General features: G+C 41.7%; 2 protein-coding genes and 1 non-coding gene across 3 annotated transcripts; 1 reads left to right on the top strand and 2 right to left on the bottom strand.

Annotated features, from left to right (window-relative positions):
* Window positions 1–46374: 46374 nt before the first annotated feature.
* On the top strand, window positions 46375–86307 carry APCDD1 (APC down-regulated 1). Its single transcript, XM_073331606.2, has 5 exons — window positions 46375–46905; window positions 61197–61380; window positions 64918–65449; window positions 80726–81047; window positions 82732–86307. The coding sequence occupies exons 1-5, from the start codon at window positions 46581–46583 to the stop codon at window positions 83181–83183; spliced, it is 1815 nt and encodes a 604-aa protein (XP_073187707.1). The 5' UTR covers window positions 46375–46580; the 3' UTR covers window positions 83184–86307.
* A 1995-nt stretch (window positions 86308–88302) lies between these two features.
* TRNAK-UUU (transfer RNA lysine (anticodon UUU)) lies at window positions 88303–88375 on the bottom strand. Its single transcript has one exon. It is a non-coding gene; the product is annotated as a tRNA-Lys (tRNA).
* Window positions 88376–101388: 13013 nt separating this feature from the next.
* Window positions 101389–143720, bottom strand: VAPA (VAMP associated protein A). The gene is made up of 6 exons (XM_073331611.2): window positions 143397–143720; window positions 121164–121316; window positions 113201–113304; window positions 109575–109655; window positions 106090–106266; window positions 101389–104729 (listed from the first exon to the last, which is right to left on the bottom strand). Exons 1-6 carry the CDS (start codon window positions 143470–143472, stop codon window positions 104571–104573), a joined length of 750 nt encoding a protein of 249 aa, XP_073187712.1. The 5' UTR covers window positions 143473–143720; the 3' UTR covers window positions 101389–104570.
* Between the last annotated feature and the right edge of the window lie 459 nt (window positions 143721–144179).

Genomic DNA, 144179 nt, shown 5'->3' with positions numbered 1-144179 from the left:
CACAGACTGCTCATTGTTTTTGTGGATACAGACTAACATGGCTACCCTTCTGATACTTCAAACCTCTCAACACACTGTGTTCAGAGCTGTCTAGGACTGAGCCTCAATTTAGCATTTATCCTAGTTAGTCAGCTTGCTAATGGATTATTCTGAGAAGTGTTCAGAGCCCATCCAGAAACTGTTGTGTTTTAATAATGGCTGCTGTATCGACATTAGTGTTTTTCCCCTTTGAAATTCTAGAGAACATGCAAGAGGATTGCATCACAGGGGCATAGTGTTGTGCAGGAAACTGTACCCTCAGGATATGTCTACAATTCGAGCTGGAGTTGTACATTCCAGCTCAAGGAGACATACCCACACTAGCTCTGATTGAGCTAAAGCGCTATGGCCAGGCAAATGGAGGGAGTGGCCAGCTGTCCCACATGCGTGTCTACCATCTCAGACAGGTATGTACAACATCTGGGATATGAGATTTGGGCTCCTGCTTTTGCCTCCTCCCTTGTTTGTCATTCTCCTTCCCCACCTTATTTCTTTCCTGTCCTATCATTCTCTTTTTGCCTCTGTCAAATAAGAGTCTGACTTAGCTTCCAAGACAACTCCACCTTTGCAACAGTGCTGTGAGAGTGTCAACAGAAAGGCAGCAAAGAATAATGCCTTACACAGCTGATCGTGATTAACATTTGCCATATTTTGGAGTGGCTGGTAAAACCACATGTTCGGCTTTTGTGTCTCCAGCAGTGAGCCTGCAAGTGAAAGAACCTGAGACAGAAGCTACGTTTTTGATTTTGCTATTCTTTTCTCACCCTCCTGCATATGTTTGTCTTCTTTGGCTTAAAGAAACTAGGACCAGACTTCAAAAAACAACAGTTTCAGACCAGCTAAACTAATCTTTTTTTCTCCCCAAAGGAATAGTTAATGCCATCAAAAAGACAAACAAACAAGATTTCCCTCTATAAATCTCTGTACAGCTAAAGGGAATGGGAATAAGGTATATTATTAAAATGAAAGCTTTTCTACATACTTTACATTTTAAATGCTTTAACTATTTTTTTCTTTGTCTTAATACATGGTTTAAAAGATTTTTGGTTGCCTTTTATTCAATAGTTAGACAAAGTACATTCACCTATTTAAAGAAAAAAAAAGCCAGCACAAGTGCACAATATTTTCTACTATTGATGTTTCATTGACATGCCTGGGTTCATAAACATGAGTAGTGTCAGAGTCAGTAGTTTCACTCAGGTTACTAAAATCACCCACAATGTGCCCTGGATGGTTTAAAGAGGCTCACTCTATAACAGTGGTTCCCAAACTTTAACAACCTGTGAACCTGTTTCACTAAAATGTCAAGTCTTGTGAACCCCCTCCTAAAAATGAATATTTCCTGGGATTTTCTCCTTTACGTAAGTATAAATTATAAAAGCAGTGGAAATATAAAACTTGTTTTTATGACATGCTTATTACACACTATTGATTATTAATTATCATTACAGTATTTTTATTACATTATGAAAACGGCAACACTCTTCCAAGATCTCAATTTCGTAGCTTGTATCACTTTGAATAAGCCTGTTATAAGACAAGGCTCCTGTGTTTCATCAAGGAGTATCAGATGTGAAACAGCATGAAGGTATTTAAGAAGCCAACTCAAAGAGTTCCTCCTACACAAGCATTCAGGTCTTGAGCAGTCCAGGCAAACAACGCACATTACAACAAAGCATAAACTTGTTCTTCATAATAATTTTAAAAACAATGCTAGCTGCCTATTTAATTTTAAAAACAGCAAAAAATATCCAGCTTCCTTTCCATTTCTTATAAGGAGTCTTGAAGTTTAAATCTCCTCAGTGTAATAGATATGCTTGCTTTGATCTGCTTAGCTCTTGGAAGTCCAAGAGCGCCGCTGGCCCCATGCTGCCTGGAGTGACTAGGGACAGCTCTGTCTGCCATTAGGGAATTTTTTCCCAAGAACCCTCTGTAACATTTTGCGAACCCCAGTTTGGGAACCACTGCTCTGTAATACAGGAGCATGTCTTAAATAGGGAGAGATAATTACTATATTACTGCATAATGTTCCTGTAAACAAAATAAACTTACTGTTTTAATGAATTTCATTTTGTTTCTGATATTTACTTGGCCATGATATGTGAGCCTGTTGACATTTCCTAAACAAATAGCTATTAAAAAAAGATGTTTAATGGTGATTGTTACAAAGAGTTTCCAGTTGACATATAACCCTAAATCACGCTTAACTGTTTAATATTGCAACAGTGAACAAGGGTTCCATTAACATCTTCTCCCTTGCTTGGCCCAACATAACTGTTTTTGTGTTGAAAAGGGATATCTACTAGTTTGAAGTGTCCTTTTGAAAAAGCAGCAGGGTCTATCTAGTATGACAAATACATGGCTAGTGAGAAATCAATAAGGGACTAGAGATGGACAAAAAGGTAGCAGGTTTGGTTTTCCATATATTGTCAATGTATGGTGTAGCTCGAACTCCCATTTTTCTTGAACCACCAAGCTTTGTATAGGTTGTTTTAACTTATTATTCAGAAGAAATGAAAGAGACACTAAGGGGTATAGTCCCATCTTCATGCACAAGGATTCACCAGGACATATGAGAGTCTCAATTCACCAAGACACATCCTTTGTTATTATATCTATTTTGAGAAAACAATTCTCCAGAAGCAGATGGGGTCTGATATCCCGAAACCCTTTGATCTGAACTGTGAAAATAACTTAAATTGTTTATTATATTAGATTATATCTTTAGCAGTCCCAGTGGTATTGTCTGTGAATTTCCTGTAGCTGTGTCTTGTAGATGGGCATAAATATCAGTTTTATTTAGAGAGACTATGCCAGATAGCCAGCATTTTACAATCTTGCCTACAGCAAACATTGCAGAGAGACAAATGGAAGGGGAACAGCCTGTACAATTTTAACATCAAGGCCTTTGCTTGGAAAAAGTCCTGCTGTGAGCTTTATTTTTCTTGTTTTCATTTATTTTATTTTTCTAATTTTTTCAAGGCTTTGGCATTATCAGTTTGGACTCAAATAACCCTTAGATCTATTGTTCTCAACTGGAAACTTTAAATCAAAGTTTAAACATTAAACAAAAAAGGAAATAAAACTAAAATTGCCTGTAAACTCCAGCAAGTCATGTCATGTTCATTTGGTGCCAGCCAACTCCATCCCTTTTGACCCTGCTATCGCTTTTATGAATCTAGCCCACTGTATTGCATGGTATAGCACTGGCTTGCATGAATTGTAACATAAAGTAATATACTGACTGATATATAAATGTAGCCACTACGAAAGCTGCTGGGTGCATGTACAAAATGTAACAGAGTGTTTAAACCAAACAGCTCAATAAAAACAGAAGTATTCCCCATTACAGCTACACAACCAACCCCCCTAGGCTCCTTCATCCTTCAAACAAAAGCCTGGGAAAGAGGGTGAGTCTTGTACCATGTCCTAAAAGTTGTCAGACTCAAATTCTCCTGGACCAATGGAGAAAACAAATTCCAGAGTCAAGAGCTTTCCTTGGCTAGCATCTGAGAACACCCAGTCTGGAGCCCTGTGACACTTAAATATGGGACCTGTTAATATTAAGCACCACCCATTGACCTTGGCTGTCTCACCAGTAGTGCCGCTCACATAATAATGACGCAATCTATGCAGGGGCTAATCCAAAGCCAAATTATGTCAATGTAAGGATTCCCATTGACTACAACGAGCTTTGGATCAGGCCTACAGGTCTATAGAAACCAAAGCTAACCACTTCAGTTGTACCCACAAGTAAACAGCAAGTCAGTGAAGATGATGGAAAAACTGGTGTAATATCTTCTCTGCAACTTCCACTGCCAAAAATAGGCAACTATATATTACACCATCTAAAGTGTCTGAGTGACATCAGACAGAGTGCATTGCAGGAATCCCATATGGAGGCTAAAACAACAAGAGGCAGCATGGTCCAGTGGAGTGGTCTTATTCAGTGGACCTGGATTTCTCTTCCCAGCTCTGCTACTGAGCTGCTTTGTGACCTCGAGCATGTCATTTCACATCTCTGTGCCTGTGTTTTCTCTCCCATCCTTTGTCTATTTGAATTGTAAGCTATTTGAGGCAGCGATAATTTCTTATGTTTGTACCATCCCTAGGCACTCTCATAATATATATAATAACCAAGGCAAGAAAAACTGTGGCAAGAGTCAGATCTAAGAGAAAGTCATAAGTATCATGAGAAAGGGTTCTTTTTGCCACCACCACCACCTGAGCTCCCAGAAACAGCTATTTAATTGTGGAATGAATCAAGAAAATGGAAGAGTTCATCCTTTTCTGGCATATCTGCCTTATTCAGTTTTGTCTATGCAATCAAATGATGGAGGATGGCAGATGTAGCCAAAATGAGTCAAAGTCTACTTGATTTGCAAACCCCCTTTTTCTGGATTCAGCAACAAACCAAACTATGTCTACGCATCAGTGCTGGTGAGCTGACTCGTTCCGAGAAGGAAAATATAAAACCTGCTCTGTGGGGCAACTCCACTACAGTAAATAGAATCATATGCTATCACTTCATAAGCAAAACCTGCTGCTGCAGGGAAAGAAAGATTGTTTGTTTTTTGAGGTTTTCAAATCATTTTTCTTCTTTCTTTTAACCTGAAGGGATGCAAACCAAAATTTCCTTCCTGACTGGAACAGTTAAGCTAGGATATTTCGGGGCACGATTCTCAGTTACTTCAGTTTAAATCAGGTATAACTCCACACAGTTACTCCAGTGTAAAATGAGGACGAGAGAAGATTTTTGCCCCATCGTAACCAACTCATAATGGCAGCAGCCATTCAGAACAGTATCAGCATTTTCTAACCAAAACACTGTTGAACTTTCACTCGGAATGTATGAGAGTTTGAAGCTCATTTACCGGCACTGCACCAAAATGTTAGATTCCTTTCCAGTATTCTTTTACTGCAGTGGGTAGGGTGGGTCTGTATCCTGTTAAGGACAAGGGAAAATGGCCATCAACTCCCTCTAGCCAGCTTCTTTGGGAAACTTTTAAAGCCTTCCTTAGAGATAGATTTATTAGCTTTGCTGTGGATAATAAAAGGGAGTGTAGGGAAAACACTGTGCTCTTTGAAAGGAAAGTCAAGGATATAGACCAGAAATACCTTTAAAATCCTTCCCAGAACTCCTGCGCAAACTGACCAGAAACAGGTACAAGCTCAATAATTAAGTCTGCACTTTTTCAATTAAGGCAAGATTTCTGACAGTTTGGGGGAGAAGGCAGGAAGACTGTGAACATACCTTCTCAAGCAAATAACAGCTGGGGGAACTATTACTGCAATTTGAGATAAGCATAATAAATTATGCACCACACCTAGAGCTATAAACAAACAGTTCTTTAAAAGTCTATACAATTCCAATTCTACCTCTACACATGAGGCCTCTTGAAATGTTCTTTGCTAAAATACAAATGCCTCAACATTCTGTGGCCCAGAAGGAGAGTTTGCTAATGCCCTGAAACCCATGAAATCAGGCAAGGCTCCCATAGTTAGCCTAAGTGTTTGACCAAGGATTCTAAGGTTTCTGGGTGCTTTTGCAATATGCACATTGTGATAAGTATGTAAACTGCAAAAGAACAAAACAGTCTTAAAATAACAGTCTTGGGGGATTTTTGGTACGTGTAACCATGGCATGAAACTGTGCTGACATATCGAAACCAGTGACGTAAATAACAGCCAGAACCCTAATTATGGTCCCCTGAAATAACAAACATGGGCAAAAGGGGCTGAAGCCTAATCGAATAGAGTCCCGGATGTGGGGATCAGGAGTGACCTGACGAGCACATAGTCAAATTCATCAGGATGACAGCCCAGTGGAAACTTGAACGTCATGCTCACTTTTGGTAATCGCCACTTACTGCTCTATCCTTTTTGTCTTTCCCACTGATGGTTTCATGATATTGTGAGTATGCAAAGTATGGTACCGTTCAGCTTTACATGTCTTGCTTTTCTGGAGTGGCAATTATCCTTATGATTTATTTGGTAGCTCAGTGAAATCTTCCTTTCTCTATTTGTGTGATCCGCCAATCTCATTTCATATAAATTGTACATAGCTGCCTGAGTCAAGAACCTGTGTCAGTGACTTGTGTATTTTGCACTCCAAATTGATCAAAGGCTACATAGGCATCCCAGCAAAGGAGAGGTTTGCCTTGTCTGTTGTTCCCCCCTTCCCGAGTTACTTTTAAAGTATACACCAGTGGTTCCCAAACTTGTTCCGTCGCTTGTGCAGGGAAAGCCCCTGGCGGGCTGGGCCGGTTTGTTTACCTGCTGCGTCCTCAGGTTCGGACGATCGCGGCTCCCAGTGGCCACGGTTTGCTGCTCCAGGCCAATGGGAGCTGCTGGAAGTGGTGCGGGCTGAGGGACGTACTGGCCACCGCTTCCAGCAGCTCCCATTGGCCTGGAGCAGCGAACCATGACCCCAGGAGCCGCAATCGGCCGAACCTGCAGACACGGCAGGTAAACAAACCGGCCCGGCCCGCCAAGGGCTTTCCCTGCACAAGCAGCAGAACAAGTTTGGGAACCACTGGTATAGACTCTCAAATCAAATAAATCAAATCTTAAGGTTGTTGAAAATTGGTTTTGTATATGTTAATGCTATGTATGCTACAGATGGTAATTTTGAGTTTATACGTTTCAATTTTTGTTTTCTTTTTGTAGTGTGGTGTTTGTATTCAAAAGTAAAAATTCAGAAAATCTTTACTAAAGCCAGTCTGTACAAAATAATATAATGTTGGTCAACTTCACTTTCCCATAAGCAAAGTCTTTCTGGGGTCTCCTCTTCAGCTTTACACATCCGAGGCTAGTTCCAGCACACCTGCAGCTATGTCTACACTACCACTTATGTTGCTTAGGGGTGTGAATCAGCCACCCCACTGAGCAACATACATTACACCGCCCTAAGCACCACTATGGACAGCACTCTGTTGGCAGGAGAGCTTCTCCCACTGACATAGCTGCCACTGCTTATTGGGAGAGGATTAATTAAGCCGATAGGAGAGCTGTCTCCCACCGGCTTAGATCATCTCCACTAGAGAGGTTACAGCTGCACCACTGTAAGCTCTCTAATGTAGCCATAGCTGTAGTTCTGCCAGTCTGTGGTTTTCCCTTTGAACCAAACTGTTCAAAAAAGTCTCATTTCTCCTCTTCCAAACTCTCTTCCCCCAATAGTCCTCAAAGCAAATAATCAGATAAGCCAAATTATGCATGCATTTGCAGCCACTATGCATGCTGTCAGCCTGTTGGCAGGTGATTTGAATCATACTGGAAGAGCCAGGATTCAAGTGCACGTCTGCAAATTATAAGACATTATTCCTACGTACCTGTAGAAATATTACGTACAGCTAGTTGAGAGGGTGTAAATTAGGGTCAGGGCAACTTCTAGCTAAGCACAGCTCCTGCTGACTTGGCCAGGTTTGGCTGACTTGGTACAACTGTTGCCTTCAAACCACATAAACGCCTTTCTGCCTCCTGCACTTTACTTAGGCCCTGATTCAGCAAAGCCCTTCAGCATGTGCTTAACTAAAAGCACCTAGTTAAGTCTCATTGAAGTCATGGGACAAATCAACACATGTTTAAATGTTTTGCTGAATCAGGGCCTCAGAATGTAATAACTCCCCTGTCTTCAGTTGCAAAGGTGCCTGTCCTTTAATAGCCTGGCACAGCTCTCTTGAAGAATCAGGATTCGTGAAGGACTGACATGCCAGTTCTCCCCTTATTCTCCCTATGCAGTCACTCCCAAGCCACATGTTGTTTCAATCCTGCACTTGTATTTCCTGTGCTGATCTTAGGTTGACCTTTACAGGCTCCACACAGTTAATTAAGTTTAGCAGCAATTTTCTTCAGAGTTCCAATACATCTAATTAGGTTTTTAACTTTTTTACTCCCTTTCCTCAGTACACATTCACCATTCTGAATGAAACTCTTCCAGAATCCTTAGTGTGGGCTGAATTCTGTTCTCATTGACACTGGTGCAAATCCAGAATCACTCACTGCTTCAATTAAAATCCAGATTTGCACAGATATAATTGAGATCAAAATGTGGTCCCATGGCTTTGTGGCCCCGTGCCTTTAAAGTCCTGTCAGATTTACAGAAACGTGTTGCAGCTTGCTTAAAAAGGTCTCTCCACTCATAATAAATACAAAATTAATCATTAAAGTATTTTAAATAAATACTTATATAATATATTTGATATGCTTGCATAGGTTTTAGAGTCAATGCTAATATTTTTATTAAATATACACAATTAAATCAATCATAAAAACAATTTTACATAAATCTGTACTTACACAATAATCCACAACAGTGAACTATGGACACATGGGGTTTTCCTATTACCTGAATTTAAAAAAAAACATAGAAAAGATAATGATATGTTAATGCTACAAAAAAGTCCTTGAATTACAATCTCACAGGTCCCTCAGAAGGGTGCACACAGAATAAAGGGCTATGGAAGGATGATTAATGTGCTCTTACACAAAGAAAGATACTTTTTATATATCTTTGACCTTCTCAGGTCAAAGGGATTATAGGACTGTTTGAAGTGCAGGAGGAATAAAGCAAGGAAACAAGAGGGCTTTTCACTGAGTGATGAGCTGCTGTGGTTGACATTTCAAGAGCAGCTAGCATATTTCCCTTAACTCCTTTCTCAGGTGAAAAATGTCTTTTAAACAAACAAACCAAAAAAAACCGCTTTGTTTTCCCAGCAAACAGGATGTGACTCTTGAAGTTCAGCAGAAGCAGCTGGGCAGTTCAGATAGTGACATAAAAGAAAAGATCCTCAGTAAAGACCTGCTTTGTAGGAAGGTCGTGTGGTAGCAGGATACTGTGCCATGGCTAGTGACTAGCTTTGCCCAGTGGGAAGGCTACAGCTATTTTGAAAACAAAAGAATCACTTGGATTCTTCAAGAATCCATCTTGCTATTATTTTTCTGTATAAAAGGCATAGTTTATGCCTTGCATGTATAGGGTTTGTATGAATTTCAGTGCACTATTATTTGAGCACACAAATGGTAGCATATACACGTGCAAAGAACAGCGTGTGCTACAGCATGGCCTAGAGGAATGAGTACAGCATTAGGCATCTGGAGGGCCCAAGAGCTCATCCTGTCTCAGCCACTGTAGCTAGACCCGGTCAAGTTTTCCAAATTATGATGGAAAAATGGGGGGAAAAGGGGGAAAATCATAAAAAATTATGTCTCTTCTTTGTTTAGTTCTAACTGAACCTTGGGGGAAATCACTTCATCTCTCTCCCTCAATTTCCTCATCTGTAAAACAGGGCTAATACTAACTGTTATTTTCAGACAGATTTGCTCAACCTACACTTTGATTTGCAAGTACAAGTAGGGTTTGCCCATGCAAATGCTATCATCTGCACACACAAGAGCTCATGTGCTAAAATTTGTACGAGTGGTTGCATATAAAGTTGCAAAACAGAAACCACATTTAAAAACTAACCAAGAATTATTCACACTTAAAAATATATATATAAAGAAGTCTAAACAGCCTTAGACTGAGCTCAGATGAGTTCCTAGTGGACAGATGTCCATTGCAAAAAAACCAAGTGGCTCTAATTGGTATCTTTGTTAGCAATTTCTGCAATAGGACTGTATGAACGTAGAAAATGAACCATGCCCTCATCCCTATGTGGGACCCATCCAACTTCAGACACATTAGTGGAGTTATTTTGCCCCGAAAAACGTACAATGTAAAGCTTACCCTCAGAAGGATTGTGCTGCTTGCCTAACTGCTTGCCTGCTGGTTGTGTGGTGAGTTCCCTGATTTCTATGGCTTTGTGCAGAAAATGGTGAATTTCATCTTAAAAACCTCATTTCCTCATTCTTTACTGTGGATGCCCACAGAAGTTCAAGGACATTTTGCACTTTGTGGAATACCTGCCATTTAAAGCTGCAACAGCAGAACTACTACCCTCAGACATAAAAGAAAGCAAGTGGATTTGTAGTTAAAACACAGGACTGGGAGTCTCAAAATCTAGGTTCTTTTCCCAATTCCGCCACTGACTTCCTGAAACCTACCTCACTTTCCCTGTTTGTAAAACTGATTTAATAATTTAGGGGTGGTGTAAGGCTTAATTCACTCACATTTCTTTAACAGCAAAGCCTAATAGCTTTTTTTAAACTTGTGTTCTCCTACTCCCTGTTACAGCTTCAATAACTTCCATTGAAGTTCCATCGATAAACATCCTTAGCAAATAGATTATATTTTATCCAAACCTATACACTTTCCAAGATCAAGTCAGGAGCCAACAGGAGTGAGGTGGGAACTTCCACAGATTGCAATGATGAACTAAAATCTGATTAGCTCTGCTGTAGTGAGAATTCCAGCCTACAAAAATTAAAAGCCACAGCAGGAAAAATTGTACAGAGCAAGTTCAAGTAAAAGACAATATGATTACTGTAAGACAAGTGAAGAAGAAAAGAAAGGAAGAATTGTCTGGTATTGCCTGCAATCAGATTCCATTGGCAGCCCCAGCATATCTAACATAAAGAAAGTTAAAGATTCAAAGTAATAAAAGCAAAAGCCAGCAGGGAGCTGCAAGGGTAGACCTGTCCTTTTTAACACTAATGAAAAGAAATCAAAGAAGTCAGTCCAAAATCCTCCAGTTCAACTCTCCACTGAAATCATGACTGAGTGAGTCTGTGCCAATTTCACCTAGCGTGTGTGTTGAGACTTGGCTAATACTGCATTCCACAAATAATTCCTCTTCTTCATGCCTGTGAGACACTGCAGTGTGAAGGCAGGTTCGCTGAACCTAATGCTCTCAATTAAAAGTAAGTATTCATAACTAGTAGCTTTCTGCCACAATTGTTTCTGAAATTAACTTAAAAGGTGGAATTAAAAACTTTATAAACAAAGTTCCTCTCAATATCCCTTAGATCAAACGCTGCTTTAAGGAAATCCTGTGTCTAACTTGCCTTTCTTAATATGCTAGAACAAACATAAAAGACTAAGAAACCTTTTCTAAAGCCTACATATAGGGGAACATTGTTAATACCTACTAAAAAGAATTTCTGCCGCACTTGCAGGAAAATATTCACAATCCAGTATAAATTGTAGGAATGAAAATACTGCGCAATAAAGTTGATTCTGTTAACTTTTTATATAACTTACTTGGGTACATAACCAATCTCTCCTTCTAATGCCCTAACATTAACCAATTAAAATCCACTCCATCCCTTTGATATGAAATAGGTAAGTATTACTATCGACATAGTGCCCATAGGGAGGTACAGTAGATTATTTGACTATTCATTTATTTAGATCAATAAAATGCAGCTTTCTGCATGGTGCAAGACACACAGGCCCGATAATGATGAACTCATTATAAGTGTGCATGACAATAATCATGTATATAGAGACAATGAGAATTCTGTACTGTTTTGTGTGTGTGTGTGAGATCGTTTTTCTGAGGCAGTTCTATTCTTTGACTTGACTCTGAATATCTCCCCTGTGGCACAACCCTTTCCTGTTTCTTTCATGGAAATGAGAAATAGCTCATGTGCACAAAGTTTCCAGGTTTTCCCTCATGTTCCCTGAGAAGGTTTTTAGCCTGCTAGCAAGTGTTTGGAATTGCAAAAAGAATTAATTAAAAGATTAAAAGAATATTTTACTACGTATCTCTAGAAGCATTCGGACAAATGGACGAGAGGGTGTAAGGTAAGCGGAGGGCAACTATCAGCTAAGCACAGCTCCTACTCACTTGGCCAGAGGGAAACTCCCTTTCCTTTTTTTGTTCCTCTTGGTACAACGGGTTGCCAACAAACCACCGAATCCATAGGCACCAATTCCATGGGTGCTCTGGGGCTCAAGCACCCACCAAAAAAAATAGGGGTGCTCAGCACCAGCAGGGCTGGATTAATGTTTCGTGGGTCCCGGCACCTGGACTGTGGCCCTGCCCCAGCCCGCTCCACCAGCGCTCTGCCCAGAGGCCCCGCCCCGGCTCAGCTTCTTCCCACTGCGTAGAGTGACCAGATATCCTGATTTTTATAAGGACAGTCTCAATATTCAGGGCTTTGTCTTATATAGGCACCTATTACTCCCCACCCCCGTCCCGATTTTTCACACTTGCTATCTGGTCACCCTACCACCAAGGCCCCACCCATGCTGTGCCCTAAGGCCCCGCCCCTGCTTGGCCTCTTCCCCTGAGGCCCCGCCCACCTCTCACACAGGGGGGAGTGGGTGGAGAGGCGCACTGACAAAAACAAAAGTCAGCACCTGTGACAGAGTCTCAGTTTGACTGTCAACTACCATCATTTTCAACGATGACAGGGACTGGGTTAGATTCTGTTTTCATTTACACCAGTTTTGATCCAGAGTAACTTCATTGACTTGGTGGAGTTACTCATGATTTAGGCCTAGTCTACACTAGAAAAGGTTTTCTGTTATAGCTATATGAGTATAGCTATACTGGCCAACCCTCCAAGTATAGATGCATCTTATATTTGCAGAAAGTACTTTTACTGGTATAGCTCATACCAGTTCCATGAATGAAATAAGCTATACTGACAAAAGCACTTTTATGCTGGTATAACTGAGTCTACAGTAAGGCTTTAGCTCATATAAAAATGTCACAAAAAAATCACAGCCCAACCAACATTCCCATACAAACAAAAGTTTTTAGTTCAAATCTGGCATTTCACTGATGTAATTAAGATCAGAATCTGGGAAAGTGATCAACTGTGGGCAACACAGGTGAACAGATAAATTAGCCTTAATCTCTGCCATTAAGATATTAAATGCCATTAATTTAGATTGCTCATGTGTATTTCCTATAAATATAATCGCTAAAACTGAAGAAAATATCAACTAAACCAACAGTGACATCCACCGCAGCCTTCACTCACATGCATTCCCGCTCAGCTATATAATACCCAGACACCCACACAGTCCCACCAGCTTCACAACTCCCTTTCACATTCACCATATAATCAACCACAATGTACATATCCAGTTCCTCAGAACTGCACTCAAATGCACAACCTTAACTCCAACATCAACTATGTAAAGATACATTCCTCACTGAAGTGTATATAGTATGTAATTTGCACGTGAATAAGTATGAGGTCAATGACATATTAGACCTTAAAGTCTAGAGTCTATAACAGATAAAGGGAATATCTCCATTCATTTTTAAATATTAAATATAAAAGTGGCTTGTCCTTGAAATGTTATGGGGATGGACGTTGTGGGAGTGAAATACAGTTTCTCCTCCTTCTGGTTCTTTACTTATAGGGAACCAAAAAAAAAGTGAGACTGTCGGGACTTAAAAAAAAAAGATCACCTGCAAATGTTTAACCCCCCAAAGTATATACAATTCATTTGCCTGCTATAGAGTTATTGTGTTTGAGTTTTCTAAAGTCATTAAAGTATTGTGAGAGAGATTTTAATCCTACTTTACATGCAAATCTCAACACAGCCTTGATTATGGGACACTACTAATGCCTCCATAATAGTTGAAATACTTGGCCCTTCTGTAGCATCATCTATCCAAAGATCTCTGAGTAATTTACTGAGTCCCCCTGCGATTCCAGCTAGCAATCTGCACCATTCACTAATTTATAAATCATGCAAGTACAGCATGCTTATGCCGTATCCTTCCAGCATTAAGTATCCTTGTAATTCTGTTTGCTATAGTTCCAATGTCAGAAGCATTTGCTCCCTGTCACTTGGAGTTGCAAGGGTAGAGTGCTTCATATTTCTTTCTGTGGAAGAAACCAACAAAACGGAAACAAGAAAGCAACCATCATCATCATTCATCAAGCTAAGTAAAAAGTTACAAGTCAGGTTCTCAACTGATGTAAATCAACGTAGTTCCAGTTACTTCAAAGCAATACATGTGATCCTCAAAGCAGATTAAAATCTTTTTCATGCACTCTTTAATGACTAAATTTAGATTCTAAATTGAGTATCCAAAGTCAACTGAGCTACACTGCTTTACACCAGCTGAGGCTATGGTCCTATACAGTCTGTTCATATTCTACAGATTCGTATTCTATAGATTTAATTGCCACCACCAGAAATGATTAAAACATGGAATCATATGAAAAAGATGGAATTAAAGAGTTATTTTTATATTAACAGAATTATAGAACTGTAAACATTAGAGATAGAAAAGATCTGTTAGACCATCCAGTCCATTTCCCTTCCAATGCTGAATTGTTCCTTCATTGTATATTTTCTAGTGTTTTGCCAAGTCCTGCTTTTAAAAGCCCCCTGTGATAGGCCTTCCACAACTTCTATTAGGGGACTATTCCACAGCCTGATTTATCTCGCTGTCAGGAAGTTATTCCTTATCTCCAATCTAAATTTTCCTCTTCTTAATTTCATCCCATCGTCCCTATTTGTATACGTGGGTGCTGCCCTAGGTAATTCCTCTCTACCTTTGGTGTTTACACCTTCAAATGCTTGTAGGTAATTATCACATCCCACTTGGCCAATCTACAACCTTTTGCATTTTTGGGGGACTGGTCCATGTGCATAGAAAATGGTGGAAACCTTCCATTGACTTCAATTGGCATTGGGTCAGGTTTTTAATCTTTCCTCATAAATCAATTCATCCAATCCCCTGTTGTTGTTGTTCTTCTTTAGACTCCCTTCGTTTTGTCATTGCAGTTTGATAGGTTTCAACTATGCAACCTTCAGAACTGTCACTAAAGGAGAATATATAGTCAATGAAAGAAGAGCTGTATGCTTTTCTCCTGATTATCACACTGAAAGCTGTACTCAGTCCACATCTCACATCTGATTCTCTCTCTTTGGCACATCTCTTGGATTGTTTTTTTGTTTGTTTGTTTGGTTTTGTCCCTTTCAGCTCCTAAAATACTAAGTTTTATTTGCCAGACTACAGATGCCATTCCAAGTTGATGACAATACTGGAAAAATCTGCTTTCAGCTAGGCACTGAACACACATGCACATGGTTCTGCTCTCAGGCATATCCATCCAACACCCATGAAGACAAAAAAGATAGAATTTTGCCTAATTCATCAACAAAACTGTTGACATGATATTAAACAGCCTGCTGCCTGAGAGAAATTTTATCCATAGCAGTGATAACAATATAGGGAATCCGAAGCCTAAATTTGAACTTCCAACTTAGCATTTACTCTAATGCCACACGACTCTCTTAATTGTCCTTACAAATAAAAGGAGGATATTGACACACACACAAAGGACTGATAATTTTTTTTTATTTCTTTTTTCCCTAATGAATGTACGTTCAAGAGTGCAGACCAGGAAATACCAACTTTCATAGGCATTGACTATGTGGGTGGTTGGGGGCCAGTGCACCCATGCCTCTGGGGAAACAGATGTTGCCACTGATTCACTTTGCAAGCATGTGAGTCAAAGTCTACATCTGTGACAACTTACAGTAAGAAATTGTGAGCAGCTGTTAAGTGAAAGGCACCAAATGTAAAGTCAATCAAGATGTAAAATAAGATACTGTACAAACCCTGAAAACTGACAGATGGAATCCATTGATTTAGGCTCTAGCTGTGATAAATCTACCTGAATATAAGAAACGATAAGACAGACAACACATACTGATCTTTTCATATATGATCTACTGGGATTATTCCCTTGTGTGTGCACCATGCTTCCCTTGGATCTCATAAACTAAGCAGGGCTGTGTCAGGTCTGTACTTGGATGCAAGACTTTCAGGAACACCCAGGTCCTGCATAATATGGATTTAGGAGATGGCACTCTTCTCTCTGGATGGGTAACGAACCAACCCTCAAGCCTGGTGGGAGCGTTGTTCTTCTGGAGTTGCCAGTCTGGAGATGAGATGTAATACCAAATTCCTAGCAACTTGGGGTCACTAAGGGTTTGTCGACATCGAATTTTGGTACGAGTGGGAGTGAGCATCTCAGCTGGGGTCAACTGACTCAGGCTAACAGGGCTCACACTAGTGCTCTAAAAATAGCTGGAAAGACAGCACTTTGAAGTTACAGCTCAGGCTCTGAAGCCTGGGAAGGGGGAAAAGTTGTCAGTGCCTGAACTCCAGTCCAAGCAGCATCTTCAAAGTACTGTCTATGCAGCTATTTTTAGAGTGCTCGCTGCAAACCCCATTAGCCCAGATCTTTTTGGTCCAGGCTGGGGGGCTCACTACCACTTACTCCAAAATGCTGTGTAGACATACCCTATAGATCCAATGCTGCTCTTCATTAAAGTGGAGTGGTTAATTCAAGTATGCTGACCAGAGTCCACTTCTGGTAGTTTGTTTCTGCCTATCTATGTTAACCCTCCATTTTCAGCCTGATGTGGTATTCATTTGCTGTCAAAACTCTAGGGAAGTGCTGCTCTACATTGTTCCACAGTTGCTATTTCACTCCACATGTGTCTGCATTTCAGTAACCTCTGTGAAAGGTTTGTATATCAGCTTTTTACATCCGTAGAAAGGGCTCTGGAATTTTTGGGGTGAAAATTATAGATAGAGATAGATAGATCTGTCTCTATACCTAAGAGTTGAGTGAGTACTGCAAAAACTGATTTGCAAATATTCATTCACATCTTTAAACAAATGTTCTTCAGCCATGTTTTATATTTGCTTTTTGTTGAATATTTATGCTATAAAGTTTTACTAGCTCAAGTATTTGTAGAAAGTAAATTACAACACAGGTTTATATAAACATGGCAACTGACTTTTAAATTTGTTACTCAGATTTTGCACAAGAAATATGATGAGAACTTCACTCAGACAATCAAGAAACCGAACAAAACCATGTGACTTAACTGAGCAGAGCCAGTGATGTGAGAACTTCTCCATGTAGATGAATTGTGCAAGGAGGACTTCATTTGTAACTTTCATATGATTTTATAAATGATCAATATTTGTGTAAGTACAGCAAAAGATACAACTGCCTTTATGATGTTTGATGTGTAGCTAAAGCTACTCACATTTAACATAATTTAGCAGTTGAGGTTATTGGCCAATCAGAACACTATTCTGTCAGTTGTAAACATACCACATCCTGCAGAATTCACTGCTGATGAGTGTTCTATTTGTAAAATGATGTTGATGGAAGCAGTGATCTGACCTGCTGGAGAAATTTCCACGCCTTGGCTGGATAAACCATAGCCCAGTTCATAAACTACCTGTCGTAGAACTGGATACAGGAATACTGCAGCAAAGTGAAATGAAGAAGTAATTACAACTCACCACCAACCTAGACCTTATCAGATTTCTATGTGTATTACAACAGAGGAGTGTTGTGGACGGATTTACAGAAGGACAAGTTGGAGGTTGGTTGGAAGCTTTGATCCACACTGTACTCATGCAGAAAAACCATATCCCAGGGTTAATGGCATACTTTAGCATCACTGCACCAGTACTGAACACAGTATTACAGATGAGACCATACCATTGATTTATATAATCACATTTAAATTGTTTCCATGTTATTCTTCATCCTGTTCTTTATGCATCCGAACATCTTATTTGCTTTTCTGACCACAGCTGCACATTGAGCAGAGGTTTTCATTGAGCTCTGAGCTGTCCACAATGATACCCCTGGTCCCTTTCCTGAATTGACACAGTTAATTTAGGACTATCTAATATATATGAATAGTATAAACGTTTCCCCTTCAATTTCCATACATTCCACCTGGCAACATTGAACTTCGTTTGCTATCTTGTTGCTCATTGATCTAGTTTGGTTAAGTCCCTCTGAAGTTCCTCACAGTCTTGTCTTATTTAACTAACCTAAATTACTTTGTGTCATCTGCAAATTTGCTACCTCACTGCTCACCCGTTTCCAGACCATTTATATATGTGTGTGCATGTGTGTGTGAGAGAAACAACACTGGACCTAATACGGAACCTAGATAACACACTACTGTTAATCTTTTGCCATAATGAAAATTGACCATTTATTCCTACTCTTTAGGGATGTCTACTCTGCACACTTCTTTTGGTAGCGTGTAGAGTACATACACGGGTAGCTCCCCTAGCATGGGTATAAACTGCAGTTTAGACAGTGAAGCATGGCTTAGGCAAGTAAAGACATGCCTAAAGCCCATGGACCTGTACCCTCCAGGCCTTGCTACTCACCCAAGCAGTGCCCACTCTTTCTACATTGCTATTTTTCACAGAGTAGTAGTATCCCACTGCCTCCCTGCTGCTGGACGCTCCCCACCATCAGGCAAGACTTTGGCGGTGGGGAAAGGCTCTGGCAGAGGAGCTGCTGGAGCCTTTTCCCACTGCATCCCCGCCAGAGACTTTCACTGACACATGTAGCTACGTACTGCAATGTGAACTCAGCTTACTTTTCAATGCGACTTTAGCTGCATACCCAATGCACTGCTGACACTGGTAGACATAGTCTTTGTTTCCTGTCTCTTAGCCAGCTTTTGATCCATGACAAAGCCTCTCACTGAACGATTACTTAGTTTCTTTAATAACCTCTTGTGAAGGACTTTGTCAAAGGTCTATTGAAAGTCTAAATAAATTATGGCAACTGGTTCTCCTTTATCCATTACTTTGACACATTCGAAAGAATCCTAAGAGTTTAGCAAGTCACATTTTTCCTTTGCAAAAACCATGCTGGTTAGACCCTAGCATATCATGATCTTCCAAGTGTTTTATTAATTTTAATTATTGTTTCAGCCAGTTAACGAGGTACAGAAATAAGGCTTATTGGTCCGTAATTCCCTGAATCACCTCTAGAGCATTTTTTAAAAAATAGGTAAAACATTTATTACCATCCAGTCTTCCAATATAGTAGCTATTTTCAGTGAGAGCTTGCTTATTTTGCTAGCATCTCCGCCTCTTTATACTTAACAACCTTCAGAACTCCTGGATGTTTAGCATCTGGGCCTGGAGATTTATTGCTTTTTAAATTATCAGTTAGTTTCAGCACTTCTTCTGACACATGAATTTTTGATAGTACTTTATCATTATTATCAGAAAGGATCATGTCTGAGATCAGGCCCTCTCTGGGGAAGTAGGTAAATAATATTACCTAAATATATTTAAGGTGAATTTCTACCAATTGTTATGGCAGCCAACTCCCACTGAAGCCATTGAGAATTATATGTGCATGTCTACAAGCAGAATTTGGTCCTTATCCTGTAGCTAATAAGAGGTTTATCACAAAACAGATAGATAAAATAATCTACAAATGGTCCAGTTCTCCATTCCTTGCATGCTTGAAATCAGTGGGACTTTTTAGTCCAGACAGAATGCAGGATCCGGACAGGGGAGTGCACAGGAAAAGGCTGGCCTCCAGCTTTAAGTTTAAAGTTAAACTGAAATGCATTTGTTACAAAATTAGCCAGAAAGAAAATCTGTTTTGTTGGCAGTGGTGTTGTGATAAACGAAGGGAGGGGGAGCTCCCCTTTTATGGACACCCAGTTAGCTATAAAATCCCTCTTAGTAGCTGTTCTCTACTTGCCTTTGTCTGTCTGTGGTTGTTCTCTGGGGGAGAGGCGGATAGGGCAGCAGTTATGCTGTAAAAAGCTTGGGCCAGGTATGAAAAATCATCAGATCATACCTAGAAACTATGCATTGGAAACCCCAGATATGTAAGTAGACCAGGAAATGTCTAGGAAGATGCAATTAGGTTTATCTCTTTTATTTCTTTATGGCTTGTGGATTCCTCTGTGCTAACCCCAGGTGCTTTTGTTTTGTTTGTAACCTTTAAGCAAGACTTCAAGAAAACTATTCTTGATGCTTAATCCTTGTATTTGTTCTTTTAAAATCTAGCAGTTGCCTGAGTTTCCAGATGCATTTTCTTTTTTTAAATGAAATTTACCTTTTTAAAAAACAGATTGGAGTGTCTTAAGAGGTTTGTGCACCTGGTTTTTTTATTAGCTGGTAGCAACAGCTGATTTCTTTTCTTTTCTTTCCCTTTCACAGCTCTTCCCCGGTGGGGGGAATAAAAGGGCTTTAGGGTACCCTCCTGGAAGGCATTCCCAAGTGTGCCTTCATAGAATCATAGACTCTATGATTCTATGACCTTCCTGGTCTCTCAAAGGGGTTCTGCACTTGGGTGGTGGTAGCATCTACCCATCCAAGGTCAGAGAAAAGCTCTAACCGTGGGAGTTTAATACAAGCCTGGAGTGGCCAGTATAAATTTTTAGAGTCCTTGTGGGCCCCACCTTCTGCACTTGAAGTGCCAGAGTGAGGAATCAGCCTTGACAAGTGTAGTGGTAATTTTAAGTGCCTATCTACTCTATATTTCAAGAACTGCATTGGAGCCATTCATGTCTACATTAGAGTTTAATCATTCCCAAAAAGAATCATCCTCTATGGGCCAATACATTAGACTTTCTGGGGGAAAGAGGCAAATATATTAGACTGATGTGAACTATATTTTAAAACTCACCTGAATGTACTTCAAACTTCAAAGCCTATGCACTGAACATTTTGTCTGGTTTATTTACATGTAAACATTTTCCCTGCTTGTTAAAAACAGAAGTTGAATTTGAAGTTGTTTAAAAAACAAAAAACAGATCATACCTTGAGAATATAAAATACTAATATGGCAGCAAAATAAAAATCCAACCGTAATCCTGAATTTCTAAAGCTGTGCTACAATCAGATCAAAAAATCCTCTGAAAATTGTTTGATATGTTCTCAGCCTAAAAGAATCATACATGTTCTGCAGTTGTCCCAAAGTCCAAATTTTCAGCTTTAAGGTAGGTTTTGAAATAGGACGTCCTTGCCATGGAGAATTCTGTCACAGAACCAGGTTTCTGGGGAGAGAAGGAAAGAGAAATGTCACCTAGCTGTTAGTACTAAGAAGCAGGACTGCTGGGTTTAATTCCTGGCACTATCACTGTGTAACATAGGCTATAGGGCTGGTTTCAAATTTTTTATTGAAAAATGAAGTTTCATTGTTTTACCCAAAATAAGTATTGAATTAAATGTTTAGATTTTTGAAAAAATTTAAATGAAAGTTTATTTCTTTTTAATTTTTTTTTATTTGAAATGGTACTTTTTATTTTCTCCTCCTTTTTTCCACTGGGAAACATTGGGAAAAAGTTTTTAAAGTGAGCAAATGTGAGGGGGGAAAACATTTTCTCATGTTTTAAACTTTAAAAACTCTTTCCCTACTTTTTCACTGGGACAGTGACAAGTCCATGCCACTTCGTGTGCTGTGGTTGGAGACTGGTGTGGAGTAATTCAGCACTCACAGGGGTAGGCTTCGCCCACTACTCATTAGTGCTGACCAGGCAAGTCATTAAAGCTTGTTTCTACAAATGGGCCTAATACTTTGCTTTTACTGGGTGCTTTTCATTCATAGATCATGAAGCGCTTGACAAAGGTGGACATAAATTAGAAGCTTCCATTTAACAGAAAGCATCGACTGAGCAGAGTCTTGAATGCATTTTTCTGAGAGGCGATGAAGTCTCACGGACATTGACATCAGAAATCTAGGTTCCATTTCCCAGATCTGTCTCCAGCTGATTATGTGACTTTGGACAAGTCATTTATTCTATGGTTTTAAAAAGTGTCCCCTGATTTTGGATGACTGAGTCATCTCTTCCACATGTTCAATATGTGAGTTTTAAAGGTCCATAACTATTAAATCAAACTCATTTCTTCTGGAACTAGGCAAGATGCTGCTCCTCAGTAAGGGCTATTTCCATAACGTTTCAACTTTCAACCCCAAGTTGCTACAGCTGTAGGGCCACATGATGAAAGGGTCACAAGAATTTAATGTCTTAAAAGAAAAGTAAACCTTTTTCTACTCTCCTCGTATTCAAAAATGGCCCAACCATTTTAAATCAAACTTTGCAAAAACAGAATTCACATTCAGGCAGGGACAAAGCCTGAAAACTTTCAGTCCAAAACATTTCAGAAAGTCATAAGCAACTGAAAACAGGGGGTTCTTATGGAAATCATTATGCAGTCTTAACTACAGAAGATCATGACAAACACTCACTAATTCAATATTTCTTTCAGCCTCTGGTTTATGAATGTTTGTGAGGCAATCATGTGAGTTGAAATAATTAAAACACTGGTGCATCTAAAGTTCATTAAATGCAGATACAGTCTAACAATTTCTTACTGTGCATGGTATTTCCAAACAGATGTTTAATTTTACTTTTACAAAACCATGCTGTGTAATCTTGTGACACGATCTACAGTTTGAAATAAAAGAATTTGGCTCTGATACATATATAGATATAGTATATTTAATATTTCTCTTCTTCATGTGCATAGCATGTCAATGTAAAAACACTCACAGGAAAATATAATCTAAACGGCATTATAAATTCAAACAAAACTAGGTATTCTTCAGCTGTAACCATTTACCAAGTGTCCTTCATCAGCAGATAAATATGCCTCTATAAAAATCCTTATCAAACTTTACTTGCCAGCACATCTCTAAAAGTTTTAATTGTTATATCTCTAAGAGCATTACATCATTGTGTCAATTTGATGAAACATTTTTTTACTACTTTTTTAATTAGATGTTTATTTCTTTTTAATTTTCTCTGTTCTGTCCATCTACTTTAGACTAATCCATGGCTTTGGCAAGTTCAGCCGCAAGTCACTGGGCCAAATGTAGGAATTACTGGCGTAAAATTATATGGCTTGGTTATGCAAGAAGTCAGGCTAGATCATGGGTTTTCAATCTGGAATCATGACCACACTCCCTTTCTTTATGAATGAACAGTAGAAGGGGTCTCCCCCTCCAAAAAAAATTTGGTTTTGTAACATGGGATGATGGTATGAAAAAGATTGAGAACCACTAGACTAGATGATCACAATCTATGTATTTTAAAGTGCAGCTTCGAACCCTTGAGTATGATGGAGTTTCTCTGTACTGCTCCAAGGATCTCATCCAAAGCCCACTGAAGTCAGTGGCAAGATGCCTACTGACTTCGATAGGCTTTGGATCAGGCCCCAATGAGCTGTTCCATCCCTGCGGAGGATACGCCACCTGAACGCAGGGAAATGCTCAGATGGAATACATCATCTTCCTTTCCAAATGCAAACAGATGGACATCATACCAAAAGGACTGAAGGTAAAAAATCCATTACAATCTACATACCACACAGACTATGCTGACAGCTTGTGCCACACGCTCTCAAAGAAACTGCAGAACCACCTGATCAACATCCTCTACAGCAAACAGGGAAAGATTAAGAATGAGCTCTCAGAACTGGATACTCTCATAAAAACCAACCTTCCACACAAACTTCCTCGTGGCTGGACTTTACAAAAACTACACAAGCCATTTACAACACACACTTTGCTTCTCTACAAAAGAAAAAGGACACTAAACTATCTAAACTACTACATGCCACAAGGGGCCACAACAGTGGTTCCCTTAGCCCAGCCAGCAATATTGTTAATCTGTCCAACTATACTCTTAACCCAGCAGAAGAATCTGTCCTATCTCGGGGCCTCTCCTTCTGCCCCTCCACCCCATGATACAGTTCTGTGGTGACCTAGAATCCTATTTTCGACGCCTCTGACTCAAGGAATATTTCCAACACACCTCTGAACAACATACTAACCCACAGAGAGCTTCCTACCAAGAGTACAAAAAGAAGGATTCTGGGTGGACTCCTCCTGAAGGTCGAAACAACAGACTGGACTTCTACATAGAGTGCTTCCGCCGACGTGCACGGGCTGAAATTGTGTAAAAGCAGCATCACTTGCCCCATAACCTCAGCCGTGCAGAACACAATGCCATCCACAGCCTCAGAAACAACTCTGACATCATAATCAAAAAGGCTGACAAAGGAGGTGTGTCATCATCATGAATAGGTCGGAATATGAACAAGAGGCTGCTAGACAGCTCTCCAACACCACTTTCTACAAGCCATTACCCTCTGATCCCACTGATGGTTACCAAAAGAAACTACAGCATTTGCTCAAGAAACTCCCTGAAAAGGCACAAGAACAAATCCACACAGACACACGCCTGGAACCCCGACCTCGGATATTCTATCTGCTACCCAAGATCCATAAACCTGGAAATCCTGGACACCCCATCATCTCAGGCATTGGCACCCTGACAGCAGGATTGTCTGGCTATGTAGACTCCCTCCTCAGGCCCTATGCTACCAGCACTCCCAGCTATCTTCGAGACACCACTGACTTCCTGAGGAAACTACAATCCATCAGTGATCTTCCTGATAACACCATCCTGGCCACTATGGATGTAGAAGCCCTCTACACCAACATTCCACACAAAGATGGACTACAAGCCATCAGCAACAGTATCCCCGATAATGTCACGGCAAACCTGGTGGCTGAACTTTGTGACTTTGTCCTCACCCATAACTATTTCACATTTGGGGACAATATATACCTTCAAATCAGCGGCACTGCTATGGGTACCCGCATGGCCCCACAGTATGCCAACATTTTTATGGCTGACTTAGAACAACGCTTCCTCAGCTCTCATCCCCTAATGCCCCTACTCTACTTGCGCTACACTGATGACATCTTCATCATCTGGACCCATGGAAAAGAAGCCCTTGAGGAATTCCACCATGATTTCAACAATTTCCATCCCACCATCAACCTCAGCCTGGACCAGTCCACACAAGAGATCCACTTCCTGGACACTACGGTGCTAATAAGCAATGGTCACATAAATACCACCCTATACCAGAAACCTACTGACCGCTGTTCCTACCTACATGCCTCCAGCTTACATCCAGACCACACAACACGATCCATTGTCTACAGTCAAGCTCTACGATACAACCGCATTTGCTCCAACCCCTCAGACAGAGACAAACACCTACAAGATCTCTATCAAGCATTCTTACAACTACAGTACCCACCTGCTGAAGTGAAGAAACAAATTGACAGAGCCAGAAGAGTACCCAGAAATCACTTACTACAGGACAGGCCCAACAAAGAAAATAACAGAACGCCACTAGCCATCACCTTCAGCCCCCAACTAAAACCTCTCCAACGCATCATCAAGGATCTACAACCTATCCTGAAGGACGACCCATCACTCTCACAGATCTTGGGAGACAGGCCAGTCCTTGCTTACAGACAGCCCCCCAACCTGAAGCAAATACTCACAAGCAACCACACACCACACAACAAAAACACTAACCCAGGAACCTATCCTTGCAACAAAGCCCGTTGCCAACTGTGTCCACATATCTATTCGGGGACACCATCATAGGGCCTAATCACATCAGCCACACTATCAGAGGCTCGTTCACCTGCACATCTACCAATGTGATATGTGCCATCATGTGTCAGCAATGCCCCTCTGCCATGTACATTGGCCAAACTGGACAGTCTCTACGTAAAAGAATAAATGGACACAAATCAGACGTCAAGAATTATAACATTCAAAAACCAGTTGGAGAACACTTCAGTCTCTCTGGTCACTCGATTACAGACCTAAAAGTGGCAATACTTCAACCAAAAAAACTTCAAAAACAGACTCCAACGAGAGACTGCTGAATTGGAATTATTTTGCAAACTGGATACAATTAACTTAGGCTTGAATAAAGACTGGGAGTGGATGGGTCAATACACAAAGTAAAACTATTTCCCCATGTTTATGCCCCCCCTCTCCCCCACTCCACACTGTTCCTCAGACATTCTTGTCAACTGCTGGAAATGGCCCACCTTGATTATCACTACAAAAGGTCCCATCCCCCCTGTTCTCCTGCTGGTAATAGCTCACCTTACCTGATCACTCTCGTTACAGTGTGTATGGTAACACCCATTGTTTCATGTTCTCTGTGTATATAAATCTCCGCACTGTATTTTCCACTGAATGTATCCGATGAAGTGAGCTTTAGCTCATGAAAGCTTATGCTCAAATAAATTTGTTAGTCTCTAAGATGCCACAAGTACTCCTTTTCTTTTAGCTTCCATAGTGGTTCCAACGCTGCCCATCTCATGGCTACCCCGTACAGGGTGCATGAATGGGGGAACGGAGGCATAGCCAAGGTATGCCTGTGCCCTGTAATGCCTGACTTCTGCCAGGGACACCTGAGGGCTGCTCTAACTTTTGCCAGAGGTCCAGCCTAACATAAGATCAGCCCCAGAATCGAGGGAGGTGGGGTACAAAGGTGGGTAAAAACTAGAACTCATCAAAAAATGTCAATCAAAAATATTTTGGACAAAAATTGACCTTTTTTCTAAACTAAACTTTGTGCAGAACATTTTTGTTGCTTTCTACATTTTTCCGGCTTTTAAAAAGCAAAACATTTTGGTTCCCTTTCCTGTTTCTGCCTTTTCCAGGGGCAAAATGAACAAAGGGGGTGAGGGGAAAGGGAAAAGGGAGAGAAATAGGGGGAAAATGAAAAATTTTCGGTTTTCAAAAACCCAAAAATATTTGGTTTTCAAAAAAAAATTGCAGACAATTTTGGGGAAAAAAATTGAAAACTTCTTGTGAAAAAGACTTACTATTTTTTGACCAGGTCTGGCTAAAGCCACCTTTGAAACACTCCCAAATGCTTCTCAACTGAAACCCATGGGTCCGTAGGAACAAATAACCAAATGCAGCCTAGTTCACATCCCAAATGGTTGCTATTTCTCCTCCAACTGAAGTCGGCCCAGAGTACCAAAAAACAAAGAGTAGGTTGATTTTGAAAAAAAAAAACAAAAAAAATAGAGAAAGTTGAACAAAGGAACTTAGAGTCATAAATTTGAAATCCAGAAGGGTTCACCAGATCATCTACTCTGACCTCCTGTATATCACAGGCCACCAACATCACCCAGCACCTGCACACTAAAACCAACAACCAAAATTAGACCCGAGTATTACAGCCCACAGGAGACTCGACTATTGTATGCCACAGGCAGAGAATAGTAGGAATCAAGGAGCACCAGTGCTCAAGACCCCAAAATGGCAGGGAAATGATTAAGTGAGATATACCCAGATAATCCTGGCAAGTGACCCACACCCATATGCTGCAGAGGAAGGTGAAAAATCCCAAGGTCACTGCCAATCTGACATGAGGGAAAACTCTTTCCCAACTCCATATATGACAATCAGTTAGACCCTGAGTATGTGAGCAAGAACCAGCCAGCCAAACACCTGAGAGAGAGAATGCTTGGTGTAGGGTTGCCAACTTTCTAACTGCACAAAACAGAACACCTGAGCACTGCCCCTTCCCCAAGGCCCTGCTCTCTGCTCACTACATTCCCCCTCCCTCGGTGGCTCGCTCTCCCCCACCCTCCCTCACTTTCACTGCGCTGGGGTGCAGGCTCTAACTGGGGCTGCGGGCTCTACGGTGGGGCCAGAAATGAGGGGTTCAGGGTGCGGGAGGGGGCTCCAGCTGGGGTGCAGGGGGAGGGGGAGGGCTCCATCCAGGGGTGCAGGCTCTGGGGTAGGGACAGGGATGAGGGGTTTGGGGTACAGGAGGGGGCTGCAGGCTGGGGGGCAGAGCAGATGGGTTCAGGGTGTGGCAGGCAGCTCTGCACATGTCGCTACTCTTGCCTGCAGGCCCTGCCCCCACAGTTCCCATTGGCCACGGTTCCCGGCCAATGGGAGTGCAGAGCCAGTGCTCGGGGCAGGGGCAGCACGCAGAGCCCCATGGCCCTCCCACGTAGAAGCTGAACCTTCCAGGGTGCAGCGTGGAGCTAGGACAGGTAGGTACTAGCCTGCCTTAGCACTGCAGCGCCGCCAACTGCATTTTTAATGGCACGGTCAGCGATGCTGACCGGAGCTGCCAGGGTCCCTTTTTGACCAGGTGTTCTGGTCAAAAACCAGACACCTGATTACCCTAGCTCGGTGCCACCTCAGAGCACTTACTCACCCCATCCAGTTTCCAGCCATGCTCATCCCTGATGATTCAGAGGAAGAAGATTTAAAAAAAAACAACACAGAATACACTGGAATCCCTTCCATACCTCTGCTGGTGGCTGGCTGAAACCCTGAAGAATGAGCCCATAGGCACACAAGAGGTAAACTGGAAGTGAAACCCAGGTCTACTAAGTCCTAACCTCCACTAACACAAGCAACCCCACCATACAATCACACGCATAAATCAGCTCTCTCATGAAACGAATTAAGTTGTTTTCCCCCACAACTCCTATTGGGAAGTTGTTCAAGAACCTCATCTATCTGATGGTTAGAACCCTTCTTCTAATTTCCAATCTGAATTCGTTCGTGGCCAGATTATATCCATTTTTTCTTGAGCTAACATTGACCTTTAGCTTAAATAGCTCTTCACCCTTCCTGGTGTTTATCCCCTAATGTATTTATAGACAGCAATCATATCATATCCCCTCTCGGCCTTCTTTTTGCTAGCCTAAACAAACCACATTCTAAACAAACCAACAAATAGCCCGACTTGATTATGTAAAGAGTTGTCACTTTGGATGGGCTAGCACCAGCAGGAGAGTGAATTTGTGTGGGGGGGTGGAGGGTGAGAAAACCTGGATTTGTGCTGGAAATGGCCCACCTGTTGATCACTTTAGATAAGCTATTACCAGCAGGACAGTGGGGTGGGAGGAGGTATTGTTTCATGATCTCTGTGTGTATATAAAGTCTGCTGCAGTTTCCACGGTAAACATCTGATGAAGTGAGCTGTAGCTCACGAAAGCTCATGCTCAAATAAATTGGTTAGTCTCTAAGGTGCCACAAGTACTCCTTTTCTTTTTGCGAATACAGACTAACACGGCTGTTCCTCTGAAACCTGTCACATTCTTATAGTCTCCCCTCATAAGATAGACTCTTCATTCCCCTGATCATCCTAGTAGCTCTTCTCTGCAGCTGCTCCAGATTACATTCATCTTTCTGGAACCTCTTCTTGTTGCAGATAAAATCAAGAATATTTCTTTGCTGTTCCAACAAATTATACCAGCTCAAAAGTTTCCACAACAGCTTCAGACAGAAAATAAATCTCCCTTTTTTGTGTTTGTTGTCCCATTATTTTACCTCCAAAATGTTACTTTCATATGGTGTAATTTTAACTCTTACATAAGTAATATCTTTCAGATGAGGTTCTGAAAGCGTTTTATAAAAGTTAAGGCCCCTCTGTGAGGTTTTATGTTTACATTATGTAACCCTTCTGCCAGGCCAAGTTGATAGCAGCAAGGGCCGGGTTCAGTACACAGGGGTTCCCTCTCATTAAAGCAAATGCAAAACTGGCTCGAGCCCCCACCCAGTGACCTGGGAAAATCTTACACACCCCCTGGGCGCCTCAAGGAGGCAATACTTCCCCTCTAGCAAGCACGGCATCTCGGTGTGGTAGAGAATCTTTAATAACATGAGGCAAACAACATCAGCATTAAATTGGGGAAACACCACAACTAGTGTTCATTAACCAAACCATGAACACCGACCCACCCCAGAAAAATTGGGCCACATCCTTTCCCTCAGGCTCTTGAGTCCCAGAACCCAAACGTCTCGAGTCCAGCAATCCACAAATCACCCAAAGTCCAAAAAAAGTCCAGCCCCGGAGTTCAAAAGTTCATCTGCAGAGTGTTACTCCCCAGTCTGGCTAAAATGTGCCTGGGTGTGGGGGAATGAGGTAAGGGGCACCTTACGTGTCCTGAAGCTGACTGCCCCACAGGGCTCGGCTCTGCTCCACCACGACCGGCTCCGCTCTGCACAGCTCGCCGTCTCACGAACACACCGCTGTCTCACGACCGGCTCCGCTCAGCTCGCCGTCTCACGAACACACCGCTGTCTCACAAACAGCTCTGCTCACCCCGCCGTCTCACAAATAGCTCCGCTGCACACTAGATCTTCCGGCTCCCCACTACTTGACACAGTGCTCAGTGATTTCAGCTCATAGTAGTGGGAGCCTTAGTGCTGGTGCACCATAAGGCTGAAGTGAATTCAGCACAGTACCAATAAAAAAACTCTTAATAGACCCAAAATTAGCTCTGACATTCCACAGTGGAGAGAGACAGAGGTGCAACTGGTGCTTCAGGCCCTCACAAAGGGGCCTACACCACCAGGCACTAATACCTGTCTCAAGTCTCTCTCCATTCACAGAGTTTTGGAACCCATGTCCCTTGCCTAGTGAGTGCTACTCAGTTGATGGTGAGTCCTCCATCATAACAAAAAGGCCAAGTACAGTTCCAAGCACAGTTCCCATAATCAGGGTACTAACAATTTATTCTTCCCGCCCCAATAACAGAGACACTGGGGATCCCACAGCAGCCAAAGTGACCATTTGGGCAGTTATGGCCTCATTCTAGGCGGGGTGGGTGTGCCTATGCAAATGAGATCAGCCCCTGAAATTCTTTTCCACAACTTGCCACACCTCACCACCAGATGTCAGGGTGGAGCCCACCCTGTCTCTGCTTACATCTATACTGATTAAACTGAGACCTAGAGGGATTAAGGGACTCACCCAAAGTTATACCAGTTGATGCTTAAGCTGGTAGTGGAAACTAGGAGTCCCGAGTCTCAGCTCTTTGATGTGACCATTAGATTGTATTGATGTGGGAAAGACCGACATCTTGGACTCTCACAAGAAAGTGGTCCAGACCAAAGTAATCACTGGCATAAGGGGGTGTAACTCCACTGAAGTGAAGCTGGGGTGAATTGGGCAACTTATTTTCAAAGAAATAGAGTATAATATATTCTTTGCATTTTGCCTTCACAAATATTACCCATATGTTGGTAAGAATGGGAGTCCAGGTATATTCATGCGATGCGAGTTTCAAAATGCAAATTTACCTATTTTTCGCCATTTAAGTTGTTTGCACTCATATTCATAAAGAGCCATCAGATGGTTTGTTAATAGCTATGGACACAATTCTGATTCTGTTGAAGCCAATGGAATGGTAAAACTCCTATTGACTGCAATAAAACAGGTTTGGGCTATAAACCTGGAAGAAACCTTAATCAATTTAATTAATGAAAGAGATGTCATAGAACCTGAAGAAGTGAATAAAGGAAGTAAGAAGTGAGTTTATCATCAGTACCTGACCTGACATGAGAATTGTGAACATTTGTTTAAGAATTGCGCACCTCTATTCCTGAGACATAAGCTACCATGGATGGCAGACCCTAAATCATATGCAGTACTTACACAGAGTATACTTCATGTAACCCTTCTGCCCGTCAGAGTTGGCAGCAACAAGGGCCGGGTTCAATATCTAGGGGTTCCATTCCAATAACACAATGCAAACCGGCTCGAGCCCCCACCCAGTGACCTGGGACAAATATATACCACCCCCGCTGGGCGCCTCCAAGAGGCAATACTTCCCCTCTCGCAAGCACATAGTCTGAGTGTAGCAAAAGCCTTTTAATAACAGAGAGAAACAATGTGGCATTATGTTGGGGAAACACCACCAACAGGATTCATAACACAACCCATGAGCAAAAAACCCACCCCAGGCAAATTGGGGCATGCCCTTTTCCCTTTGGTTCTTGAGTCCAGCAACCCCAAATCACCCAAAGTCCCAAAAGTCCAATGCCCCAAAAGTCTCTGTCCCTGGTCAGGGCAGCCCCAGAGTTCGAAAGTTTATCGGCGGAGCTTTACCTCCCAACCTGGGTGGAAATAGGACGGGGGTAAGAGGCACCTTACGTGATCTGAAGCTGACCGCCCCATAGCTCCATAGCGGCGCTCCGCTCTGCCAGCCGCCCCACGAACTCCTTCGCTCAGCTGCGCTCCGCTCCGCCAGCCGCCCCACGAACTCCTTCGCTCAGCTGCGCTCCGCTCCGCCAGCCGCCCCACAAGCTCCTTCGCTCAGCTGTGCTCCGCTCCGCCAGCCGCCCCACGAACTCCTTCGCTCAGCTCCACGGCCCACAAGCAGCTCCTGCCATCCACACACTGCTCCGCATCGAACTGCTTCACCAGCCGTCCCGCAAACTGCTCCACAATATATCTTCAGGCTCCCCCACTACTTAACACAACACTCAGTGATTTCAGCTCTTAGGTGAATTCAGCTTGTAGTAGGGGAGCCCCAGTGCTGGTGCACTGTCAGCCCAAAGTGAGCTCAGCAGCCTATAACTAGACTTCTAATGAAATCAAAATTAGCTCTGATATTCCACAGTGGAGAGAGGAGGAAGTGCAATTAGCATGTAAGGCCCTCACCAAGGGGCCCATGCCACCAAGTATTACTACTTGTCCCCAGCCTCTCTCCCTTCACACAGTTTTGGAACCCATGACCCTTGCCTAGCGAGTGCTACTTAGTTGATGGTGAATCCCTCCATCATAACAAAAGGCCACGTACAGTTCCAAGCACAGTTCCCATAATCAGGGTAATAACAATTTATTCTTCCTGCCCCAATAACAGAGACACTGGGGATCCCACAGCAGCCAAAGTGACCATTTGGGCAGCTATGGTCTCATTCTAGGCATGGTGGGTGTGCCTATGCAAATGAGATCGGCCCCTGAAGTTCTTTTCCACAACTTGCCACACCTCACCACCAGATGTCAGGGTGGAGCTCATCCTGACACTGCTTACATTCATAAATGAATAAGAATTGTATGGCTATAAAGAGTCCAATCCTACATTCCTTGGGCACCCAGAACCTGCACTGAAGACAGAACTCAGTTCCTGTAAACAGAAAAAGAATAATGATATATTGGTAATGTGTGACCACAAAAGCATGTAAACTGCTAGAATGCATTTTTTTTAGAGTTTTTGATTTCAAGAGAGAAAGAATAAATTCCATGTTTTGTCAAAATATGTAAGTGTTTTATATCCTCCAGTCATATTGCACAATACTAGGAATACAGCATAGCTAGGTAAGAGGGTCAGTGTTCATGTTACTGCAGAACTACAAAAACAATCTATCACTGTTAACTCTGGCACCACTCCTTCCAAAACTGTAAGAGTAAATAAAACAAATGGCTCATTTCATAATGTGAAAACAATCACCAGTCTCAAATAAATGGGTTAGTCTCTAAGGTGCCACAAGTCCTCCTTTTCTTTTTGCGAATACAGACTAACACGGCTGGTACTCTGAAACCAATCACCAGTCTGAGTCTTCTTTTAGTTGACAATAGTGGAAACCTATATGGAACTCTATTTTGGTAGATAAAAAATATTGCACAAAGTCAGCCACATGTTCTTGTGGTTCTAAGACTTTCTGTGTAGACTTCTTAGTTGAGGCAAATTACTTACAAATGTACTTGTTCTTTATCCAACATATTGAGAAAAGGTTTCCTAACAGCGCAATAGGCTGCAGTGGATATTTTTAGTAACATGCTAGTTTTCAGATCACCCATGTATCTGCCAGTGGTAAGCCACACACAAGAATGGCTATAATTGTAGCTGCTAAGTTTATCCAAACAAATATTTATCTAGGCTCTGTGTGTGTGTTTGATAGAGAAAAGAGGGGTACAAAGATCAATATTCCTTTGAGGTCCCATGTGTGATACATGTCCTTGATCAATTTTTTCCTCTATTTTTTTTTCTAATAGTCTGGCATAAGGAGGTTCAACTTTCTAGAGTTAAGTATCACACACAGGGAATCCACACAATACTATGGCAGTGCTAATAGATCATTTGTGCCTAGATGCTTTGGTAACCATAAAGGGTCATATGTTCCCCACCACTGCAGATCATAAAGGGCACAAAGAGAGGTAGAAATTGAGCTGGGGAGCAGAATGGAGAGGTTAGGCCATTAAAATCCCCCATGGGGCAACAGCATCACCACAGAATCAACGCATGATTCAGAATACACATGTTTTGGCTAGAGGACAGCTAGCCAGAAGAGGGTAAACTGTGGAAAACCCACTCTGCACTGCATGCTCCTATGCAAACTTTCTCTGATCTACACAACAAAATGCCGTGTATATTTTTGCTTCCAGTGGGTGGTTTCCACTCCCACTTCCAGAGGGAAAGGTAATTGCATGGCTTGGGGTCCCAGAACCTGCACTGAAGACGGGAAACCAGTAGCAGTAGAGCCATCCAGCTGTCTATGCTGCTGCGTGTGCGGAGGCCAGGAGGGCACATAGAGGGACTCCCTCTTCATGGTGATGACCCAGAATCTGGGATTCCTCATGGATCCTCAAACTTCATGCAGCTGGCAGGTCACGTCCCTTATACTTTCTACCTCACCATTAATCCTTCCCACAACAGAGGGAAAAGTAGAACAGCTTTCTTGATATATTGTACTCTATGTATTTTAATGTAAGTGTGAATGTAAGAATGTCCCTTCTACCCAAAAATTTGCATTAGGGGAAGATATGGTGCCTAATTCTCCATGCACCTGCCACACAGCATAAAAGGCCATATAGCAGGCAGAACTTGGTCCCAGGAAATATCTGGTGGTCTAGGGGGTTTCCCTGCTTGGCACAGTGGCCATGAAACAACTCTACGCCACCGCTGAGAAGCCCCCATTGTAGGGAAATATTGCAGGCAAAGAGGTGGAGGGAAAGGTCATGGCCCGAGCACGTTGCGATCCAGCTATTCTCAACTGCCAGTGTACATTTTCTGGGGTGTGTGAGTTAAACTGAGCCTGAGGCTTTATGAGAGTCAGGGTGTGTGAGGTAATATCTTTTATTGGACCAACTTCTGTTGGTGAGGAGACAAGGTTTCGAGCTTACCCAGAGTTCTTCCTCAGGTCTGGGAAACGTACTCAGTGTGTCACAGCTAAATATAAGGTGGAACACATTGTTTAGCATAGGTTTCAGAGTAGCAGCTGTGTTAGTCTGGATGCACAAAAAGAAAAGGAGTACTTGTGGCACCTTAGAGACTAACAAATTTATTTGAGCATAAGCTTTCGTAAGCTACAGCTCTGTTAGACTCTTAGGTGCCACAAGTAATCCTTTTCTTTTTATTGTTTAGCATAAGTTGTTAACACATATTTCAAGGGAACATTCAAGGTGAAGTGGCCCATTAACACCTCTCTAGTCATGGGGGGGGAGGAGAAAACAAAAACTGGGGTGGGGGCAGAGTGGGTTATAGATTGTTGCAATAACTCATACACCCAATGTGTCTATTCAGTTCATGATGTTTAGTGTTTAACATAGTTATGATTTTAAGCCCCCAGGCTTGCCTTTTGAAGGTGCTGTGCAGGTTTACTTTGAAGATGTGAACCGACAGGTCAGCTATAAAATGATTGCTTTGTGATAGAAAAATGATAAAAGACAAAAGTACCCTGTGTGAGTTCATTTGAGAGCATAGTGATTTTATCATTTCAGTCAAATGGTTATTGGGGCATTAAGTGCACTGGATGAGGTACACCACATTTTGTGATAGGTATACATAGGACCCAGGAATCTTATAAGGTGTGTTTTGGGGAATGTTGATCATTGTAGCTGTGGAAATATGTCTGCAGGTTTTGCATCTGTTGGGTCTGGTGCAGTTTTGAGATGGTATGTCTTGGTCTGCGGGAGCTTGCTTCTGATGATGAGCTTGGAGAGGTTGGGGGGTTGTTTGATGGCCAGAAGAGGGGGTTTAGGAAAGATTTCTTTCAGGATATAGTCTCTATCAAGTCTTGGTTGTAATTATTTAATGATACCCATTATGAGTTCCAGTATAGGTTGTGACAACTAGGGATGTGCAGTCAGAAAGGGTTTTATTTCCATATTGAAGCAGATTTTCTTGGGGTATTCAGGTGGCCCATTCCATGATGCAATCTACTTCTCTTGTAGAGTGTCCTTGCTTGGTGAAGGCAGTTTTAAGTGTGATAAGGTATGTATCTGGACTTGGTCCTTGGAGCACATTCTATGGTATCTGAGTGTTGGGCTGTAGATAACATTTCTTGGTGCATTTGGGGTGGTTACTGGATCTGTGAAGGTAGGTGTGATGATCCAGGGGTTTCTTGTATATAGTTGTATGTAGAGATTGGCATATTGGGGAGCCATCCTAGTACTCCTGGCTGTTGCCATGGTTTGGACAGAGTGTTGTTGAATGTAAAATTGTTATGGGTGAGAATGAAATGGATGAGTTTGGTTTAGCTCTCTGGGGATTGTCCATTGTCTTGTAGATATCTGAGGCAGGCAGCAATGCCATCATTGTGAGGGATGTTGGGTGTAGGGAAGTAACATTTAGGTGGGGGGGAAGGAGGGTGTTCTGAGGGAGGTTGTTCTGGGACTAACAGTCTGCAGTGTTGTTGTAGCCAATACCTGAAGTTTTATGTCAGGGACCTGACAGTTCCCCAGACCACCCCGAATTCAGGAAGCATAGAAGTATCTTGAAACCATCTTTGCTGCTCCTGCAACCATCTGTTCTTGTACCAAGCACATGAACAGAGAGAGAGAGATAAGCAAGCCCTGGCCCCTAGGATTTAGCTGGCCATTTTTCTTTTCTGTATCTACATTTACGTTCTTGGGGCTGGGCTGGGCAGGGGCAGCACGCAGAGATGCCTGGCCGCACCTCCAGCTAGGAGCAGCAGGGACATGTCGCTGCTTGTGGGGAACTGCCCGAGGTGAGTGCCGCACAGAGCCGGCACCCCAAGCCCCTTCCCATACCCTAACCCCCTTCCCCAAACTCCCTCCCAGACCCTATGCCATGTACCCACTTCTGCACCCCAATCCCCAGCCCTGAGCCCCCTCCCACACCTAAACTCCCTCCCTCTTAGTTAACCGGAATTCTTTTACTTATTGGCAGTCCCCATTCCCACAACATGCCAGATAACAACGCTTTTACTGTAATGCCTTGCTATCTGTTACAGGTCAAGGAATTTGCATCGGTATTTCCCCTCAGAGGTTCAGCAAAGGTACCCACTCCCAGGCTTCCAGCTCCTCAACTGTTGCCTCTCTTGGGTGAAGACCTGCATCTCACTCCCTGAGCAGCATATGTGCAGGCTGCCAAGGGTATTTTATTTTTCTGAAATAGATGATGTGGCGTTTAGCCCTGATTTCCTTATGGAAAAATATTTGAGAAAACTGATTTGTGCATGAACATGCAATGGCAGAAAACACCTACAGCTTCTTGTCTACAAAAGGGGCCCACAGGAGGCCAATACAGCCCTAGAGCTGGGCTGGGATGTGCTGATTCTGCACTTTCTTACTGCGGACTCCACTGCAAGGTCTGCTTCAGAGATCCCCTGATGGAACGTAGCCCTCTTCTGGCTAACCTCTGGGGAGGGTGGAAGTAACGCTGCTTGCATCTCTAAGGAGTCACTCTTTTCTATAGCACAAGCAGTCTTGCTGGCATAAGGAGGTTCAACTTGCCATGTGCTGCAGAATTTGACCAAGCAGAAGAAAGATAATGAGCAGAGCTGCACGGAGGATGGAAATTTGGCTTCGTGAAGTATTTTGACAATTGTTTTCATTCCGTTTCAGCATGACACCCAAAAATTTAAATGTTCTCCACTAAAGAATGTTTGTAAATCATTGAGTCAATTGAAACGTTTTGTTACAACAAAATCAAAATGTTTCATTTCAATTTTGACTTTTTATGTTGCAGTGTAATGTAGAATATATAAGAGAAAATGTACAGATTTTGAAACAGTCATTTCTAAACAAAAAACCTAAATGTTTCATTCCAAAAATGTTATGACATAGTCAGAACTTTTTCACCCTCATTTTTTTCCTAAACATTTTGGTGAAATTTTGACATAACCGCATTTTCTGCTGGAAAATGGTTTCATCAAATTTTTGCAACCAGCTATAAAAATAAGTAATATCAACCACAAACACACTGCTAGGGACAGGTGAACAAGTGTACATCAGCGTTCTTGGCAAGTTTGGTAACTGACAGATGGTAGGAACAATGTTCCAATAGTAAGGGGCACTAGTCTAGGACTTCGGAGACTTCTGTTCAATTCTCTATTGTGCTGAAGACTTCCTTTGTTAATCGCTTGGGGTATGTAAACTCTTGTAGGCATACCCAAGCTAGCTTCACGCTCGCTAGCGGTGAAGTTGCAATAGCATGGGCTGTACAAACCCACCCAGAACCCTGGGTAATTACTCGGTCAGCTTGCCTGCTGCACAGTAACTGAGCTAGATAGATTAAAGCTAGCTTGTGCGTGTCTACATCAACAGCAGTCACACCCTGTGACTACAGTGTAGACGTACACTGTAAGAGTTTATCTTCATATGCAACACTGCAGCGACGCCACTGTAGCACTTCAGTGAAGATGCTACCCTACACTGACAGGAGAAGCTCTCCCATCAGTACAGTTAATCCACCTCCCTGGGAGGCGGGAGCTATGTTGATGGGAGAAGCTCTCCCATTGACATAGCAGTGTCTACATTGGGTGGTAGGTGGATTTTTCATACCCCATGAGCAATGTAATTATACCAATTTAAGTTTGTAGTGTAGACCTGGCCTTAGTCTCTCTGTACCTCAGATCTGTAAAATGGGGATAATAGTACTTCCCTACCTCACAGAGATGATGTGAGGATAAATGTGTTAAAGACTGAGGTGCTCAGAAATGGTAGGGTGACTTGGAGGGTGAACCATAGTCCTTGAAATAGGATATTGGGTTCATGGACTTATATGTGTGTGTAGACAAAACAAGTTACACTAAAAAAAAAAAAAAATACCTAGACACTGTGTCACTGATTTCTCCTTCAACAGGAAAACAACCTACAAGGCCTGCTACTGCTCACCAGATGGATGACAATACTATGTCCAGTTGAAATTGCAGAGGGATTTACGCTGATGGAATGTCCTGGAATGGAACTTGGCTAGGACAACAGCTTGAATGTGAAAAGCACTGCATGTGTGTTTAAATTGTTCCAGAACATTTCTTTGTCTTCAGTAATGGAAACAGACATTTCTCCAGTTGCATAATTCTGCAGAAATATAAGTTATATGCACAGCAGTTTTGCCCAGACTGATACCCATTTTCAACTGTGGCTTTGTATTTTTGGTCAAAACATCAGAAAATCAATGTAAAACCAGTAGAAGATGGACTCAATACCTTTATAGGCATTTTTACCACACTCATCTTCATAATATTTGACTACTATAAATGAATATATGAAACCAACAGTAACATTGGAGACGGTTAAAATGGCTGCTGCACATACTGGATTAGAAGATACCTTTAGTCTCAGTTTTCCTTGCTTCCAGTTTAGTGCATTTTGTGTGCTAACAGCAATATCTGGTCCACCTGGCATTCCTAACAACCTCAACTAGGGCCTGATCCAGCTGTCAATGCAGTCAATGGAAAGATCTCCACTGAGTTCACTGGGCATTGAGTCAGCACCTTAGAGCTTTACTTGCAGTGGCAGTACCCTGCAAATTGTCAGGGCCCATGGTTAAGTGATGATTTCAAACAAAGCCGTTTCACTTCAACTCTGAACAACCATTGGAACATTTTAAATACTAGAAACAAATGAAGATGTGGGGGAGAGGGAGCTTTTGGCTTTGTTTTTTGGCCAGGGTTGTTTAATTCTGCAGGAGTCTTCTCTTTTCCTCGCATTGATTTATAGTCTTTCCTTCTCATTTTCATACTGCTGAGTCCCCTGCAAGGACTGAAAAACTATTTTCCAACACTGCTTCTCACTCTCTCCTCCAGCAGGAGAAGCTGGGATGTGAGTGTCCTACTGGTAAAAAAACAGGACTTACATCCTAACCTGGGTTGAATCTATATTTTCCATACCTGGTGATTTGTGTACCAAAATTGTTGCAAAGTAGCAATGTTTCAGAGCATGTGTGCGTGCATGAATATTCACTGTGGCTTACAAAACTTAAAGTTCAATGTTAAATTGTGCTTTTTCAGACTAGTGGTTAACAAGCAGAGGGGAGGGAGCAAGAATAGCTCATGTGGTCACCTGTACCACCTCACAGACCCAGGACATGATCAGTAAAACCGTATGCAGGAAAAGAAAGTATTAACTTGTGTGATGTTTTTAGTGACTTAAAACTCAGCTAAGGCCAGATTTTGCTCCTGTTTAAAATAATCAGGAAACTCCATTAAATTCACTGGGTGCAAAATCAAGTCCCTAGTGGGTTTGCAAATAGCTAAAAGAGAAATCAGTGGTAATAGAAATATTGTGTAGGTTTGTGCACCTGACACCTAGAGAACGTTACCCAACGGTTCGTCAGTCACTTTTGTTGCCAAGGAAATTTAAAAAAAAAAAAAAAACCCACATACACCAACCAATTTATGTGTCATTCTAAAAATTGAAGATTAGTTCTTTTCTGAAGACAGCAGAAGTCAAAATGATGGATTCAGCAAGAACAGTACTGTGAGCCTGGCTGAGAAACCCTGCTACATTAGATGCACTAAAGCTTTTCAGCCACATTTGTATGGAGAAATAAAGCAATTGTAACTTGTTCTACACTGTGTGAACAGTGTAATTTCCCCCTCAACTAGCCAAAGCAAGATGTAATACAATGTATTTTTCTATGTATCAGACAGAACTAGACTTGTTTTGAGCACTCTAACTAGAGCTGAACAAATAGTAGGAAAACTTTTTGTAGCAGATTGAGCACTCACCGCCATAGCACCTTCTACTGGTTGCATTGGGAATTAGCCTCAGCCCCCCCCCACCACATCCCTCCCAGATCCCACTGCCCCTTACCTTGGGGTTCTGCCCACAGCAGCACCCCCACACTCTGGGCCTCCCTTCCCAGAGGAACCCCCTCCCCCTATGCCCACCTTCCTTCAGTGACTACTGCCAGTCATCATCTAGCCTCCTTTCTCTAAGGCAAACTGCAGTCTGTGATGGCTACTCATTGGCAAGGGGGTTGGATCAGCTACCTCTGCCTATCCCCAGGCTGCACCTCCAGTACCTCCTTGGGCCTTAACAAGGCTGGAGCTGGACTCTAGGCAGCTACATCCTTCCTACTCCAAAGCTGAAGTGAGACTGACTCAGCTCTTCCCGTAGCCCTTATATCAGGGCCAGCTGTAGCCTGATTGGGTGTGGCCACAGCTGTGACCGCTTCCCCAATTAGCCTACCTTTTTCCCTAGGAGAGGGGTAATTGCCCCACTACACTTTTCAATAAATATTCATTCAAATTCAAAACAATTTCAATTTGACTGTGTTCACAACTCTTTTGTGTTCACTTTCTGCAAACATATGAGTGCTCAAGCTTGAGTCACAAAAATCCTAGTGCAAAGTGAATTTAAGGGTGAATGTTCAGCTAAAGCCTGATCCAAAACCCACTGAAGTCGAAGGAAAGACTCATGCTGATTTTAATGAGCTTTGGATCTCCTTCTAATAAATCTTTACATCCTGCTCTTTTCAAACTACATTTGTTATTCAAAACAGTATCTTTTTAAAAAAAGATGTAATTAGCCAATCATAGTACCGTATGTAGCATTGGCAGAGCATTACTGAGCTCAAGACTAATGTCCTATCCTTCCCAAAAAGACTACAGTGTCCATATTGTCCCAACCTTCCTTTCTCTTCCAATATGTTTTTTTTTAAAAATACCCCTCATGGTGAGATTGGCATTGGCTGCCAGCCAGCCAGCCTGCCTGAACTTTATCTTGACAAGTGTGATGCTGATATGCTTAGTTCTTTGAAGCAGTGCCAGGTTTACAATGGCGCCAGTGGCTCCATGGAGCCAGGCCCAGGCTCTGAAGAGGCCCCAGCCTGCACTGCACTGCACCCCACTCCCCCCCACCCACCAATTGCTCCTCTTGGCCTGCCCGCTGGCTGGCCAAGGGCTCCTCTCTGCCCCCTGGCCCCACTCCTCTGCTTCTCTCTGCCCCCTGGCTGGACCCCAGTGCACATCCAGCTCCAGGAAGTCTCTGCTTCCCACCACCTGTGGGGCCCCGCCTGTCTCCCTGGAGCTGAGCCACCTGGGACTGGTGTAGAAGCCTGGCCAGTCTTAGCTGGGGGACGGGGGGAAGAACAGGACAGTGTGGGGGGCTTAACTGGGTCCCTCTACGCAAGTGGGTCTTGAGGGAGCTCGGCCAGGGCAGGCCCTGGTCTAGCTGATCGTGCCACAGTCGCCTCCCAGCAGGGTCAGTGAGTGCGGCCAGGAGGCAGAGCGTGGGGGAGTTTCTTGGGGTGTTGGGCTGTAAGGGGCAGGGAAGATGTGTGTGTTGGAGCACTAGGAGTGGGGGTTCTGTGTGGGGTGCCAGGCAGTTGTGCTGTGGCTGTGGGCAGGGATGGTGTTGTGCAAGGTGCTGTGCATTTGTGGCGAGGGTCCTGGGGGGGTGCTGGTCATAGTCAAGGGGGGCTCTGGTCATAGGAAGTTGGGGGGGGTTGGGTAGGGGGGCTGAGTGGCCCGAACTGCGTACTGCCAGCATGCCCCAAGGGGAAGGGGCATGCTGGTAGCACAGGGCTGGGCGGACCACTGTGTCTCTGGCAACTGCCAGTTTATAAATAGTGCCCTCGCACTGGGCTGGGCAGAGTGGAGCTGCATCTGCCATGCCATGCCCCATTGCCTCTGGCTGGCCCCTCACTCCGGGGACTGACCTCCCCACACCATGCTCCATTGCCTTCATGGGGGCCTACAAATATGTTTGGCGCCAAGCCCACAAAAGTTTAATCCAGCCCTGCTTTGAAGAGTCAGACTACAAGTCCAATCAGTTAGCTTTTTTCTCAACTTAATTCTTTTGCATGCATAGCTTCAGCCCTAAGATGCATCCCCTGTAAAATTATTATTCAAAATGGCTGCTGGCATACTCAAACTTCAGCTGACCTCCTTACTTCCTTCTTTAAATGTTTCTGACCCCATGCTATTTATAAGAAACACAACCAAGGGGTGGATTTCAAGAAGATTACATTATATATGTGTTTAGGCATATATCCTGCATCGGGGACCCAGAAACCGGCCAATGGGAACTGCAGGGGTGGTGCTTGCAGGTGTAGGCAGAGCATGGAGACTCACTGCCCCCTACCCACAAGGGGCGCGCAGAGCTTTGCCAGCAGCAGCCAGCCACAGCCACTTCTGGGAGCGGCGTGGGGCCACGGCATGCAGGCAGCCTGCCTGAGCCCTGCTGTGCCACGGGCCGGAAACCGCCTGTGATAAGCGCCTCCCAGCCAGAGCCTGCACCTCACACCCCCTCCCGCACCCCAACTGCCTGCACCCAAACTCCCTCCCAGACCCTGCACCCCCTCCTGCATCCCAATCCCCTGCCCCAGCCCAGAGCCCCCTCCTGCACCAAACTTCCTCCCAGAGCCCACCCTGCTCACCCTCTCCTGCACCCCAACACTCTGCACCAGCCTGGAGCTCCCTTCTGCACCCAAACTCTCTCCCAGACCCCACACTCCATTAATATAGGAAAAATGTGAGGCCCATGACGACTTACCAAAATTCATGGAGTGGCCCCTCTGTGAAAATTATTGCCCACCTCTGATGTACAGAGTCACATATCCTTGAAATCATACAAATTTAAGAAGAGACATAAAAGACAAAATACAATCTGTGTTGTTTTTGGAAAGTTCTGTAGTGTCTAATCGCATTAGGTACTGATTTCATTTTATTTCATGACCACATTTGAAACTACATTGATAGTAAATCACAAATGGAGCCTAATTTACAAAGTTGTTCAATGCAGTAATAAAGCCATTGCGGTTCCTTTTAATTTTTTTACATAAGTACATAGTTACCTCCATGGCAGTATCATTAATAACTAATTCCCAGAAGACACTGTTAACTTGTTGGATGAACTGGTTACCTACTGATGATTTTATCTGTTCACTAGTTTGCATTTGATTTTTGAGTGTGTATAGCAAGGTTGCACTGCACCCTTGATTGAATCTTGTCATTGCAGGAATTTTATCTGTTATGCTCAGTGATTGCTAGTCCTTCACTTCTGTTGTAATGACTGAGTCAAGTCTATCTTTCACATTCCAGCCCCAAGCTGTTTTGTCTTGGGACTCCTTGCTTCTTTGGGGTGTGGTAATATGCTGGATGAGACAAGGTAGCAACAGTAAGAAGCCTCATTGGGCTCTGAAGTGACATGCATTCATTAAGTGGCAGGAGTAGGTAATTGATACAAGCAGAGCCTTCTCCCACACACTGCATACTACCACAATCTGTATCTGTGCCAAAGGTGTGTGACTCTTACAATATGGCTTACTCCTAACCTGTGTAACCTGTCCTTAAAAATCTTGTCCCCATGTTCGACAGTTGCACATTGTGTTTTATGCACACCATCCTTCTTTTGTACTTATACTGTCTCTTTGCCCGCAGTGCAGTACCTCGTTGCTCGGAAGGACAGGGATGTCTCATATCATAGCTCATTGTTGGGGTTACATCTGCTCTGTTGGGTGTCAGGTCCTCAGAAACCATAAATGCAGATGCTTTTACCATATTTAAATAAACATTGCCTTTTCATTGTTTATCTGATGCTTCCATGCTCAAATAAATTGGTTAGTCTCTAAGGTGCCACAAGTACTCCTTTTCTTTTTGTGAAGCTATCCATTAACTCAATCACAAATCTACAGAGAAAAGAGAACTACTGGTACCTCTTCCTACCAAAACAGGATTGTTGGTAGCAGTAGTAGTACTTTGTACAGTCTACTGATCGGACATCCACCATTTCCCCAGTCAAACAGATAGCACCTTCAGAAAAGTTTTCTGGATATTATCCCTAATTTTCTTCTTTCTTCATTTAATTCCAATATTTCTAGTTACTCTGTGATCCGTTCTGTTATCCTAAATTGTTTCTCTCCTAGTTCACATCCTTTAAGTATTTGCAGACTTCGGTCCATCCTCACTTATTGTTTTGACAAACTACACATATTTCGTTCTTTTTGTCTTTCCTCATAAGGCAGCATGCTGTAAAGCAGGGTTTCCAAACGCATTCATAGTGTGTACAGCATCGTAAATGAGATATCGTGCCAAGAATTATCTCCTTTCCCATACAGGATTGTGAAGCATCCCTGTGGCTACTACAACAATTAGTTGAATGTGGAAAAGTTACACTGGGTACATACTTGTATATTTTTAACTGTCTTTAATGTGAGAAGCATGTTCGCCTGTTTAAAAACAAAAACAAGAGTTGCTCTTCATTTTATCTCACTTAGCAGGCAATATGGAGGACGGCCAACACCAGCTGATACAGTACATATCTCCAGTAAGTGCTCTGCAAACCATGCTCCACAGTTTGGGAAACACTTGTGTAAAGGAATGAGCAAGGGTTGAGAATCAGAAACTCCTGAGTTCTAATCTTGACTCTCTCTTAGGGTATGTCTCAGTTCCCCACCCCCGTGGTAAAAATGGGCATATTAATACATATCTCACATGGAAGGATTAGCTAATTAATGTCTGTACATCCCTTTGAACATTTCAAGTACTATGAAAGTGCTAATTGCTACTTAGTTCATCTATACAGAACTCTAACTAGTTATGTTGCTCTCCCCGGAACTCTCTCCAATTTGTCACACATTTCTGGCAATGAGGTCCAGGAACCGAACACAAGGAAAAATGGAAAGGGGAAGTTTCTGGCCAGAGGCTACTACAAAATAAGGCCCTGGATCCCGAAAACATGCATGTATTTAGCCTTAGGCCCCTGAGCAGTTCCACTGATTTCACCTGCATAAAGTTAAGCACATGCATAAGTGTTTGCATGACTGGGGACTAAAGCTAGACTCAAAGCAAAACTAATCAACAACAGACATGGAGGAATGCAAGCAGCAGAATGGAACTCCAAAGAAGGGAGCATAAACGTTTCTTTTTTGTTAAAACACGCCTAATTTACACTGGGATTTCTAACAGTTCCCTCACATGTATGTTGCCTAAGGCCTTTCAGGCAAAAGTTCATAGTTTGTTTTTTTATTTAAATCAATGTATGTCTTAAGACACCCTTGCAGTTCAGGCCTATCTGTATTTGTATACCTGTCTGAAAATGTTATTTATATACAGTAGAGTGAAACACTGCTGGCAAGACTCATTCCTTTCCAGTACAGCTGGTCAAACAGTATTTGCCAATAGTCTGGCTGATTTTGATTTTCCCAGCCAACTGATGAATAACTATTCCCGGTTGTTTTTCCAACTTTACAGATGGTTAGATCCCATTTGCCCCGGCACATTATTTACAAATACAATGTTATTTGTACTGGCAAATAATTTCCCCTACTATTTCCCATAGTGATTCCAGGGGTGCAGGAACAATTTGTATAGTGGGGGGTGCTGAGAGCCACTGAACCAAACTGTAAACCCTGTCTATGATGGAAACCACTTCAAGCGGGGGGGGGGGGCAACAGCAGCACCCTGAGCGCCCCTGGTTCCAGCACCTGGGGGTGGCTCCAGGCCTGGAATGCCGGGGCAGGGGGACCCCAGCTGAGACTCACTCCCTCTCCTCTGCCACCGCTCCCCTAGCTCCCTGGAGGGAGCTGTGCGCCCCCCTTGCCAGGATGCGGCTAGCCGTGAGAGGGGGCTGGGAGGCAGGAGGGGCACACGCTGATGGCTGCACGGGAAGGGGCTGGAGGGCAGAGTGGCCCCCAGGCTCACGGTGCCGGCTGGCTAGCGCCCCCGCCCCCACACAGCTGGGGTACGGGGGGCAGCCGCCAGAAGCGGGCGGGGCCGGGAGCCCGCGGCCTCTGATCTCCTCCCGTGCCCGGGTGTCTGGTTTCTGGCGGCGCGGAGCCCCCGCGGCCCGGCCCCGCCCCCGCCGCGGGAAGGGGGATATGAAGAGGAGCCGCCGCGGCTGCAGCTGCCGAGCGAGCAGACGAGTTGCCGGGGACGGGCAGGGGCGCACGGGAGCCAGCGCACGGAGCAGCCCGGCTGGGCAAGGGAGGCTGCCCGAGGCGTGACAGCCGGAGCTCGCGGCACCTCCCCGGGAGGGAGCACGGCCGCCCCGCCAGCAGCGCCCAGCGATGGGACCCACCGTCCCCCCATGAGCGCGGGCGGGCGGCGGGGGCTTGGCGGAGTGGCGGGAGCGCTCCCCCGGCCGGAGGATCCGGCCGCACCTTCTGCCTGGGCCAGTGGCGGCGCCCCCGGCTCGCCTCCTTCCGAGCCGCGCGGCGCCTCTCCTGCCCGCCTGGCCGGCAGCTCCGCGCGGAGCACGGGACCGTTCGCCTGCCACCCACCAGCCGGGTTGCTGGGAGCTGGAGGGAGCCCGAGAAGGCGAGGAAGGAGAGGAGGAGGCGGTGGAGAGCTGGCAATGTCCCTTCCCTGTGGCAGCCTGGTTAGATACCTGTTCCCAGCCCTGCTCCTGCACGGTGAGTGCCCGAGGGGAGATTTGCCCTTGGGGTTAATGTCTCTTACGAGACTGTTGGAGGCTCCCTTCTCCCAGGATGGCTGCAAGGGAGGGGAGGCAGTGCAGCAGGGTGCTGCTGGCGTCAACGCAGGAGTTGAATACGATGGAGTTTTCCAGGGCGGGGAGTCGTGTGATTCGTTTCCAAGATCGACCCTCAGAAGAGCTCTCTCCCTCCCCCACGCCCTGTCGGATTTCCAAACGGTATCCTGAGAGAGGCTTTTTAAAAATCCCAAACCTAAATTGTGGTCGGTCTCAGGAGCGTTCCAGAGCCCGTTGGGTGACTCTTGATGCGGCCAAAAATGGTAGGAGGTTATGAAGGACTACGCTAGGCTCATCTGGGGGAAAGTTTCGTGTATGTTTACACCTGCCTTTCTTGGAAGTGGATAGTTAGTCCACATGGTTAAGTTTTCTTGTTGTGTCAGAGGGGAAGTATATCGATCTATAAAGTCAAAGCATACAATGATTTCAGTTACCTTGCTTAAACCCTCATTGCTGAGAATCTTTCTTAATAAAACATTTCGACAAATTCTACAAACAGGATCACGTGGAAGGTGCCCCACCAGTTACCTATGAAGTTCTTGTTCATTATGGTAATTTAAAATTGATGTCTGTACCAGCTCCAGCACTGCATCCCATCTGGGGGCTCAATCCAATGCCGCTTTAAGAGGCTCTGAGTAAAATGCTACCCCTAATGAATTCAACCAGAGCTTTGCTATGGAGTTCAATAGGGCCAGGATTTCACCTGCAGGCTTTTCCTAAGAGATGTTCTTTGGATTTGGGAGTATTTATTGAGACATTTATTGAGAAAGCTTGGATAACAGAATATGTTAGTACTGGGTTTAGTGCTCATAATAATTTGATTTAGAATGCAAAGGCTCTTTGGACCTGGTACTTTAAAATATGCCCACTTCTACTTTGACACTACCTAAACATATCACGAGAGTAAAAGTCTTCCAAAACAGCATTGTGGTGGGAACACAGGGTTAATTTTAAGTGGTATGGGACAGAATGGTCAAGGCTGGGTGCATAAAGCCACATTTAGGCATCCAATTTTCAGAAGTGCTGAGCACCACAGTTTCAGTTTTTTTAAAGGCATTTGAGGGTGCTCAACACCAGTGAAAATTAGGCTATTTAATTCGGTGCCTAAATAAATATTTACAGGCCTCCCTTTATGCACCCATGTTTGAAAATTTTGGTGAGATATTCCTCTGAAAGAGTGTCTCAACTTATTCAGGTTTCAGAGTAGCAGCCGTGTTAGTCTGTATTTGCAAAAAGAAAAGGAGCACTTGTGGCACCTTAGAGACTAACCAATTTATCTGAGCATAAGCTTTTGTGAGCTACAGCCGAGCTGTAGCTCATGAAAGCTTTTGCTCAAATAAATTTTAGTCTCTAAGGTGCCACAAGTACTCCTTTTCTTTCAACTTACTCAGTTACATCAGCATTTTGAGGACTGTACCTAATACTGAAGTATTCTGCAGCATCCAGCCTTCTTCAATAAACTTCCTCAGGTCCCAAAATCTACTTTTAAAAGGAGGTGCCTCTTTCAAGTATACTAAAACTGTGCATCCCACTGGATCCAGCCTTAGAATAGGGGACCGGAGTCAGAACTTTAAAGTGCTGCTTAAAATTGTCTGTTTTGAAGTGGGGATTGTCTTTCTTTATGTTTGTATAGTTTTAAGCTAAACAGACGGTGCTCAATAAGTTTGTGTGTTTTATTTTTATAGAGCGAGCATTTGCTCACTTCTCACAGCTCACCTCCAAAATATATAGACTATGTAAACAAGTCTAGTTGAGCCAGACCTGCCTGGACGCCAAGGTGTACCTTAAAACTCTGTGATCTGGGAATCTAAAAGTCAAAATGGAAGGTTTGAAGTTAGAGAGTAAAGAGAGAAGTTATAATTATAGGGTTGACTACCAGCCTCATCTGCTTGGAATTACAGAGCAGTTTTAAACTTTGACTGAAATGAGAAACAAATCAGGGCCTATGATCAGATCAAAATAACAGCTGCCGAAAGAAGATGAAACAGGAAAATCATCTATTTTTTCCATCTGCAGTTATGTATCACAAAACAAAATATACTTAGTCAAATACTGTTTAGAAAGAAATAACTTGAAAACCTGTTCGTAAACATATATATATAAGTAACATAGGGACTGAAGCGAAGATTTATTGTGGAAAAATATTGCCCCCTTGGGCTGAGATAGAAACAAACAGTGGGATACAATGCCCAAAGATGTAGTTTAGCCTAATCTAGTCTTTGCCCATTCTGTGTTTGATAATAATCTCTAAACATTCTAAATGTATTGCACCACCCTGGGCTTTTTTCCAAAGGTCTTTTAGATCACATAACTGTCTTCCAGTCAACTGGATTGCGCTTGGAAATCCAAGAGTCAATTAAGTATGTGTGTGTATAGAAATAAGAATTAAAGCTTTTGTTTTCCCTTTTTAAATCAAAGTGCTGTTAGTTTTACTTCCATTAAATTAACAATGTAAATGCAGTATAAGACTCAAGCTCATATTTTCATTGCAACATAACTCCTAATATTATTGAGTTAACATTTTGAAAAATTTGTACTCATTAGTCAAAATGAAACCTGTAGAATGTCAAAAGAGATTTGCAGCTGGAAGTTGTCCATTATCAGTATTTCTTTGCTTCTATGAAAAGCCACAAAAGTTTCAGATGTCAAATGCTGCAAACATTCAGATCCAGAAAAATTGATTAATCAGACCTATACTAAAGTGGATTCAAAACAAAATGGCTAATTTATTTTGCAAATGACTAATTTATGTTACAAATGTGAGGAAATTACCATAGATTATTTCTGAATATGTGATTGTTAAAGTAACATGTTAAAAAATTTAATAATTGGTTCCTTATATGATAACATCCCCCACTAAAATATTCAGTTTTAATTACATTTATTCAGTCAGGACTGTTAGAGTTTTCGTGGCAGAATTCATTGTTTATGTAAAACTAAATTAATACATAAAAGTGCTCCAATAGTGTCACTGAAATTGGTTGGATAGAAGTGTTTTATTTCCTTTCTTGCCTCAAATTCATTAAAATACAAGGAAATTTATAAGAAAATATGTCCCCATATACATAGGGATGGGCAAGGCATGGGTGTGAGCTGTGGGATGTATGTTCCCTTTAGTAAAATAACTGAATTCAGTTAGGATTTAGGAGAGGAGAAATCCGAAAGAGAGTTCCCTCTGTTCAGTGCGTACTATATCAAGCATGGAGGTAGATGAAGAGAGAAAGAAAAAAATAAGCAGTTGTGGTCTGAACTCCACTTTCAGTTAAAATAAAATGTAAATCCAAAGTAACTCTATTGACTTTCAGTGGATTTATAATAAATTTACATTGGTGCAACAGAGCTGGATTTTGTGCTATGTGTATATACATAGAACATTTTGAAATAGAGAGAGTGTGTCCGTAAACTTAAAAATAAATCAATGAATGATGCAGAAATAAAATTTTCAGGTATTCAAGACAAGAGTAATACTTTGTTATTAACGCAACTTTTGTACAGTAGTTATATTTGTAGTGTATGCTTCCTAAGCATAGATTGCATGATTACTTTGGTATAGGATCCTGTCCTATAGTATTTACTCAAACTCCAATAAGTTTAGTGGTAGTTTTGCTTGAGTTTTTCACTAAATTTGTATGTAGAATAGAACAGTGGTGCAGGAACAATTTTTATAGTGGGGGTGCTGAGAGCCATTTAACTGAACTGTAAATCCTGTATATAAAGGAAACCCCTTCAAGCCAGGGGGTGCAGCAGTACCTCTAGTTCCAGCACCTATAGTATAGAATAGATGTGCATGGATCTGAATTTTGCAGACATCTGTGGTATAGATTCACATACATTTGCTTGAAAAAGGGCAAAGTCACTCTACTTTACGTATTGTGTTGCATTTAGGGTCCAATTTTCCCGCCTGGCGGTCAATAGCTAAGCTCCCATTGACCTTAGTGGAAGCAGACTTGAACCCTTAACGGTTCACAGAAATACACACTAGAGATACCACCGCTTTTTCTTCATTCAGTGATGGTGGTCCATTCTAGTACAAAATTTAATTCAACATTACAGAGCTCATTATTTTATAAAACCGCTTAAAAAGTTTTATATGAAACAACAGAATGTGAAAACTCTATGAACCCACAATTATCCTACACTCATACACTGGTGGGAATTTATCGTTGTGCCATTGGACTCAGGCTTGATTGCTATATTTTTTTTTTTTTTTTATGTACAGCACCTGTGTGCCTTTTGGTAGATGGTGCTTAAGTGAAATTAAAGGGCACTCTCAATGAATTTATCATGATATTTAAATTAATTTGTTATACAGTATTTTATAACAATGCCTTGAAAGCATAACTCTAAAGAGTTGTAAACTTTTCTCCTTACCAAATCCATTCACTCTTCCACCATGCATACCTACTTTGTTGTGAAGTGGCTCACAAGGAATACAGATCTGAGGACACTGATTCTGTTTTAAAGTAGAGAGCACAAATGCATCTACTTAAAAATTAAAGTAAAAGAATTTCAGTAGATTACCTGTGTGAAAAGTTATAGGGGCCTCAAGTTCTTACTGACATTACTCAATTGTTGACTGAAACAGGTGTTTTGGAAGAGTAAGCACTGAAGGCCTAACTCTCCCAGGTGCTGAGTGAACTGATTTCGCTAGGTTTTGAAGTTGTTCAGCCTCTCCTAAGAGATTCTCAGCCTATTTCGGTACTGGGCGTCGAGTAAGGACCTCAGGATTTGCACCATAAAATAACAGAAGATCTAATTCTGGGCCAGTCAGCTTTGATGGAGTTTCTAATTGTTACATCTTAAAATCCTTGTTTTGTATCTCTATTCAGTAACTTCACCATTATAAACTGGCATTTCCCTCCTATAAACTACAGGTCTGTTTGCAGACCTATATCTAAAAACTATGTACATACACAAGAAAGGTAATAGGTACATATGAAACAAAAGCACATCTTGTTATCTTTTACAGTTGTAAACTTCAACCTTCTCTGCCCCCAATCCTTTGTTTGTAATCCCTTGCTATGGTATGTCTAATTTAAATCCCAATCCTGTAAGGGTCCTTTGAAGTATAAAGCAATAATGGAGAAAAACATGGAAAGTAAACACAGACGAATTTGTTTGCCAATGGAACATTATATTCTCCATTGTAATTACACAAGTTTGTACTGTAATTAAAAAGCTGTCATAGAGGTTATCTAGCACTTTCCCACATCAAGAGATAACTGTTCTCTAATGTTAGTCTCTAACGTGCCACAAGTACTCCTTTTCTTTTTGTTCTCTAATGTATATTTATTTAATTATGCAGGGCAATTGACAAGATAAGTAAAAGTAAAAAAAGTAAAAACTAAATAGTTAACTAGTCAATTATTCTTCATCTGTTTGAAAGATTTTTATAATTTCAGACAAGTTCCAACTTGAAAATAGTTTGCTGCAGAAATAAAATACTAGTATTAAATGTGATTCCCTCCAAGGATGTAATGCTCAGAAATAATAGCAATTCAGCTTCCACGTGAGGTTGTTTATGTGAGAACGAGCTAAAAGGAAGCTATACTGGATTTACACTGGTGTGAATGAAGAAAGAGTTTGGCCCTATGTGTCTCAACTGATATAAATTAGGAACTTCCCAGTTATCAGACACGCCAATCCAGATCTAGGTTTGAATCTTGTTTGCCGTTCCAATTTAACTGTCTAATAGGCCACATTTGAAATCTGAACATGAGAAATTCAGGGTCTCAATTTTGAAACTTCAAGTGTTTGAAGCCAAAGTTTTGATGCAGCTCATTATAGATATATTGGTCCAGAGTTTGCTGTCAGTTACACTTAAATCCGGTTTAAATCCATAGCTATTTAATGGATTTTGAAAGAGTTACTCTAGTGTAAATCTGGTGTAATTGAGAGCAAAATTTGGTCTAAGAATTCAGATCTAGATCCTTTGAGTTTGAGCAAAACTCTAGTTGTAGAATCATAGTCGTAGGACTTGAAGGGACTCAAGAGGTCGTCTAGTCCAGTCTCCTGTGCTCATGGCAGGACTAAGTGTTATCTAGACCATCCCTGACAGGTGTTTGTCTAACTCTTAAAAATATCCAATGATAAAAATCTCCATTCCACACCTCCCTAGACAATTTATTCCAATGCTTAACCATCCTGACAGGAAGTTTTTCCTAATGTCCAACCTAAACTGTCCTTGAAGCAATGGGCTTAAATTGAAGCTTGTCCTATCCTCAGAGGTTAAGGAGAATGATTTTTCTCCCTCCTCCTTGTAACAACCTTTTATGTACTTGAAAACAATTACATGTCCCCTCTCAATCTTCTCTTCTCCAGACTAAACAAACCCAGTTTTTTAAATCTTCTCTCATAGGTCATGAGACTCCAGTTGAGGCCTGTCATAAATATGAAAGGAAGGGTAACAACCTTCCTGTATACAGTACTATAAAATCCCTCCTGGCCAGAGGCACAATATCCTTTTACCTGTAAAGAGTTAAGAAGCTCAAGTAACCTGGCTGGCACCTGACCAAAAGGACCAATAAGGAGACAAGATACTTTCAAATCTTGGGGGGTAGGTGGAAGGCTTTTGTCTGTCTGTCCTGTGTGCTTGCCGGAGAGAGATCAAGAAAGCAAGCAATCCAACTCCATTTGAATTAGTAAGTACTAGCAAGGAAATGCGTTAGTTTACTTTTGTTTTGGCTTGTGATTTTCTCTGTGCTGAGAGGAAGGTGTATTCCTGGTTTTCTTTTTGTAACTTTAAAGTTTTTGCCCAGGGGGAAATCCTCTGTGTTTTAAATCTGATTGCCTTGTGAGATTAGCTTCCCTTCTAATTTAGAGAGGTGCTTCTTTTACCTTTTTTCTTTCTAATAAAGTTCTGTTTCTTTTAAGAGCCTGACTGATTTCTCTATTGTCCTAAGACCCAGGGGTTTGGGTCTGTGATCACTTTATAACCAGTTGGTTAGGATATTATTCTCAGGCCTCCCCAGGAATGGGGGTGTAAGGGCTTGGGGGAATAGGAACTCCAAGTGGTCCTTTCCCTGATTCTTTGTTAAATCACTTGGTGGTGGCTGCGTACCCTCCAAGGGCAAAAAGTTTATGCCGTGGGGAAGTTTTACCCTAAGCTGGTAGAAATAAGCTTAGGGGGTCTTTCATGCGGGTCCCCTACATGGCTCTGGGAAGAAGGATAAAGGAGTTTGAGGCACAAGTGGTGTTCTTGTCCATCCTCCCCGTGGAAGGAAAAGGCCTGGGTAGAGACCGTCGAATCATGGATGTCAACGAACGGCTGCGCAGGTGGTGTCGGAGAGAAGGCTTTCGATTCTTTGACCATGGGATGGTGTTCCAAAAAGGAAGAGTGCTTGGCAGAGACAGGCTCCACCTAATGAAGAGAGGGAAGAGCATCTTCACAAGCAGGCTGGCTAACCTAGTGAGGAGGGCTTTAAACTAGGTTCACTGGGGGAAGGAGACCAAAGCCCTGAGGTAAGTGGGGACGTGGGATACCAGGAGGAAGCACAAGCAGGAGAGCACGAGAGAGGAGGGCTCCTGCCTCATACTAAGAAAGCAGGACAAACAGCAAGTTATCTCAAGTGCCTATACACAAATGCAAGAAGCCTGGGAAACAAGCAGGGAGAACTGGAAGTCCTGGCACAGTCAAGGAATTATGATGTGATTGGAATAACAGAGACTTGGTGGGATAACTCATATGACTGGAGTACTGTCATGGATGGATATAAACTGTTCAGGAAGGACAGGCAGGGCAGAAAAGGTGGGGGAGTTGCTTTGTATGTAAGAGAGCAGTATGACTGCTCAGAGCTCCGGTATAAAACTGCAGAAAAACCTGAGTCTCTGCATTAAGTTTAGAAGTGTGAGCAACAAGGGTGATGTCGTGGTGGGAGTCTGCTACAGACCACCGAACCAGGGGGATGAGGTGGACAAGGCTTTCTTCCGGCAACTAACGGAAGTTACTAGATCGCAGGCCCTGGTTCTCGTTGGAGACTTCAGTCACCCTGATATCTGCTGGGAGAGCAATACAGCAGTGCACAGACAATCCAGGAAGTTTTTGGGAAGTGTAGGGGACAATTTCCTGGTGCAAGTGCTGGAGGAACCAACTAGGGGCAGAGCTCTTCTTGACCTCCTGCTCACAAACCAGGAAGAATTAGTAGGGAAAGCAAAAGTGGATGGGAACCTGGGAGGCAGTGACCATGAGATGGTTGAGTTCAGGATCCTGACACAAGGAAGAAAGGAGAGCAGCAGAATACGGACCCTGGACTTCAGAAAAGCAGACTTTGACAACCTCAGGGAACTGATGGGCAGGATCCCCTGGGAGAATAACATGAAGGGGAAAGGAGTCCAGGAGAGCTGGCTGTATTTTAAAGAATCCTGATTGAGGTTACAGGGACAAACCATCCCGATGTATAGAAAGAATAGTAAACATGGCAGGCGACCAGCTTGGCTTCACAGTGAAATCCTTGCTGATCTTAAACACAAAAAAGAAGCTTACAAGAAGTGGAAGATTGGACAAATGACCAAAAATATTGCTCGGGCATGCAGGAAGGCCCTGAAATCAGGAAGGCCAAATCACACCTGGAGTTGTAGCTAGCAAGAGATCTTAAGAGTAACAAGAAGGGTTTCTTCAGGTATGTGAGCAACAAGAAGAAAGTCAAGGAAAGCGTGGGCCCCTTTACTGAATGAGGGAGGCAACCTAGTGACCGAGGATGTGGAAAAAGCTAATGTACTCAATGCTTTTTTTGCCTCTGTCTTCACGAACAAGATCAGCTCCCAGACTCCTGACTGGGCAGCTCAGCATGGGGAGGAGATGACAGGCCCTCTGTGGAGAAAGTAGTGGTTTGGGACTATTTAGAAAAGCTGGACGAGCACAAGTCCATGGGGCCGGATGCGCTGCATCCGAGAGTGCTAACGGAGTTGGCGGATGTGATTGCAGAGCCATTGGCCATTATCTTTGAAAACTCATAGCGATCGGAAGAGGTCCCGGACAACTGGAAAAAGGCTAATGTAGTGCCAATCTTTAAAAAAGGGAAGGAGGAGGATCCTGGGAACTACAGGCCTGTCAGCCTCACCTCAGTCCCCAGAAAAATCATGGAGCAGGTCCTCAAGGAATCACTTCTGAAGCACTTAGAGGAAAGTGATCGGGAACAGTCAGCATGGATTCACCAAGGGCAAGTCATGCCTGACTAATCTAATTGCCTTCTGTGATGAGTAACAGGCTCTGTGGATGAGGGGAAAGCAGTGGACGTGTTTGTTCCTTGACTTTAGGAAAGCTTTTGACACGGTCTCCCACAGTATTCTTGCCAGCAAGTTAAAGAAGTATGGGCTGGATGAATGGACTATAAGGTGGATAGAAAGCTGGCTAGATTGTTGGGCTCAACGGGTAGTGATCAATGGCTCCATGTCTAGATGGCAGCCGGTATCAAGTGGAGTGCCCCAAGGGTCGGTCCTAGGGCCGGTTTTGTTCAATATCTTCATTAATGATCTGGAGGATGGTGTGGATTGCACCCTCAGCAAGTTTGCAGATGACACTAAACTGGGCTGAGAGGTAGATATGCTGGAGGATAGGGATAGGATACAGAGGGACCTAGACAAATTGGAGGATTGGGCCAAAAGAAATCTGATGAGGTTCAACAAAGCCAAGTGCAGAGTCCTGCACTTCGGACAGAAGAATCTCATGCACTGCTACAGACTAGGGACTGAATGTCTAGGGAGCAGTTCTGCAGAAAAGGACCTAGGGATTACAGTGGACGAAAAGCTGGATATGAGTCAACAGTGTGCCCTTGTTGCCAAAAAGGCCAATGGCATTTTGGGATGTATAACTAGAGGCATTGTCAGCAGATCGAGGGACTGGTTAGGCCTTATCAGAGTTCTCGCCCCACTCTGAACTCTAGGGTACAGATCATAGCATCATAGAATATCAGGACTGGAAGGTACCTCAGGAGGTCATCTAGTCCAACCCCCTGCTCAAAGCAGGGCCAATCCCCAACTAAATCATCCCAGCCAGGGCAGTGATTGTTCCCCTCTATTTGACATCGGTGAGGCCTCATCTGGAGTACTGTGTCCAGTTTTGAGCCCCACACTACAAGAAGGATGTGGAAAAATTGGAAAATGTCCAGCGGAGGGTAACAAAAATGATTAGGGGACTGGAACACATGACTTATGAGGAGAGGCTGAGGGAACTGGGATTGTTTAGTCTGTGGAAGAGAAGAATGAGGGGGGATTTGATAGCTGCTTTCAACTACCTGAAAGGTGGTTCCAAAGAGGATGGATCTAGACTGTTCTCAGTGGTAGCAGATGACAGAATGAGGAGTAATGGTCTCAAGTTGCAGTGGGGGAGGTTTAGGTTGGATATTAGGAAAAACTTTTTCACTAGGAGGGTGGTGAAACACTGGAATGTGTTACCTAGGCAGGTGGTGGAATCTCCTTCCTTAGAAGTTTTGAAGGTCAGGCTTGACAAAGCCCTGGCTGGGATGATTTAGTTGGGGATTGGCCCTGCTTTGAGCAGAGGGTTGGACTAGATGACCTCCTGAGGTACCTTCCAGTCCTGATATTCTATGATGCTATGATCTGTACCCTAGAGTTCAGAGTGGGGAGAGAACTCTGATAAGGCCTAACCAGCACTGAGTAGAGCAGAAGAATTACTTGTGTCTTGGTTACAACGCTCCTGCTAATATATCCTAGAATGATGTTTGCTTTTTTTTGCAATGGTGTTACACTTTTGACTCCTATTTAGCTTGTGATCCACTATGACCCCCAGATCCTTTCCTAGGCAATCATTTCCCGTTTTGTATGTGTGCAACTGATGGCTCCTTCTTAAGTGGAGTACTTTGCATTTGTCCTTCTTATTGAATTTCATCCTATTTACTTCAGACTATTTCTCCAGTTTGTTCAGATCATTTTGAATTTTAATCCTATCCTCCAAAGCACTCACAACCCCTCCTGGCTTGGTATCATCTGCAAACTTTAGAATTGTACTTTCTATTCCATTATCTAAATCATTGATGAAGATATTGAACAGAACCGAATCCAGAGCTGATCCCTGCAGGACCCCACTTGATATCCTCTTCCAGCTTGACTGTGAACCACTGCTAACTACTCTCTGGGAATGGCTTTCCAACCAGTTATGCACCCACCTTATAGTAGCTCCATCTAAGTCCTATTTCCCTAATTTGTTTATGAGAAAGTCATGCGAGACTTATCAAAAGCCTTACTAAAGTCAAGATACACCATATCTACCACTTCCCTATTTTTGTTGCAAATGTATCTCATATTAATATTTATTCACTGAAAACTGAAATTGAATATGTAATAATAGAAGACTTTCTGCAAAATTGCTCATAGAATACTTTTTCTTACCAGCCTTTGGACCTAATACTGTTATCCAACTGAATATACTGCCAACATCTTAATACTTGTAAAAAAAATTATTTTACTCTCAGTTGATTGCTTAAGAACTTGAAAATAACTTGTTTTCCTTTCTTCATCTAGAAAATACTGGCTATTTTTTCTACTTGAGTTTCTCATGGAGCTGCAATTATTATGAGTTTCTTATTTTACTTTTTGACTTACTGTCTTGTTTACGTACCAACGTGATGAGTGATGCCATCTTTGTAACTAGTGTTCATTAGATAACTGAAACTACAAAGCCAAAAGAAGTTTTTATGGCATTATTTTTGTGGGTCATATTTAAAATGTGGATCTTGTTTGAAATCTTTCAAATATCTCAGGAACAGATTGGTAATTACCCCTCTGATAATTGGTAATTTTTGTGTTTTGTTTTGTTTTTTAAAAAAAGAAACGTATCAGATCCAGAAGATAATTCCTAATTTATAATAAGTTTAAGGTAAGTCAAATCCAGAGTCTAAATTACTTACATGCCCCTTTCATTGTTTATCATTTCCTTAGCTATCTTGCAACAGACATATGTATAGATTGTGAAACCCCCTTATTTGCCTCTGTTGTAGAAAGTAGCACATTTGGATCCCTTTCAATGAAAGCCAAAGCTCTAAGTATACAGAAATTATGTTTTGGTCTCCAATGTTGTTTAAAAGTGGTCTTTTAAATTAACTTCCACATTTTTCAATTTCACAAAAGCACAGTTAACCATGAGGCTGCCAACATCTTTCCATTTTATATCAACCAAAGGAATACTATGAAGTTAATGGGATTACTCACTGCTTAAAGCTGAACACATCCTTAAGTGCTTTGCCTAAAAAGCATTTTAAAAGACTATTTTACATGTTGTACTGCAACATACCTTAATACACCAAAGTAATCCTAAAATCCAATAATCATGTGTTGTTGTTTTTTCCTTGTAAATTAGGATGGTATATTTTTCAAAGCAAATAATTACTTGCCTATCCCAGTGTGCCATGCTCCAACTCTCTTCTTTTAAATTGCTCATGAAAACCCACTCCTTCCATTAAGCCTTCAAATGCTAAGCCTCGTTGCTGTGATCTAGCAGCAATATCTAAACATATTTTTGTGTGCTGTACAGCACCAAGGAAAATGTCAAAGCTGAATAAATAAATGAATAATGTATTTCATCAACACATTTGCTCTTTATGCAATTTGAATCATGGATCCCTTTTTCCTTAATGAAAATGCACCAGGCGGATTTTTTGTTTTTGTTTATTTAGAATGTGTCATTACCTTCAGAGTATCCTTAACCTATGGATTCTCACTGCAGAAGGAGGAGGAGAAGGAAAACATACTGCTGCAAAACTTCCCTCTGTGTGTAGAAAAGCATACAAGGAGATAAATGGTGCTCAAAGGGGATCTTGTATCCTACCCATGTCCATACTATATCATACTCTTTCAAGCCTCTGACAGCATCCAGGAATGGGAACAAGCACATTTAGGTTATATCCAGGAAGGACAGATGAGTAAAGGCAGTGGCATGGTTGTTTACCAGGCCATTTACTGATGTGTCAAAGGCTGGGATGGAGAGCCAAAAGGGAACAATGTTTGACAAATGTATCTGATCTTAAGGTGATCTAAAGAGGAAGTATGATCCCACATCTGGGTACTTTTGAACAATGACACGTACAAAGATGCAGAAAGGTCCAAGCACTGAGACACTTATTATTGTGCTGATTAGATGGGATGGTTGGAGCAGTGAGATTTGTAACTTGTCCATATGCAGAACCAATAGATGAGACTGTGTTTTGACACAATATGGGAAAGTTAAGGTATAAAATGCTAACAACCCAATGCTGAGCAATGTAGAATTTATTATAAAATCACTAGACATATTGCAAGTGTTGCTGAATTATTAATTACATATTTCTGATCTTCACATAGTTGTTTTCAACTGTGGTTCATCTGCATAGCTGTTAAAGCAGTAATGGGTAGTCATTTTAATAAAACAGTGGCCGTCTTCTAATCAGTAATCTAAGATTCATATTTGTTCATCTGTTAATCCGAGATGTGCTTTTCTCTTGACCCATAGTTTCCTACACCTTATATAGCATGCAGCCTAAAGGAGTGCAAGAAGCATTCTTTCTTACACTACATATTCATTTTGTTTGATTAATTTTGTGTAGAAAGATTGCTGGTGAGCTTCCTATGTAAGTATTACTAGAAACCAAAATTACTGAGTGCTAGAGATAAAATTAGCTTTAGAAATTCCTTTTTCCCTGAAAATAGCAGAATCCGCCTTTAATTGACCACCTCAATCATCACAGAGGCTTCCTGTGTAGAGGCTGTGTTTTTGAATATCTGTTTTCCTTTGACTTTAAAACGTGGCCTTTATTTGCAAGTTTATTATAGAACCATTCAAATTAGAGGTGGGCCCAAGCTGCAAAGATCACATCTGGATCCAGCTTTCCCACAGTTACAGAGGTGCTTGGGTCCAGGATTTGGGGTTGTCCTCTGTCTGAAAGACAGACATAAGAACCAGTTGTGAAGTTCAAATCCAGATCCACACTTCAGAGGTATTTGAATCCAGAGTTTTGGTTCTGGTTCTGTTCTCATTTTACAACACTAGTGAAATCTAATCAGGATTTGTAATTTGTTGGCAGAAAGGGATATCTTCCAATAATATCTTTTTTTTTTTCTTTTTTCCCCCCACATGGAACAAGTAATATAATCGATTCTTTCCCCAAGCACATAATATTGCTAAGCGAGTGATGTGTTAGCACTGTTACTCAACCTGCTTTACTGTGTGTGTCTATCAGTCATCCTTGCCAGAATCCCGTGGTAACTTACACTTTTATTTCCCAGGGCTGGGAGAGGGTTCTGCCCTTCTTCATCCAGACAGCAGATCCCACCCTCGATCTTTAGAGAAGAGTGCATGGAGGGCTTTCAAGGAATCACAGTGTCCTCACATGCTGAAACATCTTCACAATGGAGCCCGAATCACTGTGCAAATGCCTCCCACCATTGAAGGACATTGGGTCTCTACTAGGTAAGGATAACAAAAAAGATGCTTGAGTGACTTGGGGGGGAAATATCTACAAATGTAAAAGCATTTTTCATAGATACTTAGAATGATAGATATTTTAGTTGTATGACAGAATAGCATGCTGTAAAGCTACCTTGTTATACACCACTTAGCAGTCTGCGTCTTAAACAGTAAGGAATGCAATGTTTTCTAAACCTTTTTTTATTTAGAAAGAACAAAGTATTGTTAAAACCTGCTTATCTGAATATTGCACTGTATTACAAGTCTTTGTACAGTATATCTAATGAATGGATCCTTGTTTTTAAGAGCTTTTGCATGAACAAATTTCATTAGCAAATTAAATTAAGAAACTTTCTTTCATCAGCCCAAGCATGTGCAAGTTTCTTATCTGTACATCATGATGACATTCAGTCAGACTGAGATTTCATTTCCAGTGTCTCAGCTGTAATATTCATCAACTTATTTTAAATGATTTTCTTAGACTGTTTTGGGGGTTTTAAGATGTTTATGGGGCCCAATCCTGTAATCGTTACTCAGACAAAGCTACAACAGAACTCAATGAACGTGGTTCCTGAGTAATGACTGCTGGATTTGGCCTGTTCCTGAAATTATTCCTGAAAACTCCTATAGATTTCAGTGGGAGCTCTGCGTGTGGAGCAATTGCAGGATAACGATAGAATCTTTTCTGACTATCCTAAGCAGATAAGCCACAAAGGGTTTAAACAGACAAGCTGCAAACTTTACTTCTATTACTATTGTAACTTTTTCAGTTACTGTACTTTATATTCACTGTTTTATAACAAACCCAAAGCTACAGCATGTTCACAGTAGCTAATACACTTTCTTAATGGAAAAGTTATGTGACCTTTAGTCTAATAAATAAGTCAGTAAGTTATTTTATGTTTAATGAAACCCTTTTTGGATGGGATTTAATGCTCTCCTGTGAAATGTGTAGCAAGAGTTCCTTAATAGTTTTTTGCCTACACTTTCTTATTAGTAGAGTGGAACCACTTAAATGACTGACCAAAGAATACATTTTCCACACACATGTATAGATATACACCAAAAAAGTGAGGTCCTGATCCAAAGCCCATTAAAGTCAGTGGGAGTTTTTCCATTTATTTCAGTAGACTTTAGACTAGGCCCTGAAACCCTAAAACTATTATCTTATTATAAGGGGAGCAACCCCTCTATTTAGGTTACCTAGCACTTTTCAGGGGTCTTGTGAAAGAAGGCAGTATGTGATCATGCAACTGAAGCCTTTATCATAACACGTACGCGCAAGGGTGATGAATCAAGGTTTGCATGGGCAACCTAAATTCTGGTACTTACTAATTTTCAGCAGCTTGACTTTGAAACCTAAACAACATTCTTCTAAAATAGTTTTTTCCTATGATCATAGCAATATGTCTGTGTAAAGAATAAGTTCTCAACACACTAAATGAAAAATGAATTGAAAATTGACCTGAAAAGTATAATCTTCTGAGCTTATAATTCTTATTAAATTTACTATTTTTGAAAAATATTTGTTAAGCAGCCTGGATGACACCCAAGAGAGTTTTTTCAAAGACACAAAGGGGAGCTTCGCAAAAAGAAAAGGAGTACTTGTGGCACCCTAGAGACGAACAAATTTATTTGAGCATGAGCTTTCGTGAGCTACAGCTCACTTCATCAGATGCATGTGAGCTGGGAGCCTCGCCCCCTTTGTGCCTTTGAAAATCTTCCCCAAGATTAACAATTTAGCCTCTCACCTCTAGGTCACACATTCAGGTGGCAAAAAAGCATTACCATCTGATGGCTGTTCAGTAGCCTGTGAGTTGGTAGTTTGAGTCCAAACTCTGCTGAGCTGGTATCACATTACTCTCTATATATAATATATAAATTTACACTAAGTGTTTGGGAAGTTTGCACAGCTGCTACCAATACTGTACCTGTTCTGTGGTCAGTTAAGGTGCTTCATAGTTCAGTGCTCTTGTCTTTTCTCTAAATTCACTATTTTTTTTTTTTAAAGGAAATATTTATTTGTTTTGTAGCCACTTCCTCTGAGGAAGAACTGCTTTACATGACAGTCCTGAGACAAAACTGAAAATATAAACATTTTTTTTTAAAAAGGAGAAGATTAAACATTCAAACTAATATGGTCAAAATTAAGCTTCATATTTAATAATCATGTAATCCTAGAAAGAAAATATATTTGATAAAATGACAGATTGGGGGTAAATTTTTTCCTAGGAGCAACTATACATAAAACTACACTTTTTTTTTCCTTCCAATTTAAAGCAGTGTTAGCTAAAGAGAGGACATAAGAGCTCATTATTCCAGTTGTGCGAGTGATAAAAAAGGAGGAAGAGGAAGGGCTGCCCAGAGATTAACATAGGAACCTGGGACTTGGGAAAACCCAAGTTCAGTTCCCTCCTCAGTCACAGACTTTCTTTGTTACTTTGGGCGATTCATTTAATTGCTTCTGTGCCTGAGTTCTCCATCTGTAAAATGAAGGTGATAGTACTTCCTTACCTCATGGGTTGGGCCCTACCAAATTCACAGTCCATTTTGGTCAATTTCATGGACAGAGGATTTTAAAAATCATAAATTTTATTATTTCAGCTATTTAAATCTGCAATTGCACAGTGTTGTAATTGAAGGGGTCCTAATCCAAAAAGGAGTTTGGGGGGGGGGGGTTGCAAGGTTTATTGTAGGGGGTGTTGCGGTACCGCTACCCTTACTTCTGCGCGGCTGCTGATGGCAACACTGCCTTCAGAGCTGGAGAGCAGCGGCTGCTGGCCAGGAGCCCAGCTCTGAAGGCAGAGTTGCCGCCAGCAGCAGTGCACAAGTAAGGATGGCATGATATGGTACTGCCACCCTTACTTCTGCGCTGCTGCCTGCAGAGCTGGGCCATCATTCAGCAGCTGACACACTCTGGCCACCCAGCTTTTAAGGCAGCAGCGCAGAAATAAGGGTGTCATGGTATGGTATGCACTTACTTCTGCGCTGCTGCTGGCGGGGCACTGCCTTCAGAGCTGGGCATCTGGTCAACAGCTGCCGCTCCCCAGCCACCGAGCTCTGAAGGCAGCACAAAAATAAGGGTGGCAATACCGCAACCCCTGTAAAATAACCTTGTGACCCCCCGCCCTGCATCTCCCTTTTGGGTCAGGACCCCCAATTTGAGAAACATTGGTCTCCCCCATGAAATCTGTATATAGTACAGGGTAAAAGCACACAAGACCAGATTTCACAGGGGAAGGCCCGTTTTCATTTTTCATGGCCATGAATTAGATAGGGCCCTACTCATGAGGGCATTGTGAGGATAAATTATATTAAAGACTGTGAGGAGCTCAGATACTAGTCATAGTTGCTATGTAGATACTATAGGTAGTTGAGTGGTATAAAAAGATAATGTATTTAAGAGGTTTCTACAGTACTAGTGCAGTACTAATATACTAGTGCACACTATAAGAATTTGGCCATCTTATTAATTGTAGCATGATAGTGTGGTGTAGATCTCTACAATTTTGTTTTATATTATTTTCAATCCTCCTACAGCTGTGAAGTTAGATCAGGCCCAGAGTTTATCACAAGATCCTATAGATTCTACCACAACAACACATTCAAGGCCTACCAATTTTATTACGGAGGTAACCGCTGCACAAACCCTACCTACACCTTAGTTATCCGTGGTAAAATTCGTCTTCGTCAAGCATCCTGGATCATCCGAGGGGGAACTGAAGCCGATTACCAGTTACATAACATTCAGATCATCTGCCACAGCGAAGCAGTAGCCGAAAAACTACGTGAGTTGGTGAACCGTACGTGTCCTGGATTTGTACCAGACAACAATCCCTGGGAGCAGGATGTGAGCTACAATTTATGGAGAGAAGAGAATGGATGTGAATGCACCAGAGCTCTTAATTTTGCCATGCATGAACTTCAACTGATCCGAGTAGAGAAGCAGTATCTACATCATAATTTAGATCACCTAGTGGAGGAGCTATTTCTTGGAGACATCCACACTGATGCTACTCAAAGGATGTACTATCGGCCTTCTAGTTACCAACCTCCTCTTCAAAATGCAAAGGTACATTCACTTTATATTTTGACAAAAGAAGCCAACCAAATTCAGGATCTTTTATTAATGAACCTAAAATCCCTGAATAACCTAAAATCCCACTGTTCTAGAATCTGAGATGGATTGCAGGGTTACAGACAATGCAATTCGATCAATTTTTTAAGTGATAATTCATGGGAGTAGTATCCCATTTGTAGATTATGAAATTGCATTAAATGCATTATAAGTTTGGGCCAACAGGTGGTTGGGCTGCTTGAGCACAAAGAGAGCGCCACTCTGGGATAGAACCGATTCCCAGAATGGGGAGATGAGAACTGCTATAGAAATGGACAAAGTCCATGGACTTTGATGAAAGTCAGCATCAAAAAGGAGAGACAATTCAAGGTTTGAGGCAGAAATTGGGAGAGAGAAGGGGAAGGTAGTAGCAGAGGGTGGAAGGTGGTGCAAAGGCAGCAGTAGTGAAGAGGGAAATAAAATTGTGTGCGCATATAAGGAGGGAGCAATTGTTAGACTGTGCAGGTCATGGGTCCAGACTCCAATGCATACATTATTTGAAATGAAAAACAGGAACCTCTTGAATCTGAGGCTATAATTCCATTTTTAGGATTCCATTTTCAGTCTGCCCTCAGCTTCAGTGTGAGCTGATCAAACCCTCGTGAGTTTAAAAAAAAAATCAGAGAAGAGAGTGTGCAGTGGTGTACATTTGCAGTGGGTCTGTCTGTACATCTTTTCTGATGACATCTCAAAGAAATGTAGCAACTGGAACCATAGGCACTGAGTTTCTTCTTTTCCCTGGAGGTGCTCCACCCTGTCCCTCGAGGCCCCACCTTTTCTCCACCTCTCCTGTCCCCTCTCTGCCTGCTCACTGCTCTCCGCCCTCCCCCAACTTCTCCCCCAGACTTTAATCAGCTGTTTGGTAATGCCTCCAATCAGCTGCTTGGTGGTGCCCCGATCAGCTAATCGGGGTGCTGCCACACAGCTGTTGCTGGTGGATGCTGAGCACCCATGGAGTCAGCACCTATGATTGGAGCCACAGTTGAGACTTCAGTTGCCATTAATAACTTCCAGACAGTCATGTCCAGTTAATGGGTTATCACAATTTTTAACTTTCACTATAACTATTACAAAAATTGACCACAACATGCCGAGTGTGAGAGGAGACACAACCGGGGAAGAGAGCAATTTGGGGAGAGTGGGTTTGGGTGCTTCTTTCATTTACATAACCCTTCCACCTTCCCAGGGTTGCTTCTGTCCTCTTCCCTCACTGAAATCCCAATAGTAAGACACTTCTAGATTGGTGGTGTTGGTTAAAAGCCACAATCTTGTGTGAGGCTATGCAACCCTGGCCATTATTTTTGTCGTCTTAGCTCACCTCAAGTGGGCCTGGAACAACTTTTTTTCATTTTCTTTTTAAACCCTACATCTTCCCAAAATAGACAGATTCTAGCTGGAACACACACACACCCCATAATCAAAACACCTGAGTTCAAAACAATTTTAGTTTGTCTATTTCATTTGATTAACTAAAATAACTTTCTATTTTAGATTTTTCTCTTTACTTATTTTTGAGTGAGGGCCTTTGTTTGAAAGGGATCCTTAAGTACAAAAGTACACTAATGTATGTTGTAGCTATACTAGCAAATTTTGTAGGTGTTTTCAGAACCGTTGAAAAGGAGACAAAACTCTGATTTCAGTACAACAGCTAAGACTCTGGGACAGTCCCACCAAACTTGGTTATCCTGATATTGGCAGTTAAATGACATGGTAAAAATGTCTGCACTTCATTTTAGAGAACTTTACTAGAGGTTCAATGTTAGAATGGTCGGCTTTACTGCTCAGCTGGCTATACAGAAACCAGGATTTTCAGTTCTACTGTCACCTTGATACATACTGGTCACCATTCAGCTGCCTTGTCTCTGTGTTGCAATGGCATTGCTAGACTGCTGAGATCTAAAATGCAATGCTCTAGTTAAAAAGAATAAATCTTGCAAAACAAGTCTCTCTGTTAGACCAATATTCCTGCCATGTGAAGTCTGACTATTAACATATCATCAGCACAAGCTGGGTCTAGTAAAGTTTAGCTGAAAACAATATTTATACACTGTTCCACATATCATTCTGTAAAATGTAAGCTGAAGAAATATAATGGATAAGCTAAAGGACTTTATAGATATCCCAAAATATTTAAAGCAGGGTAACTAATTTCAGGCCACACTGGAAATTTGCCAGGAGCCCAGAAACCACACCCAATATTGAGAATAGCTAAAAGAATGTAACCCGCATCATCTTCACTCCCAGGATTTGTCTCTCAGAGACCACAATGCAAAACAAAATGCACTATTTTGTTTTGAGTTGGTCATGCCTACATATTGTAGACCAGGACAAACAACTCTGGTGGTTTTTTTTGTTTGTTTTTGAAGAACCCGACAATTTTCATCTGGGCTTAGGACCAGGTTGTGGCAGGAAAGGGGTAATCAATCTGCCTCATCATGTATAAGAAGTTTATATACCTATCTTATAGTCTCTTTGACGGGCCAGATTCTGCCTTCAGAGGCATGTGCACAACTCCCATTGAAATCAGTAGGAGTCTACTGTATGGATTCTAGACAGATTTTGGTCCTATATGTTTACCAGAACTAGTGGAAGAAAAAAAATATCTTGAAAGATCAATATTTGGGGAGCTCAGTGTATTCAATCATAGGCTTATCTGTCAGCATATAGGCAGAGTCCAAGTCCTGAGGCTGAATTAATGGCGTTGGAACATCATTCACATAAGTATCACTGACAACAGAGAATGACATTACTACATGGCAGGCAAGCTAATTCAGAGTATTCTCAAGGTACCCAAAAGTGCAGCAGATGCAAGTACTGGGTAATAAAAAAAACAGTGTAGTTTAGTGGATAGAGCAGCGAGTCAGGAGATCTGGCTTTATTCTCTGTTCTGTCGTTGAACCGAAGTCACTTCACCTCTGCTTCTCCTCCATCCTTTGTCTATATAATCTGTTTGGACTGAAAGCTCTTCAGGGTAGGAACTGTCTCCCACTGTGTGCTTGTACAGTCCTAGCCAGTGGGGTCCCAATCTTAGTTGGACCCAGTAACTGTAACAAAGCAATTAATTGGACCTATACAACTCCTGAATATGCAAAAAAAGAAGATTCTTTATTTTTAGTTTTGTGCATCTTGTTCAGATACTTGTGACTTTTTTTTTTAAATAGGAAATTTGGGCATTGAGACAATACACTTTCACTATGATAGTTAGCAGTAGGGAAAAAAAGTGTATACTCTCATTAGCCATCATAAAAGGCTGCTGGTTTTGGATGTGTACCTACCCATGAAGTCCTCTGTACCAGCAGGCTGTTCACCTGGCTTTGGGCTGCAGTGTTTTTTTGAATGTAGGAAGAATGGTAACAGAAGATGTGTGTTTGCTTGTTTGCTTGTTTGCTTGCTTTTTTTGAAAGACCACACAAACATACCATTGAAAGGTTATAACCCTTCTTCTTTGAACTCCTTTCCTTTTCTAATTGCTGGTCCACAGGGACCCAGCTGAAAATGAGTTTAAATGCTAAATTGAGTTTAAAACCACTAGTCACAGACTCCTCTGGAAACTGGACACCTTAAATAAATAGAAACATTAAATCAACTTATACAGCTTTCTACAGTCATGCAGCAAGACTGGGGAGGTGAGGAAATGGCCATTGAACTGAATCAGGTGTGTTGTATGGAATCTTTCACATATGACTTGTTTCATTTCGTTTTTATTTCCTTATTATTTTTTAATATATAAGGACTTGGCTAAAATTAGTTTTTAAGAAGATTCACTGTCTGAATTAAATTTATAATTAGGCCTCCATGAAGATGATCGCTCCACCCAGCTTATAAATTTACATAGCCTAAAAGTTGGCTATGATAGCCACCACATTCATTACTTGTGCAGTTGAAGCAAATGGTAATTAAAAGCAAATGGCTGCTGGATCAGTTAGAAATGCTAAAGCCACATGATCAGACTTTAAACAAATAGAGTTGGGCCTTTTCCAAATTCCTGCACTGATTTAGCCACAGGATGGTAAATCAAAGGGGCTGTCCAAAAACCAGACCGCTTTAAGCCACGCTACTAATCTAAGTAAATTCACAAATGCCCATATCTTAACTCAAGTGTACATATGAAATTGGGGAGCTTTAAAAAAGTATCTAATTTGTAATCTCTTAAGGCCTTACAAATTCTCTTAGATAAGAGCATAGCCTACACAAATTCCTACTTTAAAATATTGTACATAAATTCAGCTCAGCAGTTTGCATCAGTGATGGGTCAATATGCTGACGGAGCTGAAGATAATCAATTCAGATCTGACTCTGAAAGTTGCTGAGCATCTTCAGCTTTTGTTGAAATCACTGGGAGTTCAGATCAGGTGCCCTGCACCTTGCAGATTCAGCCTTCTAAATAATATCTGAGAACGGAGAGAGGCAGAAAGAAGGTTGGAGCTACCTTAGTGGTGTAATGGTAGCAATATATTGTGCTGTGTCATATGGAAGATCTAAGGTCAAGAGTGACTTCAGGGATTCTTTCTCATTAGCCATAGAAATTACATGGTTTGCAGAGGTGGTGAGAGATATAAAGTCCCTAATGGTCTGAGAAATCAAGAACAGGTGTGGAGCTCGACCTGCTGTTAGTGAAAATAAGAGCGCTATTTAGAAAAGATGCATATGTCTAAAAATGGAGGTAATATGCATGGAAATCGTACTGGCATCCAGCTTGCACACATAATTTGCACTAAAATATTGTTTACTGAACATTGAACTCCAGATGCCTCTTTATTCTGTCAGGCTACAAAGATCAGAGTGAGGATTATGTTAACAGGTTATTCTACTGACATCGTGATAGCTATTAGAGTGTTAGGACAGAAGTTTTTGTAATGTCTTCAGAACCGAAAAATGTGTTTGAATACCCTTATTTACCACTTTTTTTTAGCTCAAATATTTGAGATATGCAATTTTAATGAGAAACATTCTCATTCAAAACCATATACTAAGTGTCTGTCTTCTCTCTTGCAAATATTTGGGAGAGGGGGTCTGATTTTCAGAAGTGCTTAGCACTTGCAAGTACCATTGACTGTGGGTGGAGTTCTGGGTACTCAGAGACGTCTGGAAGATCAGGTTTTAATTGAGCATCCAAAACCAGAGGTGTCCAAAATTAGTGGACACATTTGAAAATTTGGTCCTTAATCTGAGTTTCTTCATCTGTAAAATGAAACCACTACTTATTTGCCTAGTACCCAGGATAATTCCAAGGATGAATTAATAAACGTCTATTAAGTGTATTGAATACCTCAGATAGAAGGTGATGTGTAAAATATTACCTCAGCCAAGAAATGTAATTGTCTGAGGACAGTGTTTTTTTGATTGGCCAAACCATAAATACTGCTACTAAAACATGCAAAAGTCTGTTCTAGATACAGTGGTAAATGGAGGGGTTTCACATCTTTGTATTTGTGTAAGACAGTTGCTTAAGGAAATAGGGTTGGGGGGAAAGGAGAAAGCAGAAGAAAACTATTTTTAAAAAAACTCAATGATTTCAAGACAATTATGAGTAATAGAATGTATAGGATTGTCTTTAGAGATAAATTAACCAATCATTTATCTGAGGCTTATTTCACATTACAAATCTACTGGGTATAATGTTGCAAAGAATATGCTACTTTTAAAAGTTCTTTCTTCTTACTTTTAAAGTAACACACTTTATTTACTCTTCAGAGGAAAAGCCATTCTTTAAAATTGGCAAGGTGAAATATGACTTTTGCTCTTGTATAAACCTTGAAGATTTTTAAAATGTGCTTTATTTTGTCTTTGTGGATTTAATTATTAGTTCTATTTTACAATTGTAAAAGCATAACTAACATTTTTCAGGCAGCTTTATTCTTGCAGTTGTTCATGCCCAGAGTCTTCAAGTTCAGTCAAGTTCAATCAATCACTTGCATCACTTTTTCCAGGACCTTGTTTGTTGCTTCTGCTTCCCAAAATATATATGGTTTGTTGCTTCTACTTCCGAAAATATATGTGATTTGTCACTATAAATTAGCATCAATTTAGCTGGATAGATGACAGATGCAGGCATGTTCCTCTGAGGAAAAAGCTGTTTTGGGTCTCATTTCATCTTTTGCTGTAGATCAGGAGTGGGCAAACTTTTTGGCCCAAGGGCCAGCCACATTGGCGTGCAAAACTGTATGGAGGGCCAGGTAGGGAAGGCTGTGCCCTCCCAAACAGCCTGGCCCCCTCCCACTTCCTGCCCCCTGACTGCCCCCCTCAGAACCCCTGACCCATCCAACCCCCCCTGCTCTTTGTCCCCTGACCACCCCCTCCCAGGACCCCCCGCCCCAAACCACCCCTCCCAAGATCACACCCCCTATCCAACCCACCCTGTCCTGTGACTGCCTCCCAGCCCCTACACACACACACACACACACCCCAGAACCTGCGCCCCATCCAACCGCTCCCTGTCCCCTGACTGCCCCCTGGACCCCCTACCCAACCCCTGCCACGCGCACCACTGCCACCCCTTACCATGCCCCTCAGAGCGGCAGGAGCTTGCAGCCCCACTGCCCGCATGGCAGCATAACAGCAGAGGAGGGGCTAGCTTCCCCAGCCAGGAGCTCAAGGGCCAGGCAGGATGGTCCTGCAGACCGGATGTGGCTCACAGCCATAGTTTGCCCACCTCTGCTATAGATGATGGGATTTAAATTCAGGAAGAACAACAATTTAAGACTTTTTCGTACTTTATTTTGATTTTATGTGGGCTTGTGAAATTCAGTTAAAATCATTTATATCTGCCAATGGTGCAATTATAGCACCTTCAGCTTCCTTCCCCGCCCTTCCGCTTCTGGGAGCATTTGACACATACAATGCCCTAAAATTTGTGGCATTCATATGTAGACAAATCTCACCACTTCCCACCCTTCTGCCTGCTCTGAATTCCCAAAAAAAAACCTGGCAATGTTGCAGCAGGATTACTGATTTTTTTTTCCAACCGTATGAAACATCTTTCATTCATTTCATGACTTTTAAAAAGTTTTTAAATCTTCTCTTTTTGAGTAAGTTCATCCCATTTGGCAGCCTGAGTTACAACTGCATCAACCGTACTGCTCAATGACCAGCAGTCAGCCTTCTATGTTAGCCACCTTGGCCACATATGAGGTCATGGCAAGCCTACAAGTTGCCACTTTTGTGGTGGAGGTCATTAAAGCATTGTCTTGGTCTGGAATTATCTTTGAGGGTGGAGGAGTGGAATGAGAAATTGTACTGAGTATCGATGAAAGTGACAAGGTGGGTGAGGTAAGCTTTCTCTCTCACCCACAGAAGTTGGTCCAGTAAAAGATATTACCTCCCCCACCTTGCCTCACTAAAATATCCTGGGACTGACACAAGTGCAACAACATGGCATAGCCTTGAAAGTGCCCTTTATGTGGTCCGAGCTAGTTGGCAACATGAAGATGAAGTCCAGCTTTTTGCCTTTATTTTAAGACCTTTTTAGCCTCCCTGTGAATTTAATGGCTCCAAAGGAATTTTTTTTTAGGTTATTTGTGTTTCCAGCTTGGGACGTTTTAGTTGCTAGATCTAGGATCTGCCACCTAGATTCTCAGGTGATGAGCTGCTTAGAAGTGTTTATAGTAATAATCGTGACCTGGCATGCCCTTTTCTGCTATTAGCCTTGGCAGACTAGCTTTGTGGAGTTTTGCTAGATTATTGGTAAGAGCCTATTTTATTTTTCCCTTCTCTCCTATCTCACCCTCACCCTGCACCCACCCATTCACCAATGGCAATATTTTCTTCCAGCTGATTTCAGTTACTTGATTCACAACTCTGACATTTCTAACTAATTAACTGCCTGTTATTAATTTGTCTGAGACACTAGCTAAACAGGACCTGCTTCTTGGGGCACAGCCTTGTGAATCGGTGTTGCTCCATTGACTAATGGAGTGATAATTTACATCTGCAAAAGATCTGGCCCTTTTGAAGCAAACTGTTGCATGAAAGGTGCTGGAGTAGACAAGGGAGTGGAAGGCAGTAGGAGCAGGACATTTTGGGAATCAGTTTTGTTTCTATATAATTTTATGAAGCCCAGTATTTTTATAAAAAATCTAAAGTATGTGACTTCACAGTGCATGAAGTATGTGAGTTATTCTAACTGAGCAAGATAGGGGTGACAGCAGCATAGGAGGAGAGCTGGTAAGCTGGCTCAAACCACAATGGTAAAGTAGGGGGAACTTAAACCAGAAGCATTAAATCTATCCCTGAGCTGAGTTTAAATAAAAAATGAAAGTTAAAAGCATTAGGGCCCCAAGTGGAGCATTACAGAAAGAAGCAATCTCTCTGCCAAGAGTTTCTGGGTTGGGTTTTTGTTTTTCATTGGTGTCACTGGAAAGGAGAGAGTAGGGTAAGGAAGAGTTCAAAGGCAGGCAAGCAGGATCAGAAAGAACTTTTGCAGAGTATATGCTTGTGAATATTTTACTGGCCTTATCATTTAAAGAGGATATGTTCACCATTCTGTGGCTCCAGAGAAAGAGGGCAGGGGAGTTGCATGCAGCTTTAGCATGTGTGAAGGGAGGAATGACTTCCCAAACCCCTTTCCAAGTTAATGGAAATGGACTGTCTTTTCACTAGGCTCCTGTTTTTATTTTCATTTATAGTATAGTTTAAGGAGTAGTATAAATTTAAGGGATTTAATGGCTTTAACTAAAAAAGTGCTACTCAGAAAACTAGTGTTCACAGGTACAGATCCCCCTGCCTCAGAATTCTCAGCGTACATCTACACTGCAGTTAGACACCTGTGGCTGGCCTGTGCCAGGTGACTCAGGATCCTAGAGCCTGGGTTCCAGCCTGAGCCCCTAAACCTCCACACCACAATTAAACAGCCCTTGAGCCCTGCCAGCCTGAGTCAGCTGGCACAGGCCAGCCACAGGTTTTTAATTGCATTGTAGACCTACCATCCGTCTCACCTTGCCTTAGCTAGCATCAGCCCTAAACAGCTGGAGTCGCACACTTGCTCCTGATTCAGACTCTCCTGTAATAAAGTGCTAGATTCCAAACTCCACAATGGGACTTTGAGAGCTACATGCCACCGTTATCCTCACCACCCATTCTTCTGTTCTCTTAATGTGCCCCTGCCTGAGCGGTATAAACTCCTATTAAGAGCATGAGTAAAGCAGGTCAGGAAATGGTAAATATATGCTGTCAAAATATTCAAAAGGAACAAAAAAATTTTTTTCCTGAATTTTTCATGGAAATATTTTAATTTTTCATGTTAATTAATGTTTGTTTTTCACTTAATTTTTTTCAAAAGAAGCTCCCATTTTCCTTGAAAAACTTTGTTTTGAAAAAGGAATGTTTGTTTTTTAAAAGTTGAAGTTTTTAGTTCTGTCCCCTCTATACTATCTCAAGATATAGGCTCATTATGATTAACACAATAGAGAGCGCATTAGTTGAGCACCTAAAAATAACTACATTTTTATGGCACCCCTATCACCATTGTCTGACATGTAGTTCTCAGGATCAAGTCATTGTTCTTGGCTGGTCACTAGACACTACTGTAATAAACACCATCAGTAATAACCTACTTAGCTGCAGGATGTATCTCATTGCCATAAAAAGGAGGGCAGGGCTGTTGGATTCCACTTGAATTCCAGCTGCCTCTCTACTTTAAAGAAAATTTTCTGCTTTTCTGAAAAGGGCTTAAAGGGCTTTTAATTTGCAAAGTAGGAGTGAAGTATGAAGGTGTTCAGTTCAGACCAGGCAAATACCCTCCAAGGAGGAAACATTAGGCTTTATTTTTAAGATTTTACCATCGCTCAGGGGTGCAGAAAACAGCCATCTCCCTGATGGAGTGTCTATAACCCTGGCACTGGCATAACCACCATGACCAGCTCCGAGAATAACAAGTCCCTGGCAGCCAAAGGATTTGTAAGAAAAATAAAATGTACGGGGAAAGGTTATTTCTGAACTCGCAATCACAAGGGAACTTGAAAAAGTCCAAGGAACCCCACTCCTACTGCTGTTTCAATGGGGTTTTCCCCCAAGTGAAGGCAAGGGCTCCCGATCAACCTTTCAGTGGAAGCAGCAGCAGAGAATAATGAAGAGTGGTAGTGGTGGTAATCTTCAAATCACTAGGATCCTCTCTTGTCCCTGAGCTCCTGAACAGAACGGTCAGCTAGGGAACCAGCCTTAGTCTATGTGGCCTGCCTGACTGACTTTACAATCGGACTCAGAAAAGTCACCAGGAACAGAGAAGATTTAGGTAACCACAGAGTCAGCATTATGCAGCTACTAGCAAAAGACAAGCCCTCTGCAGAATAGGAAAAAGCCCCTAGAGCTCCATAGCTTGATAAGCGTGTAGAGTTTTCATTTGGCAGCAGCTATGGTAGAGGCTGTTTCTTCTGGATAGATCCCATTGTTAGAAATATTTATTCACACACACAATCTTACTTTTTTGTAAAGCAAGAGCTATCCATCTTATCCACAGTTCATTTTAAAGCATTTTAGCTTATTTTATGCTCGAGTGTTTTATTAGAAATTATTTTAGTTGTGCTTGGAGAATGCTGTTTAAGGTTTTCTTTAAATGTCTGTGTTTAGAAACTAGATCCTATTGCCCTTGCTAAAGACATATGGAAAGAGTGATTTTTACAAGGCCTTAAGCAGTCTGATTTAGAGCCAAAAGCAGTTGGCCTAGAAAAGAAAGATCTCACAAATGAAAGCAACATTGAAAAAAGAAAAAGCCACCCTCAAAAATAATTACTCCATAATTAGATCCATTCACTTTATAACAAAAACTAAATGTCTTTCTTCCATTAATTGGACAAAAGCTACATTTTCATGGATTTTGGAGCAATGTATAAGCATACACTTGCTATTAAAAAGTTCATAGCTCTCTTAAAACAATTTTCAGTCAAAGCTATAATGAATCTGAAAGGGGTTTATATGGGATTGGAGGGAATAATCTGAATCACAAAGGAGCAGTGTCTTCAGTAGAGCTCCCACTAGAAGGCAGCCAGCATAAGTAAAAAGAAAGGTTAGAAACTTTATATTATAGCCCTGCTCATGAACAAACCCTAAAACAAAATCTGATGAAACTTGTTTCCTCCTTCTTCTGTTCTACCATAAAAAAACTTACCAGGCTTGCTTGGGAGTTATGAAACTCATCTGTCTTCAAGTAAATCAGAAAGTTTTCTCCTGAAGATTTATGGTTCAGAATTGCTCATGGGCTAATACTTTTTTTAAATGAATATCAAGTGAATGAGTGCTTGTGAAAGGTGTTGGACTGACAGCTTAGAGACTCACTGCACATCTCAGAGAGCTGCTCTGCAGTTTCCCCCATTCTCCCTTGCCGATATGCCTCAGCCACGAATAGGGAAGAGTGCAGTTCAGTCTTCATGTCTGTTCAATCCTGAGCTCCTCTGCTGAAACTGCTAGCAAGGTTTTTGAATGAGAGGTGGAGATCTGCTCACTGCCCTTCAAGTTCTTTTAACTTAGACTGGATGACACAAAGCCAGTTAACTTCCAGTCTATCTTAGATGCCTTCCATTGCCTCTATTACCATAGTATCTGAGCACCACAGTGTCTTTGATGTATTTACTCTCACTTCATCCGTGCTTGGCAGAGAATGCACAAGTTGTAGATAGGGAAACAGAGAAGTCTGGTTGGTTTTTTTGTTTTAGCTCAAGATCACACAGGCACCCTGTGCCACAGCCAGGAATTGGCCTTGGGTCTCCTGAGTTCTAGACTAACCACTGAACCATTGGACCAACAAACTCCAAATAGAACCCTCAAGCCTCAGAAAATGCCACACTTTCACAATCCTCATATTATTGGTGCTTTTTTAGTGTTTATGTAAGCTAAATATTCAGGACCAAGTTCTGTTCTCAGTTACAGTCATGCAAATCTCTAGTAGCTCCACTGGATCAGTGAAATTACTCAGTGGCATTTTTCTGTTTTTATATGGGTATGTTCCTTGAAAGGGGAGAAAGGCACAAGACTGTGTGTTCTGTACGTTTCCTTCTAACTATAGAAGTTTTTTCAGTCTAGTGTAAAGTACCAACCACCGCATTCTGTATTTCAGCAGCCCTTTATAGAAGTACGACCATCAGCTCCAAAGACGATATGTAAACAAACAGTATATCGCAAATACACAACAGGTGCTAGAGCAGAAAATTTTGCTTTTATCTAACAGCACTCTAGTTATTCTGCATAATTTAATTATTTATAGACATAATTCATGTTAGCTAAAAGAATTTGTTTCATAATACTTTATCCTTCAAGAAACTGTGGTTCAAAGTTTGCTTAGAAAAGCAGAAAAAGTTTCTCTTGCAGCTGAGTAATCTGCAGTTTGAAAGCAGAATAGCTAAACTGCCCTCTCTTGCCAAAAAAAAACCCAAAACCCTAAAACTTTGTGAAGTCACAAACAGTGCTAGAAACTACATAAAAGTCTTTAGAGTTTTCACTTCCGATGTTAGAGGACTGGGAGCCTTGGAAATTGAATTCCTCCCTACTAGGGACCTTGAACTGGACAGCGAGAGAAGGTTCATTCTGCATGTTAGTTCAGTTACTGCACACCCAACAAACTGCATCTCATACCAAAATGCACCTGATGTGTAATCGTTCGATCATTGTGTCAACACTTATCCATTAGAAAGAGAACTGAGACTCCCCCTCCCCCCACATACATACACACTCATTTTAGTTTCTGTGGAGGGCCTCTGACAGCATATTTCTAATGCTAAACCAACCCAGCTCTAGCTCCCCTTCATATCAGGTAAAAGGGCCAGAGCAGTGCAAAAAAAGCTCTAAAAGCATGGGAGCTGGCTTAAGGGGCGGGGGGGGGGATTCTCCAGTACTGGAACTGAAGATGACCGCCTAAGGTTGCCCTCCCAAGGCCCCGCCTTCATACGTCCTCACATAGGGGATGGGGCCACAGCACAATGGAGATTCTGCAACTGGAGCAGTTATGGAGCAGCTGCCATAACTTACACTGGCCCCCAAAGCTGTCAAAATTACACTGGGAGTCATGGAGCAGGCCAGGATTGGGAGGGCACCAATAGCTTAAACTCACCTTAGCCCTCCCCCTCCCCCCCCCGAATGAGTTCTGTGCTGCTCCTGGTGGGGCCACAGCTCAGAATCACAACCCACATGTCCATACAGGGCTGAATCCTGCTGAGTGCCCTCATCTCCATTGGGGGGGGGGGGGTCAATGGAGGTGCTTCACACCTTGCAATGTCAAGATTTGTGCTAGATAAACAAGCCAAAGTGTGTTTCCATTGAAATCAGTTGTATACCTCTCACTGATTTTAATGGCACTAAAACATAGCCCATCCTGAACTAGGTGCTTGTATTATAAAAAGGATAATATGTCAGGTAGTCTTGGGCCAGAATGTAGGAGTTAAAATATCCATTAGAAATGTTTTCTTGATTTTCTTTTTATTACAATGAAGACGCATGTAAACACGGCGACCCACATACCACATCATTGTCTAGTATATGAGCACCAAAAAGTGACACTAGGCCATAAGGGAGACAAGGTGGGTGAGGTAATATCTTTTATTGGACCAACGTCTTAAGAAGAGCTCTGTGTTACCTCAGAAGCCTGTCTCTCTCACCAATAGAAGGTGGTCCAATAATAGATGTCACCTCACCCACCTTGTCTCTCGAATAGCCTGGGACCAACACGACAACAACGACACTGCATAGTAGGCCATAAGATCATAAGAATGGCCATATTGGAACAGACCAATGGTCCATCTAGGAGTATCCTGTCCTCTGACAGTGGCCAATGCCAGATGCTTCAGAGGGAATGAACAGAATTTGATTTCCAATTTTTAAAGGATGCCTTTTTGCCTCTTTTAGTCTCCTGTTTTCTGGTGGCATTTTCTGGTCCTTTTGCAGTTTTTTGTATTTGGGGTGTATATATATCATTTGAGCTTCTATGTTCATTTGTGATGTTTTTAAATAGTTTCCAGGCAGCTTGCAGGCATTTCATTTTTGTCACTGTACCTTTTAATTTCTGTGTAACTAGTGTCCTCATTTTTGTGTAGTTTCCCTTTTTGTACTTAAATGCTACTGTGGTGTTTTCCTTCGGTATTTTTCCCCCTACAAGGATGTTAAATTTAATTACATTATGATTGCTCTGACCGAGTGGTTCAGCTTTATTCAGTTCTTGGACCAGATCCTGTGCTCTGCTTAGGACTAAATCAAGAATTGCTTCTCCCTTTGAGTGTTCCAGGACTACCTGCTCCAAGAAACAGTCATTAATGGAGTCAAAAAATTTTCTCTCTACATCCGCTGCTGAAGTGACATGTACCCAGTCAATATGGGAATAGTTGAAATCCCCCGGTATTATTGTGTTTTCTGTTTTTGTAACCTCTCTAATCTCCCTGAGCATTTCACAGTCACCCTGACCACCCTGGTCACATGGTTGGTAGTATATTTCTGCAGCTATACTCTTACTATTCAAGCATGGAACTTCTATCCATAGAGACTGACTGTCCAAAATGAGTGAAAAGCAAGAAGTAAATCAGTTGTGAAAAATACATTCTCACAGTTTACTCATCAATGGTGTTTTATTAGTAGCACACAGGAGAAAGTTGATGTTCTGTTTTTAAGTTTAGGGCCAAACTTTGCTTACACACACCTATGCAACTACATTTAAGTGAGTGGAGTTGCGTGCATGTCATTGAGAGGAGAATTGACAGAGTCCCTTCACGCAGGTACCCTGGAAATGAAATATTTTTGCGTTGATATTTTACACGAAAGCCTAAAGTTTAAATAGCAGGATATTAATTTTCCAGACTGCTAACCAAATTAAAGTTAGGAGGATGTATGTACATATCCACCGCATCTAAAGTTAATCATTAAAAAGAGGTAATTAATAAAAAGTCAGAGCTGAACATTTCTTTTTAATGAAATGAAGAGCAGGTTTTTAAGGCAACTACTTATGAGTTAGCCATTCTGCCAGCATTATAGATTCAAAGTTTTTTTTCCCTTCCAAATGAAGGAAACAATAAATACCTGAAATAAAATATTTGTTCAAGGTAAACCCATGAGAAGAAATTAATATCTTAACCTTCTCCCTGCTGCAAAATATGCTGTGTGCACCATATTTCAGGTACATCACTCTGACGTACGGAATCTACAGTAAAATGAGGCAAACATTTGAAATCCTTAGATGTGAGGTTGATTTCAACATGACACAAACATCATGGTCTTCACTGAGGAGAGTGTCTAACAGGGTTTTTCTCCACTTTGTTTCAGAATCATGATCATACCTGTATAGCATGTAGAATCATTTACCGGTCAGATGAGCATCATCCTCCAATCTTACCTCCAAAGGCCGATTTGACTATTGGATTGCATGGAGAATGGGTGAGCCAGCGCTGTGAGGTGCGTCCTGAAGTCCTCTTTCTCACCAGGCACTTCATCTTCCACGACAACAACAACACCTGGGAAGGTCATTATTACCACTACTCTGATCCCATCTGTAAGCACCCCACCTTTACCATCTATGCCAAAGGGCGCTACAGCAGGGGAGTGTACTCTTCCAAAGTGATGGGAGGAACAGAGTTTGTGTTTAAAGGTACGACCGCTACGTTGCGCAGTTTTGTTCCATCACTGAGAAAGCAGATAGGTTGTTCGTAGCTGGGTGAAAGTTGCCAATGATAAGAATTCAAAATTGGTATAGTGTCAAGAACTTCCCAAGCTGATATGCAAACTATGCAGAGGGGTCACGTCTCTCTCACACACACACACACACAGAAATGCAGCAACTTCTGAGACAAAATGTAGTAACTTTTAAATGCACAGCAAAACTACAAAACAGCTTCAGTCACTAAGTGAAGAATATCTATTGAAGCATATGGGCAGAATTCAGTTATCCAAATGGTGAGATAAATGTGGTGAAAGCACTCTCCTCTTATAAAGAATACTGTAGAATCTTTCACAGCAAGAGAGCAGTAGCTTTAGCATCTTAAGACAAAAAGACAATCCCTCCCCCCTTGGTATCACCCTGGAAAATTGCTTCAGCATTGACAATGTCACCTATGGAATCACCACCAAGCACTGACTATACCTTTCTGCTTAGCTTGAGATCTGGCAAGATTCACAGGCCCCTGTGGTCTAACTTGAAATAACATTTGAGAAGCCTCATATGCCCTTTTAGACTCTCCTATGTCTCCAATTTAGGAAAGAGCCTGACTGGAGGAACTAACAGATTAGGACAGAATTTCCAAAGGAGCCTAAGGGTTGCTCCAGTCTGGCAGAGGTTCTGCTCACAAAAGCAACACAGAGCCGTGGTTGGTTACCTGGAAATAATTACGTGGGGTGAAAACTTCAGTAAGGTCAGCATTTCACCCATGCTGCTTATTTATAATGTATTGTTCAACGTGCTGCTGAACATATGAGAATCCAGCACTAGAAAACCAAGAGGATGAACTGTTAGTTTTCTTCAGTTGACCTTTGTGTAGCACCTGGGAAATAATATGGATCGTGAGACCACCCAAACACATACACGGTTATAAAATCTCAACATGAAAATTCTGAGAAGTTCTGCTTTAAAAAAATTCTGGAATCACATATACGTTGCTAATATCCTACAGCAGAATTTACATTTCTGGAGGGTTGTGAAGGATTTTGTTTTATTTTTGGTGAAGTTTGACAATGCTAATCCACTGAAAACCCCAGTTCTCTTTTTATGTAACATACTGGGCCAAATTCATCCGTAGTGCAAACTCCATTTAAGTTCCCCTAAACCCATTCAGTTTAGCTTTTCTTCAGGTCTGTTGCAATTGAGCTGATGAAAATCAGCGCTTACATGCCAAACTCCACTGAAATCTGGTCAGCATAGCTAGAATTGCAGAAAGTTGTAAGACTTATGTTTGAAATTATACACTGCGGTTATTTTTAAGACATGGGATAGGGTATCTCTCTATAATTCAGACCTAAAGATGTAATTCATATGATGGTATGGATAGCCTATGAGAGATGGTGAAACTGTTACATTTTCTGAGGTTTGAGGTGTCCATTTGGAATTTGTTAGGTCATTATCTTTGTGGACTATCTTAAAAATTCTCATGTTGCCCGTGGAACTAATATTAATTAAAATTCTGAGTAAAGTTTTATTGTATCCTTCTTCCTCTGTCTTTATAGCTAAACCAACCAATCGAGAGACTCAAGCCCTTTGTTGCATCTCTGAATTCAGGGCTGTCACCTTGACTTTTGCTTTGTCCCTCAGAGATATTTAGCTTTCTCTTTTTCCTTTACAGTAAATCACATGAAAGTCACCCCCATGGATATAGCTACAGCCTCTCTACTGAATGTCTTCAATGGGAATGAGTGTGGAGCAGAGGGATCATGGCAAGTTGGAGTACAACAGGATGTTACTCATACCAATGGCTGTGTTGCTTTGGGGATCCGCCTACCACACACAGAGTATGAAATCTTCAAAATGGAGCAGGATGCCAGGGGTAGCTACTTATTGTATAATGGCCAGAGACCTAGTGATGGGTCCAGTCCAGACAGACCAGAGAAGAGAGCCACTTCTTATCAGATGCCATTAGTTCAGTGTGCTTCATCAGCACCGAGACCTGAAGAGTCATCAGAGGAGAACAAAATAGACCGCTATAGCAGTGAGGCACCAAAAAAGGACTCCAGTGTATTTGTCCTTACCCTGATGTTGTTTATTTGTACTGTGTCACATTGGAACATTCTCAGTTGAAAGGAAAAATCTATTTTTCATGACTATAAAACTAGGGTTCCATATGCCTGAGGGTTTTTCTTTTCAGAAAGAAAAGGACATTTATTTTCTTGATGCACTGGAATGCCTGAGAACTGTTGTTCTTTTCCTTATTTTTTTCCCCTCCTTGAATCCTGAACGGCACTCGTTTGATGTTTTTGCTTTGAACTTCGTCCAGTCTGATCCCTGGCCTGACATGACTGCACAACAGTAATTGCACTTTACGACTGCAGACGTACTTGGCTTTTTAACTACTATGGTAAACCTAAAGCTCCTGCTTTGGTTGGCTCTGCCATTTTGCTGTTGTGGTTCAGTTCCCCCTAGTACTCAGTTTCTCATCAGAATTTAACTATCAGGAATCACTCTGTATAGTATTGTGTTAATACTGTGATAATGGCTTTAGTCTTATTCTTTAGGACTCTGCTGTAGATATGTATATATAAAGAAACCCTACAAGGATCTATCTTACAGGTTTTACACAAAAGAAAAAAAATATATAAAACTATCCTCCTGTCAGAAGTTAAATGGAAAATTCTCCTAAGTAACATCCAAAGTAATTTAAGCTATTTTTACATATCGTTGTTTAACTTGTAAAAACAACCAAAGGTTTAGTGGGATGTAAGTATTTTTCTCATTCAATTACATTAGGTATGCAATTCATCCCTCCCATTGTATTTACTAACTAGTTACGAAATCAGATAGAGAAAACATTATTTCAGCAGATATGCACAGTATATGTAAGTTGCAGAAGTATTAGTGGATTGCTCCATGCTGTTGTACTCGCTACCCCTTATACCCTTTCTATGCAATGTTCCTGCCTCGAATTTCATTTGGTTAGGGGCAGACAAAATAATGAAGGGGCTGGGACCATAACACAAATCATAAAAAAAACCACCCGTCTGCTAAAGTAGATTAAGAATTGTAAAGTGGCAGTAGGTAGGAAGTAAAGAAAGGATTCTAGCAGCAAACATACCCCCCATGGGCCAAATCATGTCTTCCTCCTTTCAACGTAGAGAGCAGAGAAACAGCAGAAAATTTGAAAAGATGGAGCAAATTTCACCAGAGGGAATGGGGTTTCACAAATACAGAGCACTCCCACCCTTCCTTTCAGTACACAAGCCCCTACACAGGGTCACATTAAGTTTGAGGCTCTACAGGGTTGGGAGGATGTGGCTGGGAAGAAAGGGGGCACACTCAGGGGAGAGCTCCCCTCCACAACATCATGTGAAGGGCATCTGTTTAAAATGGGGAACTAATTCAGTTGAGTCTAGTATCAGCAGGGAAACAAACCCTATTTCAGGGGTGATGGTTATGCTCAGACTCCCCCATTGACTCCTATTTCACAGGCCCCAGAATGTTTTCTGTAGAATTGCCCCCTCTTCACCCGAGTTTTCCAGGCATGGTCTCAGCACTTAAAGACAAACTTTGTGGGAAAGACTCATTAGGTGATCTGGTCCTTCTTTCCATGTGACTATCTAATAGAAACCAAAGTGGTTAAATTAAATAATAATAGTAATAATGGCAGACTTTGAATTACCAGTTTGCGAGGAGTTGGATTTGCATAGTTTTCTTAATTAGACCACTTGCTGATGTGACAAAAGTTTAATTCACATCTATGCACAATTCATATTTTCACTACCATAGATATGGTTAAAAAAGGAATCACTAGATGAACATTTTTATATTGCATTAGTATAGGAATTCAATCTGGGACTTTTCCAGTTCACTTCTAATATTGCCTGTGAAACATAATGTCCAGGTATATAGTTATGAACAAGGTCCTTTGCATATTCATCGGCTGTGTTTTTTTTTTTTTTCAAATGAAAAAAAGAAATGCCTCCCTGTGTCCATACACAATGTATATTGTTTTAAATATGGTTATTATTAGTTACCCATTAGCTTGTCTTCAATATTACATGGCTGAGATAGGAACAAATCTTCAAAATTACAAGTAAAATATGCCATCTCTGTTCTCTACAAGATGTATGCGGTTAGGTCACATATGCAAATGAGATAGCTGAGAATTGCACAAGTTATTGATCCTTTAATTTCATCACACTCATTTAAGTTGTATAGCACCATGTACACCTATGGCACAATACAAATAAATTCCAATCTATAGTTTGTGTCACGTGGCTCCACAGCCTGTCAGCCTAAGGTGTAAAGGCTCAGTAATGGAGGACCTGTGAATGGAGTAATGTATATCATATAGGTTCAAATACTTTTAAAAAGTGAAAGGATAAAACAAGGGGTTTTTCGCAGCCGTGCAACTTGACACTGGAGTTCTGTAGCAACATTGTTACATTCCGGCCCAGAAGAAGTCATTGCACCCAAAATAAAAAACCCAGAATATAACCAACGAGAGAAAGAAGCCGTTGTGCAAATCATTTTTACACGTATTTTTTTTAAAAACTAACTTCTCTCAAAGCACAAAAGGGAACAAAGACAAAAAAAGTGATCAGAAGACTCCTTGTGTGTTTTACTACAGTTTACACATTGTGCCTGCTGTCGTAGGTCAGAACATGGCGGGAGTCCATATTTTGAGATGTAAAGTCATCCTTGTCAATGGTGGAGTGCATTAGCTTAAAGCCCAGGATTTTAAAAAAAAACTATAATTTTATTTTTGTAAAGTTATAGAAAATATTTTTCTTCCCAATTTAGTATTCCAGATTAAACTGCCAGGGAACTTTGAGCACTTGTTAAAATACTGATTGAAATAAAAGACTCAGTGAAGAACTAAGAATTCCTCAGTATCTTATCTGTAATGGTTGTGTTTTGTCTCCTTTCCACCTGTAAAGGATAAAAAGCCTCTTGGTAAATTACACCCAAGCTAGATTGAACCCCTTTATCTAATAATTTAGCTGCAGAAAACAGATTTTATTATCTAGTAAAGAGTATTTTGCTTCAGATCACCTCAGCTGAGGTTAGAAAGAGCTCTGATGAATGAACACAGGTATCATTATTTAAGTTTCAAACTAAAACTCTTCAGGTTCTTTTGATAAAATGGACTGAAATATGCGCTGAAAGCACACAAGGAATGATACTGTTGGCCTAAGAGGACTGTACAGTCATCCAGTCAGAACAAAGGGTGTGAGACAAAATATTTTCATAAATGAGCTCTATTTCTGAAGTCAAATTATTTTGGCAAATTAAAAGGTAGAAAAATTCATTTTGGATCAAACAAAATGTGCTCTTTTGATTTCGACAACTTTTAAATGTTTTTGATTTTTTTTTTTAATCAAAGCAAGTTTTGAAATGAAAAGTCCTTTCAAACACAAAAAATGAAACATTGCAAAAATGCTGAAAGAAAACATTTAGCTTTTTTCAGAATGTTTTTCCAGTTGAAACGAGTGAGCAAAATCAAGACCAATTTCTGAAACATTTTGGTGTCACTGAATCTGCATCCCCCTTTGCTTCCCCTCCCCTCCCTTCCCCGCCCCACCCCCCCCCCCCCCCCAAAAAAAAAAAAAAAAAGTGTGTGTGGAAAAACTTTTCCCAGCTCTAGTCAGGTCTTTGCAATTTAAAAGAAATTCTACTGAAAAATGAGAGCAAAAACTGCACAGGATAATCATTTCTTCATTCAATACATTAAAGGCTTTCATCTTGAAGTGTTTGCAAAGTAATGGCAGCACAAATTAACACTGAGATAATCTATATAAGCAAACTGAATGGAATTCAATAGATTTGTCTATATAAGCAGTATGGCATTAGGCCATATATATCACAGGTTAGACAAATTCCAGAAAGAGAATAAAATGGATATATTAAATGTCTCTAGACATTTCACTGATTTCTCTAAATCCTAACCATATTCCCAAATAATTTTTTTCCCTCTCAACCACAAGCACTAATATTTTGGAGACTATAGGAGGCAAACAATAAAACAGTAAATTTGCATTAGTTTAATTTGATTAACTGCATAATAATATATATTTCTAGATTCAGTCATATCTTCCAGTAAGTAAATGTGTTAATAAGCCACCATAATACCTCCGATCCATGAAACTCCACATACCAAATATTTTGCTTCAAAATGAAATACAGACCCCAAAGTTTTATCACATGTATTGTGACTTTAAAGTTATCTTAAAGACTTAATCAATTGATCTTGTGACATCTCCATACCAGAATCTTTAAGCAGTTCATTAGGTAATTTAGAACTCACTGGAAGAAATTAAGCTCTCTCAAACAAAATAGTGGATAGGCATAAGAAAATATTGCCATCTAGTGGTAACAGCTTGCCTTATATTAATTCACTAATTAAGTCCTACCACCACACATTACACCAGTGGTCCCCTAACTTTTCTTCTTGTGTCCCCCTCTTACCAGTAATAGAATGGGTCTGTGCACCCCTCTCCCTCCTGGCCAGGAGCAGAGTCGCAGCTAGGCTAGGGGCTGTGACTGGAAGCCGGGTGCCGGCCGCTGAGAGGGGGCCAGGGGCCAGTGGCCAAGAGCAGGGGCCAGCAGCTGAGCTGCAATCAGACGCAGGGACAGGCCTGAGACAGGAGCGGAACAAGGGCCACAGATGTGGCTGGGGGCAGGGCTAGAGCAGAGTGGGGGGCAAAGTAAAGCTGAATGGTGCTCCCGCCCTGCCTCCTCGTGGGGTCTGGCCAGGCCCGACTGTGACCCCCCTACCTTCCCCAACATTCCTCCACGCTACACAGAGAAACACCAGAGCTCATTGTTATTCTCTTCGTATTAAGCAAACATTTATCCTTAAAAATAATTAAATAGGTGCTAAATATCTAGCTACAGATTTAAAGATGATCCATTAATTATGTGAAAAGTTTGCATATCCTTAATTTGGAGCCTTTGTGTGCGTGCATGATGATACAGTCTTTAATTATGCAATCATAGAATCAGGGTTGGTAGGGACCTCAGGAGGTCATCTAGTCCAACCCCCTGCTCCAAGCAGGACCAATCCCCATTTTTGCCCCAGGTCCCTAAATGACCCCCTCAAGGATTAAATTTACAACCCTGCGTTTAGCAGGCCAATGCTCAAATCACCGAGCTACCCCTCCCCGCTAAAGAAAGGAGTAACATGAAGCAGGACATGCCTTCTGAAGATCTTGGAGGATGCCACATGGGGACAAGTTCTGCATGCCTGACCAGGGACTTGAACCCTGGACCCTCAGATTAAAAGTCTGCTGTTCTACCAACTGAGCTAGCCAGGCTCATCACGTACTATTTTTTCGCCACAGGACCCCTGTATCATTCAGTGCACATGATGGCGCATGCTCTGGGAATGAATCAGGATTTTAGAGTGAAGACGACAGTCTCTAGGACCCCGATTCATTTCTTGCAGAAACTGAAAGATGTGTATGAGGCAGGGAACTTTAAGAAGGGAAAGGATGGTCTCATGGTTAAGGCAGTTGAATTCTACCCTGGAGAACTGAATTCTAACCCTGCCTCTACCACGGAGTTCCTATGTGAAGCTAGGCAAGTCACTTAAATTGAATGTATATAAAATACCTACAAGGAATCCCTTCTCCAACTCCCTCTCCAAAGTACTGAAAAACTTGGCTTGTCTGCATAGACTGTAAGCTTATCTGCCATTTCTATGGGGTTTTAAAAGCCGTGAAATGGATCACTTTGTTGTTACCTTGTCAAATGCTGCACATATACTATACATCAATATTTCATTAAAAAAGGTATATGTACATACACCACACACACGCCATGGCATAGTATAAAGGCTTTATCAGCATATATTAGGCATGATAACGTTACTCGTGAATGCTGAAGCCACAAGTTATGCGAGTGATCCCAAATGAGGACCAATTAATACCGTAATACACCAAGCCAATGCCAGTATTTTTACATCAGACCATCATATAGTCTGCATGCACCACAGGTTACAGGAAAACTATTTTACAATTACTTAAGAAAAAAATTATTAGGACCATTTTGTTGTCTCATTCTGCCTATAAAACCAGGTGCCTTAATTGCCACGAATCCAAACATATGGCTCAGAGCGAGCTATGAATAACATCTGATTAGATTTTCTGTACCTAAACTACCTTGGCTTTAAGGTCTGATCTCTCAGGTAAAAGCAGATGCCGTGTCACACATTGGAATGCTATGGATGTTCTTTTTCTAGAGCCCTAAGGCTCCTATTCCTATCTCTGCAGGGTCAAGCTATTGGACCTGAAACCTTTCCACAACTGAATAGGCTCTTAGGGAAGTGACATTTCAGGAAAGGTAATTCCACTTTTGGTGAGAAAGAAGGAAACATTTCTCTGGCAGGTTGCTCCAGAAACATGAGTGACCCTGAATCAGCTCAGAAGTTTGAAATGTCAGCAGTTCTGGCAGAAGATGAACAGAGGAAAACTGAAGAAATCAGATGTGTGTGATAAAATTCAGAACAGTGAGATACTCACAGCTCCTCTATTTATCACATGGCTCCACAGTTATATAGATACGTAAAAATACATATATGCACAGACATACAAAGAGTACATAAGACATCTTTATAGCTATAAAATCATTTAAAGAAGAAAATGCCTTGACCATAGGATCAACCTGTCTGGGACCCAGACACACTGTTCTGTTCCTGGCTCTGCCACAAATTATTGTGGGACCTAGCAGAAGTCAGTCTCTCTGTGCCTTTGTTTCCCTATCTTTGTCATAAGGATAACAAGTATAAATTTGCTAATATTTGTGACGCACTGCAGTGGAGCAGTCAAGGGGGGAGGGGAGCAAGTAGGACTGTACCTAGGTTGATATTTCCTGGAGTTGCAACATTTCTTCCCTATGACTTAACTGGTTCCAGCTTAACTGCATGGAAACGGCTATGTTCCAAGTTGTGAAAAGGCATTTGAGAACAGGCCAGCCTTTCATTCTGGTGCCTTTGATATGAAACAATTAGGGATATTTTAACAAGTACATTGACACTCTTTTCCAATGTAATTCCAAATTAAATGAATCTGGTTTCCTTGGAGGGGAAAAATCATTTTAATCAGGAAAATAATCTTTAAGTGAAGCTGGAGCACCGGGAGAAGGGCATAAGGGCCATAGTTTATGGTCCAGCAGAAAGGGCTGAGAATTTGGAGGCAGTGCCAAGGGGTTGAATGTCAGACCAAAAGCCTGAGGTTAGGCTGCGATAGTCATGCGAGTTGGGTGACCGTACATCCTAGTTTTCTGGGATTCTTTTTGTTTACAGGCCTGTCCGTGACTGGATTTGCTAACCCCAGTTCTTCCCGCTTTTCGTTTAGTCCCCTCCCCCACAGGATGTACAGACTGTTGCTGAACTGAACCACAGGAGTACAGCAGATCAACACCTCAGCCAAGTATATAAGTCCGCTCTAATGGAGAGGGACAGGAGAGAAATATGGGGATTTCTGGCACCTATCCATATATTGAGGGATGAGGCAACCAAACTTTATTGGCTGCTTCAACCCTCAGTAAGTATATTGGCTGAACTTTCCCAAGGAGGTAAGTGGAGCAAAGGAGGAAAAGGCTACTTACTGGGACTGGTTCCATGACGAACTCGCAGCTGGCTATCCTCAACTGGAGGCCTCCTTCAGCATAGATTTTCCTGCCAAAGAGGTCCATGTGTTTGGCCTCCTTAGCCTTGGGGGCCAGTGCCTGTTGCCCCGGCACTCCTTTTCATTCACTGCTGAGACCACCAGGGAGCAACGGTGTGGGTGAGAGAATAACTACTTGGTTCCCTTAGACGGGACAAAGTACTTCCTCTCTATGTCCCTGGCAGTGGGCGGAATGGAGGCTGGAATCTGCCACAGGCTTTTATTATTATTTTGTATGGTCTTTATTAATGATACCACCACCCAGGACGGACCTTCTGGCGCAAGGATGTTTACCACTGGGTCCTCTGTTTCAGTCACTTCCTCTGCCTGCAGGCCCATGTTGAGGGCAATGCGGTGGAGCAGGTCTTGGTACGCCCTGTGGTCAATGGCCGGGGGTCCTGAAACTGATGCTCCTGCCACCATCTCATTGGGCAAGGTTGATTATGTGGCAAGTGGAGGTACAAGGTCCTCATGGCCCTTTACGTGCCTGGGTTGCTCCTGTGCTGAGCTAGGCTCCTCTACTGGCTCAGCAGGGGCGGATGTCTCCTGGGCGATCGGTAGGTCCCAGGCTGGTTCTGTCAATACCTCTGTAGTCTGGGGGGGCGGTCTGGAGAGAGCAGCTTCTGCTCCCCAAGGGGCAGATCTATCTTTAGGTGACTGGGAAAGGTGGCGTCCTGAGATCACAGACCTAGAAGCCCTAGAAGGGGTACCCTGGGCCAGATAGTAAGCTCGGGGGTTCCAAAAGGGCCATTGTGCAGGAGATGGCCACTGTGGCTGCCAGGCCGCCTTCACATCCCTTCAGCCCTACCAGGACTTATGCCAACTGTGCCTCGAATAGTATGAGTCTGCATCAGACTCTGAGGATCCTGAGGGTGATGACCACGGTGGTGCTGAAGACCCCTGTGCCGGTGCTCGGTGCCGTGTAGTGGAGGTAGGGGACCAGTGCCATGACGACCTCACCGAGAATCGGTGCCGGCTGTCTCGTGACAGAGACCGGTGCCATAGGTCCGGCGCTGGTGAATGGCTCCTGTGCTCTGGTCCCACATGCCGGTGCTGGTCCTGTGATGGCGTCATGGAATGGTGTTGACCCACAGTGCCGGGGAGATAGATCACCATGTCCCCGGCGCCATGCGTGTTCCCACTGAAGCCGGTGCCGGGGAATTGTGGTGCGGTGATGGGGACCTGGAGCAGTGCCAGGTGCGGTGCCGGTCCGTCAACTGGGAGCGCTGCATCATGGCAGACTTGCCTCTGGACGGTACCAGTCTCAACAGTGCCAGAGGCTTGTCTCTAATGGCTCAGGGCTGAGCTGCCATCATCTCAAATGTGCCCGCGGTGGAGGGTGGCTCCAACACCTCCACCTGGCAATACCCTTCCGGAGAGTCAGTGAGAGCCAGACTCGATGGTGCCTTCTGGGGCGCCGGAATTGACAGCACAGACACTTGCTGCCTAGGAGCCAGGTCCTTCCTCTGGTGTAGTGAAGCATCCCCTGGCAGTCCCACAGCGCTCTGAGGAGAGTGCCCTCCGTCAGCCTTTTTGCACTTGTGGGGCACCGGAGAAGTAGAGCAGTGCTGGGCCGCTGGGCCTTGTTGTGGTGCCGGGGATTGCCGGTGCTGAGGGTCTCTCATGCTAGAGTCCTTCCTCGGCACTGATTTGTGGACCAATGCAGGAGCGCTCCGCACTGAAGCGCTCGGACCCGAGCCTTGGCAGGTAGGTGCTGCTGGACAGAGTCCGGCCTCCATGAGCAGCTGTTTTAAATGGAAGTCACACTCCTTTTTAGTCCTGGGCTTCAAAACCCTACAGATCTTGCAGCACTTGGACTGATGTGCCTCCCCCAGACACCTCAGGCAACAGTTGTGGGGGTGGCTATTTGGCATGGGCTTGTGGCATACACTGCACGACTTAAAGCCTTGGGCTCGCAGCATCCCCTGGAGCCCAAGAAGGGGTGAAGGGATAGGGACTATCCCGCTCACCAACCTCGATGCTAACTATACTAACAACAACTATTGTACAAGAAACAAGAGAGAGAACTAGATAACTAAGCTAAGGGAGCACTTGTGAGGCAAGCGAGACGCAGTTCCAACTGCCGCCATGGACAGTTAAGAAGGAACTGAAGGGGGGTTGGGTCAGCAGTGTCATAGATTGAGCGCCACGAAGGCGCCACTCCAGGAGACTCCCCAGCTGACCCAACAGGAGCTGCTAAGGGGGAAAGTTTCCCACAGCCGTCCACGCAGCGTGAGCACACCTGGTTAGAACTGACAAGAACAAGTATTCAAAGAAGAACTGGATTGCGTAGGCCAATCTGACAGTGTCTAGGACTCAGCTGTGGGAGGTAATAGTGTCCCATGCATTGTAAAAGCCAGCTAGCCTGTCCCCAAAGGGACAGGGGGATGGAATAATGACTGGACTAGTTCTCACATCAAAGGAGTCAAAATGGGCATTTGGCCTGAGCCAAGGGAGGGTGCGTGGACTGCCCGAAGCCCAAGCCCAACTATTTCCTCTTATGGGATTTATCCCTCTTTCTAAGCCAGTCCCATTGTGGGGGGGGTGGGGAAGGTTGCACAAAGGAATGCTGTAGGTGATATTGTTGCTTCTGTTGTGCCCCATAGCAGCGTCTTTGCATGGATAGCACCGGAATCCTTGAAAGAGTGCAAAATGTCATCAGTCTTGTCTGACAGAAAGACTCAGCCATCCAAAGGCAAGTCTTGGATGGCCTTCTGGATATCCAGAGAGATACCAGAGTTTTGCAACCAGGAAGACCTCCTCGTAGTTACTGCAGAGGCCATAATCCTAGCCAAGGTGTCCGCCAAGGATGGACTGCAGGGACATTTTGGTCACCAAGAAGCCTTCTGCAAACGAACACCCGGAATGCCTCACTTGAGGCCTTGGGGAATTGGTCCTCAAATTTAGCCAGGGTTGACCAATTGAGGAAATCTTACTTGGCCAGCAAAGCCTGTTGATTTGCAATCCTCATCTGTAAAGATGATGAGGTATAGATCCTCCTGCCCAGACAATCCAACCACTTGGAGTCTCCATCTCTTGGGGTACTTGAATCTACCCTGTCAGGCCCTGTCATTTACCACTGTTACAACCAGGGAATTCAGGGCCAGGTGGGAATAGAACCCGTCAAATCCCTGCATAGGAACAAAGTAGCACTTTTCCAATTGTTTTGCCACTGGAGATACCAAAGCCACAGGGCACTCACCAGCTCAAGGAGCGTATCACTGATTGGGAGGGCTGCTCTTCTTGGGACAATGGACTATAAATGTCCACCAGTTTGTACATTTTGTCTTGGAGGAACGACACCTGGATGCCCAGCTATGCAACTTATGTGGCATAAAAGGTCCTGGTATGCCCTAAAGTCTTCCAGAATAGAAGGGGAGAACAAACCAGGCCGCAGAGCATTGTTCAGCAATGAAGACAAAGTTCTCAGATGAGCCAAAACCAGCTCTTGCTCCCAGAAAGTCATACCCGGAAGGGAGGACTCCATTGGCTCCCCAGAGAGGAAAACCATCTATGCCTGGGCTCATGGTTGAGCCAAAACAACCACCAATCTGGCGGGTGACTTCGGCATCAAGCGGAATGAAGAGTAAGATCTCTGCAAACGAGGAGTGTCCCACTGACTCCAAGGCCATTGATAGGGGTTGGTCATTGGTGGCCCACATGAGGCCAGGCCAGGGTCCTCCATCCTGGCTACAGGGCACACACCAACCCTGGGAGCCATACTGGTCCATTGGCAGCCTCCAGAGTTCATCAGGTGATGTAGAGTTGGAGGATGACTATTACAACTCTGAATGAGAGCCCCGGGTTCTTGGTGACATGGGAAGAGCAATGTCCAATTCATCCATCACCCAGCATGAGGCAGGAATTGGCACCCCCAATGAAGGCGGTACTATCGGTACTGAGCATGCCAGTGCCACAGGCAGAATTGGTCCCAGTGGAAACTGCAGTACTGGAGCACCCAAATGCACTGATGTAAAAGGTGTGAGAGCCACAATCAAAACACTTGCGGCATCAAATGCGGTGGTGCTGAAGAGGGTCCCCCAGTGCAGAGGTCCCCATGCACTAATTCTGGTACCAGCTCCATCCCCACCATGGCAAGGGAGCTAGATGCAGTGCTGACAGACATGGAGATCCAGTGGCTCACTCCATTGACGGGGCCATAGGTGGCACAGCCCTAGGAAAGTCCTAGACCAAGCCTGAGATCAGGACCAAAAGGCAGAGGAGGTCTGTGGCTGCCTGATATGGCAATGACACAGATGCAGTCAGTACCAGCATCTCCCTTGGTGGTACCAGACTCATGTCTGGAGGCTAGAACCGGAGTCAATGGTACGGAGTTTCTGCCCTTCCTATTCAGTATTCAGAAGTGCTCACGCCTTCCCATATGCTGGTCCTGGATGAGGCAGACAAGTCGCCCTATTACCTGGAGTGGTCACGATCGATCCGATGACACCTCTTCCTCGGTGCCGACGGAGAACAGTTCCTCCATCTCTTCAGCAAGGCACCTGCCTCAGAACGAGAGGCAGCAGTGCCCTCCCAGCCAGAGGGTGATCTTCAGCCCAAGAAGGGCCTCAGTACCAAATCAGGCTATATTGCCTGTTCAAGCAGGTGCTGCTTGAGGTAAAGATCCTGTGCCACCTGAGTGCGCTTCTTAAATGGCTCACAAATAAAATAGAACTCTTTAAGGTGGGCCTCACTGAGACAAAGCAAGGACCGTGTGTTAAGGTTGCTGTTGGGGATTGACCCTCCACACAAAGGAGAGCGTTTCAACTCCAGTGAGGGCATCACTAGGGAATACTCACTGTCAACACTAACTATATCCAATAAATTAGGCTAAAACAAAATGCAAGGTTGTGAGACAACCGCACAGAGCTCCAACTCCAGCCACAGGCGCTGAGAAGGAACTGAGGGGGTTCTGGGTGGTGTCACCTCATATAGCCAGGGGAGGGGCCCCAACTATGAGTGCCTCCCCTCTACATGTACTGCTAGGCAAAAGTCTCTGTCTGGGCACGCACACACCTAATTGGAATTCACATCTGCATCTACTAGATGAAGCAGCAGCCAATCTGAACAGGTTTCTTCCATGGTGTCACTTACCCAGCCTCCCTTACTGCAACCTGCCCACACAGTCCTTCCCAAACCCCTAACCCCACATTTCTATTCCTATCAATCATCTGCCTTGCCCTCCCCCCACCTTTCCAAAACTCCTCTGAAATCTCAGGTTAGGTGTCACCTCCGCCTCCTACCCCCTCCCTGGGCCATGTGACAGATGCCTTGATTTTAAATAATGACTATCTGCTCACCTATACATTAGTTTTGTTCATCCTCAGCATTATGTGCTATTATCTGATCTGCTACTCCCGGCGAAGGCTCCCTTTCTCTTCATTAGCCCAGTCACCTTCTGGTAGGTATTTCAGGTTACGTGTTGGGCATATTTTGATGTTTGGCTGAGTTTTGATGTTTGATGACGGGTTTTGTTTTTTTAAAAAGGAGACTACCATTAGTCTCACACTTTGGCTCCCTAAACTCCCCCAGTAAATACAGTGCATTAAGGTACTGTAAAGGAATTATTCCAGCCAGTGCTCCCCAGACACTGAGCCCTAGCACACCCCCCATCTTATTGTACTCAATGTGGTAACAGATTCTTCCTCTGATATATATTAAACCAGTTGAAATGCCAGCCACTTCCAGCTCCCACCACCACTTGGGAACCATTGATAAAAGCAATGGGTTTATGAATTTTTAAAGTTGCCCATTTATTACAAATTAAAAAATGGGTTGTATTAACCTTCCTAAGAGCCTTATGTTCCTCAAGTACTTTAACTGCAGAATTCAACATCCTTTCAGTCATTGTCATGAACTGCCCTGGAAATCTATATATTCAATCTCTTCCAGACCTTACAGGAAGTGCTTGATGCAGGACTGCCCTCATGGCTTCAGAAAATATGTCTGTAATGCATACAGCTTTATTTTATATTAACTTTACTCGAACTACAAAAATGACAATTGAAAAAAATATTCCCCACTTCCCAATACTACTAGTACAGTAGCTATGCTGTTTGCCCACATGACTTTGAACAGAACCTACTTCTCTTTCCTGTCCTTACTTTGTAGAGCAGATAGATGCAACACACCATCAGCACCACCAAAAGCTTTCCCCCACACGGGATCAGCATTATGCCCCAATACTACCACCATCACCAGGGTACTGGGACCTTTAGCAACTACTTTTGGTGGTATCACCGCTGTACAGTATGCCTATCTACTGATGTGATGAGCCACTCTACAATAAAAGCAACTCCCCAGCCCCAGACTTCCTCAAATCTCCATTCCACCCACTCACCTCATGACTTCAGGAACAAGAAGGTATCAGCCCACTCCTCTTCAAGAAGGTTCGCATGGCGCCCACCAGATAGGTTTCCCCAATTACATACAGCAGCATCTTGGAGACCCAATAGAGCAGTGTCTTCAAGAACCCAAAGAGGTCTGAAGAGGAGGCCATGTGGCACAGTGGACTGAGCACTCAGGAGACCTGGGTTCATTTCTGGCTTTGCCCCTGGTCTGCTGGGTAACTTTAGGCAAACCACTTCACCTAGGTGTCTCAGTTTCCCCATCTGTAAAACGGGGATAATTACACTGAACGTATTTGTAGAGCACTTTTGAGATTTACCACTAAGATGTGCTATATGAGAGCTAGATGTTATCTACCCGGAAAGCAGACTGGGCTTGGAGATCAGCAGCAGCAACCAGCCTGAACATGTTTCACATACATAGATGACACTGGCTATAGTTTGGAGATATTTTAAAAATACATTGGAAGCACTGATCCCCATTTAAAGTTATGATGCCAGGAAAAGGAGATATGGGAGAGGAGCTAATCAGGTTGACAGTATCCCATTCACATGTTTGAACGACCTTGCTGCCTAATTTATATATAGACGTTTTTGTGGTAAGAATGCTCACCCTTGCTAACATCCGTGGAGCTGGGGTGTGAAAATGATCAGAAAACATGGTAACAACAGGGAGAGGGTGGGGGAGGGAGAACAGAACTCACTTTAACAATTGCCCAGACCTCTGTTCTATAATTCATTAGCGAGCATTGAATTGTACTGATGCAGCATTACCAACCCCCAGATTTCAAAAATCATGAGTCAGGCCCTAAAAATTCATGATTTAAAAAAAAAAACCCACTCAATTTGTATGTCAAAACATGTGGAGGGATGGTTATTTGCCATCTGTTTTTTGAGCCCTTGGGGGTAACATACATGTTTTTCTTGGCAACTACGAAGGCTAGAAACTTTTTTAAAATGCAAACGGAAATTCTCATACTCAAATGACTAGCATCTGAAGATTTTTCTTAAAACTCAAGACTTTCCAAAAAATCACAGGAGGGGGTAGTGCTGTTATTAGTCTAAGAATATGTAGCGATCACTGCAAAAATCAGAAGTAATTCGGTGTCTGAGGCAAACAAGAGAAAATCAGTATAGTGCTGAAAGTACGATTTGTGAGAACCACATTACTTCAGAACTCGTGCACCTCACTCAGACTCAAAACCTGAAATTTATGACCAGTGCAGGGATGCATCCTGTCATACAGCAAGTGGTCTCATTTCCTAGATTACCATGGAAGTACCTCTCATTCAGCAATGACCATTAACCACAAGTGTCATTCTATTCTGAAAAAGTGACTAAACATAGCTTTGGTGGCTCCCCAAGTTGGTCATTGATTTCCAAATTAATGTGCTAAGAATGGAAATAACTTTTTTTTCTTAATTTGTCATTTTCTGCAAATACAGCCTAGAATCGAAGATCCAAGAGTGATTCTTTCTCGTGCATGACCATCAGCTGAAACAAAAAAAGACCTATACTACTGAGGGGAAAAGTAGTACTTACGTGCAAATCAACTGTTTTTAGTAGGTTTGCAACAAGGATAGCTGATTGTAACAAAATTCTGTTAATGCACGCTAAGCAACAGAATCCAGCTCACATTTAGCTGTACAGAAGAAAAATAGGCTGTGTGTAACACTACCCTGAAATTCAGACTATAGGAACATGAATAGCCATATGGACTACAATGCTGGGGTGTAATGCCTCCGTGTGGATCAACCCTTTAGTTGATGCCCGCAGTTTCCACACAGGGGAGTTAAAAGCTCAGCACTTTGGTGTGTTCTGCCATTCACAGCCCCATAGTCTGAACCACAGGGCAGCATAGACAAGCCCTATGTTGCCAAAGGTAGCACATAAGAATCAATAGACTAAGAACTGTACCTTGTGCAAGATGCCATTTTCACAGTCACTTTTCTGATGAAATCTACATTTGAGACATGTTTACAAAGACAACCCATCCACTATCTCTACCTATATACTTCTTATATAGACCTCAAAACATGAACAACTTTCAAGTATTTAAAAATAGAAAATTTTATTTCCTCACCTCATGTAAGAAATAGCTTGATTATAGTGTGGTTACATTAGTTGGTTGTGTGTATGTGCAAAGAACTCATTTGAAGGAAAACAGTAAAAAAAAAGAAAAGGAGTACTTGTGGCACCTTAGAGACTAACCAATTTATTTGAGCATGAGCTCAAAGAAAAGTACTCCTTTTCTTTTTGCGAATACAGACTAACACGGCTGTTACTCTGAAACCAGTGAAAAAAAAGTTTTGCATTTACTTGTGTGGTTAATTTTGTGGTCATACTTTCATGTCATACTTATTTCTTTCAGGACTCCAGAACTGTGGAAGTTTGGTCACCTGCACTCAGCCTTTCTGTATTGGTCAATAGCTTAATTATACCTATACTAGTAGAACATAGCTGTCATGGCAAGTCAGTCAAAGAGGGAGAGGTGGTTTCTCTCAAGAAGCTGGGACCAACCCCATGAAGAGAGATGAACACTGGAACAGACCTTGCACTCTGTTCAATGGGAACCAGTTCACAAAGCAAAGTATGGAGTGATTTGTTCAGTGTCCCTGCTAAATGGGCTGCTGTGTTCTGTACTAGGTGTAGTTGTAGCTATGAGAGCACGTGGCTTCCTTCCTAGATATGAATTGCAACAAATAAGCCAGGAGGACATGAATGCAGAACACAATGGCTAGGTCTGTCTCAGACAGAATGAGATAAAACCTTTTGCCATAGATAGAAGTGGCTATTTAGACATCCAGCAGCACCATGGACCACAGGTCTTCCAATATAAGGGCAAATGCCCTTGGTCATGGACAACATTATGAGAGAAATACCATTGGCAGCACCTCAGTCTTGCATGGGTTCACCTTTAGCCAGCTGCTTTTCATCCAGGTGATAAGAATTCAGCAAAGCATTTAAGAAGCTGAGAAATGGTGCTGTTTATGTTTAACTGAAAAGTGGTGTAGAGCAGGATGTCACCTGTGTACTATCGACATATCAGCCTGTGTTGTCTCACCATCTCTCCCAGTGCCTTCACACAGATGTTGAATAAGATGAGGAGAGAACTGCTTTGTAGGACTCAATAGGCAAGCACTTTGGAGATGGAGGACCAGTAGTTCACAATGATTCACTAGATTCCATTTGAAAGGAGGGACTCGAGCAATTTCAGGATGTTTCCATTCAACCATACAGCTTCTTGAAGACAGGACACTTATATTTGGTGACCTATGGAACCAAATGCCACAAAGGTCCAGCAGGTTAAGTATGGATGTTAATTCCATTGTCTATCGATAGGTCATCCAAAGTAACAAGTGCTGTCTCAGTACCATGCCCGAGCCTGAAGTGTAACTGAAGGATCTTAAAAAGAAAAGGAGGACTTGTGGCACCTTAGAGACTAACAAATTTATTTGAGCATAAGCTTTCGTGAGCTACAGCTCACTTTATAGGATGCATGCAGTGGAAAATACCCTTTTCTTTTTGCAGATACAGACTAACATGGCTGCTACTCTGAAGGATCTTAGAGACTGACAGCTGACCTGTGACAGCAGAGATTATTTGCTATCTTTTTGATCTGCTTGCTTAGAAAATGGAGGTTCTATTTTTTAATATCCAAGAAAGGCAGGGGTCAATTAGTAAAGATTATATGCCAACTGCCATCAATACTCCATGATTTCTGGGAATTTGTGGAAATTGATTGAATTCTTGAAAAGAGTGTTTTGTGTTTCTGTTCATGGATTCTGCTTGTTGGTCTTGGTTGTCTATATGGGGTTTTAGTCTGGCTGCAGATGATCTTTTCTGTGAAATAAGAGGATAATATCTCACAGTGAGAGGTGGTATATTCTGGAGTAAATCAGATGCAGTCTGGATTTATGAAGCAATTTAGACTCCTAGAAAGTGCAACAGGGGGACTTTGCTACTTACTAAAGCAGTACACTCCATCGGTCAGAAGGCTGTTGGATGAGTATAAAAGGAAACTGATAAGCCCAGAGGGCTCCAATATAAATACAAAAGAAGGTATGTTATATTATACTTTTACTACAACACTCAGAATATTTTTAGTTTGCTTACTGTATCTGGCTATCCAACATGTGAAAAATGATCACTAACAGTTTACTGCTAACTTTAAGCTTAAATTATTTATCAACACTAACTATAACAAACAAGGCAGTATGGTAAGCTGTACAGCAAACTAGGTACACCTATTTGGCATGGAAACACAGATCTACTGTATCAACTCGAATCAGTGAGTCTCAAAACAAAAAAAGACACTGTCACATTTTTAATAGTTTATTAACACTTTATGCTTTGTAATATCCTTAAAACCTTTATAAGAAGTTTTGCTTACTGATGTTATCCTTTCCCATTTGGCAAAGGCCATTTGCCCCCTGAGAGACACTAACAGAGCTCAAGCTAATGTTTTGTTAGTTTATTTCCTGTATGCACATCCGCTTCAATCATAGCAGGAACATGCAAGGCTCTGACGGACAGTGCTTGTCCACTACTTTTAGAGAAGCAGTAGGAAGCACAAAAAGATTGCACATTGGTGCAAGTTGCAGAGTATTTTTTAAAATGTGCTCGATAAGGTGGGTGGCTAATTTACTAGCGTAATTCTGAAGTAGCTTAAATTTGGGATCTAAATTACTACAGAAATGCATTAAAAGACAATGAAGTATTTTCTATTTAGCTGAATTTCTTAAGTGTTATACATTTTTTAAAGTGCTATATCCATAAAAAATTTAACATACTGTACTACGTATTTGGGATCAAGAGGTTTTTGTTAACATCTTGCCCGAGTGGGCAAGCAAAAATGCAATCTGTGTTCTCCAACAAACAAAAAAAGAAGTTGGGAAACTTGTACATTTAACTTCATACATGACTTTATGGCCTTTATCATTTAACCGTACTCTATTAGCAGTGGGGATTATATTTCCCCATGCTGACATACACAAGTAAGCAGGCACACAAAGTAAGAAGTTCTAACCATTTCAGGAACAGACAAACAATTTAATCCATATTACATAATTCACTGAATACAGTTGATCTCATCCAAAGTCACTCCTGAGAGCAAAATAGTTTTAGCATTACATTTTATATACAGCTATGAAGGATTACTGGAAACCAAAAAAGAGTCTCCTTATATCAGGAGCACCTCATGTTACGTATATTGTTACGATGCCTGTTTGCACTTTTAGTCTGCACATATTACTTCAACCATCACAATTTCCACCTGCTTTGTATTTATAAAAATTCGTATTAATTGGCTGATTTTATAATCATTTTTATCTCAATATAGGTGCCCTTTTCCATTCTAAAGTACTGATGCCAGACATCCAACATAAATGGGCTGCACTGAGAAATGACTCTCTCTGCTCTGTAGCCCTGAAAATGCTGGCCATTATTACAAATCTTTGCATACACTCGTTTATGACTGCTTTGTCCGAAGCAAACTACATCCTGCACACTATACCTTTTCGGTTACTTTACATGTTATCAGCTTTCCTTTAAGGAACAGGCTTATACAGTCAGATGTATCACCATTTTGACAGAGCATAAGTTGGAGAATTGTATTGGTTTCTGAACCAATGGAATCAAAATAATCAAGACTTTAGAATACTTTTCCAGTCATTAAGGTGAGAGGAGACTTGAATGCAGATACTGGAACATACAAATGGAAACATCTGTACTTGCATGCTTTTAAGTGAAAAGATAAGCACTATTTGTATTTTCTTTGTTGTCTTCCTTGTACATATGCAAGATGTTTTTTATAAAAGTTTACCACAGATAGCAATGACAGAACATGATGTAATTATATTTTTCATTAAAAAAGCACGAGAAATCAAAGGCAACCAAGATAATGAATGTTTCCCTAGAACATTTTTCTCAGCTACACAATGTGTGTATACACCAAGGTCTAACACACTTAGCTGCACCACATCAAGTCAAGCTGTCCAAGTACATACACAATTTTTCTTACAGGAGTATATCCCTTCCAGAATTTGTCAGTTTACAAGTAATTCCCTGTGTTGGATTATGCTTAGTCAGAAGTATGGATATATTTTTTTCCAATGCTACCACCTACTTGGTTTTATGACCTGTATATCAGAAATGAGGCAAGACATAAGATTAAGTGCAGGGAAGCATTTCAGACCCAAAAAATGCATTCTCTAAAACTTAGATATACATGGTTAACAACAGGCAGATTTACCAAGAGTTGCATGAAAGTTTTTGTTTGTTTGTTTTTCTGGGAAGTTAAATAATTGAGGCTTGCTCAGCAATCAACTCCTCTGCATCATGGAAATTCATTAGGGGCATTTGAATAGAAAAAAATTTATTTAAGAAAATCAGTTAAAATGGAGTTACAAAGAGAACTGATAGATTAGTAAACTTGAATGATATACCCTTTATGAAACCAAAGGAGAATCAGCCCCTGGAAGACACTCAACAGACCCAAAGATGCAACAGAAGGTTGACTGTTATACACCCACACAATCCAAGTATAAATATTTAAATACCAGATACTGAAAACATTTGTCTCCCAATATTTATACCTGCTGGATACCCACATTATCTCCATGTCTCAAAATAAGTTAGATAATTATCTTTTCTATAGCTGAAAGCAGCCAAAAAACCATTCAGAACTTCATAAATAGAATGGGAACCCTTAATGTTTTTTTCGAGCTTCAAATACAACAGTCTTAGCCAAAGATTGAAAGTAAATTGAAAAATATCCATTTGTTACAAGTAGCAAATTACCATGAACAATGAATTTGTTAGGAATCCCTCTAAAAGTATGACACACAAACAGGCTACCCAGCAGAAAATTTGTTAATTTTATTTCTGTTTTAATGTTAAATATCATGGGACAGGATTGTAAGGATGAAAAACTGCCAATAACTGCCTCACAAGGGATAAGAAAGAAATTCTGCCATGATATTAGCAAAGTAAGGTAAAGGAGAAAATTTACACAGTAAGAGGCACCATTTCCCCCCAGAAAACCTCTCGTCATATTCCTGAACAAGTGGGATTAGCAATCTAATAAATCATTTTTCCAAGAGGTAACAGCAACAGATAAAATTTTAAAGGATTATTAAAATAACATTTACAAGACTCTGAACAATTTTTAAACTCTTATTAAAACCACAGAAAGAAAGAACAATTCTTTATTTATGAATTTTCATAAAGGACTGAATGTGCAACTGACACCTGCTATTGATGATTTAATGTACAATTTTGTCCAGCAGCCGAACAGTTTGTCTTTTTTTTTAAATTGTGTTTTCTAACCGTGCGAGATCGTTAAAGGCAAAGCCTGTATGACGCTGTACACAAAAATGGTCACCTGGGCCATACTACCAATGAAGTGGTAGGTAAACAAATCTTTTTCTGGCCAAGAAAAAAAAAAAGGAAGCTGCACTCTGCATGCTTCTCTCTCTCTCTCTCTCTCTCCCCCTCTACAAGATGAATTTCCCTAGAAAGAATCCAATGAAAATGGCTGCAATTACAACGAGAAGTGAAGGAAGAGGATTGGAGCCATTCTCTCTGAGGGCCAAGGCTGTGGGTGATCCAGATTTATCGGAGTGTGTTACCTTTCTGAGCCTCAAGCCTTCCTCCTGAAAAGGACACATGGAAGAAATTCATGAATATGCAATCATAGTAGTCTGAATGGTGAAAATTTAACCAGGAGACTGAATCTCTTCGGTAAGTATTTAAACAAGGTCATACAAAATTATTTTAGAAGATGAGCTGTACTATTACTTTTTAAATTGAAAAGAACCAAGATACTGCAAGATTCCAAATAAGTGTACATTTATCAAGTTACAAATTCTCTTTTCCAATACCTAATCCACATGTATTCCACCCTGTTTTTGTGTATAACTATTAGTAAAAGTAATAAAACTCTTACCTTGCACACTGAAAAATCCATCTTTAATTTATACAAAAATTTTTAGTAACGGAAACACCCCAATAGCTAATATTTATATTTTGTGGTTTCCCTGTGTGCTCGGATATCACAACTACTGTTTAGGAATTAGCTTTATTTCAGATTTCTTTATACATTAAAATATTATTGACAATATAGGAACTGTCATATACCCAACAGCTACAATGACAACATATAATTGTGTACTGATAAGTTATAATTCTGGAAGTAATACTACTACACAAAGCCAGCAGAAAGCAACACCACACTGAACACAACTAGTAAGTGAACAATCAAGTGATTCTGTAAGCTAAACTTCTGTGATCTGCAATGCTGTTGCATTGGTTCTCAGCTATATGCACTTGAGTATCTAATGAATAGACCCAAAATATTGTGAACACAGATAATAGTGAGTTTTTATGAAAAGCTGTAATGCAGTAGAAACTATAAAGACACTCAGGATGTTTGAGTGCCACCTCAGAAAATGGTACTTCTTATTCCACTACATTTTAAAATATATATATATATATATATAACTGGCATAGTTTCAAATTCTCATCAGTGGAAAGAAAAAGATACTGACCATAAACAACTGATGAGCATTTACATTTAACATTAACTTGTGCTGCACACATTCTTGCATCATGGAATAATAATTCCTAGATAATTTATAAACAGGTTTAAAAGTAAGCTCAGTTACTTCTGAAATTGACACAGAAGTGGAGTTTTTAGATGAGGAGAGAAGTGATAGCTTAGCTAACAGTGCTACTGAAGGAATAGCTACGTGTGATCAATCCCTATTTCTTAGAAGAACAAGAAAATTATATAGCAGATGATCCTTGTTACGCAGATAATTGTACCTACCTTCCAGAACAGACTTTGTTCATTCTAAGTAGTATTCCCCAAAGTATTTCCCCTTTTTACGTTTTATGCAGATAAAACTTCAAAAGTTAAGTTTTATCTGCATGCATTTATACAAATCTATGTCTTTTAATCACCTGTTTAAGAGAAACTAATTTTAATCTGAAACTCATTAGAACAGAACTTACTCTCAGGTGCCGATTTTCATCTGACAGTTTCATCACATCAGCCTGAAGTCTTTTGCACTCTTCCACTAGTTTCCTTGTTTCAGTATCATTAAGAGAGACACTATGTGGTTTTGGCATCGGTCCATCCTGTTTAGATGTATTCAGGACTGGGGCAGATTTGCTTGCTTCTACATCATTCTGCAAATATTAAGAAAAACCTGAGAATTTTAATTTTCTAGATCCAAAGAAATATTTACAGCTTAATATAAAAATTGAAAAAAATTAAACTACTGCTACAACGTATTTCAAATGAAGTTCATATCTGAGGTCATCCAAAACACAGCAAGGCTTGTGCTTTCAAGTTTTCAGTTCTCATTAGTAAGAGCATTAAAAAGCACAAGAACATAGCATTGTTTGCATTTAGCGCTAGTGCCTCTGAGAAAAAAGCCAATCCTTATACTTCTTGAGTTAACACTGACCCAACAGGCATCAAAACAACAACATAAGATGTGAACTTCCATTTTTATATCAAAGGAAAAGAAAAAAAATTAAGTAATAGGAAGCAATAAAAAAATGGCTAAAATTAGAAAGATGAAATTCAGGACACAGAAGTTCGGTTAAAGACTGAGGTATGATAAAGAAATAAAAATATTTTGCACTTTGAGTGCTTCTCATGCAAGAAGCTCAAAGCACTTTACAAATATTGATTAAATCTCTCAGCATCTCTGAGAGGAAGAATTCCACTCATTTTGAATACGGGTGAAGAGAAGCGAAGAGGTTAAGTGATTGCCCAAGGTCACACAACAAGACTGTGACAAAGCTGGAAATAGAATCCAGGAGTCTAATGTCTAGAGCAGGGATGTGGGAATCTAAACAATCTCCAGTGGACATTAAAAATCCTAATCCATACAGTGGTGACCTGGATTAACTATACAGTTAAATGGATTTATAAAACAAAGCAACCACATGCTAACACTACTGGAGATAATAGTAATTAATATCATAGTAAATTATGTTAACACTACTGTATTTTTTCCTGATTAACTATGCAGGCACTTTTACTTAGGTCACCACTCTATATTGCACCTCTTCAAATAGCAAGTAAGCAGTCTGAAAGTTAAATACCAAATCAAAGATTATAACTATTTAAACTTAATATGGCAATTATGTAAAAACAGAAGATATCTTGATTTCAATATGCAGAAAAAACAAAGTTCTTTATAATTAACTGAACTTCATTAGTAACAACTCAAAACTGCTACTGGTTATCTCATTACACCTGCTTACATTTTACAATATATTCTACTGAATGGTCATAAAGAGCCTAAGAGCCAAATCCTGCGGTCTTCCATAGGTTGTATCCATTGGATTCAACAGAATTACTTGTGTGAGGAGAGCATGATATGGCACTTAGTGTGTTTTAAAGTAATTCTAGTTAGCTCACAAACCAGCAATAAACAGACTCCTCTAGAACCCTATAGCTTTTAGCTCCTTGGAACAAACCTGCTTCTTCTGCTGTCTGACCTCACTGACTGGTTCCTTCATGTCAATCTTCTGGCTATAACTGATAGGTGTCTGAAGAAAGTTGCTGCTCACTGGAGTGAAATACTTGTATCTTGGTGTAGGTAAATCCTGAGGTGGCAGGTGAGCCATACCCTCAGTACTTGGCAGATTTCTCATTGCAAGATTTAAGGGAGTGACTAAACCAACGGCTAAAGGATTAGGTTCTGCAACCCCACGCTGCTACTCAGAAAAACATAAACATTATGTACAAGCAGTAATATAAAGGTACCAAGTTACAGAAAGTACAAAAAGTTTGCTTCTGCTGTTAGTTTTATACAATTAATTGCAACTTTAATTTGTGCGTATCCATTATAATACAGACTTTAATTATATGACCACATACTATTTTTTCCAATGAACTTTTGCCTCACTCCGTGGACAAGATGGATGACTCTTAGGGCTCTGAAGTGAATGAGGCTGTTGTCTGCAAAACCCCTGCCTAGGCTTATGAATGCAGAGACAGTTCCCAAATCAGATGTGACAATACACAGGCCTGGGAGTTCTACTCTTCAAAGTCCTTCTCCCTTGTAATTTCTGAGGAACTGACAGCAAATTAATGTTATTTTGAATGTCCGATAGCGCAAACAGGACATGGCCTCTTCAATTTAAAGAGCTTGAAATGACCATGTGCCACACAATTTGAGTGGATTTTGGTGCAGACGGGTAAAAGGTTGCATCTCTCCCCCTTCCTTACCACTAACCTGAAAGATGGGCACAGGGCCCAAGAGTAACTGTACTAAGCCCAAGCACAGCACCTTCTTTTTGAGGAAAAATGAATTCAAAATTACAGGTCTGAAATGACTGATTAAAGTTAATTTTTAAATGTACATCAATACTTTCATTAATATTCAAATATTAAAATTAAGTTTGAGTGTATGAAAAAAGTCTTACACAATACTGAAAAGTCTCATTTGTTTTATCCAATCTATTGAAACAGCCAAGAATGTTAAAGCATCAAAATCAGGGCTGAAAATTAATGCAATGTTTATCTATTAATATTCTGAAAACTCACAAGTTCTAAATGTTGTACCATCTGTTGTACCATCTGTAAGGGTCACACCACAATTTGTATTAACTGTATCCACAGAATGTTATTCCACCAAGGCAAAGGCTTATTTAGCACAGCTCACCAACTGTACACCAGTATGTTCACTTAATATGGTATAACAATTTCCATTCAGGTTTGCAGTGGTGTTGTTGTAGCCATGTTGGTCCCAGGAATACTGGACACACAAGGTAGGTGTTTTTTTATTGGACCAGCTTCTGCTAGTGAAATACAAGCTTTTGAGCTACACCAACCTCTACTTCAGGTCAAACTCAGTTTGTCCAACAGAAGATATTACCTCACCCACCTTGTCTCTCTAATTGTATACTAAGTCATTCAGTTCATCACCAGAATGGTAAAGTTAATTAAAGTAAAAGGGGAATATGTGGGAATACGAAATAAAAGCTATAGGATAAAAGAGGGACACTTGTCAAATAAATATTAAATTTCCATTCCTTCCCCTATTTCCAGGTCTATTCAAGTTAGATGACAAATACACTCCTGCATTAGACAACATAGCCTGTATTATACGGAGGTGTAAAAATACAAGGAACCCCAATGGAGAATAGTATGGGGGTAAGCTCAATTGCTTTTAAAAAATATGGCTCCAATATTGCAGAGCTAACCATTTATCTCAAGAGCATGTTCAGGTTTTGTAAAACCATATCACATAGTGAAAGACTGCAAAAAGCAAGCTAGCAATGTGTTTAGGGGTTAAGAAAACACTTTTTTTAAAATTAAGGTTACCTGTTTGCTAATTTTCTTACTTTTGGTATCTGGGACATTCAGCACAATATTTATTTACATAGCATCTTTAAAAACACTCAGATCCAAGATAAACTGAAATTGCTGCAAGAACTTAAAAGGCTAATATAACGTCACTTAGTTTCTGACTTACCAGTTTATCATTTTCGTTGGGCATTTCAAACACACATCTCAATTTGGAGTCCATTAGGTCATCCGGTTTTGCCTCTTTCCACTAAAATGACAATTTTTATGGTTATTTAATGTACAAGGTTCATGCACACCAAATGCAAGTATTTCTTAAGTGATTTGCTTTTATACCTTCTCAATACTCAAGCTGAATATTACTTTTATTTCAGCTACAATTTTCAGATTCTAGCTTTTAAACAATTCTCATCACCATTATTCTACAAATTATAATGAATAATGGAAGATAGAGATGTGCAAAAACTAAGGTCTAGAAATAAAGATGAAGAACAGAATGCAACATTATGAAATAACTTGATTTTAAAAGCAAAGAACTAAAAGATGTTTTGCTAAAATACAGAAAAAAGTCTGTACTGTATTTTATAATGGCAGTATTATCTCATTAACAAGACTCTATATTTTCAAAAACACCTTTCAGAGTAATTTTATTACTACAGGAGGTCAGACTAGATGGTCACAGTGGTCCCTTCTGGTCTTGGAATCTATGAATAAATTAGTTCTCCTTACCCTAAATTTCTGAACTAATTACCATTTTGCAGCTTTTAATACATTACTGTTTGGGCCTATAGAAATATTTCATAGCAGCTGATAAACATTTTTAATTTTAGTACACTGTCAAATATACCCAACTACAAGAAAGGCTGGAATATCTCCTACTTCCAGACAACTGACATTTAAAATACTGCCACCTAAAATATGTCTTAGACTTACTGAGTTCCAGATGTCAGCTGCAATTCTTGAAAGCATCCATAACTATTCCCAACCCTCTCCTGCTGCCAAACACCCTTTTTATGGCTAAGTAAGCCTTTAAAGTTTAAAAACACTCAAGACTTCCTCCTAAGAACTGTAAACAAAGATGGCCCCCTACAAGCTTTAAGATTCAGAACATCTTCAAAAATTGTACATGTCCACTAGGGGGCAGAGCTTAGTCAAATCACTCCCAAAGAGATATAAGTGTTACTATGACACACTAATGAACACAAAGAGGTATTACATACTGACTTACCTGTTAAATAGAATATAAAGAACATTTATAAAGGCATCTCAGGACACTAATAATATTAAGCATTACTGAGCACTGATCTGATATTCCTATCAGATGTCTGTTAACAATGTCTGTCTATATTAATGTCTGTTAACGGTGTAAATTTTATATAAATCAGTTGAGGAAAATAGTATGTAAGATAATTTTTTGGATGTCCACTTTAAATACACAGTGTGTCTTTCATAGGCATTTGATTTTTTTGAAACAGATTTAATATTTCAAAGTTGTTATAATTTGCTTGGTATAAACTCCTGCCCAGACAGAAAACCGGTTCAGACAACAATCTAGCTTTCTGGTGGCTACTTCATGTCCCTCCACCTTGAAACACTTAAAATTACTCACCTGTAATTGTACTACAAAGATATACACCTCAACAAATAACTGCCCTTGGGTCTCCTGCTGCTGTGTAGGAACACAGAGCAATTCCCTGTGATCAATTTTTGAGCTGCTGGTTCCAGCATGGGCGTATCTTGCGCCACTTTGCGGCGAATAATGGCCCAATACGCCAAGCCAATTCCCTCTGAATTGGAGATCAAATTATTCTTAAGGGAACAATATTCAAAACAGTAAAACATTAACCAGTTACAAATCACTCAATTCTGTTGAAATGAAATTGGTTGAAGAATCTGTTGAGGTGTTCATCTTCAAAAAATAGCCATTACAGGTAACTATGCTCAAGGGATGCCTAAAGAAAAAATGAAGACAACATACAATTTTTAATAATCAAAGTGAACACTTTGAAAATGGTAATTTAATGGTGATGTGGATAAGAGAGGTACTCTTTAAAATACATATATATTATTAAAAACTGTGCAAGTTTTAATCAATTTGTCAAAAAAAAAAGCTAAAGGGAAGACAAACAGGTATCTTGAAAAGCTCCTAAAGAGTGACAGAGTTCTGTAACATTAAATGTCTGTAAAACTCCATGCACCCCTAGGCTATTCCAAATACTGACTTCTGCTAGAGTCCAAACTGAGCAACAGTACTTGGTATGTGCATGTAATTAATTCCATGGAGGTGGAAACAGATCTGAGGTTTGTGATTTGCCTTGCACTAAGAGGGCTTCTGAAATGTTCTTAAGAGATGAAAGCATTACAGATAAACAGAATCAGTTTGAATAAGCCATATTCCATAAAATCCCTTCCCCCTCTTTTTTTCCCAGAGGCATTTAAACTTGGCTGTACAGCATTTTACAACCAAAATGATTAATTTTCTGCAGCTTTAGAGCAGAGGGACATTGAGAGTTACTATATTTTCAAGAGTGATAATTTAAAATAATGTTTCTGAAGTGGATTTTTATATCCTTCCTGGATAATGCCAATAATCCATGCAACCAGGATCCAACAGAGCATGGTGTTGGGACAAAAAACAGGCAGGAAGCTCCACTGAGGCAGATTCTGGCTAAACTCTCCAGAAGCTTTAACAAAATCTGGTGGATTATGACTACTTCTGATGAAAAGAGGCCATACTGAACTCTTCAGTTTCTGATGAAAAGGAGATACAGTACAAGCCTGCTGAGCCCTAGTGAATTTAATTTTTTATGAAACCTGGTTTCTGGCCTTTGCCCTTTTCTGTACTCTGAGTTACCCAGATGATCATCTTGGAGTGCACCAGGGCTGACCAAGAAAGTTCTTGGAACCAGCACCAGTGGCAAGAGCCTCAGACTCATCCTCTGAATCTGAAGGCACATGGTTACCAGATCACTGGGGCTTGGGGACTCTGTCTCCTGAAGGAGACATTGAGGCCTTGAGGTTAGAAGAGCCTCCAGAATTAACAGTAATGGAACAAATATCTCCAGAAATATGGACCATCCACCACTTCCTGGATCTGTCATGGTGGCTTTTCTTCCTAGAAGACAGTGCCTGGAGTCATGTAAGGTCACTGCTTTCCAGAAAATAGCTGTACTTCAAAGACTAAAGGGTACATATCCCACCAATCATGTATGTCAGCTCAACCTCAGGTATGTGTTTAGTTCTACAAGAATAGAAAGCGAGTTTGTAGTCTGTACATATTTTTGCCTTCATAGTCTTCCTATAGAAGAAGGCTTTATCTTCTCCACTAGACTATTTTGATTCCCATTAGACTGTCCCAGCTGAACTTCTTTTACATCCAGTAATGCCATTCTCATGTTAGAACTTGCCACCTCACACTTTCTTTGAAGTCCTTCACACTAACCCTGTTTACTGTCTGTTAACTGACTGCAAGGATCAGTAGGTCCATGCTGTAATACCCAAAACTAATTCATCTGCATGTCATTCACATTCAATTTGCCTGCTATTCACCAAGCCCCCATAAATAACTTTCAAACAAAACTCATTAAGCAAGTCACAAGCACTAATGACATGATTATGCATTTGTGATTCAAAACCTTGGATCATTTATTCACAGTAGTCAGAGAGTTCTTCAGAACATGTCTGAGTTTTGTTCCAGAGTAAGAATTACTTATATTTGAACATAACATGTTTATCTATTACAGCAGAAACTGAATTTTAAGCAGGCAGCATATTCATGTTAATATGTTTACTTACCACTGCCTCCATATCTGAAGTACTTGGTGGTGCAAAGATTGTCTGTACCATAAACTTGTGTTTACTTTTCTCATTTGGGTCATAGTCAAAAGGCTGTAACATTACTGTACAAAAACGAAATATAAGATTATTCATGGTTCTTCAACTGATGATTAATATGCTTGCATTAAATGATTTTAGCTTTAATTCAGTTCTCACTTGACTGGCCATTAACAAAGCCACAACGCAAATGAAGTGTTGGAAGTGCGGTAGGGAGGAATACACTGTAGCAACAGCTGTCAACTGGAAACAAGTCTTACAATTATATAAATCCTAGAATTTACAACACTTAAAGCCCATATTTATAATAAACTGTTTTGATCCAACACTAAAAACAGGCAGAATATTTTTTAATTTCTACCAGTACCAGAAAATATTTAAGATAAAGAACAAAAAAGTTTAATTTCCTTCAATCCATTTTTAATTCCTCTGCAATACAAACTAAGGGATCATAATTTGCTGTCTGTATAGTCAGAAACACATATTGTGATTTAAGTGAATGTAAAGACAACAGACCCCAAATATACATGATGGTAGTTACAATCACTATCTACTCCAAAGAGTTTTCTGAAGATGGGTGCTAGCTGGGCCAGCTTGCCTCTTCCTCTCTGGAGAGGACAGTACAATGGCAGACAAGCAGGTACTGGCCCATTCTCCTTTGATGCTGGTTACCCATAAGTTCAACCATATTCCATACCTAGAATCAAAATGCTGATTTAAAAATATATTATGTAAAAAGAGGATCCACACTATGCAGACACTCTCTGGCATTGGCTATGTCACCAATGTCTTGTAAGTGGGGGTAACTTTTTAAAATAGAAATCTTTGGCTCACAAAGTCTGAATGATTGTTTCCCACCTTCCTATCACCCAAAAAATGGTGATGACATTTCTTGTTTCTACATAAAGAAATATAAAGTTTTCACCACCCTGTTTTTCTATGGATGACTGAGAACCTAATAGGATTAGAATAATGATAAGCGACTGAAATTAGAGCAACCAAGAAGTAAAGAAATTTTTGTTCAGACGGTTTAAAATATTTGGGGGGTTTTTAATCCTATTTAAATAAAAATTTCTGACAGAGTTGGGTGCAAGGCTCTCTTTCAAGCTTTAACACATTTGGCAACATGGTGTGAGATCTGCCTTTTAATATAGCCAAATCCTAGACAATACATCTAGGGACAAAGAACACAAGCCATACTTACAGAATAGGGAACTAGAGTCTGGAAAGCAGCAACTCTGTAAAGGACTTGTGGGTCATTGTATATAACCAACTGTACACAACCATCCAGTGTGATTCTGTGGCAAAGAGGGCTATTAAAATACCTGACTGTATTAACTGGGGGAATCAAGCAGGAGTAAAGTGTGATATTACCTCTGTGTTTGGCATTTGGTGAAACAACTGCTGGAATACTATGTCCAGTACTGGTGTTTACACTTCAAAAAGGATGTTGAAAAACTGGAGAGGTTCAGAGGAGAATTAGAAGGATGATTTGTGCCTGGAAAAGACACCTTACTATGAGACTCTAAAGGAGCTCAACCTAATTTACTAAAGAAAAGGTCAAGTGGAATCTTGATGACAAATCTATAAACTGACTGCCCAAGGAAAAGATATCTGATACTAGAGGACAACAGCATAATGAGATAAAATGGCTGAAAGGTGAAGTTAGCACAGTCTTGGAAATAAGACAAGTTCTCCATTACTCTTAGCGGATACGTCTAAACTGCAAAACCACAGCAGTGAGTTTCAGAGCCTGAGTCAACTGACTTGGGTTAGCGTTATGGAACTAAAAATAGCAGGGTAGATGTTCCCACTCAGGCTGGAACTACTTTTTAGTCCTGTAGTATGACCCCAGTCAATTGACCCGTGCTCTCAGACTCCTGACCCGGGGTCTTGGGTTTTTGTCTTTTTTTGGGCAAAGCAGATGTACCTAGGGAGTCTTTTACTCAAGGTGTGTCTCAGTGAAATGCTCTAGCTCAACCATAAATTGTTGGTCTAGACGTAGGAATCACTGAAGAAACTCTATGGGCTGTGAGCTACCTCTTGCATAACAGCAGCCCAACTTCTTCTCTTCAAGGACAACTGTTAAGAAGAAAATTTGTATTTGACTATAAATTAAAAATTTGCCCCATGAACTGTACTCAGCAACTTTTAAACAGCACTGTTTGAATCAGCCTCCCCATTCTCCTTCAGCCACTTCTCAAGCAGCACCAACATAATTAGCAACGTGAATCAGGAGTGCTTTGAGCATCTGCTCCCCACATCCCTGTTGCTGTTTCTCAGAAGCTCCGCCACTGGCTCCTGCCACACCACAAGGAGGAAGAAAAATAGCTGCTCTAGTTGTTCCATTGGCAGCTTCCCTGCTACACTGTGGACAGGGCCAGCCCACAACATTTTGGCACCGGAGGCGGGGAGCTAAAATGACGCCCCCATGCCCCCTCGCTTGGGCCAAAACTTTGGAAGGTCTCAATTCTGCCTTCCTTCCTTTTCTACTCCTCTCATGGTACTGCTCTGCTACCTACCCCAGTAAAGGAGAACTAACAACTTAAAATGCCTTGTTCAAAAATTTTAAGTAACACTTAACTTTCAAATGCCTGAACAGTAAATGTAACTTTTCTTCTCTGCGTAGTAAACACTGGCATTTTTATCTGTTTGAATAATCAAAGTGGTGCTTTCCATGCCTTCTTGGTTGCAAAGATTTGAACTGCTTCCTGCTGAAGGTCCACAGTCTGGGCCAGCTCATGCTCTATGAGATAGTGTCATTGTGGAGCATAGATGTGTTTTTATTAACTTCAGTTGGAGAAGCTGCATTGTCCACTGGCAACTGTTACAACAAGTGTTAGAAGTATGCGCAGAGCAACAAAAGCATTTGGAAAGAGGGTGGTCACCTTATTTGTGCACATATATTCCAGAACAGCCTTTGGAGTTGATCCTGCTGAAATGTATCTTGAAAGGGCTTTCAGTTCATCCACCTAAATCACTCGCATCAATATCGCCCATGTCATCATGTGTCAACACTGTCTCTAGTGCCCTGGTGTAGGTCTTCTTCAGGTATAGTGAGGCGTTTTGGAATATCATACAACATCCCAAATATACTCGTGTGTTCCTTGAGCTGCACGAAACGTTCTTCAACTGACTGTATTGCACAATCTAGCACCTGATTAAAGAATTCAACATTGAATTGTTGTTTGGGATCTCTTATGGGATTATCCCGTGCCTCGTAATCAAAAGGTCTTCTTCTTCGGTGACTCTTGTATTCTTGAATGGGTGGGAAAATAGCTTCAGTGTGAAGTTCCTCTGCCAGCTTCTGTGAACTCTTCAGAACGTTTTGAAATCCCTGATCTGACCGGTAAGACTGTAGGTATGACTTTGCTTTGTCCAGTTGTTCCATTGCTCCAGATATTTCAAGGTTAACACCTTGGAGTCTCTTGCTTACAACATTTATTTCAAACAGTATATCATGCCACAACACTAAGCCACATAGAAATTTGAAGTTATGTATGTTTCTGGTGATTCCATTTCCCTCTGCCACTGTTCTCCCACAAACAGTTCCTGTCATAGCATTACCCTCCATAATGGCAACTATGGCATCATCTATCTTCCCAATCTGGTGTTTGATAGGCTTTATCGCCTCCACTCGACTTTCCCATCATGTGGCATTCAGTGGTTTCAGTGTCAGAGAGGATGTTCCCAGATGTTGCTTCAAAATTTGCCATTGATGAGTTGACAGAGAAAAATACACAGATGCTTTGAATTACATTAAAAAATTCAGCAGCCTCACTAGAAGCTGATGCTGCATCACTGACCACCAAGTTCAATGAATGAGAACTGCATGGGACAAAAAAAAAACTTGAGGGTTTAACTCTCGGATCCGTGTCTGCACTCCTCTGTTCTTTCCTCTCATGTTGGCACCATTATCGTAACCCTGACCCTCTCAGTTCAGCTATCGCAATTCCCGTATCTTCCAGCTTTTTAAGAAGCACATTTGTCATACCAGCTCCTGTTGTATCATCAATGTCAATAATTCTAAAAAATGCTCTCTGACAGTCACTACTGCAGGAACATTTTCACTAGATTCTGTTGTTGTAACAAAAGGCACCATTAAAGTCATTTGCTCCATATGGCTGGTGTCAGGTGTGCAGTAAGAACAGAGTAACATCTTGCTGACTTCAGACCTGCCACAATCTTCTGTTTGACTTTTGTTGCCAGTAATTGTATGATCTCACTTTGAATTGTTTTTCCAAGGTAGGGGTGCGTGTACATTTCTTGGGTGGTGACTCTTCTTAGATGCTCCTGGAGTACAGCATCAAACTCAACCATCAGCTCCACAATTTTAAGGAAGTTTCCATTGTTTGGCACATACAGCTGATCTGAACTGCCATGCAGTGCTAGGTTTTGAGTTGTAAACATTCTCACCATGGCAATGAGCCTTTTCAGAACGTTTTGCCAGTAAAGAGACTCTGATGCAATCTTCTCTTGAAGCTGATCATCTATGGTGGCCTTTAACCTTAGTCTCATCTCAAGCTGTTTCCACCTATGGAATGCTTTCTGGTGATTTGCTGCCTTCTCATGGCATGCCAGATTTCTAGCCAGAGTTTTCCAGTCCTTTGTTCCTGTAGAACCCAATGTGGCTGGAAGGTTAGACTGGAACAGTTTGCAACAAAAACAGTATGCAGCATTCTGGGTTTTTGAGTAATAAGCCATGGCCTCTCCACTGTGTCACCATAGGGGATTTCACACCAGTAATGTGTTGGATGGAAACTTCTATTTTCATTGTCTTTGGGGAACATGGAGTTTTTCACTTGCTGTGACCCATGCAGTACAAGGAAGTCCCTCAGGCTACCGCTCAAGTGGGTCCACAGTCCTGGATCACCTAGACTTATCTCGGCAGCAGCTGTTTCTTGCACCTCCACCACACTCTTCTCTGATCTACACTTTTCTTCAGGAATGTGCACGGTTACATCAATTTGAGATGGAGATATGGATGCTGCAGTAGCTGCCAGGTCACCTGCACTCTAACTGGAAGATCAGGCATCTCCTCACCACTCACATCCTCACTGGGGCCGGAAGGCTCACCGTGAATATGTGTGTCTGTATCTCAGGAGAGCTCCTTCCTGCTTAGATAGAAAAGTTTCCTTTGCTTTCTTTCTTTTTCTGAATGCTGCCCCAGAGGGGCGTTTTCTTCTTTCACTCATGACTGCTGTTCTGTGCCAGCTATAGTGGCTCTCAACACTCAGCTGAAGGGGACAAATAAGCAGGCTGGTAGCAGGGCCAGAGTGAGGGAAGATATCAGCGTCTTAAGGGACTAACTGGCTCCTACTACTTCAGCTGTCTGCCTGTTCTCCTCATGTGGGTTCAGGGAAGCAGCAGGAAACAGGAAGCTCCCTGAGAAGCTCGTGTTAATCAGTCCAGGCTCCTGGGAGTGCTAGAGAGGTACATAAGAGGCTCCTCCTCCTCTCTCTCCCTGCAGCTCCTGCTGCTTTCTGTTATTCCCTCTCACCTTTTCTCCTGCCTGCCTGTTATAGCTCTTGTGCCCTCCTTCCTCCAGCACAGCACTCCACCATCTCTGTGCATCTAGAGCAGAGAATACATATACACCAGCAGCAGACAATTTTACATTACAAATCTACACTCTGGGTCCTAGCGGCACCGCCCCCCCCAGTCTGGCACTGAGGCAGTTGCCTCAGTTTGCCTCATGGTAAGGCCAGCCCAGATTCTGGAAGCCCCAAGGAGGACAAGACAGGAGCCTGAATGGCTCTGCCCAAGCCTAGAACACCACCTAGCAAGGGATTACTTCCCTACCCCTTCCAAATAACCAAGTCAGTCTAGGAGAGGGGGAAAAGAATGATAAGCTGGACCCATATGGTGGGTCCATGGAAGTGGTCAGGAGCCAACCTGGCTCTTCCTCCCTTCCCTCATGGGAGATGAGGAAGTTCCTTCCCCATGCGGTCCCTCCCACAGGGCAGTGGGATGAGCTACCAGAGCCATTTGCTCACTCGTGGGAGAGTCCACCCCTTTCCCCAGATCCTGGAGAGGCAGCCTGCTCCCAGTATTCTCAGTACAGCGTGCTGCTACTATGGCGGTAACATGGACCCAGTCTTAGATCAAAATACACACGTCCAGTTATTTTGGGAGGCTGCCAAAATTTTGCTGACAACACAAGTAGCAGAAAGGCAATGGTAATTTTTCAAACAACAAGAAAAAAAAACTGTCCGAGCCAAACCAAACCAATTTTCATGGGAGAAAGAAAAGGCACTGTCTGGCCCCAGGGCTCTCCCTCTGCTGGATTTCAAAGGCCTGCTGAAAACTATGGACATGTCAGAGCTTGTTTGAAAAGACTACGAACCTTTTATAAATGGAAAGCATTAGGCTACCTAAATAACTTGGAAAAGATAGTTATTGCACAGTGGATTTGTGATGCTGTGATTGAGCTGATTATACGGTCCACTTAATCATTTTAAATATGGAATATGATCCAATCAACTAAGTTTTCACCTAATTTTTAAAGCGCCATTAACTATATCAGATATCAAATACAGTGTAATTACTTCACAGCCATAAAGTGATGTCCCACTACAAGCCGAGGGCACATAATAAACAAAAATATGCCTCTCTTGGGCAAGGGCATCATTAATTTTTCTCTGACCCTTTCCACCTTCCCCTCTTGCTTCCGTACACTCATCATGGGTGATTATAACAGATTGTAAATCAGTCTCCCCCATCATCTCTTTCCCACACTATCCCACCTTTCCATTTCCTTTCTTACTGCATAATCTGATCTTGATCCACATTTTTTTTTTCATGTCACACCCACCTATACAGAAAGGGTCATTTGAATGTGTTAACTTGTCCAAAATAAGTCAGAAACATAGTACCATATATACTCGATCATAAGCTGGTTCGTTTAGAAGCCGACCCCCTCAAGATGAATAAGTAAAAATAGCAAATGTTTATGACCCATTCATAGGCCAACCCTATAATTCAGGGGTTGGCAAACTTTGGATCCCAGCCCATCAGGATAAGCTGCTGGCGGGCCAAGACCATTTGTTTACCTCAAGCGTCCACAGGCACGGAGGTAAACCTAAGTAAACAAAATGTCCCAGCCCTCCAGCGGCTTACCCTGAGGGGCCAGGACAGCAACTGGTGGGGAAATTTGGGGGGGGGGAGAGGGAAACTAGGGTTCAGGGGAGTAACCCCTGTGACCACCCCCCATATGACCCCATTCCTAATCTGGGACCTCCCCACATGACCCCTCTACGTGTGACCCCTCCCCGCCCCACACCTAGCCCAGGACTCCCACACCCTCCCCATCTCATCCCTTCCCACCTTACCTGGGGAGGGCCAGGAGGATGTCTCTGACCCAGACGGAGATGCTCTGGCAGGCCAGGTGGCACAGTCGCAGCCTGCCAGCCCCGGAGCTGCAGCTGCTTCAGAGGTTGGGGAGAGAGCAGCATGGCCAGAAGAGGAGAGACTCTGGCCCCACCTCTTCCCTTCTGGCTCTGCTGCCTCTCCTTGCTCCCTCTGTGTGTGTGGGGGGGGGGGGGAAAGGGGGCTGTGTCCCGCCTCTCCCACTCTCTGTACCCGTTCGTAAGCCAACCCCCTTCTCTGATGCTTCCCTTTTTTACTAAAAAATTCAGCTTATGAATGAGTATTTACGGTAGTTTGTAACAGACAGCTAAATATTTCAGTATCCAGGATTTTCATATATTAACTTCTGGTGTACGAGTTATTGTGGTGGCACCTGCAAGCTTAACGATACTGAAGAGACTGTACTAACAATTCATTATCAACAACCCTTTAAAAAAAACATAGTTAATGATGTTATGCAATAGTTTCTGTAAGGGATAGGTGGCAAAGTGTTTCATGTAGTAGCTTGGAACAAGAGAATCAGAACTATAAAGCTGCACAACAAACTTCTTTTTACCTGAAACAGTTACAGATGATCCTGGGTCAATAATTCCACTGTTTGGCCGCACACAGTATCGACGAGGTGCTGTGGTCTTCACTTTGAAACATACTTTTCTATCTGATGGGTTTCGTAGCTTAAGATTTGTAGTGACTACATCTGTAAAGGGACCTGTTTTGTTTTTGTTTTTTTAAAAAAAAGGTATGTTTTTAAGAAAAACACTTGCTTATGCTGCCCTGAATACTCTTAAATATAATTTCTGATAGCAAAAACTATCTTCTAAGAACATTAACAATTACAAAGCACGCAACAAGGTACATACTCTTTCTGTTAAATGGCCAGACCCCACATGTACTCTGTTACATGAAGACAATATACACCTATACACACACACACACTCGTCAGTGCACATCTCTGTAATTCAAACTAGTCATAGTTTGGATTCAAATTATTTAAAAATAGTACAGCTAATACAGAAAAGAAAACATTTTCAGCAAACTTACTATTTTCCCACAATTTCCTTGAAATACCATATGATAGTCAAAGTGTTAAAGTAACTATGGCAGTATTTTTCCTTAGGAACAGAAGCAATGTGTATTTACGTTTAAGAAACCTCTCTATAGCTTTGTTACACTTGAGTAGTAAAATGTTTAAGTCATAATAGGTAAAATTCTGTGATACTGTGATGCATTAATTGCTCGCTGGTTGACAGTCGATAGAGTTGCCAAGGACAAAATGGGCAGAGACACTAATCCTTTAACTCTCAAGTGGTCTTTCCAGATGCAGGCAGAAAAAAAAACTGGCAGAGAAGATAGAAATGTTTAAATTGCTGTTGCCCACACTGTACCTATCATGTGGACAAGAGAATTCAATTTCCATGCTTATCCACACAGCTCTAGATTAACACTATGTTTGCCAAAAAAACAAAACCCTACAGTTCTAGATGAGGGAAGTGACCAGACTAGGTGGCCAAGCAAAGAGGTAGTTTCAGTGTTAGCAATATAAGCTCCTTCTCTTCAAGCAAAGACCATCCTCAAATGGCACCTAGTAGTAATGGCATGAAGAGAGGAGAGGAGAGGAAGCTGTAATTTTCCAAGCACAAGTGAGGTTAACTGGCCCCAAGCTGTGGGAAAGCAAGATAGCAAAAGCACTGAATGGGAGGATACCTGCTTATAGTTTTATTGAAAAGGTTTTATGTATATGAAATTTGCTCTTTACCAAATTTCACATGCAGAGTTTTTAGCTATCAAAACTACTCTGGGGCTCTTTAATGGTATTTTAAAAATCCTACTGCAATTTACTGTGAAAATGCTGAAATTAAAGCAACTTCCATTTTAGTTTTTGTAACTGACCATAGTTAAAACAAACAGTCACACACAAAAAGAACAACATTTTTATTACATAAGACGAAAAGTAAAAGGCTATAACCCCTCAAATTTCAGGATATAACCCAGCCCTGAGATCAGGGATGAAACTTTCCCCAATGGGTAGGTTATTCTGTAACAGGAATCTCCCAGCACCTCTAGATGAAGCAACTGGTATTAGCCACGACTGGACAGGATACTGGGCTAGATGGCCCACTAAACTATCAGTATGGCACGTCCTTCATTGCTATGATCCTGTGAACCCTCAATCTGAATCCTTGGTTCAGAGGGAATAATCAGCACCACCCTACACAGGAGTGACTGGAGAGGAGTTGATAACCGGCTGACGACAAGGGTCAGGAGAGGGAGGAATGGATAGAGGCTTCCAATTCAACCATGTCTACATTTCATCTTATTGGATGCGGGGCTTGCAAAGCCAATTTGCAGCAGCCTCATCAGCGAAGGGCAGAACCCTCAGGCCACCACCAAACTGGTAAGACGGCAGTCAGTCATGTGAGACATTCTCTGTCTTTGTCCACAGCTGCATCTGGGATCCTCCTGCTGGCCAGCCCCAAGCATGAAGGCTGGCAGCACATTGTCCCTGGCTCGTTCAAAATTGATTCAGAAGGGCCCATGAGTAGCTTGGCAAACCAAAGCCAGGTAAACATGTGGTCGGGTCAGTTATATGAGACTGGTTTCTGTCATCAGCTGAAGATCATTCTTCATACCACATTGACATCACAGAGAAATCTGGGCAGGGAAAGTGGGCCCACAACAGGTGCATCGATGATGACAAGTGCACTCTTGGGTGGTTAAAGAGGTCTGTGCGTAGTGGTAGGACCAGGACTGCCCTGATCTTCCCATTCTGGCTGTAGCATACTTATCACAGGTGTGCGGAGAAGTTTTGGTCAGACTTAGTTCCAAATATCTCTACTAGAAAAGGTATACGGATACAGTTATAAGAGCATATCATCCTAGCACAGATGCAGGTTATAGCAGAAACAGGGTGAATAAAAATTGATGATTTTTTTAAAAATATAAATACATTTTATTTTTTTTAAACTAAATACAAGTTTATTTTTTAAAAACAGACCCACTTAAAAATAAATTTGAAATTGACAAGCTACATAAGTCCTAAAATTATAATCTATTTAAATCATTTAAAATTAATTACAAACTTTACTATTAAGCAATAAATGTTTCCTGCCAAGTTTTAAAGCAAATCAAACCACTGAACTGTTGGAAGCCATTTACTAAGCAACGGGAATCAAAGTTTGCTGAAGTCCTAAACCGGCTTTTGACACCAGTAGCCTCTTCTGCAGGGTCAAAGAGAGTATTTTCTTCATTTCAATTTATTCAACTAGTTCAGTTTAATCACCAGTTCATTCAAAGTTAAGAAACCAACTGGGAGTTGAAAAAGCAGGAAAGTTTGTTTTTCTCTTCCAGCGTGAAGACTAGTAAAAACTAGATGTGAGAATGTGAGATCTTCTAGTTCTAAAACCTTGCAAGACGCTATGACCAGAAACAATCAGTTCAATTCACTAACTATAGATAATACATCGTTTAATAAGCCAATATTAAATGTAAAACATTTTCATAACTTTTTTCTTGTGTATCCAGCACTTTTAAAGTCGTTTTATTTAATAAAAAATTGTGAATTTTAATTGAATTTGAATTTCCATCCAGAGCTTGACACAAAACAAGTAAAAATCTAATAAATACGAAATGTATCATTCACCATTTTCTAAACATAATAAAAAAGTAAAAGTTAAGAATCTGAATGAATATAAGTTGTTATATTCTGATGAAGTAAATGTGCATACAGTGTATCATCCTGACTAGCAAAAAGGAGCACCAAATTTAGTGTAAAGGCTATATTTAGTTTCAAATCAATACGTTCTAATGGTTATCAACTAATGAGAATCAATTTTTCTTTAGGAAAATAATAAAAATTACAAATGCAAAACACGATTAAAATTGATTATTCAAATCAAGGTTTCCTGCTAGGTGATTAAAACCACTTTGATTTAAGTCAATCTAACCTGCAAACAAAAAAGCGCTTATCCTGGTTTGGCGCGTAAAATAAGCTACATAGGCATAAAGTACATTTGCCAGCACAAACTGCAGCTACACTAGGGGTTTTGCCAGTGTTGAAATAAAACCCCACAATAAAATGTACACCCCTAAACCACAAAACTACATCAGCAAAAGTTTCTAGTGCAGACCTGGTTCCACTCTATTCTGGTGAAAAGAGGAACAGGACAGGAGGAAAATCTTTTTGGCAGCAAAAGTCTGCAGAACCATTAAAATTGATCTCTCCTAGGGTGACCAAATAGAAAGTGTGAAAAATCGGGATGGGGGTGGAGGGTAATAGGCACCTATATAAGAAAAAAACCCAAATATCGGGACTGCCCCTACAAAATCGAGACATCTGGTCACCCTAGTCTCTCTAATGCTTAGAACTCTTAGGAGGCAGAAACCAGAGTGATCAATCAAGGCAGGCTGGGAGAGGCAACACCCCGAAGACTAATGTTCCCTCTTATTTTTTATATCCATGTGCAGAATGAATTTTGTTATGTGCACCAATATGGAGGTCATGTGTGGCAAGAGTGGGGCCGAGAGGTTCGGAGTGTGGGAGGGGACTCGGCTGGGGCAGACAGTTGGGGTGAGGGCTCTGGGGTGGGGCCAGGGATGAGGGACTTGGGGTGCAGGAGAGGGCTCAGGTCTAGAGCAGAGGATTGGGCTTGGACTGCAGGGGGGTGCAGGCTCTGGAGTGGGACTGGGGATGAGGGGTTTGGCGTGTAGGCTGTCCTGGAGCTGGGGCCAGAAGACTCCCCCCAGCCCTCTCCCTGCTGGCAGCAGCCCCGGGGCTGGGGCCAGAAAACTCCCCCCAGGCCCTCTCCCCATCAGCAGTAGCTCTGGAGGAGAGGCACCTCTACCCGCCAGCAGCAGAGCCAGGGCCAACTTGCTCCCCTCCCCACAAACCCCCTACTTTTGTCCTCTCCAGGCCCTTGTGGTTGCGTGCCTGCGCAGCCCTTTACAGCCTGCCACACGGCCATGCAGCTTAGAGGCAACTTAGCTGAAGACCCAGCCAGCTAAAGATACTTCCAAAGAGTTATGTTCATTAAAGTTTAATTCAGAAGTTATTAAAAGGAGAAATCAATAGCACTTGCTATTTCAGAACAACTTCAAATTCCACCCAAACTTCTGGAACATATATGTATTTGTGAACACACAGAAAATGGTGATGAGCACAACAGTTTAATTCTCCCTCAAAACAATCCTAGTCCTGAGTAAATTATATCTGTAGACTTTCCTACTAGACTAAAAGAAATTTTCAGGTAAGAGATTTTCCTATTGTTCACAGGGAAAGTTTGCAGACCCATTAAAATGTGATGTCCAATAGCAGTGTCAACAGGAGGAAAAACAAAAGATGAATTAGAAGATGTCTCACTTATAAAAAAAAACGCATTAACAATTACACCTCAGGAAACTATGCACCTGCGTAATTTTCCCCATAATATGTTTCACTATGCCTAGGCAGGTAATATTGCATAAAATGGCCATTAACCATAAAGGACATAGTATACTCCTGGGGGAATTCTGCACCAAAAAATTAAAAATTTTGCAAAATTCTGCACATTTTATTTCTCAACGTAACACAATATAATCATACCAGTTTCAATTATTTTGGTAATTTATTTCAAAATACCTGTCAGCAAATATGTCTAACAATACAGACAACAAAAAAGATTCAGGAAATGTTTTTGACAAATAGATTCCTTACTAGGCACATTGTTACAGAACTGAGTAATAATTCATTTAACCTACAGTACAGAACCATATTTCCCGCACCCCTCAGAAGCAATGCAAAGGCTTGAGGGAGTCAGGGGTAACGGAAGAGCTGATGGGGAGGTAAATACTTGCTGGGAAGTGGGTGTGAACGTGGAGGGCTGCTGGGTATAGGTGGGAAACAGGTGGGTTTTTTTTGGGAGGGCAGGTAGGGATTGTTAGGGAGTGTCCCCCATGCAGACCCTAGCTGACCCCTAGTCTCTCCCATTCAGTCAGGCATGTCTGCTCCTGTCCCCATGTGTCCCTGCACCCCCACTCGGACACCCACTCCCCCCATCCCATGTGTCCGTGAACCCTCCTCCCTTGTCCCCATGTGTCTCTGTGCCCCCACTCAGCCAACCACGTCCCCATGTGGCCCTACACCCCCTCACCCATCCCCATATGTCCCTGCACCACCCAATCCCCAAGTGTCCCTCAGCTATCCCCTTCCCCTCATCTCCATGTGTCCCTGCACCCCGTCCCCATGTGGCCCTGAACCTCCCTCGACCAATCCCCTCTGCCCATGGCCCTACACCTCCACTCCCATTCAACCCATGCCCCAGTCTCTGTCCTCCCCCACTAGCCCTTATGAGCCCGTCTGACCCCGCCCCAGCAGCGCCATGCTGTCTGTCTCCCCATATCGCCTGTCTCCTGACCTGGCCCAATAGGCACTGTGAAGAAGGCAGGCTCTCTCTCTTCCCTACTTTACCTGGGACTGACTAGAAGCAGCTGCTGTGTTCTAGCATCACAGCACCTCAGGCAAAATGCGGAACTGCAGCAACTTTTCAGTAGAAGCTATTTTCTGCACACAAAAAATTAAAAATATATGCAGCACATGAAATATGCACACACACACGCACATACAGTGCCACAGAATTCCCCCAGGAGTGAAAGTAAAATAACAGATCACATTGAGAATAGAGATAGCATTAAACAATTTTGTGGTAATAAAGTCCATAATTACTTTTCCATGATTTTTTCCTGTTGGCCACCTGGGGATGTGAGTGGGGGCCCAGGGCTGAGAGCAGGGACTACTGCTCTCCGCCACAGGGCAGCCAGGGTTCCTACTGTCACCTGCATGAATGGCGGGACTCCCACTGTCAAAACTGCAGTGAAAACCTAATATTGGGGAATCCACAATTTCTGCAATATCACAAGTTAAGTAGGGCCTTACATGACACAGCAAAGCACAGCTTGATGACACAGCAAAGAATGTGATACCTACTATTTGCTGCTTAGACTTGCACTTTCAAGAACCTGGAACTCAGATTCTTCTGTAAACAATTTAAAGAGATGTGCCCTTCATGGACGATCTCCAGAGATTTGTCTTCCTCCTGAAAGACTACGGATGGCCAAAAGTAGAAAATTTTCTGGATCTAACAAGGAAATCAAGCAACTTGACAGTATTTCACAGCTTGCTCTAGGAGGCATGGTGTTTCAGTTTCCACCAGGCAAGCTTCATACACTGCAGGTTTGGGTAGGTCAAAGGCGTGTGGTAGATGAGATCTCAAGAGATTAGTACTAACTCATGGAGGACACACTATCTGGGAAGGCAAGGGCATGCGGGCCAGAAGAGGAAATCAGGATTACCAACCAAAACTCAAGCCAAGATGACCCTCTGACCATCTGGATGCAAAGGGTAACAGTAAAAAGGGATCACTGCAGATCAGATAAGGGAAGTGGTAGTGCATCCACTGTAGTCTCTAAGCGAAAATATTTGCAGAATTTGGTTATCTTCCCTATGAACTGGATTGCGACATGAGTCTCTTGCGGAAGGAACCAACTCTATATAATCTGACTGAAGACTTGCTGGTTTAACTCTGATTCTCCCACTTCCAGCTCATTATGACTGAGCCATTCAGCCTATCGATATCTCTGAGTCACAAATCCAGGTATTTCAAGATCTGCAATATAATCTTTTGTTGTTTGTTCTTTTTGGACATGAGCTAAACTATGGTAGTAGTTATATCATTCTCCTCATAAATGTGTGACTCAGAGCACCTTTGAAAACAAGCTGACACTTGCATGCTCACAATTCCGGAAGATTGATTCTAGACTAGGACTTCAGAAGAGTACACCACTTGCCATGTGTTATATAAGATTCCATCTAGCTCTCCATCCTGACAGGCTGTCAGTCATCATGCAGATTGCTAGTGGATCTGCCAAAGATTTTCCCTTAGGAGTGGGAAGAGCTCTATTTTTAACCTGTAGAGAGATTCTGTCTACCTCTGACAGAGGTAGAACACTGAGAAGCAAAATCAGTGTAGTTTGCCAGGCATGCCTGAAGGCGGTACTGACAGACCTCAGTGTGGGGAAAAAAATCTTTAAAGAGATACTTTTTGCCAGCTTCTTAGCCGGGAAGAAGCCTAGCAGTTTCAAACCAGACAGAGCAATAAACTCCCACTCAAAGAATCCTAGTTTATAACCTCATGTTGGTCCAAAACCTGACATTCAGTTGATGGTGTCAGTGGCATGATGAATCCAATGAGTACAACATTAACCACTTAATACACAAAAGATCATACGTACTCAAACAACGCTGTATAGCTGATGGTAATTTGAAACATCATGGGGCAGAACTACTTTATCCCAGCTGATATGAAATATTTATATTATTATAACTATGCATGCTTACACTTCAGCACAACTCTAATGAAGTGCTTCGGTACTCACAATCAAGAGTTACACTTTATTGTGTAAATACAATATTATGGTGCGTTGAAATTGAAATTAAAATTAAAATTTGTAATTTGGGAGGGTGATTATAAGCCAAACAAACCAATACCTGATGAGAAAATAAGTAACTTTTTGCCAGAACTACTTAAGTCTTAATTTAAGTTAGCTTTAGAATTTAAAAGCACAAGACAGTAAGCCTGATTTATATTCAATTGCTGTACCTTCCTGGTTCTTTTTTATTGAAAGATATTCCTCACACATCCATTTAGCAGAGTGACAAGTTTTCTTTGAGGCTCATTTTCAATTATTTATATTAAAGGTCCACATCTCTCTTTGTTAATTCCAAACTCACATCCTACTTTCACTTAATGGCAATGTTATTCCTACTGAATATTATGACTTCATATCAATTAGAAAATTTTAAAATTTTGAACAACTCTTATTCTCCCCGGGGATACAGTGGGACAGAGAAAATAAGTCTTTCAAAACTTTACACTGATAAAATATTCTCCTCTTCCAAGAGCTAAATGTGAATGTTTAATAAAACAAGCGATGTCCAAGGCCATGTGTCAGGGACTGCTAAGTATAGGTGATCAACCATTATATTTCAGTAGCGTACTGGCTATGGCATGATCCTTTACTGCAGGAACTGCAACATGTTGTCTAATCTAAATAAACCAAATAACGGATGAACTAAGTAGAGATACTCACAAGAACTCTCTTTCTAGAAACCACACAAAGAATGCCAGACTAGTACAGCAAAACTGGATAAACCACCGAGAATGAAAGACAGGTTTTCACCTGATATATTACCAAAACAGCCAGCATTGGTGGGGCTGAAGCACAGTGAAGGTTTCAAGTTTATTCAACATGTCCAATAAGCAGTACCATAAGGCATAGGTGCCTTCACAAAAAAATGAAGCTTCCAGGCTAGTTTTCATACATCTTTTTAGCCTCTGCTGCAACAGGAAAGCAATTCTTAAAATGATATATAAGGAATCAAAAATTCATTTTAATCATCTCAGACTACCAACTATTATGGCCCTGGTGCCAAACTACTGTATATACTCGTTCATTAGCTCGTTCGTTTATAAGCCGACCCCCCAAGATGGATAGGTAAAAATAGCAAAAAAACTGTATGACCTTTCATAAGCCGACCCTATATTTCAGGGGTTGGCAAACTGGCTCCTGGCCCATTAGGGTAAGTTTTGTTAACTTGGAGCGTTCACAGGCACGGAGCCCCTCAGCTCCCAGTGGCTGCAGTTTGTCATTCCCAGCCAATGGGAGCTGCGGGAAGTGGTGGCACTTCCCATAGCTCCCGTTGGCTGGGAACGGCAAACCACAGCCACTGGGAGCTGAGGGGCTCCGTGCCTGCAGATGCTCCAAGTAAACAAAACTTACCAAACTGCCAGCGGCTTACCCTGACAGGCTGGGAGCCAAGGTTTTCCAACTGCTATATTTTAAAAGCTGGCATCACAACAAACACTCAAAAGTTTTGCTAGAATTATTTTAATGTAATCTAATGAAAAACCTGTTATAACAACAATTGAACAAATATGTATTTGCCTTCAAAATTACAGTCAATATTTAAAATCAGTAAATGGATATTTAAAACAAGTAACTTAGAACAATATGAGACTTTAAAAAGTCTTAAAATCCTTCAAAGTCTGAATCAGTCTCTGATTCACCAAACAGTTCATTAAACTCTGCTTCAGTCACAGCTGCACCTGCATGGTCATTGTAGATGTCGGCAGTGCCATCTTCAGACTCAGATTCCTTCTCATCATCAGTCTCTGTTGTGTCATCATCTTCTGACCCGTCGAGTGCATTGCTGAGACAGCATTTCCTAAATGATTTTTCTATCATTTCCAAGGGAATGGACACCCACGCATCCTTGATCCACTGGGTGACCAGACTGATTTCGGGCTTCACAAGATTCCTGCCTTTTTTCAACTTCACCATGCCTGAGCACATCCATTCAGACCACATTTTGCGTAGCCTGCCTTTAAAGGGTTTGTTCAGGCAGTCATCAAGCGGTTGTAGAACTGAAAAGTTAAGCCTCCAGGTATTACAGACAAAGTAGTTTTCATATTTTTGGCCTCATTTTTCACCTCATCCATCTTGTGTGCCCTGAACACGTCCCAAACGAGCATAGCAGGTTTCTTGAAACGTGCTCCTGGTCTCTTATTCCACACTTTTCCCCAGACATTCAGTAGTCCCACTTTCATCCATCCATCCCTTTTTGTATACATGTATGATGACACCAGTAGGAAATGTCATGTTTTTAGGCAAAGTTTTTCTTTTAAAAATAACAGGAGGGAGCTTTGATCCATTTGCCAAACATGATAAAACCACCATAAAATGGATTTTTTCATGGTCAGTGGTTTTAAGTACAACTCACCAACAGCGATTACCGTTCTGTTGCTCAGGAGATCGAATGTCATCGGTGTTTCATCCATATTTCCTATTTGTGACAGTTCAAATGCATATTCCTTTTGATATTTTATAATAAACTTCGGAAACATTCAAATTTTTCTTCCAGATCTCTCAGCAGCTTTTGCACTATCTTTGTTCCCTAATGATGACAGAGACTATGACGGTTCACGAAGTGAGTACACCAACTCGCTGATGCGACAAACACTGATGGCTTTACTGACTTGCATTTGTCTTCTTTTGACATTTGCAGAGTAGGCAGACGAATTCCAGTTCTAGTGACAATGTACCCATTTTGTCGACATTCAACAACCCAGTTATTGAGATCTTTCTCCAGCTCAGAAAATGAAGCGCACCCCGTTGGACATTTTTTCTTGCTTCTTGGTATGTCTTTTAGTGTTTTATTTTTTTGCCATTCTCTTACTTGTTTCTCATTGATACAGAATTCATGAGCAGCGGCGCAATTATTGTTGTTTCTGCATATTCAACAACTTTAAGTTTGAATGCTGCGTGATAAGCACACCTTTTTCTTTTTATTTCGCCATTGTTCATTTTAAATACCAGTATGAAAATTTATTATTATTGTAGTTATAGATTTTGTAGGACTTTATATAGGAATGTCACCTGCTTTATCACCGTCAAATTATTATTGTTCTTTGTTTATTTCAAAGCAGCCCTGTAGATTGGCATGTCTGTGGGGATAACATGCTATTTCAATTTTAATAGATATTCCATCAATTCTGCACATTATATTTTCATATTGGCTCAAGACTTATGAGGTCCATAGGTAGAAATGCATGAAGAGATCAAATTACACAGTAGTGGACTGACACCAGCGCTATAGTACTATCATTCATTCTATTTTTCTGACTGGCTTATAAGGTATAGCATTTTGTGAAATGCATGGGTCAAACTGTGTCATGCAGATCTGCACTGCTCTTTTAAGTATTCCTTTCAAGCCAATCTAGCCCACTAAACAAAGCCTTTGCAACTTTAAAAGGCTGCAATATTGACATCAATAAATGCATCGGCAAACTCTGACTCCCAGTCTGTCAGGATAAGCCGCTGGAGGGTCGGGATGTTTTGTTTACCTGGAGAGTCTGCAGGCATGGACCCCTCAGCTCCCTGTGACCGCGGTGCGCCATTCCCAGCCAATGGGAGCTGCAAACCGCAGTCACAGGGTGCTGAGGAGCTCCATGCTTGCAGACGCTCCATGTAAACAAAATAACAATGTATTAGATATTCAATTCAATAATTCCAAATTTTGGTGTAGACCCTTTTATAAGCCACTCTTTGAGTCACTTTTTTACCAAAAATATTCGGTTTATGAACGAGTATATACGGTACTCAGTCTCTCTGCAAAAAGCCTAATCAAAATCAGCTTCCTCAAGACACTTATTCCAGGGACCAGCATGCTACAAAAACTTGTTATCAAAGAGACCACTCTCAAAACAAGGGACATTCAAAGTACTGAACCTAATGCAAGAACTCAAAAATCACTTTCCTGGTCACTACTGCTTCCCTTGTGCGTAAAGTTCCAGCAACAGAGGGAAAGCAACTTTTTTCAAGTCTCATAATTCTGCTCCTGCTGTGAACAAAGACAAGTGTATGCATTTATGTTATTGGGTACTTTGGAAGGGAGGTATTTTTTGCTCTTCTCATCCCGTAATAGCAAGCAGCCCATGAAAGTTTGCTGTTTTTTTTTTTTAAATCAAATTAGTTTCATTTTTTGTTGCTGCTCTCCAACCTCCTCTGCCTAATACAAAGCACAAAGTCCAACCTCAACAGGTTTCAGTGTCATATTTTAAATTTTCTAAATGCAGGTCTAAATAATAATACCTAGCCCTTACACAGCATGTTGAATCAGTAGATATCAAAGAAGGTCAGTATAATTGTCCCCATTTTACAGTGGGGAAACAGGAAGGTGAAGTGATGTGCCCATGGTCACCAGGCAGGAGAGTGAAAGAGCTGGGAATAAAACCCAGGTCTCCTGACTCCCAGTTGAGTGCTCTATCCAATAGGCCATTGACATACAAGCTCTCTAAATGTACAAATATCTCACTGCAGGTTCATGGGCAAAAAAACCAAAACACATTGTGAGTTTTCACCCAGAGGTGCAAAGATTAATTAGAAGTGTACAGAAACAGACTGATACTCATGTCTTCATCAGTTAGTTTTAAGGGCACTGATGGGACCTGCCTTTAAGTTACTCAGGAAATTACTAGATCATCTGCTTAAAAAAAAAAAATAGTATGCTTGTTGGTAACCTACTCCATCTCATTTAGAACTATAAAATATTTATCTCAGTAACCTCAAATCACGTTCCATCAAGTAAAATTAATACAGCATACTCCCAATTATCCAACTACCAGGAGGGACTCAGGATTTTATTCAGATAATAGGAAGTTTGGATAATCAATAAGGAGCAGCAGCATAGGAAGCCCTCTACAGTTCCACCGTCACGGCTCTGCTCACTCACTCTCCATTATTGCAGGCACAAGCTGAAGGAGGGAGACTGAGGTCCTGACAGGGCAGAGCAGAGACCCTCAGCCCAGACTCTGCTCTGCCCCATCAGGACCGCAGCCTTCCCGGCACCTCCACAGTAAGATAGGCTCCCCTGCAGCAGACATGCCAAACCCGCAAAAAAAAAAAAAAAAAGGCAGAAATTGGGCTTGTTTTTGGCTTAATTGGCTTGAGTTGCTTGTTGGCTAGTTTTTAGCTTGTAGCTTCTTTTTTTTTTTTTTTTAATCGGCTCCCAGCGAGCAGGGGCAAAGGGGGGGGGGGCGGGGGAGGAGGAGTCAGGGCTGCACAGCAGGCCCACCACAGTCCCAGACTGCAGGCCGTGGGATCTAGTCACATAGACTATTGGAGTTCTTAGGGATTGGCTTGTTTTGGCCTTATTTTGAAATGGGATTAGCTTGATTTTTGGCTTATTGTGAAAGTAGGGGTGCTTATTTACTGCATGAAAGTTGGTAACTGTACCCTGCAGCCGGGGGTCTCTGCTCTGTTATGCAAATCCCTTCCCAGCATGAGGGAGTAGGAAGGGATTCGAATAATGCAGAGGTTCAGATAACAGGATTTTGAAAAAATCAGGACTATACTGCACAATAGTACCACAGTTTATTTCAAAATTGGGTATCTTAATTTTTATGTATTACACACATCTCCACACCCAAAAACCCTAACCAAAGTTACTACAAGGAAGTGAAATGGCATATGCTAGATATCATGAAAACTGCAAAGACAAAAGAACCTCCATTTTCAATAAAAATTATCACCCCTATGTTAGCATGAACAACATCAAAAATCATTAATAATTATCTAATTCTTTTCTAAACTTAGCTCCGGTATTTGACTGTAACCTCTTGTAGCAATGAATTCAACTCCATAGGCTATGTGCGTTGTATTTCTGTTTTGTTCCAAGTTTACTGAGAGCCCCCCACATACACTTTGTATTACAAGACAATGTAGAAATACAATCTAGAATTTTAAATATTGCAGACAATCTTTTCTAACTTCTTTCAAAGTTAAAACCCTAGTTTATTATGATCTCTAGGCATATTTAACCATCACCATACTTCAGGTCACCTTCTCCAGACCTTTTTGGTCTCTTAAGTGTCAAACTAGACGTTACTCTAAGCAAGTATTATACTCAGTTATGCCAACATATATTTTCTGGGTTATTCTTTATCTTTTTAAAAATTCACTCAAGTACCTAATATGCTTTTTTTGCCACGACAGCTGCATAAACAGAAGATTTCTTCAAACCTCACTGCCAACTGTATTCAACTTGAATATCATATGCTGGTAGTTTCATTTCTAAATTAAATGATTTAAAGCTTAATAAAGTCAAAAGTGAAGGACTCCCTCCCCCAAAGCCCACATCCCATTATTCAAAACTACTAAACATTGCCAAAACAAATTTTACAAAACAAAATTTTATCAAAACTTTCACTTTTGAGCTAAAAAGCACAAGAAAGCTTCACTGAAAGCTCTTCTCCCCTCAGAAATCAATGCTCAAGTACATTATAATCAAATATGTTATAATCAAGATTGTTATAAATACGCGCACCCCAAGAATAAATTGCATCTTTGTTATATCAGAAATTAAGTTTTATGACTTAAAGGAAAAAACAAAAAAACAATAAAGTGGAATTTCTTAACTACAATATACCATACTTGTGATTCTACTTTCCTATTTTTAGTAAGAATTGTGCAGAATGCTACAACTCGTATTACTGGTCAAACTTGCGGTTGATTTTGTCTATCAAATTAATATGTCTGTGCTTGGTTTACATTAAGATCACATTTGTCTCATTTGAGAACTTCCAGTATGGGTGGAGAAAGTTAATACCAATCTATAATTAGTCCCTTAACGGTTCATATATTTCTTAATTTTCCTTACTAGTTTCGTATGAACTAAGCTCTCCTCAGTCTTTTCTTTCTACTTGATTTTGCAACTGGCAAGATAAGTATATTGCAATCCTTTAAATGGCTAGTGATTGCGTAGTTTACAAGACAGCTATCAATCAAATGACTAAACTGGCCAGAAGTTTATAAGGATATGAACCACCTCATCCAGCAATGAACCATTAGAGGACAGTGCTGTATTGAAACATCCAATGCACTATATACAACCCCTTTGGCTGAGGAACTAGGATTCCCACCACAGTGCTATCTTTGAACTACGCTTCAAGGTTCTGTTTTTCATAGTGGCCTTAAACAATAAAAAAGATCTGTCAGTTTCATTCTCAAACTACAATTAGCTGCACTTGAGAGAGATCTAGGATCATGTATAGCTGGTATTTCTCCAGCGCCTGGAAGTGGGATAAACTGAGCAACAAAACTCCTGTTAACTCCAATTAAAGAAGAAGGTAGCCCTTTGACAACAAATACTCTAAGTATTTATTGATAAAATTTTCTATCTGAATAAATAGCAAGACATGCCACTATTACCAACATAACTTGTCACACTATTTTCAGCTTTAATAAATCTAACAGCAGTCAGTATCAAATACACCTACAGTACTCCTAACTTGGCAAAGCAAAATAACCCGTCTATTACTCAGTTTTGAGTTCTGTCCTAACTGTGAGATTATGAGATGACAATGGTCACAACACTTGCCTGTAAATACTGATTGGTCAAAGTTTTTTAAATGTTGCATTTTATTTTTTCTTAACACATCTATACATATCATTGTTACTTTATCTTACATTCCATTGCCACTACAAAAAATTATATGATTTTATTAAACGAATGTTAAAATTATATAATGAACAGGTTAAGGAAAGGGTGTCTGTCCATCTTACTAAAAGTTATTTTTGGCCAATAATCACTTGGTGAAATTCTATAGCCTGTGCTGTGAATGAGGTCACACACTTTTGGCCTTAAAAATCAATGACTATTCACTGAATCTTAGATATTCAACTTAAGACAGAATGATATATCTCAGTACACACTACTAACACTTAGCATACAGACACATTAAGTATAAAAGAGTTCGTCATTTTATAAATAGTAAAATCACAATTGTGCACATAACCATTTTCATCAAATTTTCCCTGTGCAATGTAATATTTCAATTTTTTTAAATGTAACTAGTATGACTTTATTTTCTGTTATTTTTATTCAGGAACATTTACTTCACAGTGAAGTCTGAGACAACACAACTCAATACTAATCTACCACAATCCTGTTGGCACTTTGGGCAGTACCAAAAGACCACCCAATGCAGGCACACTCAAATAAAGCAGGCAGATTACATTTAAGGAGTTCAAATCCTCCCTACACAAAAAGGCATAGCCTGGGCCAATTTTGGCAACAGATCTTGAAAGCAGGGGGATGGATTTAACAGTGAGCTATTTTTACTCTTAAATTCAACCTTCTCGATTTGCAGTAATGCATATCCCGTAGCTTTCAACATTACCAATAGCAAGGCAGTGATTACAAAGCATACTACTGAACTCCAATACTTATTTGATATGCTTTTTATAATCATGAGAAATCCCAGAAGGACATCTATACTTGACATATAACTAGAAAGTGTTTCCCTGCAATATTTTATGTAGCCTGAACACGTTAATCTGCATGAATACTGTTTCTAACAGGAGGCAATTTTACACTCTTCTAATGAGTTTAGATTACAAATCAGATTGATAATGAGAAATGAAATCTGATCTGCTATAGTGATCATTATTGGTAACTGAGTGATTTCAGACTATTTATTTATGTTTTTATTCTAGCCCAAAACATGACAAAATCAGGTACAAAATGGAAAAACACCACCACTGTACTCTTGCTCATATCTGTAATGATACTTTGTTTACACTTTCAAGAAGTGACCTTTTCAATAGAAACACAACTGGATTTCACATTCCTGTAACAAGATCTTCAATGAAGAACCTCAATCAAGAATAAGCCCTACTCAAAAGAAAGCATTTTTTTAAATCTTAAAATATTCCTGTGTGATGCCAATAAGTTATTTGAAATATGCACCCTAAATAAGATACTGGCTGATAATCCTTTAAAGGATTAAGTCAATTACTCCCAAAATTCAGGCTTAGTAAATAGAAATGTTCATACCTTTTTTTTAAATTCCACTGAAGAGACTACATTTAAATACTCCTCTGCTATGTTTGTAACGAATAGAGAAGTATTATGCTAGTGTAAGAGAGCCAGAAAATGAAGGTGACTAATCTATTTTCATTGTCCAAATTGAGGAAAAAGCAAAAAATCTTCATTATAAAATCTGAATTTTAGTTTTTTTTCATTTTTAATAATTTGAGATGTTAGTAACAAAAGGATTTTTTTAAACTTTAAAGGGAGTGAGAAAATATTTGGTGATATAAATACTTACAAACTACTCCAAATTAAATGTGTCTAATATTCCATAGTTACTAGAAAGACTTGGAACAAGAAGCAACATTTTACCAGGATGGCCAGGAGCATGGTTATTAAATACTAGCAAAATGAGTGACTTGTTAATGTAGTGTTGTAGCCAAGTTACTCCCAGGATATTAAGAGAGACAAAGTGGGTTAGGTAATATCTTTTACTGGACCAACTTCTATTGTGAGACAGACAAGAGCTTACACTGAGCTCTTCTTCAAGTCTGGGAAATGTACTTGTTAATGATGAACTCTGACACAATATTTTGAAGAAATTTAGGTAGTGTATGCAAAACACATACCTTGTTTATTATTGACTTAATTATATTTTTAAAGGCTGGAGCAGCTCTTAGATAAGAAAAAAAAAGGACTGACACGCAGAAAGTAACCCCAATTAAACTCTCACAATCATACATACCTTTTAAAGGGTAAAAAAAGAGCCTTTATCAATTTAATGAAGACCATGCTGAGATCCCATGACAATCAGACCTTTAACTGAAAAGCTTCAAGTGTCAATAACAAACTACCGTATATACTCTATCATAAGCCGGTTCGTTTATAAGCCGACCCCCACTTCCCCCAAGACGGATACGTAAAAATGGAAAAATTTTATGACCCATTCATAAGCCAACCCTATAATACAGGGGTCAGCAAACTTTGGCTCCCGGGCCATCAGGATAAGCTGCTGATGGGTCGAGATGGTTTGTTTACCTCATGCATCCACAGGCAGGGAGGTAAACCTAAGTAAACAAGTGTCCCTGCGCACCAGTTGCTTACCCTGATGGGCTGGGACAGCAACTGGTGGAGAAATTGTTTTTTTTGGGGTGTGGGGGGGGAGCTGGGAATCAGGGAAGTAACCCCTGTGACCACCCCCCACATGACCCCACCCCTAGCCCGGGACCCCCACACTCTCTGCATCCCATCCCTTCCCACCTTATCTGGGGAGGGCCAGGAGAGGATGTCTCTGACCTGGCTGGAGCTGCTCCAACATAGCATGCTCTGTGGGGCAGGGCTGAGTGGCACAGCTACAGCCTGCCAGCCCCGGAGCTGCCCTTCCTTCGGAGGCTGGGGGGAGAGCAGTGTGGCCAGAATAGGAGAGACTCTGGTCCCGCCTCCTCCCTTCTGGCTCTGCTGACTGTGCTGCCTCTCCTTGCCCCCTCTGTTGGGAGGGAGGGGCTGTGTCCCATCTCTCCCTCTCTATACCCGTTCATAAACCAACCCCCTTCTCTGGTGCTTCCCTTTTTTACTAAAAAATTTGGCTTATGAACAAGTATATACGGTACCTGACTTTTAAACAGGACAGAAATCTGTTTAGAGTCAAGAGATTGATGATAGATTAAAACTGCAGCTTCAACTTGTGGAGAACATCAGAACACCCAACGATTACTAAATGTATCAGTATCTGCATGGTTGATTTGAAAGAGCCTTATACTATACAGTGAAGTTGTTCCATTTTCCAAACTAGTCAATTTTAAGCAAATAATATATTTTCAAATCATTCAATCAAATCAAGCCACTATAGCTATAACTTTAGATCTCAAGTTATAAACAAAATGTTTTAGGCTGAGAGATGGAAGAATACTCTGATTTAGGAAGGTAGTATGGTTCAGTGGATAAAGCATCTAAGAGGCAAGAGACCTGGGTTCCATTCTCAGCATTGCCAGTGGCTCATTCAGGAAATCACTTCAACTCTGTGCCTCAGTTTCTCCATTTGTTAAAAAAAAGTTATAATTATACTTACTTTCATCACGTGTTTTAAGAGCTACTTATGAGAACAACCATGTAATGAGTAAATCTGATGACTGCCACAATATCATAGGATCAACTATTGCCCATTACATCAGAACAGAAAACTGGTTTTGCCTCAGCAAGCAAGAGGCTATTAAGACTGAAAGATCTAGGGGCTACAAATACTGGATACTAGTCTTTCATTCATTGTGAGGGCGGGAGTGGAAATATTTCATATTTCATCAGCCACCATCAGATATTTTCTTAAACCTATATGAACTCCAAATGGTAACACCTTCTCATTCAGACCTTATGCAGCAATTGTTGATTAAGGTTCTGAGTAATTAAGTCAGTTAGCAAAGATGCTGACCATCTTTCTCATCTGTAAAGAAAGCAAAAACCAGGAACATTTTACTGGAGGCTGCTCAGAGCTTCCTGACAAGACTAGTACTTGCTTATTTTTGAATGCAACATGCTGCTTACACCAAAGCATGTTAACACATATCATACCCTCATTCGACTATCACAAATGTCAGAAAGTAAATCCTTTGGGAGCAAAAAAATAGCCTGTTTTTGTTCTGGACTCTAAAAATCCCTATCTGGATGTCTAGTGTGCACATCAAATGTTTGATTATAGGAATGCTATATGAGTCAACCACTTTCTTTTCTGCCCCATCAAAAGAACTTCAGCAAATCAGTGACAATCACAGTAAAACACTATTCTTTTTACCAACGCAAGACAATTTGCCATATTGGATTTGAAACAGAACCTTTTTTAAGGTACACTACCTATTATCAGCTTGTCTAAGTGGAATAAAAGGAGAATATATTACTTACAATCTCTTTCGCACACACCTCCCCCTCCCCCACAACTTTCTAAGTTATTTCATTGGAGAAACAGTGTTTTATTGTACCTTGCTGTTAAGCATGGTGGTTAACTGAACATTGTTCTGATGTATTTTAACATAAAAGGGTACATACTGGGATGGCATGTATAGTAAGTGAACTGACCTGCTGTGTCTGACCAATAGGTCTGGTCCTTCTATATAGTCATCAAAGGCCCCATTTTGCTTCATGTTCTACTTAAAAATTCCCTTCCACAAAAGCCTTCCCAACACCTGTACTTGTCTAAATAAAGTTTAAGTTTACACTTAAAACAATTTGTATGTCTCCCATTCTGAAGGTACACACTGTGACTATTTGTTTGCTTATTCATATCCTTCCTATAGACTTTGCAAATCAATGATGATTCAAGGACAGCATCTCTTACATCTCAACAGTTCTGTTTATACCCAGTAAACATTGCTTATTTTTGGCTAAGAGAGACATTCTAGGTTGATATGCCCGCAATTATACATACTAGCTTTGGTTTAGTATGCATGTGTGTACCCTCTTTCTACTCTTCTTGGGAGACAACAGGGTATTGAAATGTATAATACAGTGCAGCCATTCTCAAAGAGCATGTAGAATTCTGGGGCCTGCTAACCCTGTGAGAGACTTCATAAAACCTGGAAGCATTTTAACAATGTACACCAGAAAAAAAACCCTCTAATTTTGGGTGTTATAGGAGAATATGCAATTTTAAAAGTTCTACCAAAAAAATTAGTGAGCGTATTCCTGTAGGTTTAATTTTAATTGACTAAATGGGTAGATAATAATTCAAATCTGATATGAAAATTATAGTTTGTTGTAAATCTGTCTTCTGTAATAAGCAAGCTTTATGCCCTGTTGATAAAACATGGGCTACCTAAAGCTATTTTTCAGGAACATAGTTGTCCTCTGTAAGACAAGATCACATCAGTTTATTCTACTTGCCCATTTAAAGGGTTCTACAAATAAGCCACCAAAATGATTCTAAAATTTCCCAAAGAATGCAAGAAAAGACTGCTCTGCTCCCCAAAATACTATAAATAGAAAAAGAACTTGAAGAATTAACACTGTTAAATGTAAAAAGTTAAATACAAAGAAAGATTAAAGGATTAGCTAAGAAGTACAAGAACTGCTGATACTATTTGAAGAATTAAGGAATTTATGTTTATGCAAATAGATTTATTTATATTTTCTCAAAATTAACAGTAATAGTTTTGTTTCAGAATAAAAGCTTTAATAAATTGTTCACTTAATGCCCATTGTCAATCTGTGGGCACTAAAAATTACCACATAATTATGATCACCATTGCACAACTTTCTTTTGGTCCTCACCTTCCAAGGGGCCTGTCTTCCTAGCAACTGAATGTGTGTCTCTGTTCAGAACCCCCCTCACTGTTCAAGCTGGGGTTTATCAGAGAACAGTGTAATCAATCAGAGCCTATTGTAAGGGAACGGTTTTAAGCCAGTCTTAGTAAGACTACATAGCTAGCTCCCCACAAATAAATATCTGACACACAGAAGCACTTGCAATTCTCACATTCCTTTTCTTCATTACCAAAAGTTAATGAACTGCCTACTGAGACACTCCAAAGGATTAACCTAAAACTGCTCCGAAATACGCCGGCATCGTGTCATCTGCCCTCCCAAAGGGGACAAACTCCACCTGGGAAAGGAGCATGCCGTTGCAGATCCCCTAGTTATACCAGCAGATAATGGTGCAAAATAGCACCACTCCCTCCCCGCTACAAACCCTTGATAACAGCTGGACTTAACCCAGCCGCAAGCAGACCGAGACTAGGAGACAAGGAACAAACAGAGCTGAGGACACCCCGGGAAAGGGGGAGCGTCTCTCCTCACACATGCACCATCCGCCCCGGGGCCTCTCCTACCCGCTCCCCGGGGAAGACGCGCCACACAGGTTTTGGGGAGGGAGCAATCCCCGCTCTGAGCCCCCCCAGTCACTCCCGCCGATCCCCAGAGACCCGCCCCGAAAGCGGGCAGGGCAGAGATGCGGCACGTCCCTGGCCAGCTCCCAGGCGATGGAGGCCGGGCTGCCCCGTCCCCTCGGCTGGGCAGTCTGGGGAGGTTTAAGGGCCTGGCTGCGGCGCAGACGCTCCCAGGCTGCGGGCGGAGAGGCCCCGCTCCAGGCACGGGGGGGCGAGGCATACAACGCGGGGCGGCTGCTGCGGCACCTGCCCGCCTCTGCCCGGGAGCGGCCTGGGTCGGAGCCGGGCCCGAGACACACGATTCCCTGCGGGATCTCAAGATGGCGGCGGCGGCGCCGCCGTGTCCCGGTCACCGGCTCTGGCTCCCCGCTCCGCAGGGAGACCGGGACGGGGCCTTGCCGCCGCGACCCCGGAGAAGTCGCTCCCCGGGGAAGGGGCGGACCGGGCCCGGCTCCCCCACCACCACGCCACCCCGTAGCCTGTCGGCCCCGGGCGACTCGGCCCCCACCCCTCGTACCTTTGAATTTGAGGTCGGTGGGCGGATCGAGCACCAGGATCTGCTCGTGCTTAGCCAGAGTCCCAGCGGCCGCCATCTCGCTCGCTCGCTCGCTCGCGGGCTGCCGCGGGGGGAGGGGAGGAGGAGCCGGGCAGAGGCGCCGCTCGCTCACGCCGGGGAGGGGGAGCAGGACTCGCCGAAGTCGGCTGGGGTCCGGACCGAGCGGCCGCCGCCTCGTTCCCCCTGCGTGGGCACGCCCGCGCGTGCTCCTCTCCCCCCTTTTCCTCTAAGAATTGACTCAACCACCCCCCCCCGCCCCGCGGCGGCCGCGCGCAATGCGATCCAACGCCAACCTCGCCGCGGGCACGAGGGCGGCGACGGCAGTGGCAGAACCCAACAGGCGCATGCGCGCTTCCTCCCCTCTCTCTTCTCCTTCCGCCCCCCCTCAGTTGACAGCTCGCTGGACTTGGCTTCGCGGCCCAGCAGTCACGCGCTGCCCCTGCTGAAGCAGCAGGGGGCGCGTGAGCTAGAAGAGGCAGACGGGAAGTGGGTCGAGGGGAAGGAAAAAGAGCGCATGCGCAATGTATAGCGGCGGAGGAAGTGGTGGTCCACGTGGCCAAAGTTCAGCCTGAAGACTACAGATCCCAGCATGCAATACTCTGCAAGCGGTGGGAGCATTGCATGCTAGGAATAGTAGTCTTCAAGGGCCACAGCAGTGCACAAGGGGAGGGTAGAGGCCTGTGGCACCTCATACACTAACAGATGTACTGGAGCATAAGCTTTCAGGGGTGAATATCCACTTCG

This window comes from Lepidochelys kempii, chromosome 2 (genome assembly GCF_965140285.1).
Source record: "Lepidochelys kempii isolate rLepKem1 chromosome 2, rLepKem1.hap1, whole genome shotgun sequence".
Classification (NCBI taxonomy): Eukaryota; Metazoa; Chordata; order Testudines; family Cheloniidae; genus Lepidochelys; species Lepidochelys kempii.
Note: the sequence above shows the minus strand (reverse complement) of the source record. Positions and strands in the feature narration are given on the sequence as shown.

Bases quoted from the DNA above. Each gene is read 5' to 3' on its own strand.
- VAPA (XM_073331611.2), bottom strand. From the start codon at position 143,472: ATGGCGGCCGCTGGGACTCTGGCTAAGCACGAGCAGATCCTGGTGCTC. The intron at 121,317-143,396 runs GTACGAGGGGTG...AAAACAAAACAG, and splicing joins CACCGACCTCAAATTCAAAG to GTCCCTTTACAGATGTAGTC. The intron at 109,656-113,200 runs GTAAGTAAACAT...TTGTCATTTTAG, and splicing joins CTTCAGATATGGAGGCAGTG to TGGAAAGAGGCAAAACCGGA.
- APCDD1 (XM_073331606.2), top strand. From the start codon at position 46,581: ATGAGCGCGGGCGGGCGGCGGGGGCTTGGCGGAGTGGCGGGAGCGCTC. The intron at 65,450-80,725 runs GTACATTCACTT...ACTTTGTTTCAG, and splicing joins CTCCTCTTCAAAATGCAAAG to AATCATGATCATACCTGTAT. The intron at 81,048-82,731 runs GTACGACCGCTA...TTTCCTTTACAG, and splicing joins AACAGAGTTTGTGTTTAAAG to TAAATCACATGAAAGTCACC.